The 144,179-nt window shown below is 46.3% G+C and overlaps 4 protein-coding genes and 3 long non-coding RNA genes across 22 annotated transcripts; all 7 read left to right on the top strand.

Annotated features, from left to right (window-relative positions):
• Nucleotides 1-1,921: 1,921 nt before the first annotated feature.
• Nucleotides 1,922-12,637, top strand: LOC142928868 (uncharacterized). Its single transcript, XM_076069318.1, has 6 exons — nucleotides 1,922-3,309; nucleotides 6,657-6,710; nucleotides 7,652-7,681; nucleotides 9,613-9,690; nucleotides 11,088-11,258; nucleotides 11,706-12,637. Exons 1-6 carry the CDS (start codon nucleotides 3,147-3,149, stop codon nucleotides 11,909-11,911), a joined length of 702 nt encoding a protein of 233 aa, XP_075925433.1. The 5' UTR covers nucleotides 1,922-3,146; the 3' UTR covers nucleotides 11,912-12,637.
• A 4,890-nt stretch (nucleotides 12,638-17,527) lies between these two features.
• On the top strand, nucleotides 17,528-23,638 carry LOC142928867 (uncharacterized). The gene is made up of 3 exons (XR_012945179.1): nucleotides 17,528-18,141; nucleotides 18,904-19,088; nucleotides 21,359-23,638. It is a non-coding gene; the product is annotated as an uncharacterized LOC142928867 (long non-coding RNA).
• A 2,319-nt stretch (nucleotides 23,639-25,957) lies between these two features.
• On the top strand, nucleotides 25,958-29,848 carry LOC142928866 (uncharacterized). Its single transcript, XR_012945178.1, has 2 exons — nucleotides 25,958-26,315; nucleotides 27,723-29,848. It is a non-coding gene; the product is annotated as an uncharacterized LOC142928866 (long non-coding RNA).
• Nucleotides 29,849-32,020: 2,172 nt separating this feature from the next.
• On the top strand, nucleotides 32,021-42,128 carry LOC116938957 (protein Dr1-like). 3 transcript variants are annotated; one of them, XM_076069315.1, is made up of 5 exons: nucleotides 32,021-32,126; nucleotides 33,377-33,516; nucleotides 35,588-35,843; nucleotides 37,543-37,709; nucleotides 40,492-42,128. In XM_076069315.1, exons 3-5 carry the CDS (start codon nucleotides 35,606-35,608, stop codon nucleotides 40,651-40,653), a joined length of 567 nt encoding a protein of 188 aa, XP_075925430.1. In that variant the 5' UTR covers nucleotides 32,021-32,126; nucleotides 33,377-33,516; nucleotides 35,588-35,605; the 3' UTR covers nucleotides 40,654-42,128. The 3 variants fall into 3 exon arrangements, with proteins under 3 accessions (XP_075925430.1, XP_075925431.1, XP_075925432.1); XM_076069316.1 differs by having other exon boundaries at nucleotides 32,030-32,126; nucleotides 33,362-33,516; XM_076069317.1 differs by lacking the exon at nucleotides 33,377-33,516 and having other exon boundaries at nucleotides 32,036-32,126.
• A 37,323-nt stretch (nucleotides 42,129-79,451) lies between these two features.
• On the top strand, nucleotides 79,452-86,102 carry LOC142928865 (uncharacterized). 14 transcript variants are annotated; one of them, XM_076069313.1, is made up of 4 exons: nucleotides 79,452-80,695; nucleotides 80,780-82,102; nucleotides 82,332-82,751; nucleotides 83,802-86,102. In XM_076069313.1, exons 1-4 carry the CDS (start codon nucleotides 80,283-80,285, stop codon nucleotides 83,908-83,910), a joined length of 2,265 nt encoding a protein of 754 aa, XP_075925428.1. In that variant the 5' UTR covers nucleotides 79,452-80,282; the 3' UTR covers nucleotides 83,911-86,102. The 14 variants fall into 14 exon arrangements, with proteins under 14 accessions (XP_075925428.1, XP_075925427.1, XP_075925425.1 ...); XM_076069302.1 differs by having other exon boundaries at nucleotides 79,453-80,320; nucleotides 80,384-80,695; nucleotides 82,332-86,102; XM_076069301.1 differs by having other exon boundaries at nucleotides 79,453-80,695; nucleotides 80,780-80,884; nucleotides 80,927-82,102; nucleotides 82,332-86,102.
• A 1,513-nt stretch (nucleotides 86,103-87,615) lies between these two features.
• On the top strand, nucleotides 87,616-110,476 carry LOC116945498 (uncharacterized). The gene is made up of 9 exons (XM_076069314.1): nucleotides 87,616-87,900; nucleotides 90,255-90,492; nucleotides 93,136-93,204; nucleotides 96,179-96,211; nucleotides 99,477-99,530; nucleotides 100,472-100,501; nucleotides 102,847-102,924; nucleotides 108,906-109,076; nucleotides 109,525-110,476. Exons 2-9 carry the CDS (start codon nucleotides 90,258-90,260, stop codon nucleotides 109,728-109,730), a joined length of 876 nt encoding a protein of 291 aa, XP_075925429.1. The 5' UTR covers nucleotides 87,616-87,900; nucleotides 90,255-90,257; the 3' UTR covers nucleotides 109,731-110,476.
• Nucleotides 110,477-140,057: 29,581 nt separating this feature from the next.
• Nucleotides 140,058-143,060, top strand: LOC142928864 (uncharacterized). Its single transcript, XR_012945177.1, has 3 exons — nucleotides 140,058-140,130; nucleotides 141,516-141,686; nucleotides 142,135-143,060. It is a non-coding gene; the product is annotated as an uncharacterized LOC142928864 (long non-coding RNA).
• Nucleotides 143,061-144,179: the final 1,119 nt, after the last annotated feature.

Below are 144,179 nucleotides of genomic sequence, written 5' to 3'. Positions count from 1 at the left end.
TGTGCGTGTCTGTCTCTCCATGTCTCTCTGTAACTGTCTCTCTGTGAGTTTCTTGTCTTTCTGTCTCCGTGTCTCTCTGTGTCTCTATGAGCCCGTCATTCTGTTTCTCTATAACTGTCTCTCTGTGAGTACGCGCTCTTTGTCGGTGCGTCTGTGTTGTTCACCGTCTTGTGGATTCGGAAAAGGCTGGCTGTGTTAACTGGAACGCTCTGTGTCCGTGCGTGCATGTTGTTCACCGTCTTGTAGATTTGTACGAACAGGTGGAGCAAACCATGGGCTCCAAGTTTGTGGAGATGAACTACAGAATTGGAGACGGTACGTGCATTCGGACTCGAGGGGCATGTCAGCGGGCTGACTCGCACGCTCTCGGCAGAAGTTGTTTCAGCAGCCTAGCTCAAGAGAACGCAAACAAACCGATACTTTGCTCCACAGTTTTCCAGGATTTTTGGAGAGAAAACAAATCCAACACCTGAATATGTTGTCTAACAAATGAGCAGCGTGATGCTACGGTGTAATGGTTTGTACACTATATAACTTGCAATCTCGTGGTCCCCTGTTAACTCCCTCGCCTGGTATGAAGGAGGTTGTGGGTTCGATCCTGACCCTAACGACTGTATATAATGGTCGCGAAAGCCTACGTGTATATTTGGAGTTCGCATGTCTCTCTCTCTCTCCCCGTAGTCGCATGGATTTTTCTCCGGGTCCTCCGGTTTTTCCCTCCATATTTAGAGACATGCGTTGAGAGTATTTGGCTGCTATACATTTCCACTTGGTAAACTGCTTCGTTGGGCTATCATTTGTGGCCAGGTCGCTTCTGAAAAATAGCTATTTAGCTCAGTGGGCCTTACCTGGTAAAAAAAATAGTAAAATAAAAAACATCGTTCTCCGTCATGGCAGTTGAAACATCCGTGCAAGTTTCTGATATATATACCTTGCAATTTCATATTCATGAGCATCTAAATTCAACCAGGCTGTTGTTAGCCAAACGCAGCACCGCAAAATCCATCGTTGTACTGATCTCCTATGCTCCAATGTCCAGCCCCCACCACTGACTCCAACCCACAACGACCAGCATGGTGAAATAACCTCCATGACGAGTACGGCATGGGGAAACCCTCATCCATCAGTGGATTGAGACAAAAAAGCGATCTACGTGTAGCAATGCAAGAGCATATGAAGACAGTGTACCCAACAAAGGGGTATAATGTGTGTGTGCTCGTGGGTGTATTGACCATTGGCACAGCAGGGAGTACAGCTGGTGCATCTACCAGTCGTCTCAAGTCAGCCAGCCCATGGCACCTAGGTCTGTCCCGAGACCTCTTGTCGGCGGGCCTTCGACACGTCACGTGGCCTCAGTGCACCTGGCCTGGCACAGGCGCCCTGGTGACGTCACCGCCACTTAGTGGCGAATGGCGGGTGTTGCTATCGGTGTTGCCCATTGTGTGGGGAGCGGTAGCGTAGCGGATAGCGCACTGCGCTACGAACCCGGCGACCAGAGTTTGATTCTAGCTCACAGCCAACACCAGTGGTGGTTATCTGAGCTGGTCCTGGGTCTCCCCTAGGTCGACTCAGCCTCAGATGATTCGACCTTGGGTGTGTAAACATCGCCACTGGGAAGACAAAGGTGGTCGGGCGTGGTGCTGGCGACACACCATCCGATGTGCCGTGCCGGCCTTCATAGGTGCTACTCGCTAACAGCGCTTGCCCGAACAGTCTGTTAAAGCTATGCGGGGGATCTTTGTCTTTGTTGCCCATTGTCAGATTGATTTGAATATCCAAAAACGGCCCTAGCTATATTTTGGATGATCTTACTCTTTTTTTGACACTTTTAGTTGATAAATACGTAAGTGGAAATGAAATGTTTGTGTCATTTACTGGCCTGTAAAAGAAACCTGCATCGTTTGACGTCACTTTTGTAAGCACAAAGGTACTACGTAATTACCTCAAATCAATGATCTGAAAGTAAAAAAAGGATCGTCAATTTGTTTTACAAATCCTAACATCGACAACGTTGAACTCTGAAATATACAGGCCTACTGTATTTGTGTGAGAGAAGAGACGGTTAGCCGTGAGTGTTGCTACTCACGCTAAAGACTGAAAATTGCACGCATATAGTGGGTGTTGTGACGGTTAACTTGAACGAAAAGTTTGACTACATGAAAGTAACCAGGGCCTAGATCGCTACGAATTAAAACTGCATTCAAAGTAATGACGGCGAACATCGTGGATAGCAAATCGGTTAATTTAATACAAATACAGTAATGCCATTAATACATTTGAATACCTCCCCACCCTCCATGACAATGTGGAACGATTCAATGACACAATTGGTGGCTAGGAGATGTTAACTACCTCGCCGGGTATACAGGAGGTCGAGGGTTCGATCCCTACCCTAATGCTTTTATATTTGGAGTTTGCATGTCTCTTCCTGCGGTCGTGCGGATTTTCTCCAGGTCCTCCAGTTTTCCCCTTCACATTTAGAATCAACATCACGCGTTTAGAGTATTCGGCTGCTATAAATGTCCACGTGATACGCCACTTCATTGGGCCATCACTTGTGGTCAGGTCGCTTCTGAAAAAGAGCGACATAGGTCGGTGGGCTTTACCTGGTGAAATAAAACATAGTTTTAGTAGTTTAGTTGAGCATTACAGCAAGACCTGAGTTTGATTCCCAACATGTGCACCTCTCTGCGCGCAGTTTGTTCTACGCCTGTTCTGCATGGGTTTCTGCCCAGGTCCCTAATGTCCTCCCATAGCAAAAAAAAACATTACTGGTATTGGCCAAACACCCGAATGCTGATCAATTATCTGCAAAATAAACAATTTGGATTTCTCAAAGCAAGATCACCCTCTTCCGTAAAAATATGGCATAACTCTCCGGAAAAGTCTTAACATTGTTGAGGATTTCCTGGCCCAACGAGAATGATAAAATATTTATTAAATATTTATTTGATAATTGCAGTCATGTTCGTGGCAACTCGTGGTTTCAAGAGTCACGTGAACCCGTGACTCAATGTAAATCGAAAGGGATACACCATGGGCTCATACACGAGTGATTCGTTGCACGTATCGTGAGCTTATGACCCAACGGTTAATCATTCCACCCCTGGTATCTAAACACGTGATGTCTGTTGGTCGCACCTTCAATGCTGTCTCGGTTTGTTTATGATGTGCGCTTCGCACAACTCCGTATCAGCATAAACACAAACACTGCCGTTTTTTATGTGCTTGATCACTCCTGCCTTGTTAACTATGTATTGGTTCTGTCATTCACAGTTTCCGGTCAGCTGAGTCAAAAACACTATGCCAGTAAGTGTGGGGACAAACATTGAGCCTGACTGTGGGAAATTCAGTTTTGATTTGTTTTGAGAGATCCGACTGGTTGCTTTTTGCTATGCTTGGGAATATTTCATCTCTCAGTGCGCCGTAGACTCTTGTAATATTTTCACAAAAACTATTCAAAAGATAACCCCAAAAAGAAAACTAACCACCCAGCTGTTATCAATACCAAAACCCAGAATTATATCATTCTGGGGCAAAACTGGAAAATAAATATATATTAAAGTAATTTTTACTTAATAAAGGTACACTATTTTGGGTAGACATTTAAATATGTCTACAAAAAATATTGTGTGTGCCTCAAAAAGCACAATAGTGGTATAATTGGTTATGAAATTCTCGTAATCCAAGAAATTAGCCTGCCGATGGTGGCCATACATTGCTGTATTCCAGCACTGTGGAGGCAGCGAGGGTTGGTGGACCGCACACAGATGTTACGGAACTCCCTGACTGTGGGCGTCGAGGTGCTGCTATACCCTGGCTTGCCAGGAGAAGGCGCGACAAGAAAAATATGTTCTCCACCTTTTCCACCTGTACATTGCATGTGTTGTTAAGCCAACACCATCTGACACAGACAATTAGTAAGGTTTGTCACGTAAACAAAACGTGCCAATTAGTTACTACTTCAGCACACCGGTGTGTTGGAGAGTAAAGGCACACCATTTACAATTTGAGTACGACGTTTCGCTGGTAATTACAACCAGCTTAATCGGGCGATTAATATTTACGTGATTTAACCCCCCCCAAAAAACACGTTTATTATTAATCATTTTCATTAATGCAACAGGATTTGTATGATGAGCCAAATAATGCTGGCAGATCTACAGGATGGCCCAATAGTTAATTTCCCGAAATATAAATACGGAATTAATTTCTCACTAAACTAATTTAGACCACCTTGTACAATAATGTTCATTATTTACCAAAGAAATCCTGACTGAGTCTCAAAACTCCTCTTCAGGAGGGTCCCGCTGCATGAGGATGTTTTGGCGATGTTAATTTTTTCACGAATGAGAGTTTGGGATTCATGTGAGAGGACACCAGAGAACTCTACAGGCTGTGATCAGGAGCCAGAAAGACACACCTGCCTGGTTCGGAAGGTGTTCTGCAAAATGTTTTAAAGGGATAATTGAATGATATAACAAAATCAATGATTTACAGGGCCAGATTAAGATTCTTGTAGGCCCTGGGCACTTCTGTTTCGTAGGCCTTCAGTGACAACTTTCTACAGTTGCTACTGCTGCTGCCCCATGTTACTGCTACCGCCGCTGTCACTCCGCTTGTTTCGCACGGTACTTCGTCCAGGTGCTGTACAGACGTCATTACTGATACGCGTATTATTTAGTATGTGCCCTAAATTGATGGGAGCGTGCTGCGTGCCACAGATAACATTGACGTGACGTTGCCTCTTTGTACACTGTGCCTATCCTTGCTATACAAATATATTTATTCAAGAAGATATCCTGGTTACATTTTATTTTTTATAATACATACAAACAAAAAACGTGGTAAGAATGTGTCTTCGTAAGCCCTTTAGTTTTTGTAGGCCCTTAAGTATTTGTAGGCACTGGGCACAGTGCCTACTGTACCTACTGTTCCGATTGGATAATATGGCCCTGATGATTTATCGTCGAGACACGAATAAGCAAAATGAAACAGGTTGCATGTAACTATAAAGACATTGCTGGCATCCTTTTAATGGCTTGCAATATTTATGACGTTTTGGAAACTGTCGTGATGAATGCAAATGTGGGCCACCGTCACAGAAGTGTGACCAGTTCCTGGAGCTGAAAGCTGTCATGTGTAAAAAATTAATGCAAGTACAATGGACAGACATGTACAGGGGCAATCATGAAGCAATATTTTAAAAGTCTTTGCACTATACAGTAATACCTTGGATTGCGAGCATAATTCGTTCCAGAAACGTGCTCGTAATCCAAAGCACTCGTATATCAAAGCGAATTTCCCCAAAAGGAAATAATGGAAACTCAGATGATTCGTTCCACAACCCCAAGAATATTCAAGTAAAAATTATTAATGCAAAAAACCTTTTTATATTTTTCCTATTTTAATTTCATATAAAGTAATCAAATTTATTAATTTAATTTAATCATGGCTGGTGTGAGGGAGACGAGAGAGAGGAGAGGAGGAGGGTTATTGTGTAGGACGACTTTCACCGTCACTAACGGAATCACTGGCATCTGTTGGCTCACTGGAATCTTTTTATTTTTCTGCGACTTTAACAAGGAACCTATCCAATGACATTTGCTTTTGCCTCCTTTTGAGGATTTCATGGGGGCATTGTTGCAGTACAGTTACTAAAGAACAGTCACTACACTTGGACAAAAATAACAAAAATGCTTTACGCACACACACGTGGTCACAACACTATACTGTAGTAAACACTATAGTACTGTAGTAAACAGTATACACGTGGTCACAACTATAGTACTGTAGTAAACAGTATACACGTGGTCACAACACTATAGTACTGTAGTAAACAGTATACACGTGGTCACAACACTATAGTACTGTAGTAAACAGTATACACGTGGTCACAACACTATAGTACTATAGTAAACAGTATACACGTGATCACAACACTATAGTACTATAGTAAACAGTATACACGTGGTCACAACACTATAGTACTGTAGTAAACAGTACACACGTGGTCACAACACTATAGTACTGTAGTAAACAGTATACACGTGGTCACAACACTATAGTACTGTAGTAAACATTATACACGTGGTCACAACACTATAGTACTATAGTAAACAGTATACACGTGATCACAACACTATAGTACTATAGTAAACAGTATACACGTGGTCACAACACTATAGTACTGTAGTAAACAGTACACACGTGGTCACAACACTATAGTACTGTAGTAAATAGTATACACGTGGTCACAACACTATAGTACTGTAGTAATCAGTACACACGTGGTCACAACACTATACTGTAGTAAACACTATAGTACTATAGTAAACAGTATACGCTCGCACGGATGTTGACTATACGAGTGAGGCACGCCGACTGAGACCGAGCATGGGAGACGATTACCCACAATCCCACAGCGAAAGAGAGAGAAGAACCATCGGCTCAGTAGTGATCACCTGACGCTCGGCAGACAAAGCGTATACGTACACTACTCATATTGCAAGACCTCGCTCGTTTATCGAATTAATATTTATTTAAAGTTTTTGCTCGTATTGCAAAACACTCGCAGACCAAGTGACTCGCAATCCAAGGTTTTACTGTATTTACAAATTGTTCACTCGTTTTTTTCTCTCTCTCTCTCATGGCAGTCTACTGGAGAGAACTCATCAAGTTATGGAAGGATTTTCAGGAAGCTTTGAAGAGTAAGTCCTGCCCATTGCACCCTCACACCCAGCGCGACGCAAACATCAATCGTTGTCTTCCTCCTCCCTCCTGCTCACATGAGCAGTGTTGAGAATACCGGTGTCTAACACGTTACCGTGGTGGGGACGAGACTAACCATAGTACGGCATTGTTGATGCTTCACGAACCTGCATCAAGCTAGCACCTGTCCCCTCCCCACTTGCTCTTGTGCGCGGTACAGATTTGTAACTTTAACTCTTAATGTGTCCATCCATAAGAGGTTTTCGTTTGGTATAGGATCATTATTATTAATACAGCGGTATAATTAGCTGTCGCCTGATGAGGCTAGTTGTAATTACCGGCGAAACGTCGTACTCGAATTGTAGATGTTGTGGGTTTACTCTTCAACACACCGGTTATTGCTGAACTAGTAACTGACATGTTTGTTTACGTGACAAACCTTACTAATTAGCTGTGTTGGGTGGTGCTGGTGGTGGGAGTTACGACACATTTATATTCACACGATCTAACCCAGAAAACCTCTTATGTATATTGGTCGCGAAAGCCCACATATTAAACTTAATGTATCCATGCTCGCTTCCTTGTGACCCTAATGCAAGTTTGTCAAATCTTTCTTCCTCTGTCCACCGAGCGGTAGGCATGGGGACACACCATAATCAGTCGATCAGCACGTCCAATACGGTGTGGCAAAGTGTGGATATTCCTGTCTCTGGCCACCTTGGAAGAGTAGACCAAATACTCTGTAGACGGGATCTCTGTACCTCGAGTGGAGGCCCTTTAGCCAGCAGTGGCATGAGCAGGACACTTTCACCCTTACCTGGTTACACTCCCTGCTGTGTGTGGTGGTGATGTATGGGATTTGTGACTGTGTTGTTAAGCAACTAATGCGAATATAATTTAACTTACCGTTACGTTTTGTCCTTTCCTTTTTGTTTTTCAGCTTCGAAGGAACCGTCATGCCCTGTCTGTGGTAAGATTGTGTACACCTGTATATATGTTGGCGATTCTGTAAGACGGTATGGGTGCCATGACTGCGTCTTTATCAGCTTATCACATGAGACAGTATGCATACGTGTGTGCGCGTGTGTGCGTGTGTGTATGTGTCTGGGGTGCGGTAGCTTAGTGGTTAGCGCACTGCGCTGCGAACCTGGCGATCCGAGTTCGATTCTCGCTCACGGCCAACACCAGTGATGATGATCTGAACCAGTCCTGGGCCTCCCCTAGGTTGACTCCCCCTGGTCTGCCGTGCCGGCCTTCATAGGTGCTCGAACTTTGTATTTGTGTATGTGCGTGTGCGCATGTGTGCATGTGCCCGTGTGCGTGGACAATTTATGAGGCCAAAAAGGTCCGAGCGTTATTCCGGAAATGTGAGCGAGCGCTACCGACTGTCGGCTTCAGCATCACGCTCGTTCAAGCACGTCAACGACGACGTCACCATGCGCTTGATAATGGCGCTTGCCCAACATTCTAACATTGTCATGACAAATGTTTACTTTTGAATGCAACACTTTCCCCCCGGCTTTTATCTGGAAAACCTGCACCAACTTCACATGTACAGGCTAAACCTGCTGACAATTGACCAAATACAGTTGATCCTCGATTATCCGGCAGCTTCCCACATTATCCGGCAGTCCCGGGCCGATTTGGCAAAATCCCTCCAGAGGCACCGTTTGGCGTGACAAAAAAGGTAGCTATGCTTGATTTCATTGTGAAATATCATATACTGTACATGATACAGTACATACATACAACTTAAACAATGAAAATGCTTCATGTGTATACTCCAGTCTTCGAGATTAGAGTGGTAAGTACGGTACAGTAAATAGTCACTTTTTTATTAGGATTTTTATTTTAGAGTAGGATATTTATGCAAATGTTATGTAGTAAACAAATTTTAAACGCAAAAGCACATGTACAACACCGAAAAACACAGCGTGCAAAAATAAGCAATTTTAAATAGTGATTTGATTATCCGGCGTTTTTGAAAACCCGGCGCCCCCTGCCCCCCGAAGCCACCGGACAATCGATGATCTACTGTAATATTCTAACTGAATAATATAATAAAGGATTACCTGAAAGTAAAGCCCAATTTTAACGAAGTCGTGGCATGACGGCAGCACAGCAACGTATCGAGGAGTCAACTCGTGTTGAACTCTTGAGTGTTCTCAACTCACGTGCAGGCACAGTCTCCAAGTGCGCTTGTTTCCTGCCAAACGGTCTTGCGTGGAATTGGCCAAACGTCTAAATGTAGGGCCCTGCTCAACAACAGTTTTGTTTTTAGTCTTATCCTGAACGTACCAGACTGCTTGGAGTCATCACATGTCGCTTATTTCGACCTTAAACTCGCTCACCGTGTTCTAAATGCAATTGCTTGACACACTCGACTGGGCAAGTAAACGCTTATCATTCTTATCGTGTGGGTGTCGCGGCGGTCTGAGTTTGATCGCTGGTCATGCGTAACGTCACAGGTGGGTGACATCCAAACTGATCCTGATGCCACGACCGAAACCTAATCCTCCCCACGGTCACCAACTCGCATTGAACGGTGTGACGAGTAAATGGTCAAACCACGTGACCGACATTCCTGCAGGAAATGTATGTGTCTAGTTCGTTGTCCTTCTTCCTGCACCTCCCGATTAGCACGGTTGGCTATGTACGGTGCGAAAGCAGTTCAACATGCGTACAAATTGGTTTCATATTTTTATCTCTATTTGAGAAAAAAAGCGAATAAAGTCAATCAAAAAGGTGATGAATGGAACTTCGTAGCGTTTACATTTGCCCCTACTGAAAATGCACGTGACATCTGGTTCCATCACGTGAACTTTCGTGACCCCAATATTCCCTGCAATCTGCAGACATCAACAGCCTTTTAACTCCGTCCATGTGTTTTTTTGTCCGCAGAACCCACGTATGTATCTGCCCTGCGCTGCGAATCCTGCCAGAAAGAGAATAAGGAAGTCTGCCTGTCTTATTGCGAACGTACGTCATCCTGGAGTTATAACGTCAGGAATGCCTCACTGCGTGCAATTTATATCACTCCTAAAATATGACTCTCGTAAAATCTGTCGCGTTGTCCTTGCAATCCAAGTATGATGAATCGAAGTATTCATTTTACTCATTAACATCGATGCATCGTTCCATGCATGTGCAATGCCTTGAGATGCTCAATTTGCATAACTAGGCAGGGGTAGAGCAACAAGCAGAAACATTGTAGGAACATATTCTTGGTTCATATTCTTGGTTCTTTTGGTAAAGTCACGTTGAAGGGAAACAATAAAATAATAAAATATATATCAAAAAAAATTCTTGGTTCTTTCGTTAAAGTCACGTAGAAGGGAAACAAAATAATAATTAAATATGTTATATTTTTATTATTTTATTGTTTCCCTTCTACGTGACTTTACCGAAAGAACCAAGAATATGAATCCCTGCAGTCACGAAAGCTTCAAATCAAAATTGTAGGAACAATGAATTTCGCTCACACTGTGGTGACGTCAGCGCAGTAACATTCAAAAAAAGTGTCACCATGTCATTACTAAGTCTCCATATCAAGCCGAGTAAAAAAGACAATACACTTTACAGGCACTTCGTTGTCTTCTGAATTGTTTTCCTGGTGCACTCTGGGCATTATTGTCAGGAGGCAGAGAAACCCTTCAAAAATGTCACAGCAGAGTAACCTCACGAGTGTGAGAATGGCCAAAAAAGATTTGCTCACAACTTCTGCATGGGGCCCTTCAAGCAGCGCTGTCCAGAGTGCTGCTGCCGGCTCGTATCACCCGACGCTTCTGCCTTCTTAAACATTGCTGATGTTTGTGTTTAGTTTGTTGTCCTTCCCCCCCCTGCCCGCCGCACCTCTGATTAGCACGGTGGCTACATTACGGTGTGAAAGAAGTTCAACGTAGATACAGCCATTGCACATTGCTGCCAGGGATACGTCTAAATTCACTCTGCTAGGTTTTTACAAAAAGCAATGATGTAAAAATGTTCGAGGATTTTTTTTAAAGTCTGTAAACGTCACTAACTCACCTGCGCGTGTATGCATGTATGTGTTACAGGAAGTGGGGAGCGGTAGTGTAGCGGTTAGCGCGCTGCGCTATGAACCCGGCGACCCGAGTTCTATTCCCACTCACGGCCAAAACCTGTGACGATTATCTGAACCGGTCCCGGGCCTCCTCTAGATCGACTCAGCCTCAAATGAGTACCTGGTGCGGTGTGTAAACATTGCCACTAGGGAGACGAAGGCGGTCGGGCGTGGTGCTGGCCACCCACCCCCTCGTGTACCGTTACCGGCCTTCATAGGTGCTCGCTAACAGCACTTGCCCCGACAGTCTGTTAAGGCTACATGGGGGACCTTTATCTTTGTCTTTGTGTTACAGGAACTATTTTGGAAAAGCAACGGCGAGCACCTTTGGAGGTTCTGGACGACGTCGATCCCGACGTCATCCCAGAGCCAGACTACGACCCTGAGTTTGAGCCCACGAAGACCAGCGTGATTGCACTGATCGTGGTCGTGCCAGCCATGCTATGCTTAATCGTCTTCTGCATCGGTGAGCCTTTAGCTTGTTCCTCCAGATAGCAGAGCCGTTTTTAACAACAAGTAGAGTCCTCTGCAGATCATTGTAGGAGATGTGTATATGTTGAATTTCTTTCACACATTTCCGTAGCCAACAGTGCTAATCGGAGGGGCGGGGTAAAGGACACCAAACTAAACACAACAACGAGCAGTTTCTAAAGAAATTAGTTTTCAATCTCTTAAGATCTAGAGAGACACAGAGACACGTTTACAAACACTTTGAGAGACACGAAGGACACAGACAGCTATAGACACGGACAGTGTCAGACACGTACAAAGATACACGCGGAAAGATGCAGGCAGAGATTGACCCGGAGAAAAGCCCACACATGCACAAATAGATAACTACAGATACTTACATGCATGTGCATTTAGTGGCTCACACTAACCCGTTTACTCCCTTGTCCCCTTTTATGTTCAGTAATGTGCTTCACGCGAAATAAAAAATCAACGACTGCCCCCGACGTGGAAAAGGGATTGGACGCTGCGGAAGAGCAGAACCGACAGGAGCCCGATGTGAAGATGCCTGGGCATCCAACGAAGCCTGCCCGGGATAATCAAACCAAAAAAGCCGGCGCGCACAAAGCATCCCGCGATGGACCAAAGAAACAAAGGCCACGCAAATGAAAGAGCGGGCAGTCCCCCGACTTACGAACGGGTTCCTTATTCCTGAGGCCTGTTCAAAAGTCAAACTGTTCGGGTTCACAAATAAAGACAGATACACACATGCGCGCACACTCACTTTCACACACACACACATATGCTGGAGTTTGCAGGGATTGTGTGGTGCCACGGCCTCGAAGCCACTCTGCAAACTCCGCGGCCACACACTGAATACACACACAGACAGCGCACACACGTAGTGTCCTGGCGTGGGATTGCTTGGCACAACGGGTTTTAATCCGAAGGGTTCCTATGAGGAAAGTCCCACGGTTTCCCGGTGCCAGGGGATTGGCCGACCCTCGCAGGACAAGTCACATCGCGGTGCCCCTGAGTTGGCTTAATAGTGTATGGGCGCACAAAGATTACCGGGCCAGCCGCGATGAGTCATACACGACATCTGGGAAGCCGGGGTGGAAAAAGCGAGAAAGGCAGTGTGTATTCGCCACTCATTCGCCACTACGAGGCCGTGTTAGGCAAGGCTTTCTCGTCCTCTTCCCTCCGCCTCTCACAGCGTCCGTGTGACGCCGCGAGTACGGCTACCAGGTAAATGGTAGGACGCTTGGGTGAGCAGGAGCGCAGACGGCAGTAGGCCTAGGCTTTTCTCGCAAGATACTCCCCCCGGTAGTGCCGACTGGGCAGCTTTAAGGGATTGTGGTTTGCGCCGAGAATAAAAAGTTAGCACAGACCGTCGATGGTGTGGTGTCTGCAATTTCTGTGTGGAGCGACTGCGTGTGCAAGCCGAGTCCTCGGTGGCGGTGGGGGAACATGCGGCGAGAGTGAACGCGGGGTGGTGACCGCGGGATCGTCACCATGTCTTGCGCGAGTGAGGTAATCGCTCAGGTGTGAGCGCGCTCGCAGGTAATAGCGCGCTCCGCGGCCCCTCTAATAGTGACAGCTGTGGTATGCACGGGCATGTATTTTAGCCCCGTGTGGCTCCGAGGCCAGCAGCGCGAGCATCGGGGGCCCCCGTCACTCGCTCAGCGGGGGCCTGGCGGGAGTTGACCGACGCGGTGGAGGAAGGAGCCCAACAGGTGGACGTCGTGCCCCACCTACCCGGGGAGGGTGGCAGGGTGGACGTCAGGGTGGACGTCGCGCCCCACCTGCCTGGCGAGGGTGGCAGGGTGGACGTCGTGCCCCACCTACCCGGGGAGGGTGGCAGGGTGGACGTCAGGGTGGACGTCGCGCCCCACCTGCCCGGCGAGGGTGGCAGGGTGGACGTCAGGGTGGAGGTCAGGGTGGACGTCGGGCCCCACAATCGCTACCTGTGACCTTGCTTGCCCACTGTCTTGCTTTATGTGTTTAGATCAGGGGTCGGGAACCTATGGCTCGCGAGCCAGATGTGGCTCTTTTGATGATTGCATATGGCTCGCAGATAAAACAAAATATTCTCACTTGTTTTAATCCATCCATCGATTTTTCACTGCGCATGTCCTGTTCAGGGCTGCAGGAGCAATTGTCCATTATTTTAATTGGATGATACTGGCCTACGTTTGCCGTTGCTGGGTAAAACAGGTAAACGCCCCCTTTTGAATCAGTCTGAGACTGCGTCTGCTCGGTCATTAGCTCGAAGCTAACCCTTCGACGAAGAAGATGGCGAAAAGAAAAAAAGACGACGAGTATCGTACATTTCAGGACGAATGGACCGAAGAATTCGCCTTTGTGGAGAGAGCGGGTTCTGCGGTGTGTCTAATTTGCAATGACAAAATTACATCGTTGAAACGGTCGAATGTAAAGCGGCACTTCGACACGCGCCACGCTACCTTTGCATCAAAATACCCTGCGGGAGACAGCAGAAAGAAAGCGTGCCAAGAGCTTCTGAGCAGGGTGCAAGCTAGCCAGCAGCAACTCCGCGTATGGACCCGGCAAGGTGACTATAATTCGGCTAGCTTTGCTGGTTCTTTAGCAATAGTGAGGAACGGAAAACCATTCACAGATGGCGAGTATGCTAAAACGTTCATGCTGGATGTAGCCAATGAACTTTTTGATGATCTTCCGAACAAAGACAAGATAATCAAACGGATACAAGACATGCCTCTGTCGGCAAGAACTGTTCATGATCGTACCATCGTGATGGCAAACAAAGTGGAGGAAACGCAAGTGAAGGACATAAATGCAGCGCCGTTCTTTTCTCTGGCTTTGGATGAGTCAACAGACGTGAGCCATTTGTCGCAGTTCAGCGTGATTGCAAGATATGCTGTTGGTGACACACTGCGCGAAGAAAGTCTTGCTGTTCTGCCATTAAAAGGGTCCACAAGAGGTGAGGATTTATTCAAGTCTTTCATGGAGTTTGCTCAAGAAAAAAGTCTACCTATGGATAAACTTCTCTCAGTGTGTACTGATGGTGCTCCGTGTATGGTGGGGAAAAACAAAGGATTTGTGGCGCTTCTCCGTGAACATGAAAATAGACCCATCCTAAGTTTCCATTGCATTATACACCAGGAGGCACTTTGTGCTCAGATGTGTGACAGGCAGTTTGGCGAAGTGATGTCGCTGGTCATTCGTGTGATCAACTTTATTGTTGCCCGAGCCTTAAATGATCGCCAGTTTAAAACACTGCTGGATGAAGTTGTAAATAACTATCCTGGTCTGCTTTTGCACAGCAATGTGCGTTGGTTGTCAAGAGGGAAGGTGCTTAGCCGTTTTGCGGCTTGCCTGAACGAAATCCGGACTTTCCTTGAAATGAAAGGCGTCGGGCATCCTGAGCTAGCCGACACCGAGTGGCTCCTCAAGTTTTACTATCTTGTAGATCTGACTGAACATCTGAACCAGCTCAACGTGAAAATGCAAGGCATTGGAAATACAGTGTTATCCCTTCAACAAGCTGTATTTGCTTTTGAAAACAAGCTGGAGCTTTTCATCACGGATCTTGAAACAGGTCGTTTACTACATTTTGAAAAACTGAGCCAATTTAAAGATGCATGCACAGCAAGTGAGCCCATTCAAAACCTTGATCTCCACCAGCTAGCTGGCTGCACATCCAGTCTCCTACAGTCCTTCAAAGCACGCTTTGGAGAATTTCGTGAGCACACTCGTCTTTTTAAGTTCATCACCCATCCAAACGAGTGTTCACTGAACACAGCCGACCTGAATTACATTCCTGGTGTCTCCGTCAGAGATTTTGAAGCAGAAGTGGCTGACCTGAAGGCCTCAGACATGTGGGTGAATAAGTTCAAGTCACTGAATGAAGATTTGGAAAGAATCACACGACAGAAAGCGGAGTTGGCGAGCAAGCACATGTGGACAGAAATGAAAAAACTCCAACCCGAAGACCAGCTGATTCTCAAAACTTGGAACGCGCTTCCTGTCACATACCACACACTGCAGCGTGTGAGTATTGCTGTATTGACCATGTTTGGATCTACGTACGCATGTGAGCAGTCATTCTCACATCTTAAAAACATCAAGTCCAACCTACGATCACGTTTAACGGATGAAAGCCTCAACGCTTGCATGAAGCTTAACCTCACCAAGTACCAACCCGACTACAAAGACATCAGCAAATCCATGCAGCACCAGAAGTCGCATTAATGGTGAGTGTTATAACAACATTATTTAAAAGAATAAATTCAGAGGCTTATTATACTGACATTTAGTTGAATTCACTTTTAAAATATATTATATGGCTCTCACTGAAATAAATTTCCAATTTTTTTGCTTTCATGGCTCTCTTAGTCAAAAAGGTTCCCGACCCCTGGTTTAGATGGTAGGGTGCCATTTTTGTTCACGTAGTGAAGCACTCTGTATAGGCATCTGATAGTAAATTATTGGCATTGTTTATTTTTGTGATTCTGCTATGTTAACTCATAAGATTTTTACATTGCTCTTTTTGACATTTTTTCCCCCAGTCTTAGTTTGAATTTGACATTGAATTTGTGATGTGACTACTAGCTAATTAAGTGCTAAATTACTGCACGGGACGGTTATCCACTTATGTACTGGTTCCGTTCCTCAGACCCGTTCGCATCCGGAACTGTTCGTAAGTTGTAACGCAATCATGTACCTACAATATTTAAATGTACATATAGGACAGTTTTACAAAATATGTTAAAGTTCACCAAAAGGTAAGCATTGTGAAACTCAATACTTTAATAATACTGAAAAGTAAATGAAACATTAAGTCCCTGACGTTGACTTGCTTGTCGGAAGGGGGACCACCTCCCAATTGCACACAAACACAGACACGCACACAGACACAGACACGCACACAGACACAGACACGCACACAACGACGATCCCACGTATTTAAATTTCGATTTAAAGCTTTCGTGACTGCAAGGATTAATCTTCTTTGGTTCTTTCGGTAAAGTCACGTAGAATGAGCTCTGTAGTCCCGACAGGTTTGCTCCTTTCACCTGAAGGCCACTTGTGTTGTGGCCGAAACGTCGTGAGAATTTTATTGTTTTATTTTATTATTTTATTCTCATTCTACGTGACTTTACCGAAAGAACCAAAGAAGATGATCCCACGTATCCCCAAAACAGGCTGTTGTGGCAAGTGCTGCTAGCAAGCACCGCCGATGAAGGCCGGCACGGCACACGAAGGGAGTGGGTGGTCAGCACCACGCCCGGCCGCCTTTGTCTCCCCCTAGTGGCGGTGTTTACACAGCCCCCCAGGTACAGGAACACCTTGCACTTTCGTCTGGTGAGGGACCAGAACAAGGACGAATGTAAAAACAGACAGCCTTTATATTTAGCTTGCACATTTAATTTTGGCTGGCGAGAAACACACATACAAATAACGACAGTAAATATATAACACGTACGTGCGAAACCTAACTAAACAGAAATAAAAGAAACAAAAATAAACGTAAGAATAAGTTAACAAAACTTAAATAAATAAACACTATCACCACGCTTGGGGCCCATTATAAATATGTTGTGTGGTGAATGACGACTCGGAGGCAAGTTTCCAGGTAAGGGCTTCCGCCGGTTTATTAACACAAGAGAGCAATTACTGCACCAGAGGTAAGTGCCCCTTACACTGGGTCCTTCATGGGGACCCCGGGCTCTATCTGCTGCTAGCCCGGCTATCTCTGGCAATTTAGATTAAAGTGATCAGTGTAACTCTGTACTACAACAAACAAATATGGCGCAACCAAAACGTATTCGAAATCGCCAAAATAAAGTTATAAAAAATAGTGTAGCAGTTATCTTAGGGGCCGTCCATAAATGACGTCACGCGATTTTGGGTGATTTTTGACCCCCCCCCCCTAGCACCACGGTGTTAACAAAAGTCAGACCCCCCCCTCAAATATGACGTCACAAAGCTCTGCCCCCCCCCCCCCCCAACCAACTAAAACATGCTTCAAATCGCATTAAACTATTGTCATTGTAGTGCGTATTTAATGTGGCGCTGCACTCTGATGTTGTAGGAGAAAACATTAAAAAGTATATGTAATAAAGTAGAACGTGTTGTCTATATGTATTTAAAGTTGCGCATTTTGATGTGACGTCACATTTCTCACCCCCCCCCCCCTCGTCCCAATCGTCACAAATGTCTGACCCCCCCCCCCCCCAGGTGCGTGACGTCATTTGTGGATGGCCCCATACCAGGCGAGGTAGTTAACATCTCCTAGCCACCCCAGCGCCCACACACCACGGATCTTCCTACGTAAAATAGTCGGGCGATAGGCTAAACGGGACCATCCGTGTAACAATTTAAATAGAAACTTAAACTATAACGAAGGAGATGGGAAAGACTGCACGTACCCCCCGACGTCACGCCTGCTGTTAACTGTCGGCAAATGACGTCATGTTATGCTGCAACGATGACGTCATCGCGCAGATGTTCCCTATCAAGTGGGGCCGGCGCGGGGCGAGTGATACGCGGGCGACTCACCCCTCACCCTCACCTCGCGAGCGACTCACCCCTCACTCACCTCGCGGGCGACTCACCCCTCACTCACCTCGCGGGCGACTCACCCCTCACTCACCTCGCGAGCGACTCACCCCTCACTCACCTCGCGGGCGACTCACCCCTCACTCACCTCGCGGGCGACTCACCCCTCACTCACCTCGCGAGCGACTCACCCCTCACTCACCTCGCGAGCGACTCACCCCTCACCCTCACCTCGCGAGCGACTCACCCCTCACTCACCTCGCGAGCGACTCACCCCTCACTCACCTCGCGGGCGACTCACCCCTCACTCACCTCGCGGGCGACTCACCCCTCACCCTCATCTCGCGGGTGACTCGGTGAGTAAACCCACAACATTTGCAATTTCAGTACGACGTTTCGCCAGTAATTACCACCAGCCTCATCAGGCGACAGCCAGATACGTGGAGAAATCCTCCTGTTTCGTTCTTAAATATGTGGATAATATTGGTCACGAAAGCCTTCGTGTTAAACGTAACTATAGTGCTATCATGGCACGGATAATTTGGTTGTGTTCCTCATTAGCAAAGGTTCAAACGTGGCAAAGGTCAGAAAGCCCAGAACACAGAGTGCAGGTTTGTGTCTTCAAGTATAAAGCCTGTCACGCTTCTTCCTTGAAGCAACTCGTATCAGTTTAAAGTTGTGCAAAGTCAAATGGGCCCTCAGAATTTGTCGTGACAGCAGTGAGTACCGAAGGAAATGGGTTGGACTGTTCGCATGCTTTGGTGTGTGCAGTTTGTGACTATCAAACGCTGTGCTTGAGAACACGGGTTTTTTTGGTCTCCAGCTGGGAACTGTGATTTTAATTCTGGACCTCACTATCGCTCGCTTATCTCTCATACACAGGGCATTGCTTTAGACCCGAAGCCACCTCTCACCCTCCTTTGTGCCGTTTCAAGGAGCCGTGTCACCAGTTTCAAGTGTTATTTTCTTTCACCAGGTTTAGAACTCAAACAAGATACCAGGATGAATCTTAACTTACAAAAGCGACCTATTTGTTTTGGTAATATCCCGCCTCTTCAGTTGAAGTCTACCGTTGCCGTGCGTGCGAGTTTAATTTGGTTTTATTTTTGTCTTCGCAGACCGTGTCGTTTGCCTTCCTTTGGGGGTGGAGGCGACGCAGAGGAACAATATTTTCTTCTGCAGCCCCTGGCCCTCAAGTGACTGGCGCATGAGACTCCTGGCTGTGGTGATGTCACGGGTGAGGTGCTGTGGCCGCCCAATAGGTATTGAGCATGCAGCCAAAGCGGTGGAGCCAGCAGAAAAGGTCACATCATTTAAAATATAACATTTGGTGTTGTTTCATTGTCTGAAAAAAAAATTCTTAATCTCTCTGCAACCGGCACCAAGTCATGAGACATTTCCTTTTGGGTACTCTGTTAGAAAAACTTGGGGTCCCCTCATCTCCCGCATCTCACTGAAGAAGCCCAGTCATCATACGGCTGTGTGCGTAATGTCATAGGTAAAATGCAATACAGTGAAAACCTTGGATTGCGAGTAAATTGGTCTGCGAGCGTTTTGCAAGACGAGCAAAAATTTTAAATAAATATTAATTTGATAAACGAGCGAGGTCTTGCAATACGAGTAGTGCACGTGTACGCTTTGTACTGCCGAGCGTCACGTGATCACAACTGATGTACGAGTGCTTTGATATACGAGTGCTTTGGATTACAAACATGTTTCCGGAACGAATTATGCTCACAATCCAAGGTTTTACTGTATTTTTAAAATAATTTGAAGAAAAAAACCCCATAAACCTTTTACAAACAGTCAATGCCGTTGCTACCACCACATCTCACAAACCCACTGTCACGGTCAATGCTGTTGATTCTGTATCTCACCATTCTTCATTCTGCCAGATCCTGCAGCACAGTCAATGCCTGACCCTCCAAGTCTTATTTACAATATTATGCCACCAACTGGGCGTGGGTCTCCCCCTTCATCGCTCACCTCTGGGTGACAACTTCAGTGTTTGTTACAGTAACCTGCCTTCCTCCTCGATCCAGCTCAAGCTGCTCAACGTCACTCGGAGTATTACTTGGTGCACTCTGACCAAAGAGTAGAGAGACTTGTGATCATTTCGTAACATTTTCTGGCCATGCTGCAGGATGTCTTCGGCAATTGCTGAATGCTGTCACTCAGCTGCATTATATCTGAGTCTGTTTAATAAAAAATGAAAATATTCATTTATAATGGAGAAATCCGATGAGCTATGAAGCTTTTTTTTTACAGATGTCCAGTAGGGGCGGGTAAAGACGTTACATCAACAAACAGTTCAAAGACACGTGATAGTATCTCCTTTGGTTCTTTCAGTAAAGTCACGTAGAATGAGAATAAAATAATAAATTTATAAAATAAAATAACACAATAATATTCTCACGACGTTTCGGCCACAACACAAGCGGCCTTCATCAGGTGAAGGGACGAGACTGTCTGATGAAGGCCGCTTGTGTTGTGGCCGAAACGTCGTGAGAATATTATTGTGTTATTTTATTTTATCAATTTATTATTTTATTCTCATTCTACGTGACTTTACCGAAAGAACCAAAGAAGTTGAATCCTTGCAGTCACGAAAGCTTTAAATCGAAATTTACACGTGATAGTAGTTCATAGTACAAAAAAGGTAAATAAATAACCCAAACACAAACAAATAAAACTAAACCATCCCCATCCTACCAGGCAAAGCCCACTGAGGTATTCACTTCTTTTTCATATATCTGTGACAGGATTTGTTGACACTGTTTTTGATTTGTGCATAAGCACTGTTTATTGTTTGCCCTGTTTGCAGAAAGTTCTGTTGCGGCCACTGCCGAGGGTCTTCAGCTGTGGTTGTCCTTGTAAAGTGAGCTGCTCTGCTCAGTCGGCCTTCACAGCTAAAAATAATGAGGCCCCAGTCGGATTTCAGTCGGAAAAAAATTGCACAATGAATGGGGCGTGAGCCTGGCGCTTGTGCAGAATTTTTTTTTCCCAGATGTTGCGACGAGATGAAACGTACCGCCATCAAAGGTGGTGGCACCCTTGTGCAACTGCACATTAGAAGATCAGCAACACTGCTACTAGTTTTTGTTCGTTATTTTTTGGGGGGAGGAAAAACAAGTTAGGTTTGAATTTTTGCGACGTTTACAATTGGGTGGAAACGGCTACATCGAAACAACAATGCATTGCCCTGATATGGGAATGTGGCTGATGAGACATGACATACACACAGCCTGTTTGATGTATGGCATCTCGTTATTATTTTTGGCATTCAATGTGAGGATATGGTTTTCGGAAATTCATATTTCAACTGTCCACATTGCTGCTGATGTGTGCTTGATTCCTCCTTGCCGGTCACTCACAATCAACCACTCGTCGCGAGCAGCATTCATTGGAGGGGAAGCATAAATGGCCTTACCACTTTTGTCGTCATGACAAACATGCTTATGACCTTGTAAAATGCATTGTGAATCTCCGCAGGCTCTCACCCGAATTCTTTCAAATTGCATTCGAACGAAAGTTGCATGCGTGCGTGTGCGCGCGTGTGTGTGGAGTGTGCAGGTGACGGAAGTGATATCCAAAGATAAAAACATTGCGGCTGCAATGGAAGGCAACAATCTCACAGTGGAGGAGAAGAAAATTCTGAGAAACCACACAGAGGCCTGTCTGGTGCGTCTCCGTTGTGCTCGCGTGTGATTCTGTTTACGTGCAGGAACAGAGTGGAATCACTGTCAGTTTGACAGCTACAGGCTTAGTGCGGCCTGGAAGCGTATTATTAAATAAAGAAAAATATTCATATAATACAGTCACAATTCTTTATAAGGGAAACAAATACCAATGAATAACAATTGAATGATTACCAATCGATTATATAATTACAATACCCCTCTCCGCCTCAAATCACTGCCCCTGAATGAATTAAATGATGACGTCACCCTGCTGCTGCTCTATTTAAGACCGGGAGCAAGTGGAAGGCCTCACCATTCTGGCAAATTGCCCGATGATGCTGGATGTAATTACCAGCGAAACGTCGTACTCAAATTTTCAATGATGTGCATTCACTCTTCAACACACCGGTGGGCTAAAGTAGTGAATTATTTGTCCTTTGTAAACGTGACACTTTTTTACTGATTGGCCGTGTCGGGTGGTGGAGGGTTACGACACATTTATAAATAACGCGATCTAGCCCAAAAACCTTTATTATGGAATCCCTGTGTATGTGTCTCATCCTATGTGCGCGCGTCTCCTCCGGATGGGGAATGGTAGTGTAGTAGTTTGCGTGCTGCACTACAAATCCGGCGACCCGAGTTCGATCCGCGCTCAAGGCCAACACCAGTGATGATTATCTGAATTAGTCCTGGGCCTCCCCTCGGTCGACTCAGCCTCAAATAAGGACCTGATGGGCTGTGTGTAAACACCGCCACTGGGGGAGACAAAGGTGGCCGGGCGTGGTGCTGACCACCCACGCCCTCGTGTACCGTTCCGGGCCTTCATAGGTGCTCGCCAACAGCACTTGCCCCAACAGTGTGTTCAGGCTATACGGGGCATCTTTGTCTTTGGCATAGGTATGTAGGCACTGCTGCACTACAATATCCTAATGTCTTGTTACATATTCTCCTTACACACATTACCACTTCTGATCATTTGGCGTCTGGACCTGGCTTGGGCCTCTACTAAGTCCCAGTTGGTTAAGCACAATGCATCGCGTCAACTCGTACGACCAAACCACCGAGGAATTCGCCCCAATATTGTGACGCGCTAAGCCGGGCTGGGCATGGATATTGCTGGATGGGTGACCACCGTGCATACAATAGGTGCTACAGGCTGCTGAGGACTGCATATTTTTTAAAAAGTTACTTCTTTACCTTTCCTATACGCTCCTTTTCACTCTCATCGTGTTTTCGTATTATTTTTTGTAACGTTCTGACCCACCCCGACTGGACATCTGTGAAAAATAGCTTCCATAGCTCATCAGATTCCTCCAGTATGAATACATCCATTGATTCCGACATTTTTGGCAAAGGGCAGTGCAACAAAGTTCATTGTACCGTGCTACACTCCACTGCCTGCGCTCCCCAACGTCACCGACCCGCACTGTGCAGCGTGGTGAAGCACGGTGAAACAACTCCACTGAACCACACAGGGGTGGACACGGGCCCTCGTCCAGCAGTGTGTTGACAAAAGGACTGTACGTGTACAACGTGTCACTGTCGGTAGTGGAGTGGAGAAGCAAAGCCGACGCACTTCCTCAATAGTGTTGCTAAGCTGCCCCCCCCACCCCACCTCGTTGTCAAGTGTCTGAGAATCCTTCTCGTGCGCAGGCAGTGGGATGATGCCACAGTCTGTGAGAATGGGCCGCCTGGTTTATTCACATCCGGCCAGAACGCTGCAGTCGGGTGGCTTTTAACGCTGGCCTGGAGCAGGTGCTTGGCTTTGCTAATTCAGCACGAAACACGTGAGAGGTGATGACACGGTCGGTGTCGCCCGTTTGTCAGGAGTGGTGCTACAGTTCCATGGTCATGAGGCCCTAGATCAGTGTTGACTCATTTGCAGAGTCAGGGGATGCACTTTCGCCGACAAGTATGAGGGCCGCCGCACTGCCTGCAAGGGGGGTGTTTTCACATTTGTGTACCTAGGGGTTGTTCGGGGGCGCCTGTGGCACCCCTCACAACCATTTACGGCCTTCGGCCAGGAATGTCACGAAAAAAATTGCACACGAACGACAGATTTGCGCAAGCACCCGATGCTCCGTTTTGAAGCTTTAAAATGAAACATCTTTGAATTGTATTATGTTTTGAATTAGATAATTTTATTTCTTCATTAAAAGCTTATATCATTTTACATCTGGAATAACTAAATTGAAAACGGCATTTCGTGTGAATTTCCTCTCGTCGTTAAGTAGATGGCCTTGCTGGGGGTTTGGTTCGATGCGGACTTTCACCCGCCCCTCTATAGCCCCGCCAAGCGTTGGTTGGCTGCTTGGTCCCGGTCACGTGAGGAACTTAAACCAATCCGTGCCGCGTTAGTCACAATGACAATCACAGACCTGGGTGTTTATATATTAGGATTGTCGGGTGGCCGCATGTCATGGGCTGCACTCCAGGGCTGCCAATGGCCCGCAGTGGACTCGCAATGAAAAACACTGCCCTAGATGTTCGATGATCCTGCGCATATCACCCTAAGAGCCTCCCCCCCCCCCCCCCGTCCATTACCCTGTGACGGGGTAGCGCGTTCGCCGCTTGTTGCAGATGTTCACGGTCTGATTCCAATCGGCCGCCCTGGTTATTACTGCCGGTGTTTAACCACCAAAAATACCTGGCGTCTGCTTCACAGTGGGTATTAAAAGACCCTGTGACAGGATTTTCAAGAGCAGGTCAAGCGTTATGCCGCCGTCACGGTCCAAATTTGCCAAGTTCTAAAAATGGCACCACAAATCACTCAATTGGAATTATACTTAGCATGAACCTTCTAAAAAAGAGAGACTCCTTGAGGCTTACCTTGGGTAAACAAGCATAATAATATCACAATGATACAGCCACCCCTGTTGTGTTGGTGAAAACACAGCCCTGCACACCGACTTGTGACCCAGCAGTTGCAGGCATAATAGGGTCCTACACGTTTCCTTGGAACTCTTAAGGAAGCGTTCCTCTACACTTTATTCCTAGACGAACAGAAATTGAATGCTGCCACTGTGGTGTAATAGCAGCACGCTGCACTTGCAATCCAGATGTCGTGAGTTCGAACTCCTGGTAGCGGCATTTGAAACCATTGTGCAAGTTTTTTTGTGTTAAATGCTCTGCGTCTGTCCACCCAGCAGTGTGAATGGGTAGACGATAGTTTGTCGATCAACACGTCTGATATGGCGGGGGTATAGTGTGGGCACTTCCACCTCTTCTAAGATGTCTGACCAGCGTGGAAGAGTATGCCAAACACCCTGTGAAGGGGTTCTCTCGAGCTATCGATGAGCACAGCTGGCTACGTACGGTGCGAAAGAAGTTCGACATACGTAGTGGAAGTTCTGGCAGCATTGGTGTGATAGTGCAATTGCAGGTGCTGCATCTTTATCCATAAACGTGCGTTATGAGCAGAGGTGTCGGGAGTATTGTCCATGGAAATTTCTCCTTGAGAAGTGAGCAGAGCGCTGAGTAGATTTGAGTAGTTTTAACACGGGTAACACACACAGCCAGCAGTCACTCGACCCTGCTAAGGGGCCCGTCCATAAATGACGTCACGCACCTGGGGTGGGGGGGGGTTTAAGAAATGTGACGTGACATCAAATTGCGCAACTTTAAATAAATATAGACAACACGTTATACTTAGTTAAATAGACTTATTAATACATTTTCTTAGCTCTTTCGGTAAAGTCACTTTGAAGGGAAACAATAAAATAATAAAATATATATGAAACAATAAAAATTCTCACGACGTTTCGACCATAACACAAACGGTCATCACCTGATGCTGCCATGATGACCGTTTGCGTTATGGTCGAAACGTCGTGAGAATTTTTATTGTTATATATTTTATTATTTTATTGTTTCCCTTCAACGTGACTTTATCGAAAGAGCTAAGAATATGAATTACTGCAGTCACGGAAGCTTTAAATCAAAATGTATTAATAAATGTTTTCTCCTACAACATCAGAGTGCAGCGCCACATTAAATACGCACGACAATGACAATAGTTTAAAGCGATTTGAAGCATGTTTTATATCTTTTTGGGGGGGGGGGGGGCAGAGCTTTGTGACGTCATATTTGAGGGGGGGTCTGGCTTTTTGTGACGCCGTGTGACAAAGGGGGGGGGTCAATCATACAGAATCGCGTGACGTCATTTATGGACGGCCCCTAACCCACAAGAGCTATGTGTCCTGTGGCGCTCTGTCAGTAAGGACTTGCCAGTAAGGCTTCGCCATCCATCTGGCCTCAAGATTGTGATGTTGGGACGACGTAAGGGGGTGATGTTGCTGTATGTGATCGCAGTTGAGTTATTGTTCAGGTAATTTTTCACCATTGGGGATGTCTTGGCCGACACCTGTTTTATCGTGTGCCTTTTGTTTTGTTGATTTATGAGGAAACCAGAGAGCCCAGAGGAAACCTGTGTGGACCAGAGGGAGAACATGCAAACTCACACTCTTCAGAGCGGGGAGAATTAACGGGGGGGGGTGGGGGAACATACAAACTCCACATACGCACAAACTTCAGAACAGGGGGAGAGCGTACAAACTCCACACAAAGGCACCCGAAATTGGAATCGAAGTCAGCCCTTTTCTTGCTGTGATGTACAAGTGTCACCACTGCACCACCCCCATCCTGCCGTCCACCATCGATGACTCAATGAACTGTGATATACCATCGTAGTGCAGTAACTGACACGCGCGGGACCTTGTGGAATGGAAACGCTGCGTGCGTGCGTGCAGGCAGGCAAGGACACGTACGTGGACCCCGTGTCCGGCTACTCCGTGTTCACGAGCCGCTCTCACTTGCTGCGCGGGAAGTGCTGCGGCTCGGCCTGCAGGCACGTACGTACGCACGCACGCAGCGGCCAGTCGCACAGCACACGCACACGGTCCCACGGCGCGGGTGGGGAACCGTCTGGAACGCTCTTCCAATATGAGGAAGGCACTGGAGCTATGCACTTTCAAATCTAGATTGAAAATGCATGTCTTTAAAACTGATCCCTCTATTTAAGACCGCGAAACAGGAGGATTTCTCCATATTTCTGGCTGTCGCCTGGTGAGGCTGGTTGTAATTACCGGTGAAACGTCACAGTACTCGAATTGTAGATGTTGTGGCTATACTCCAACACACCGGTGTGCTGATCTAGTAACTAATTGGCACGTTTTGTTTACGTGACAAACCTTTACTAATTGGCTGTGTCAGGTGGCGGCGGGTTCAAGGACACGTTTATATTTACACGATCTAACCCAAAAAAACCTCTGAATGGCTCTTTAAAACTGCTTGTTGTGTTTAGTTTGTTGTCCTTCCCCCGCACCTCCGATGAGCACGGTTGGCTACGTATGGTGCGTGAATGACGTTCAACATGCGTCTCCTCTCCGAGGGCCAGAGGCGACTCTCACATACCCCCGGTTGGGCACAGAATCAGAATCTTTATTTATTCATGGAAAAAGATCCGATGAGCTATGAAGCTCTTTTTCACACTGTCCTGTATTCGCGCACACCATTGATTTATCCAATGATCACGGCAGCAGTAGGAACGCGCGCGAAAAGTAACGCACGTGGCGACCGAGTTGCTGTGTCATCACCATTCTATTCGAGCAGTGGTTCTTCCCCATTACTGCAGTCTTCTACTTCTTTGGTTCCCGATGGTTAAAACTTTTGTAGTGTTAATAAATGCATGGGGCTTGATGAAACAAAGTAGTTGTACTTACGTGGCCATGCTTTATTTGTGTTTTCGATGATTTACCTTCTAAACAAATCTGGCCGTGTCTCGCACCCCCAGGGGGTGCGCGCACCCCAGTTGACGAACCACTGTATGCACTGGCGGAGCCAGTGGGGGGGGGGGTGGCACGTGCCCCCCCCCCCCAATGTTCCGATCGAAATTAGGGATTTCGATCTGATCCTTGGGGTTTATTAGTAATAAATCGGCATTTTGCGACCCCCCACTGCCACTGTGTAACATATGACTACGTGCCAGGGACGCTATAAGATGATAGGACAATAGACTGTCTCCATAAATGGCCTGATGCAGCATCTGTCTCCCTCGTCTCTCCCATTTCTCCACTCCTTTTCCCTCCGTTCCCTCTTATTCCCTCTTATTTCCCGAGCCGATGTATGCTGGTGTTTGAGTACCAACCGTGTCTAAGTGTACGTGTACGATGTACGCGGACACAGGGATGTGGTTACCCTCACGTTGACACTGGCACACGGCCGCACACGCTGAAGCGGCGTCTCCCCTGCCGTCCCAGTGCCCCTTTGAGCAGGTGAATGTCAAGGACCGGCACAAGAAGAGCACCTACAACGGCTACTTCTACACATGACGACTGGAAGATTGCGGATTGCAGTCATCTTCACCAGGGCTACTGGCAGGCGGATGGTCTGGTGTGTGGCGGCTGCTCTGTGGTGCTGCGGTGTCCAGGGGCACACGGTGATAGAAGTGTCCACAGGGGTGATGTCGAAGTTGTCGTGGCCTAATTAGGCGCATGTAGGATGTACAGTGAGGGAAAAAAAGTATTTGATCCCCTGCTGATTTTGTACATTTGCCCACTGACAAAGAAACGATCAGTCTATAATTTTAATGGTAGGTTTATTTGAACAGTGAGAGACAGAATAACAACAACAAAAATCCAGAAAAAGGCATGTCAAAAATGTTATGAATTGATTTGCATTTTAATGAGGGAAATAAGTATTTGACCCCTCTGTAAAACATGACTTAGTACTTGGTGGCAAAACCATTGTTGGCAATCACAGAGGTCAGACGTTTCTTGTAGTTGGCCACCAGGTTTGCACACATCTCAGGAGGGATTTTGTCCCACTCCTCTTTGCAGATCTTCTCCAAGTCATTAAGGTTTCGAGGCTGACGTTTGGCAACTCGAACCTTCAGCTCCCTCCACAGATTTTGTATAGGATTAAGGTCTGGAGACTGGCTAGGCCACTCCAGGACCTTAATGTGCTTCTTCTTGAGCCACTCCTTTGTTGCCTTGGCCGTGTGTTTTGGGTCATTGTCATGCTGGAATACCCATCCACGACCCATTTTCAATGCCCTGGCTGAGGGAATGATGTTCTTACCCAAGATTTGAAGGTATAATGTGTCCACCTCCATTTTGGTCTCATCTGACCACAACACTTTCACCCAGTTGTCCTCTGAATCATTAAGATGTTCATTGGCAAACTTCAGACGGGCATGTATATGTGCTTTCTTGAGCAGGGGGACCTTGCGGGCGCTGCAGGATTTCAGTCCTTCACGGCGTAGTGTGTTACCAATTGTTTTCTTGGTGAGTTTGGTCCCAGCTGCCTTGAGATCATTGACAAGATCCTCCCGTGTGGTTCTGGGCTGATTCCTCACCGTTCTCATGATCATTGCAACTCCACGAGGTGAGATCTTGCATGGAGCCCCAGGCCGAGGGAGATTTACAGTTCTTTTGTGTTTCTTCCATTTGCGAATAATCGCACCAACTGTTGTCACCTTCTCACCAAGCTGCTTTGCAATGGTCGTGTAGCCCATTCCAGCCTTGTGTAGGTCTACAATCTTGTCCCTGACATCCTTGGAGAACTCTTTGGTCTTGGCCATGGTAGAGAGTTTGGAATCTGATTGATTGATTGCTTCTGTGGACAGGTGCCTTTTAAACAGGTAACAAGCTGGGATTAGGAGCACTCCCTTTAAGAGTGTGCTCCTAATCTCAGTTCGTTACCTGTATAAAAGACACCTGGGAGCCAGAAATATTTCTGATTGAGAGGGGGTCAAATACTTATTTCCCTCATTAACATGCAAATCAATTTATAACATTTTTGACATGCGTTTTTCTGGATTTTTTTGTTGTTATTCTGTCTCTGTTAAAATAAACCTACCATTAAAATTATAGACTGATCATTTCTTTGTTAGTGGGCAAACGTACAAAATCAGCAGGTGATCAAATACTTTTTTCCCTCACTATACCATCTGGTATTGCGTAAGTTGTCCTAAGGGAGTGACTCAGGTTCAAGATGGTTTTGTTTAACCAGGGTGAGAACTCGAGGCCTGGAGCGACTTTCATTTTGCAAGAGTCATCTGGATGGCCAAAGTGGCAAAAGCAGAAAAAATTAAAGAGCAGAGGACAACAGTGAAACTACGGCCAAGATAACTGCGTAACAGAAGCGATTGAGAGCGGTCCATATGAAAGCTTGCGTTGGTGATGTCTCTCCTCTGGCTGCTGGTGGGAGGTCCACACACAATGGTGAGGAGTGCGAGTAGTGTGATTCCCTACCTCGTGGAAAGGGTGCAATGTAGATCCTATATAGAATAGAATTATTACGACGGTGTCAGCTTATAACATCTAAAAATGTGTGTATTGAGTACGTACGTGTACTGTTTTGGTGATTAAACATCGCTAAACTATTCGTGCGTTTTTGTGATTTAGATAATCAAGGAAAAATGTCAAAACGGCTCTGATGGAAACCAACGTGGTTTGTGATGCTGTGTGGGCCTTCATCTCAAGTACCATGTCGAGGTGGGGTTTGGACCTCGCCTGCTGTCCAGTAGTGCACTCAACAACGCTGATGAGGAATGTCCTGCCAGTGGGGCCGCGCCTTGCCCTCCACCGGTGGGTCCTTCACTAATTTTCAGAGGCCACTTTCACCGAAGGAGACATCAGCAGTTCATAGTTCATTTATTTGGTATAGCCCTGTGAGCCATTCGGCTCTTGAATCGGGTGCAACCGCAACAAACAAAAACATGAACAAGAAAACATCTTAAAGTGACTAGGTGACTGTGCAAACAGAAAATCCAGGAAAAAAACATCAAAATATTCCTGAAATAGCACCGTACACCAACGCTGTGTGCAAAAATCCCAGTGGGATGCAAGTCAAACAACAACCACAAGACAACTAAGATTAAGGCCATCAGTCTAACTCCGTACTACAATAAACAAAAACATGGCCAAAACCAAAAAAACTTTTCGCCATATTTGAAACCATTGGGGGTTTAACAGCAGTGCGATGATGATGCTGGGGGGTGTTTTCGCCCTTTGTGTATTGTCGGAGGGTCGCACGGCAGGGGCAGGACGAAAGGGTACCAGGGGCTGCCAGTGGCCCGCGGGCCTTGCAGTGAAGAACACCGCCCTGCAAGCACAAACCTTCCCATAATGCATTGTGCCGGCAACATTTTAATACTTTTAACATAAATGCGTTTATTCACTCATCCTTTTGTTTATATGAAGGTACTTCCATAATAGTTTTTTTTTGGGTTAGATCGCGTAAATATATAAATGTGTCGTTAAACCCGCCACCACCCGACAGCCAACGAGTAAGGGTTGTCCCGTAAACAGAACGTGGCCAATTCGTCACTAGTACAGCACACCGTTTGTGTGTTGGAGAGCCAAGCCACAACATTTACAATCTGACTACGACGTTTTGCTGTCGCCTGATGGAGCTAGTTGTAATTACTGACGAAACATGATACTCAGATTTAAAATGTGGCTTGGCTCTCCAACACACCGGTGTGCTGTACTAGTGACGAATTGGCATGTTCTGTTTACGTGACAACCCTTACTAGTTAGCTGTGTCGAGTGGTGGCGGGTTTTAGCGATATTTACGCGATCTAACCCAAAAAAAACGTATGGATATTGGTCGCGAAAGCCTACGTGTTAAAATGAAAGTATTTAATAGATACTATTAGATAACTTCATATACCTATTTAACAAATACAAAAACCTTTCACATCAAGCCCCGTGGTATTACCATGTGCTCTGAAGGGCCATTCCTCGAAATGTCGCCGATTATATTTATTTTGTCGATGGACGAGACGAGTGACAAGAATGGCAGCCCAAGGGAGAGAAGACGCACGGAGCAGGCGACCTTCGTGGGGATGGAGCGGTGAGGTCAGCCGCTTAGATTGTTGCCATCACGGGGGACCGTGGTGCATGGTGACGACTGTGGGGTGGCCCTCACCCAGAGGTATTGTGATCCGAGGACAACGCAAACCATCCGTGTGGGTGCGCGCTTGAACGACAGAGCATCTGCTCCGCCTCTTGAGTGAAGAGTCTTTGAGAGCGGAATGGGAGTTCAAAAGAAGTCACAGCTTGTTGTGAAAGAGCCCAACGAAGAAGGTCGCTGGGTTTAATCTTCCACGAAGCTGCTCACGGTCCACCCTAAACCGCATCCACTTAACAAACCACGGCAGTAGATGCGGATGCCCTGATGCACAAATGGAAATACGGCTGTTGTCATCCTGAACACACCATAGTACAACCTGTAACGACGTAATGGCCCGATCCACAAAGATACATCACCGCGATACTCCACTCAGCTGGCTCCTGACGCGGTTGTCTGCTGGCTTGACCACCACCTGAATGTGAAATTGTAGTTGTTGCCCTGCATCGAACATCAGCAGCCATACGACAAGGAGAAGTTAGAGTCTCCAAAAACCCTCCACCACTCACCCCCAACCCCTCACCCCCCAAACCCTTCACCCCCCCACCCCTCACCCCCCCACCCCTCACCCCCCCACCCCTCACCCCCCCAACCCTTCACCCCCCCACCCTCTCACCCCCCAACCCCCATCCCTCCCCCGCAACTCTGACAACCTCAGACGTCACGTGACGCTACTGTATTTAAAGGGCGATACGACGCCACGTGTGAAGCCACGTGCCGGCGTCCAACAGCTGCACTCGCATACCGTGCGTTACGATAGTGAAGTGCACTTACTACACACAACACTCCTCCTGCACACGACACTCCTACACACAACACTCCTCCTACACACGACACTGCTCCTACACACGACACTGCTCCTACACACTACACGCGACACTGCTCCTACACACTACACTGCTCCTACACACTACACTGCTCCTACACACTACACGCGACACTCCTACACACTACACTGCTCCTACACACTACACTGCTCCTACACACTACACGCGACACTGCTCCTACACACTACACTGCTCCTACACACTACACACTACACTGCTCCTACACACTACACACTACACTGCTCCTACACACTACACTGCTCCTACACACTACACTGCTCCTACACACTACACTGCTCCTACACACTACACGCGACACTGCTCCTACACACGACACTCGTACACTCCTGCACCACGCCCGTCACGGTGTTTGTGCGTTCACGTTGGGCACTCCACCAGCAGTGGATATCTCGAACAAGTCAGCCCACTTGTGCTTTGTGGGTTGGAACTCGTGCCTGCTGAAGTTCCCCACTCCCAGGAGGAAGGCCGTGTGACCGATGGGATGTTGTAGGACTTTTCTTTTTTACGTGGAGGGTGTACAGATATGCGAGGGACTCGTACTGTGTGTATTTTTGTGTTGCCGTCATGTAATCTACAATGACGCGAATTTGTATTGTGATGCACGCTATATGAATCCGGTATATTGGCAGCTTACACTGTGCTTGATGATAATGGTGGTTTTCATTGTGGTTTCGAAAGTTTAGCATTCTGATAATGATCATTAATGTTGCAAGGGTTATGAATTGCAATGTCAGAATCGGATAGACTGCGGGAAATCCGACCAAGTGCTGTGAAGCTCTTCATCACGGATGCCCAGCAATGTGCCTCAATCATTGGGGCACTAAGGACCGTGAGAATGACATCCGTGCTCTCGGGTGTTGAACGAGTGGGGTGGGATGTGGCACTGTTCAAAAGAGACTGAGATGAGAACCTCTCGTCCTTCCGGTCCCACCAGTCTTCACGCTGCTGTACTCGCGGCACACATTCCACGGTGGAATATTTTTTTGTGGTGTTTGTCCACCATCTGTGACCCCCCCACCCACCCACCCGACGCACGGCACGAGTAAACGGTGACCGCCATGGCATGAACTAGCACGTGGTGGTTGGTGGTGGTGATAATGACGATGCTCGACGGCTTTGTGTGTGTGTGTAAGCCATCGCGTGAGCAGGCCAAGACCATCGGGCTCACTTAACGAACAAGCGGCCACCACCACCGCCCGTGGTTGTCATCACAGAATTGTAACAACGAAAGAGATATCGGCAGGGCTTTCCCGTCCGTGACCTTCCCGTCCGTGACCTTCTGACACCGGTACTGTACGGCAATGAGCCTTGCTCGTGGCAGGAGGGGACTTGTGTCCACTCGCCGTGTAGCCTGCACTGTAATTGTTGCCGATATTGTTTGTTCATCGATTTGAGCACGTGCTCCAGTGTCGACAAAAGTCCCCCCTAAAGAGATTAATTTGAACGAGCCGGCTGAGCCAATCTGCCATCTCCATCACAATTGAAAGGACATTTTACTAAGGGACTGCCCGGTAAACGTGGAACGTTCGGCCATCGTTGGTCCAACAGTTCAAACCACGTGCCAAACGTTTTCCCAACGTTCCTTGTTTACTAGTGGGTGTACATTTCGGCCACATTTACAGTTTTATAAGGTAGAACCTATTCCCTACTGTGCGGCGGCAGCAGCACTGACATTTCACATCTTCGTGATTACAAAGCGATCGCAAAATCGGGCAAGATGAGATATTAAAAAAATTACGTATGCAACAAATATGCAAAAACATTTCCGATGTACACGTCATCCAAATGTCTCACAAATAGATTATAAAAAATATTGATGGGTTTTACCCTTTCTGGCAAAAAAAACAGGAGGTTTTAAGAGGTTGACGACAAATACATTTCTTTTGCAAAGAATCAAGTCTGTATTAACCACACGTGTTTTATTTGTATGAACTCCCTCGCCTCGTATGCAAGAAGGTCGTGGGTTAGATGCCGACCCTGACGCCTGTTGTATATTTGGAACGTGCGCGTCTCTCCCCCTGGTCGTGTGGAGTTTTCTCCCGGGTCTTCTGGTTTTCCCCCTAAACGTTTAGAATCAACACACGTTTCGAGTATTTGGCTGCTATACATTTCCACATGATAAGCCACTTCGTTGAGCTATGATTTGTGGCCAGGGTGCTTCTGAAAAAGAGCCATATAGTTCAGTGGGCCTTACCTGGTAAAAAAAAAAGTTTGGATTCTCTGTAAAGCTCTGCTTCGCTCTCCGTGCCTGGAGGAAGGGAAGGCGTCTTTCCTCCCTCCTTGCCTCTTGGTGGGCCTGTATATGTATTTCTGCTGACTTTGTACCTCGTATTTGTTCACTCTATGCTGGTAGGTGCAATCCAGAGGTTGAACACGAAATTTAACACTCTTCTGAAATTCGTGGTCCGCCAGGAAGTGTCTAACTGTGTTGTTGGCCTGACTGGTTGTGCTTCACATAATGTTTCTTAGGTTTGTTGAATTCTCGTCTCTCATCTTCTTGTTGTATTTACCTCCATGATTTGTTCTTGACACCTGATGAAGATCGCTTGTGTTGTGATCGAAACGTCGTGATTGTTTTGTTTTAATATAATTTTATTGTATTTCTACCTACGTGACTTTACCGAAAAAACCAATGAGTAAGGCGTCAGCTGTTTGCTGCATGGCCTTTTGAAGAATGCTGACTAATGGCTCGCCATTAGCCTCCTGTCAATGCATCGTCGATCTATGGATTTATATTTTCCATTACGCGTCGAACTCAAGGTTTTCAATAGTAGACTTTGAAATCGGTGAAAGTTGTGCCGAGTTCTTACACTCGAGCTAATTGAGGAAGCGAGAGAGAAGGAATGCTATAAAGTATATCTTTTTTCCTTTAGGCGCTTTTGTCAATTGTTGCTGGATGAAGGCAGTTTGACCATACTTCACCAGGCTGGCCAGTGCAGGTTGAATACGTTCAGTCGATGAATTCGATGCATCCTCAGTGGTGTAGCGATTGGCGCTCGCTGCGTTACGAACCCGGCAACCCAAGTTCGATTGCCACTTGCAGCCCAACACCGGTGACGAATGTCTGCACCGGTCTTAGGTAATCTCGACCTTGAATGAGTACCTGGTGCGGCTAGTAAGCATCAGCACTAGGGAGGCAAAGACGACCGGGCGTGGTGTTAATCACCCACCCACCCGCCTCGGGCACCGTGCCAGCCTTCATTGGTACCCGCGCACAGCACTGGGCCCCCAACAGTCTATTCAAGAGGCCCTACGGGGTGGAGGGGAGGCAGCGATGAACGTTGTTGCCTGTTGAACTTCTTTCGCACCGTACGTAGCCCAGCGTTCTGATCTGTGCGTCGTTGCGGCACTTTTGTAAGATCGGTGAGAAGGAGGCAATGGCGTCTCCGCTGGGGGTCGGGGGTCCGGCGCATGAAGCCGACCAGGTGACGCTGCCCTACGCGTCCGTGCAGCGCCTCGTGGGCGAGCTGGTGCCGTGCCTGCGCCTGACGGCGGGCGCACGAGACCTGCTGCGCGTGGCGTGCACGCGCTTCGTGCGCCACGTGTCCAGCGAGGCGAACACGGCGTGCGCGCATGCGCAGCGCAAGACCATCTCCCCTGAGCACGTCATCCAGGGTACACACGGCTCCAGCACTGGAGCACTGTGTGTGAGTGTGTAACACTGGGGCACTGTGTGTGTGTGTAACACTGGGGCACTGTGTGTGTGTGTAACACTGGAGCACTGTGTGTGTGTAACACTGGGGCACTCTGTGTGTGTGTGTAACACTTGGGCACTCTGTGTGTGTGTGTGTAACACTGGGGCACTATGTGTGTGTGTAACACTGGGGCACTGTGTGTGAGTGTAACACTGGAGCACTGTGTGTGTGTGTAACACTGGAGCACTCTGTGTGTGTGTAACGCTGGAGCACTGTGTGTGTGTGTGTGTAACACTGGAGCACTGTGTGTGTGTGTAACACTGGAGCACTGTGTGTGTAACACTGGAGCACTGTGTGTGTGTGTAACACTGGAGCACTGTGTGTGTGTGTGTAACACTGGAGCACTGTGTGTGTGACACTGGAGCACTGTGTGTGTGTAACACTGGAGCACTGTGTGTGTGTAACACTGGGGCACTGTGTGTGTGTGTAACACTGGAGCACTGTGTGTGTGTGTAACACTGAAGCACTGTGTGTGTGTAACACTGGAGCACTGTGTGTGTGTGTGTAACACTGGAGCACTGTTTGTGTGTGTGTGTAACACTGGAGCACTGTGTGTGTAACACTGGAGCACTGTGTGTGTGTAACACTGGAGCACTGTGTGTGTGTGTGTAACACTGGAGCACTGTGTGTGTAACACTGGGGCACTCTGTGTGTGTGTGTAACACTGGGGCACTATGTGTGTGTGTGTGAGTGTAACACTGGAGCTCTGTGTGTGAGTGTAACACTGGAGCACTGTGTGTGAGTGTAACACTGGAGCACTGTGTGTGTGTAACACTGGAGCACTGTGTGTGTGTGTAACACTGGAGCACTGTGTGTGTGTGTGTAACACTGGAGCACTATGTGTGTGTGTAACACTGGAGCACTATGTGTGTGTGTAACATTTGGGCACTCTGTGTGTGTGTGTAACATTTGGGCACTGTGTGTGTGTAACACTGGAGCACTGTGTGTGTGTAACACTGGAGCACTGTGTGTGTGTAACACTGGAGCACTGTGTGTGTGTGTGTAACACTGGAGCACTGTGTGTGTGTGTGTAACACTGGAGCACTGTGTGTGTGTGTAACACTGGAGCACTGTGTGTGTGTGTAACACTGGAGCACTGTGTGTGTGTGTAACACTGGAGCACTGTGTGTGTGTGTAACACTGGAGCACTGTGTGTGTGTGTAACACTGGAGCACTGTGTGTGTAACATTGGGGCACACTGTGTGTGTGTGTAACACTGGAGCACTGTGTGTGTGTAACACTGGAGCACTGTGTGTGTGTGTGTAACACTGGAGCACTGTGTGTAACACTGGAGCACTGTGTGTGTGTGTAACACTGGAGCACTGTGTGTGTGTGTGTAACACTGGGGAGCGGCAGTGCATTGGTTAGCGCACTCCGGTACGAATCCCCCGACCCGGATATCTGAACCGGTCCTCATCCTTCCCTAGGTCAACTCAGCCTTAAATGGGCACTGGGGAGGAAAAAAACGGCGGAAATGTTGTCCACTCGCCCTCTCGGGTGCCACGCCGGTCTCAATAGCTGTTCGCAAACAGCGCTTGCCCCGACCAGTCTGTTGAGGCTGCACGGGGTCGAGTCTCTGTCTTGACGCGAGAGCGGCGTTTGCGCGTGCGTCCGTCTAGCACTGGAGCGCCTGGGTCTGGCGGGCAGCATGGGCGAGCTGCGCGCGTGTCACGCCGAGTTCCGTGCGCTGGCGCTGTCTCGCCGCCGCCGCGCCACCCGTCGCCTCGAGGCGCTTGGCGTGCCGGAGCCGGAGCTGCTGCGCCAGCAGCAGGCGCTCATCGAGCAGGCGAGGCGCGAGCTGTTACCCCCCACACCCCCTCCCCCCCGGACCCTTTCCCCCGCAACGCGCGTGCAGTCCCATCATCGCCGTTTACGCTCGAGTATTTAGCACGTTGTGCCGAGTGGCACTCGGTCGCGTGCACAATGCGCGTGATGCTACTGTGCGAGGAGGTACACTAATAAAGCAAACGAGAAGCAACCCCCTCTGTTTTATTAGCAGCGTCATGGCGCTCACTTTGGCGTGAATGCGGTCGTGTTAGCATGGAGCTGCATGTGCAACACGAGTGTGTGTGTGCTAACCCTTTCCCGTTCCGAGGCGACTGCAGGTTGCAGGCTGGGATGTCCCGTTCACTGATAAATCTCGGAACGCGTAAGCGGTTAGCTTGAATTTTATTTGGAGAGGCGGCGTAGCGCCGTTGTTTTTCAAGACATTGTACTCACCGTAGAGAACTGTAGCGACACGACCGCACTCTACGATCGCTGGCGCCAAACTGTGCCACACGCCCTCCCGCATGGCCTTGTGGAAGCTTCGATACCGATAAAAGTTCTTTCATCTTCGTTTTTCTTCTGGTTAAGTACATGATGACGTACTTGTACGCCATCGGAATGGGCAAGCGGCTGGCGCCGTTATCACAGCACCAGGAGCACAGAACTCTCCTTTAGCCTCAAACGTTCATGTTTCAGAATGTTGTGATCAAAACAGCAAACGTTAACGGTGTAAAGGAGTACATGGCAAAGTGGAACCGTGCTCTTTATGAAGCCAACCCACACCACGACGCTTCGAGCAAGCAGAATCGCAAAAGCACATTTAGTCCTCGGACCTAAGAGTTCCCAACCCATTCCTCTCTCCTGGCCAATGCCACTTGAATCTCCCCAAGGGGTTTTGTTTTAGCAGACCCCAGTTTTACCAATTTAATTTCCCCAGGGTTTTGTACTCTTCACCTTCCCTGGCAAATCAAAAGGTGAGTGGCCTCGCACTACGCAAATCGGGGCAAACGCTCGTTGCAAGCTCGTGTAAACCTGGCGCTTCACAAGCCCCTGTCCGTGACAGCGGGCGATGGGGAAAATGCTCCACATTCAAATGATCAGTCATTAACCTGTCGTGGGCTGGAGTGTTCTCATTATTGATCAATTGGGTAAGGTTTGTGTGAGCGATTTATATGCAGCTCACATTTGTCTACTCAAAATTCGCCGTATGCGGTTTGAATTTACTCATGCGGCTATGCGGTCGGACGTGGGACAACATTGTGTGGACTGAATGTGCTACCCAGCAGGCTGTGCGGTCTGACGTGGGACAACATTGTGTGGACTGAATGTGCTACCCAGCAGGCTATGCGGTCAGACGTGGGACAACATTGTGTGGACTGAATGTGCTACCCAGCAGGCTATGCGGTCTGACGTGGGACAATATTGTGTGGACTGAATGTGCTACCCAGCAGGCTGTGCGGTTGGACGTGGGACAACATTGTGTGGACAATGTGCTACCCAGCAGGCTATGCGGTTGAACGTGGTACAACATTGTGTTGACTGTGCGCTACTCAGCAGGCTATGCAGTTGGATGTGGGACAACATTGTGTGGACTGTGCACTACTCAGCAGGCTATGCAGTTGGACGTGGTACAACATTGTGTTGACTGTGCGCTACTCAGCAGGCTATGCAGTTGGATGTGGGACAACATTGTGTGGACTGTGCACTACTCAGCAGGCTATGCAGTTGGATGTGGGACAACATTGTGTGCTCTATGTACTGTGTGTACCATATTCTACTACTCTGCACGCAGCGGTCATCGTGCGGTTTCACTTTGTGCGCCGTTTTATTGGAACGCATTTACCGGATGAAGCGAGGGAAGCCTGCACTCGGGTACTGGGCGATTCTGGCTGGGTGGCGTTGCGTCTTGGCACCCTATTCACAATTAGAACGGCATGAGTTTAAATCTCAGCTGAGGGTAAATTCAGCCAATCATCCCTCTGGGAGTTAATACATTCAGTGATTCTTCGTGTTTTTTCGTGAGAATTCAAGGTGGTTGTTATCCGGCAGGCTGGGTCCATACCGTATACCTGGTAAACATGGAACATTGGGCTGACGTTTGGCGATCGTTTGTCCAACAGTTCCAACCACATGCCAATGTTTGCCCAACGTTAATATTTACTGGGTGAATGACATTTTCCCTGCCAGCTCAGGACCGCCAATGAGTTGGATGAGCTGTGTAGAGACGTGTTTTGAAGGTTTTTGTTTTAAATAATCCTTGGAACATTGATTTATAATCCCTAGAACATTGATGCAACAAGTGCATTGACCGTCAAGTTGACCAAGCATAATGATAATTGTTTGAGTAAGGTCAGTTAATCCAATGCAGGCCATGGACTTGTGCGTGCCTGAGTGTGCTCATGCCATGGACTCGTGTGTATGTTGAACTTCTTTCGCACCGTACATAGCCAACCGTGTTAATTGGAGGTGCAGGGAACTTGTGTGTGTGCCTATGTGTGTGTGTGCAAACCACGGACACGTGCGTGCCTGCGTGTGTGCAAGCTACGGACTCCTGCCTGTCTGCGTGTGTGAGTGTCTTTGTGTGTTTGCGTGTGTGCGTGTTCGTGCGTGTGTTTGCGTGTCTGAGTGTCTGCGTGTGTGCGTGTCTCCGTGTGTGTGTGTGTGTCTTTGTCTCTGTGTGTGCGTGTTCGTATGTGTGTGTTTGCGTGTGTGCATATGTACGTTGTGTCTGCGTGTCTGAGTGTCTGCGTGTGTGCGAGTGTCTTTGTCGTGTGTCTGTCTGTGTGTGTTTGTGCGCGCAGGCCCGGCAAGAGCAGACAGAGGTGGCTCAGCACGACTGGCTGCAGATCCAGCGCGCCGCCGAGCAGGCCCAGCGCAGCTCCACCGCGGACAGCCCCGGCGAGTCCTCGGGGACCGAATACATCATCGACGAGGACGACGATGATGACATCACAGACGACTAGACTGCGATGCCATCATTGTGAGCGAGGGAACTGGGCGGAAGACGCGCAGCGGCTGCGTGATGCCGAGTCGTTTTTGTTGTTGTTGTTGTTGTTAATTTGGTTAGTGATAGCTTTCGAACGTCTGACCAGGACGTGACGGTCCGCATGGTGGTGGTTTTCTCGTGCAGCGCAGCTCGACGCGATCGTTTGCAAATTACCCGTAGGGAATTTAACCGTCGGATAATTGCAAAGCAGCCCATCGGTGTGAGGCAAGTGTGTGACGTTCACTCAACACACGCAAGTGTCTCTCGTGAAGCAAGACTCGGCGAAACAATAGCGTGCAGTCGAGCAAGTACAGACGACACGGGTGCCTAGATATTGAGCACCGGTAGGATGGTCTAAACATGACAAACAGTAAAAGCATAACACTCATTCGTGACGATCAATGAAATCGCACGTAGGGGGAGGGTAAATTGTCACATGCTTACCGTTTACTAGGTGATTAGTCACGAACCGTTCGCTGAACAAGCACTAAGAGAACGGTGCACGCATGCCTGTAGACACATGGGGTTGTGTACTTATGTATGTAAAAAAAGTAATAAATGAAAACCCACAAATACAGAAATCTATGGGGAAAAAAACCCCACGTGTTTCTTGTGCAGGCGTCTCGCTTGAGTGACCCGATGGAGTGGCGCCACCCCAAATGCGTTGACTTCCTTCTGGATTACATCTAAGTGACGTGCAAGTCAACGTTTGTGAAATATCCACACAGGCCAAGTTGAGATTCCAATGGCAGTCCCCCGTTCAGTGAGTTTCCCCTCTCTCCGATACATCAATCGGAGCATTCACGCAGCTTCTGGCAGCGATCCTGGAAGTTTTCAGCAGGAGCGTTCCTATTGCATTGTTGCCTTTACTTTCACGCCCTCTGTCTTCACCGTCGCTTGTTCGGGGAGAGCGTGTTGCTCAATGCGTCTTCTGCCTAGGCCGCTTGTGTAAATTCAAGCTGAGAACGGTCGTGGGGCGTGCGTTTTTAGTCCGGCAGTGCGGAGGCAGCGACGGTTGGTGGATCGCGCGTGTTGAGAAACTCTCTGACGTTCGTTACGTTCAAGATGAGACTTAAAAACAAGACTATTGTTGAGCAGGGTCCTATGTTGTGACGTTTGGGCAATTCCATGCAAGGCCGTTTGGCAGGAAACCAGAGCACTTGGAGAATGTGCATGCATGCGCGTTGAGAACACTCGGAGCTCAACCCAAATTGACTCCTCGATACATTGCCGTGTTTCCATCACTAGACTACTGCAGGTGTTCCAGCAAAAGAGACGGGGGAAAGTTTTGCATTCAAAGGCAAACATTTGTCATTAAAATGTTAGTGTTGGACAAGCGCTATTATCAAGCACATGCTGACACTCATTTACGTTTTTGAACGAGCGTGATGATGAAGCCGACAGTAGCTCCGGCTTGCTACCATTTCTTATTAAATCGGAACATTGCTAGGACCTTTTTGCTTTATAAATTGTCTGCTTTGAATGTCCACACACAGCCAACAAGAACAACCGCCATTTGCTACGAAGTAACGGTGACGTCACCACAGCACCTGTGCCAGCCTATATGCACTTTTAGGCTACGTGAAGTGTCGAACGCCCGCTGGCAGGTCATGGACAGACCCAGGTGCCATGGGTTGACTGGCCGATGCACAATCTGTGCCCTCTACAATGCCAACTTGCTGTGTTTTAGCCGCCCGGCGCTCCACTCATTGTTGTGAGCGTCACTCCTCTGCCCTCCTTTGTTGCCGGAGGGCGGTTGCCTCCAACTGCCCTGTAGCATCCTTCACGACTCTCCTCCACAGAGGCCAATCTTGACACCGCTGTTACCAGTTATTGGAAAGTCCATATCCTCTTGCACCACATAATTCCATCTCTTTTCTAGCCCGTGCTGTGTCTGTTTAGCACCCTTTATCCAACCAAACAAAAGCTGTATGGGCATGTGTGCTCCATGACCCAGCCAACGCAGCCTTGGCTCCTGGAAGAGCTCACCGATGGGACTGTCCAGATCTTTAGAGGATTTGTGAACTCACAAATCCAGCCTGGTTAAACCCAGGATTGATCGTAAGCATGGCAGCCTGAATGTTTCTAACTGGCGAAGATTAGAGGGTCCACATTTCGCAAGCATAGAGAAGGGAGGACATGACTGTGGCCGACAGAACCTGAAGCTTTGCATGACCGGGTAGCTTCCATACAGCGTTACATCGCTGATGAAAAGGTAATGCCGCTGGACTGATTCGGAGCGACACCTCTGCTGTCAAACTGGAACTGGCTTTTGCACACTGCCCAGGTATGGTGGAGTGTTCGATTACACTACCCAGTCAGGTGCTTAGTTTTGGAGCGGCTGATGGTATGGCCTCGCCTCTGGATAGCACGTTCCAGGTTCAGCGGCAGCGTCTCCAACCCTTGGTGAAAAGCAATGACTAGATCATCAGCATACATAACATGGTTGACCAATAGGGAGCCATTTCTCGACCGCACCGGAGCATCGATCAGCCTCCCTTTGTATCTGTACCAGATGGAAATTACTCCGGTACAGCCGCCATGGAAAGCTCAAACTACGTGGTCGAAAAAGGTGTTTTAAATAATGTAGGGGCCAGAGGATAATAATGTCGCACCCCAAGGTGAACAGGGAATGGCTCTGACTTCAGGCCTCGTCGCTTTACCCGGGCCCGCTCACCATCATGAAGGTCCTTAATGATTGTGAGCCGAGTGTCAGGGACTCCGAAAGCATGAAGAACAACCCAGAGCCGAGAGGCCTCTTGATGGTATCATAGTGCCTTGACCAGGTCAATAAAGCCAGAATGAGTTGGAAATATCCACGGTTTACCCCGCGATGCGCCAGAAGTCGGCAGTGTCGTGAGCGAGCCATAGCAAGGCCTGTGCCTTGTACTATAATTGTAAGTGTGGGATTACTCTCCAACACACAACCGGTGTGCTGAATTAGTAACGAATTGGCATGTTTTGTTTACGTGACTAACCTTACTAATTGGTTGTGTCGGGTGGGTTTACCGACATAATTATATGATCTTGCCCAAACAAAAACCTGTATTGTGTACGCTTGCTGTTGGTTGTGGCTAGTGTTGTTATTGTAGTGGTGTCGGTTCGTTGGTGGTAATTGTGGTTGATGTTAGTGGTGGCTGTTGGTGGTGATATTTTAATATTGATCATGGTGGTGGTTGACGTTAGTTCCCGTTCACGGCCAACACTGGTGACGATAATCTAGACCGGCCTCCCCTAGGTCCACTCGGCCTCAAATTAGTACCTGGTGCGGTGTGTGAAAACATCACCACTGGGGAGACAAAGGCGATCGGGCGTGGTTGTTGGCCACCGACCCCCTCGTGTACCATGCCGGCCTTCATTGGTGCTCGCTAACAGCACTTGCCCAAACAGTCTGTTACGGCTATATGGGGGATCTTTGTCTTTGGTTGACGTTATAGGTCGTGGTGTTAGTTGTTGGTGGTGATGGTTGTTGTTGATGGAAGTAGTGGTTGTTAGTCGTGATTGTAAGTGCCTTGGGTTTAGCTGGTGGCTGGTGGTGATTATTGTTCGTTCTGGAATTGGGCTTGTTGTTGTCGTGGTGTTTTGTGCTAGTCGTGTGCTGGTGGTGGTAGTTTGTTGTCGGGGGTATTGTTGGTTGTTTGTTTTAGTGGTGTCTGTTGGTGTTGTGGTAGTAGCGGTGGTGTATTTCTGTTGATTGTTGGTGGCTTCGTTCGTGTGGTGGTGGTTGTAAATGGTGGTTGCTGTTAGTTGTGGTGTTGTTTTTGAGGTAATTGTTGTTGGTTGTGTAGTTGTCGTTGAGGTGATTGTTGTTGGTTGTGGAGTTCAGATGATTTGCTTATCAGCTTCAATATAGTCTCTCTGTTCACCAAGGTACCTGTACCTAACACGATAGCAATCATTGAAGACTTGGTCCAACAGAGACTGAATCCTGATGTACCAACTTTGGTGAGGCGCTGTCTTACCAACATTTACTTCATCTGCAATGGTACATTCTACAAACGAAATGAAGGCACCCCTATGGGTTCTCCCTTATCACCAGTGGTAGCGAATGTCTTCATGGAGAAATTTGAAACAGATGCCATTCTGACATCCACCAAACGTCCTTCCCTGTGGAAGAGATACGTAGATGACACTTCTGCCATCTGGCCACATGGCCAGTCAGCACTGACCCATTTTTCAACCACATCAATTCCATACACCCATTAAATTCACCATGGAAGTGGAAAATGATGGCAAGCTACCATTCCTGGATGTTTTGATCGAGAAGAGGCCTGATGGCTCTTTGGGACATTCCGTCTACAGGAAAGCCACCCACACAGATCCCTATTGAAAGCCTGACTCCCTCATCAAAACCACACCATAGGGCCCGCTGCATCTCCGACCAGCGCCACCTAGCCAGTGAACTGGAGCACGTACACCAAGCCCTGAAGATGAATGGATACTCAGACCGCACAATCCCCAAAGCTGTAGCCCCAACCATGGGGAGACAACCATCTGAGGACCCAATCAAAACCATCACCTTGCCATACATGGCATGTGTTACCAAAAAGATTTCCAAAATCTTTAACAAACACAAGATCCAGGTCCGATTCAATACAGTACACAATCCGTGATTTTATCCCATCTGTAAAGGATGTCATCCAGACATGCAATACCCTGGTGTCTACAAGCTAAGTTGTGTCTGCGGCAGCAGTTACATTGGGGAAACGAAACGACATGTCTCGGACCGTGTTCGCGAACACAAGGCAGTTTTAAAACACGGCAGAACCAATACCTCTGCAGTGGCTGATCATTGTTATAATGCTGTGGGCTCGCACGATATTGTTTTTTTCCGAGACCAAGGTACTCTGCAAACCTTCGGGCTACCATCAAAGATTTGTTCATGAAGCCATCCAGATGTATAAACACAGACAATTTCAACCGAGAAGATGGGTATAAGGGGCCGTCCATAAATTACGTCACGCGATTTTGGACGATTTTTGACCCCCCCCCCCCTCTTCACACGGCGTCACAAAAAGTCAGACACCCCCTCAAATATGACGTCACAAACCTCTGCCCCCCCCCCCCCCCAAAAAAAAACTGCTTCAAATCAAATTTTGATTTAAAGCTTTCGCGACTGCAGTAATTCATATCCTTAGCTCTTTCGGTAAAGTCACGTTGAAGGGAAACAACAAAACAATAAAATATATTGTTTTTTATATATTTAATTGTTTTGTTGTTTCCCTTCAACGTGACTTTACCGAAAGAGCTAAGAATATGCTTAAAATCACTTTAAACTATTGTCATTGTAGTACGTATTTAATGTGGCGCTGCACTGATGTTGTAGGATACAATTTTTAATAAAAAGTCTTTAATTAAGCAGAACGTACTCTTTGGTTCTATTCGGTAAAGTCACGTAGATAAAATATAAAACAACAAAAATCACGACGTTTCGGCCACAACACAAGCGGCCTTCATCAGGTAAAGGGATCAGGCTGTCTCGAGGACAGCGCTGGAGTGAAACACAGCCACGCTCAGACCGCGGACCTTTAAGCTGTGTGTGAGGAAACAAGGTGCATTGACAAAGGAATTAGCATTAAAAAATTTGCATTTTATTGGCCAACTTAGCATAGAGGTGGTGTACGTGCGGGTGGACTTGCCGTTTGGCGCGGGGGGGGGGGGAGTTTACCTATTGATGGTGTGAAAAGGGAATTTTTAAGAGCTGCGAAAGTTTGGGGTACCACTACTTGAAAAATATACTGTACCATTGAAAATTATATTCTTAGCTCTTTCGGTAAAGTCACGTTGAAGGGAAACAACAACAAAATCCAGAATCTGCTCAACGATGGAAGTTACTCAAAAATAAAAAGAATGACCCTACCAATAGCCTAGCGATAAAAACCAACAAGATCATCACAAGTTCGACCTCCTTAATCGACCCAACTAAACGTCCCTCCCTAAAACCTTCTGCTATAAGACCCCCTAGATTCTATGGTCTTCCCAAGATTCATAAAGAAGGCACCCCACTACGACCCATCGTATCCACGATCAACTCCCCTACCTATAGACTAGCCCGTTTTCTGTCAGATACCTTGCTGCCTTTCACTGGCAAGACCGCCTCAGCAGTACTTGACTCAGCACAATTGGTCTCGGAGGCGGCGCCGCCGCAGCGGCATGGTGCTGGAGACGTGAGGGGAGACTCCGGCCAGAGACATGGGCTCCAGGATCAGGTACAGGGCTCCAGGCTCAGGTACAGAGACTCCAGACTCAGGTACAGAGACTCCAGGATCAGGTACAGAGACTCCAGACTCAGGTACAGAGACTCCAGACTCAGGTACAGGGCTCCAGGATCAGGTACAGAGACTCCAGACTCAGGTACAGAGACTCCAGACTCAGGTACAGAGACTCAAGATTCAGGTACAGGGCTCAAGGCTCAGGTACAGAGATTCCAGACTCAGGTACAGAGACTCCAGACTCAGGTACAGAGACTCCAGGCTCAGGTACAGAGACTCCAGACTCAGGTACAGAGACTCCAGACTCAGGTACAGAGACTCCAGGCATAGGTAGAGGGCTCTGTGAAGGTTGTAGAGTCTTAAATTACAAGCATACAGCTCCGTATCCCTGCGTTCACCTTGTAAGAAATGAGTGGAAGAGATACCTCCTAAGAACCACCTCATCAGTCACTCTCAAGACTGCATCTCCCTACAGAGTTTCCTGGGCTTTCCAAGTGAACAAATTCAAATATATTCACGCGCACACACGTACAAAAAAAACATGGACATTATTTACAAAATATACTTTGTAAAATAGTAAGGTTGAACAAATTAACAAAGTATGGACATCTGAAATGTGAGTTTTTTAAAGGTTGGTTGATATCACGTATTCTGTCAAATGTGTAGCATTTGTTTTGGAATATTGTACCATTACAGGTAAAAAAATGTTTTCTTGATATGACCACTTTGATCAGAATATTTATTTCGACTGGAGGAATCCGATGGGCTGGCGGAGGCAGAGCGGCTGGTTGTTTTAAAGGGCAGGGCCTAGGGCATGGGTTGACAAATATGTGGCTCTTTAAGGACTGCTGTTTCGTGACGTCGTTTATTAAGGACCCACCGTCTCGTATTCACCACACAGTGCATTTCGGCTCTTGAAATATTGAGTTTTTTGTTATTGAATTCTAAAACAAGTGGCTCTACTTGTTATTTTTTGGTTTGCTGGCACCTGTCCTGGGGGAAGGGAGGATGAGGTTGTTTTCAGAATGCTCATGAAGGACACAACTGTGACTCCATAGAATAGCTTTGAATTAACAGCATAACGGGTCTTTCAGACTTGCTTCAACATGATTCGTTTGTTCATGCCGACATTACCGAGTGATGCGTTGTATACTGTGCTGTGTTTGCACAGAGGCCCCAACTTGTTGAAATGAAAACGGCTAGGTTGGCACAGTGGGGAGGCACGGGTGACGATTCATCTGCCAGTGATCTCAATCAGTCAAAGCCATGGCACCTGGGTCTGTCCCGAGACCTGTCAGTGAGCCTTCGACACTTCACGTGGCCTCAAAGTGCAGCTAGCCTGGCACAAGCGCCGTGGTGACCTCACCTGCACTTAGTGGCGAATGGCTGCTGTTTTTCCTGTTTACGTGTTTACACGTGTATGCGTTGACATGTGTGTGTTTCCACGTGGGGCGAGGGGTAAGTGTAGCGGTTAGCACGCTGCGCTTTGATTCCCGCTTACGGCCAACACCAGCGACGATTACTTGAACCGGTCCTGGGACTCACCTCGGTCGACGCAGCCTCAAATGAGTACCTGGTGTGGTGTGTAAACATCGCCACTGGGGAGACAAAGGCGGCCGGGCGTGGTGCTGGCCACTCACCCCCTCGTGTGCCGTGCCGGCCTTCATAGGCGCTCGCTAATAGCACTTGCCCCTACAGTCTGTTAAGGCTACACGGGGGATCTTTTATCTTTATATTCTTGGTTCTTTCTGTAAAGTCACGTAGAAGGGAAACAATAAAATAATAAAAATATAAAAAAATTCTCACGACGTGTGACGGTTTTCACACCTGATGATGATTGCTTGTGTTGCAGTTGAAACGTCGTGAGAATTTTTAATATGTTTATTATTTTCTTGTTTCCCTTCTACGTGACTTTACCGAAAGAACCAAGAATATGAATCCCTGCAGTCACGAAAGTATTAAATAAAAAATATTTGATTTTTGTTTCCACATTGTGTGCGCGTGTTAACGCGTCGTGGTTACACGGTGCGGAGTTCACGCGCGCAAAGAGATCGCTTCGAAGCAAATTCCGCTGTCAGTCAGAGAGGCATCGTCTTCTTTGCGTGTAACGTTACAACATAACTCAGCAGGCAATACGCCAACCTTGTCCATACATCGCTCCCTCCATCTACCGGTTTGAAGTGTGTTTGACACATCCCATCAGCCACACGGACCTTCTGGGGGAGCGAATACTTTCAGCAGAGTTCATTCAATGCGCGTACACAATCAGTGCCGCCGCAGTTTTGAACCGCCAGGCGGCGGTGGGTGCGGTCGTTGCGTTGTGTAATAAATAATTTAAGTTTCTTAATTATTATTACACGCTTTTTATTAACTCTGTCTATTGTTGTATCCTCAAATCTTGTAACTCAATTTTTACCCACTTCCCAATGTGGTATCGACTGCAAACTTGGTATGCTTATATCATACTGATGACAATACTGTAGTCTATCATTAAAATAAAAAGTATATATATTTTTACAAATTCTTTTTAATGTTATTTTTTTGCTTGGGTCTAATTGTCCACGCTCAACTGATGTTGGCTGTAAAGCACCACGGTCCCGTTACGTTGTGGCGAGCTTCGATTCCACTTCCTAGAGTCGTGGAGTTCTTTCAATACTAGTGCAGTACATTTTATTAAAGCGTGTATAAAAAAAACATTACTTTTACAGTGTGGTACGCAACTGTAAAATGAAGACGTTACTAATGTAATATGTTTATCACTAACGGCAGACAGCCACAACAGCGCAGTGGCAGGACCCCGGGGAATCTATCGGATTACTCAAATGACACAACTCGATTTTGTTTCGGTTTAAAAAAACAATAAGTTAATTATTTCTTAGGCGATCCCAAAGTGTGTGTTCACGTATATTCCTATAATTCAGGTGAGCCATCACACAAGCTGGCCATGTCAGCATGAGAGTGGCACGTGCGATTGATCACAAAGACCAATGAATGATGAGACATTCTGCGTACAACGTTTGGGAAACTCTCGCCTTGTTACAACAACAACAATGATGATGATGACAAGTTGTCCTGTGGCCTCATGTGCGGCATTGCGTGTGTTCCGCCACTCTCACCTGGTCTGTCAAAGACAAAGTTCCCCCGTGTAGCCTTAACACACTTTAGAGGCAAGTGCTACAAGCGAGCACCGATGAAGGCCGGCACGGCACACGAGGGGGTGGGTGTGGCAAGCACAACGCACGGACGCCTTTGTCTCTCCAGCGACGATGTTTACACACTGCACCAGGAACTCGTTTGAGACTGAGTCGACAGTAAACACAACAACTATCAATGACCATCAACAACAACCACCTCAACAGCAACCACCACCAGCAGCACGCGATCAGCAACCACCATCAGCACAAACTACCACAACAGCACTAACAACCACCAGCTATAAACCAAAGCCGCTTTTAATCACCAACAACTGTAATTATTACCAACAACCACTACCAATGTCAACAACCACCACTAACCACAACAACCATCAATGGTCGCCAACAACAATTACATCTATAACCATCACCACCAACAGATAGCAACCACCGCTACCTATAACGTCAACCACTACCACGAACAATAACAAAATACCAACAACCACCAATAAAACAACTATCAACACAACAACCACCACCATCAACCACCAATAAAACAACCACCATCAACACAACCACCACCATCTACCACCAATAAAACAACCAAAAGTTTCAGCCACCACCAATAAAACATCCACATCCAACACAATGACAACCACCAGTCAACACCAACAACCACTACCAATAAAACAACCACCACAAACCGATAACAGTATCTTTCATCGTCAACTACCACCGACTACAGCAACAACCGCCAATACGACCAACATCACGCATGCACCATCATCGCACGCTTATATAGGGCACCGGTGGGGTTCTCTAACGAATTCAAATCACAGCCGAGCACGAGGTGCACGCGGCAGCGTCGCTGGTTGGATGGCTCGCACGAGCACACGGAACACGAGCCACGTGACCCGGGACTCGGAGAACGAGCCACGTGACCCGGAACTGGGAGAACGAGCCACGTGACCCGGAACTAGGAGAACGGGCCACGTGACTGTTACGTCACCGCGTCGTCACGACAACCAACTCGCGCGCTCACGACGACGGATCTCCAGGCTGTGTCCAGGCAGGCCTCAACTCTGGTCCCGTTCGTGGTTGACGTGCGAATTGTTTGGAGAGGCAAAACTTAATTGGTGTTAGAACACAACGGGAGGGATACAACAACATTACCTCGTCACCACTGTTGGAGAGAAGTCCCGTTTTGGAAAGAAAAAGCGGTAAGCGACCCTACTTGTACTACTACTACTACACTGGGCTTGTAGTGAGTGACTCGGGGAAAGAGCCTCCTTGATATTACAGACATAATCATAGCACCTAGAGTAATCATAGCACATAGAATAATCATAGTAGAGTAATCATAGCATGTAGAGTAATCTATAGCACGCAGCGTAATCATAGTGTATAAATAATAGCACGTAGAGTAATCATAGCACGTACAATAATCATAGCACATTAAATCATTATAGGGCGCAAAGTAATCATAGCACATCATAACACGTAGAATAATCATAGCACGTAGAGTATTCATAGCACATAGCATAATCATAGCACATAGAATAATCATCGCTGGTTGGGTGGCGCGCAGAGTACGGGGGTCACGTGACCCGATACTGGGCGTGCCTAACTCTCGATTTAAAGCTTTCGTGACTGCAATGATTCATCTTCTTTGGTTCTTTCGGTAAAGTCACGTAGAATAAGAATAAAATAATGAATTGATTAAATAAAATAACAATAATATTCTCACGACGTTTCGGCCACAACACAAGCGGCCTTCATCAGGTGAAGGGACGAGACTGTCTGGTAGGACAGCGCTGGAGTCTCGTCCCTTCACCTGATGAAGGCCGCTTGTGTTGTGGCCGAAGCGTCGTGAGAACATTATTGTGTTATTATATTTTATCAATTAATTATTTTATTCTCATTCTACGAGACTTGCTAGCACAAATGATAGCTCAACAAAGTGGCTCATCGTTTGGACATCGATAGCGGTGGCAATGGGCAGAGAGGCTGGGGAATGTGGAATGTGCGGCACGCCTCACGCCTGCACAGAGGAGTTCAGGGCCGTGAGCATGGAAGCACTCTATCTGCTCCTGCTGCTGTTACTGCTGCTGTTACTCCTGCTGCTCCGCCTGTTGCTGCTGCTCCACCTGCTGCTACTGCTCCTGCTGCTGCTCATGCTGATGCTGCCCCTGCTTCTGCTGCTGCTCCACCTGCTGCTGCTGCTGTTACTGCTGCTGCTCCGCCTCCTGCTGTTGCTGCTGCTCCACCTGCTGCTGCTGCTACTTCTGCTGCTCCTGCTGCTGTCCATGTTGCTGCTGCCCCTGCTTCTGCTGCTGCTCATGCTGTTCCTGCTGCTGCTTCTGCTGCTGCTGCTCATGCTGATGGTGTTCCTGCTGCTGCTTCTGCTGCTACTTCTGCTGTTGCTGCTCCTGCTGCACGGTTTGGCTGCTGCGAGGCCTCTCATTGGGGAGTCGTTCTCCTCACTGAGACATTTCCATTCTAGATTTGAAGCTTTCGTGACTGCAAGGATTCATACTCTTTGGTTTTATTCGGTAAAGTCACGTAGGTAAAACAAATTAAAATAAAATAAAGCTTGCGTTGCCTCCGAAACGTCGTGTTTTAATTGTTTATTTTATTTTAATTTGTTTTACCTACGTGACTTTACCGAATAAAACCAAAGAGTACATTTCCATTCCTCGCCTTGCTGCCAGTGACGGATTTGGTTTGATGGGGGCGTGCACGCTGCTATTGTTTTGAGTGCCCACCCTCTTTCTAAGATTCATCTTCCCTATACTGGTTTAATACCACCACCACCACCACGGACCCTTGCCCAATGCCAACGCTCCACTGTTATTTATAACTGGTCGTATTGGTTCTAGTCTTTTTACGTGAACTACGAATCGTGGCGCGAAAACGTAAACACGCCACGTAACTGCATTTGGTGATGTTTTGGCTTTGATTACCAAATTTAGCAATCTTGTTTACCGTAACGCAAGCGTTTTACATCTTTTATGACCGTAAAGTTCTACAGGGACTCCTCTAATGAGGAAAATTCGACTTAGAGATACGAACAAACCTGTCTGTACGTCCAGTTTGCCTGTTCGGACCGAAAGTCGTAAGTTAAACCGCCGCGCAAGAGATGGCATTGGTGGCATCTGCAGAACTTGAAGAACCAGTGGCATCTATGTTTATAGGATATTATAAACTTTTAAAGCTATTCTCTTATTTAGTGTACATGTCGTACAAAATGTTCGGAATCGACAGGAGTAAGTTGGACTTACGAACAAATCAACTTATGGACACACCTCTGGATTCTGACTCGTTCGTAAGTAGAGGAGCCCCTGTATTTCCAAGATCGCCCACGTTAATGGGTGCCTGCTTCACTGGCACAACGAGTAAAGGTCGAGTCGCTAAACGTGACCCCTTCTCTCGCTCCCCAGGCCATGGCTCCCCAGCGCTCCTCGTGCCTCGTGACCGCAGTGCTGCCAACGCTGCTGCTACTGCTGCTCGTCGCCCGCCCGTGCGAGCCGTGCTTCAAGTGCACGGAAGCCATCGCGGTGCCCCTGAAAGCGCTGCTGAACAGGATGGAGATCGACAGGCCCTTCATTCGCACGAAGACGTACAAGGGCGTGCAGAATATTATCTCCAAGCTGCTGGGAGAACATTCCAAGCGCTTGATCTGTGAGTCACCCTTTTTACCTTCATTTCATTTTTTTACTCTTTATATTTACCAACTGAGGACCACTGAGCTATATAGTTATTTTTCAGAAGCAACCTGGCTAGCACAAGTGATAGCTCAACACAGTGCCTTATCACGGGGAAATTTATAGCAGCCAAATATTCTAAGCGCGTGATGTTGATGCTAAATGTGGAGGGAAAAACCGGAGGATCCGGAGAAATCCACGCGACCACGGAGAGAGTGTCACGTATGCTCCAAATATGAAGGTGTCAGGGTTCGGGATTGAACTGACAACCTCCTGCATACCAGGCGAGGGAGTTAACATCTCCTAGCCACCGCAACGCGCTCGTTTCCTCACCGAGGTGCAGTACGAGGACAGCCTGTGTCTCGGCACGTCACATCAACTGACAGGCCCAGAGGCATGCGGTGCAAAGAGTAAATATTTCATCAGTTTAACACGTAGGAGGCTTTTGCGACCAATATCATCCATAGTAGAGGTTTTTGGGTTAGATCGTGTGAATATAAATGTGTCGTTAAACCCGCCACCACCCGACACAGCCAATTATCAAGGTTTGTCAATGTTGTGGGTTTACTCTCCAACACACCGGTGTGCTATACTAGTGACGAATTGGCCACGTTCTGTTTACGTGACAACCCCTTACTAATTGGCTGTATCGGGTGGTGGCGGGTTGAACGACATATTTATATTCATGCGATATACCCCAAAACCTCTATTATGAGTATATATATACACACACACGTGTCTGAGATGTGTCTGCAATAGAGCTGTAAGACACGTATCTGAGAGATGATGGAAATGTATGCTCGAGATAGTGGATGTGTTAAAAATGAAATTTAGTCCAGATCTGTTTATGCAATGCATGTGTTAGACAGAAGAGGAATGTAAGATGTATTCAGAAGTGAAACAGAATAGAGATGAGAGGTATTCAGAAGACATTGGAGGATGAAGATGCGTTTCAGAATATATGCAATGCCCACCGCAACAATCAGAGACGCCTCGAAGACTTATCTTTCAACTCGGCGCGGCTTTCATGACAACTCCTCAACGATTCGTGAATGAGTGGCGTGCATCACCACCATCACTGTGGAGCCTAACACTGAACATTAAACTCCGCACACACCGCCCAGTCACTGCCACCAACTCTCCTCTCCGTCCACGTGGCCTCTCGGCCGTGTGGCTGTCCCCCTGCCCTCCCCCTTCGCCCCAGGAGGCCTCCCCTGTAAACGCCGCCCGCCGCCCGGGCGGCTCATGCAGGAGGTCGGAGGTTCGATCCCGACTCTAACGTCTGCTGTATATTTGGAGTTTGCGTCTCTCTCTCTCTCGCTCCCTGTGGCCGCGTGGATTTTTATCTTTTTACCTCCACGTTGAGAAACGTGCTTCCGAGTATTTGGCTGAGAGAAGTGTCCACGCGATAAGTACACTCCGTTGAGCTATCACTTGTGGCCAGGTTCGCTTCTGAAGATAAGCTGCGTAGGTCATTGGGCCTTGCCTGACAAAATAAAAAATAGTTTTACATTTGGGGCCGTCCATAAATGACGTCACGCACCTGGGGGGGGGGTCAGACATTTGTGACGAAGGGGGGGGGGGGGCTTGAGAAATGTGACGTCACATCAAAATGCGCAACTTTAAATAAATATAGACAACACGTTCTACTTAATTAAATAGACTTTTTAATAAACGTTTTCTCCTACAACATCAGAGTGCAGCGCCACATTAAATACGCACTACAATTGCAATAGTTTAAAGCGATTTGAAGCATGTTTTATTTTGGGGGGGGGGGCAGAGCTTTGTGACGTCATATTTGAGGGGGGGGGGGGTCTGACTTTTTGAGACGTCGTGTGACGACGGGGGGGGGGGGGGTGGTGGGGGGTCAATCGTCCAAAATCGCGTGACGTCATTTATGGACGGCCCCTTTCCTTCTCCCCGCTCGCTTACCCCCTCCGTTGGTCCTGCCTCTTCTCTCCCCTCGCACTGCCCTCTCGCCTCCACACCACTCCCCCCGTCCCTTCCCCCTGTTGTATTCCTACACTGGCCGTGTCCTCGCGCTAACACCCATCACGCTGCCCCCTGTCGTCTGCACATCCACCGGCCCCCTCTGGCCATTCGCACCCCCCCCCCCAGGGCTTTCCATTCCCCTCTCCTCCACCGACTGTCCGCCGGAGATCGTTTCGCTCGGCTCGACCGCTCACGGCCTCGAGTGACCTCGTCCCTCCCCTGCTATTTCCTGCATACAGGATCGGATTATTTATTTATACTGGAGGAATCCGATGAGCTATGAAGCTCTTTTTCACAGATGCACAGTCACCGTGCCCCTACTCCTGCCCTCTGCTGGCTCCACACCCCGGTCTCTTAGATGTTCCATGTGCCGACTCGCTTGGGTGATTACATTGATATATTATGGGAATATTTGGAGAGATGTTAATTTCGAAGAGAAGAGAGATACAGTCATCAAGAGAGTTAGAAGATTATTTACATTTGTAGCGAGGTATGAAAGAACCATAGGAATTAGAGGCAGTACCGTATTTTCCCGCATATAACCCGCGGGGTATACCACTTTTTACAAACAAAACAAGACCCTGCGGGGTATATGGAGGTGCGGGCTATCTGAAATTTGTTTTACACAAATCGTTATTTTTGCAGGGTATATGCGTCTGCGGGGTATATGCGTATGCGGGCTATATGCGGGAAAATACGGTAATTAGAGAAATATAAGACGTAGGTGAGAGGCATTCAATATAAATGTACAGAGGTATAATTACGTTGCATTCGTCCTTTGTCTCTTTGCATTTGATTGTCTCATCCGGCGTACATCATGCGTCTCTATCTCTGTGCCTGTCTCTATGTATGTACACTTATCTGCGTGTATCCATGTGTCTCTCTCTGTGTCTCTATGAGCCCATCTGTTTGTGTGTCTCTCTATAACTGTTTCTGCTTGAGTGTCTGTGTGTGTCTGTATCTCCATGTCTCTCTCTCTCTCTGTCTCTATGAGCCCGTCTCTCTATAACTGTCGTTCAGTGAGTCTCTGTGTGTGTCTGTCTCTCTCTCTCTGTGTCTCTATGAGTCCATCTGTTTGTCTGTCTCTCTATAACTGTTTCTGCTTGAGTGTCTGTGTATGTGTCTGTATCTCCATGTCTCTCTCTCTGTCTCTATGAGCCCATCTGTATGTGTCTCTCTATAACTGTCTCTCTGTGTCTGTGTGTGTGTCTGTATCTCCATGTTTCTCTCTCTGTGTCTCTATGAGCCCATCTGTTTGTGTCTCTCTATAACTGTCTCTCTGTGAGTGTCTGTGTGTGTGTCTGTATCTCCATGTCTCACTCTCTCTCTCTGTGTCTCTATGAGCCCATCTGTTTGTGTGTCTCTCTATAACTGTCTCTCTGTGAGTGTCTGTGTGTGTGTCTGTATTTCCATTGCTCTCTCTCTCTCTCTTTGTCTCTATGAGCCCATCTGTTTGTGTGTCTTTATAACTGTCTCTCTGTCAGTCGCTGTGCGTGTCTGTCTCTCCATGTCTCTCTGTAACTGTCTCTCTGTGAGTCTCTTGTCTTTCTGTCTCCGTGTCTCTCTGTGTCTCTATGAGCCCGTCATTCTGTTTCTCTATAACTGTCTCTCTGTGAGTGCGCGCTCTTTGTCGGTGCGTCTGTGTTGTTCACCGTCTTGTGGATTCGGAAAAGGCTGGCCGTGTTAACTGGAACGCTCTGTGTCCGTGCGTGCGTGTTGTTCACCATTTTGTAGATTTGTACGAGCAGGTGGAGCAAACCATGGGCTCCAAGTTTGTGGAGATGAACAACAGAATTGGAGACGGTACGTGCGTTCGGACTCGAGGGGCATGTCAGCGGACTGACTCGCACGCTCTCGGCAGAAGTCGTTTCAGCAGCCTAGCTCAAGAGAACGCAAACAAACCGATACTTTGCTCCACAGTTTTCCAGGATTTTTGGAGAGAAAACAAATCCAACACCTGAATATGTTGTCTAACAAATGAGCAGCGTGATGCCACGGTGTAATGGTTTGTACACTATATAACTTGCAATCTCGTGGTCCCCTGTTAACTCCCTCGCCTAGTATGAAGGAGGTTGTGGGTTCGATCCTGACCCTAACGACTGTGTATATAATGGTCGCGAAAGCCTACGTGTATATTTGGAGTTCGCATGTCTCTCTCTCTCCCCGTAGTCGCATGGATTTTTCTCCAGGTCCTCCGGTTTTTCCCTCCATATTTAGAAACATGCGTTGAGAGTATTTGGCTGCTATACATTTCCACTTGGTAAGCTGCTTCGTTGAGCTATCATTTGTGGCCAGGTCACTTCTGAAAAATAGCTATTTAGCTCAGTGGGCCTTACCTGGTAAAAAAAATAGTAAAAAGAAAAATATCGTTCTCCGTTATGGCAGTTGAAACATCCGTGCAAGTTTCTGAAATATATACCTTGCAATTTGCAATTTCATATTCATGAGCATCTAAATTCAACCAGGCTGTTGTTAGCCAAACGCAGCACCGCAAAAATCCATCGTTGTACTGATCTCCTATGCTCCAATGTCCAGCCCCCACCACCGACTCCAACCCACAACGACCAGCATGGTGAAATAACCGCCATGACGAGTACGGCATGGGGAAACCCTCATCCATCAGTGTATTGAGACAAAAAAGCGATCTACGTGTAGCAATGCAAGAGCATATGAAGACAGTGTACCGAACAAAGGGGTATAATGTGTGTGTGCTAGTGGGTGTATTGACCATTGGCACAGTAGGGAGTACAACTGGTGCATCTACCAGTCGTCTCAGTCAGCCAGCCCATGGCACCTGGGTCTGTCCCGAGACCTCTTTTCGGCGAGCCTTCGACACGTCACGTGGCCTCAGTGCACCTGGCCTGGCACAGGCGCCCTGGTGACGTCACCATCACTTAGTGGCGAATGGTGGGTGTTGCTATCGGTGTTGCCCATTGTGTGGGGAGCGGTAGCATAGCGGATAGCGCACTGCGCTACGAACCCGGCGACCAGAGTTTGATTCTAGCTCACAGCCAACACCAGTGGTGGTTATTTGAACTGGTCCTGGGTCTCCCCTAGGTCGACTCAGCCTCAGATGAGTCGACCTTGGGTGTGTAAACATCGCCACTGGGAAGACAAAGGTGGTCGGGCGTGGTGCTGGCGACACACCATCTGATGTGCCGTGCTGGCCTTCATAGGTGCTACTCGCTAACAGCGCTTGCTGGAACAGTCTGTTAAGGCTATGCGGGGGATCTTTGTCTTTGTTGCCCATTGTCAGATTGATTTGAATATCCAAAAACGGGCCTAGCTATATTTTGAATGATCTTACTCTTTTTTTGACACTTTAGTTGATAAATACGTAAGTGTAAATGAAATGTTTGTGTCATTTACGGGCCTGTAAAAGAAACCTACATCGTGTGACGTCACTTTTGTAAGCACAAAGGTACTTCGTAATTACCTCAAATCAATGATCTGAAAGTAAAAAAAAGATCGTCAATTTGTTTTACAAATCTTAACATCGACAACGTTGAACTCTGAAATATACAGGCCTACTGTATTTGTGTAAGAGAAGAGACAGTCAGCCGTGAGTATTGCTACTCACGCTAAAGACTGAAAATTGGACGCATATAGTGGGTGTTGTGACGGTTAACTTGAACGAAAAGTTTGACTACATGAAAGTAATCAGGGCCTAGATTGCTACGAATTAAAACAGCATTCAAAGTAATGACGGCGAACATCGTGGATAGCAAATCGGTTATTTTAATACAAATACAGTAATGCCAATAATACATTGGAATACCTCCCCACCCTCCATGACAATGTGGAACGATTAAATTACACAATTGGTGGCGAGATGTTAATTACCTCGCCGGGTATACAGGAGGTCGAGGGTTCGATCCCGACCCTAATGCTTTTATATTTGGAGTTTGCATGTCTCTTCCTGCGGTCGTGCGGATTTTCCCCAGGTCCTCCAGTTTTCCCCTTCACATTTAGAATCAACATCACGCGTTTAGAGTATTCGGCTGCTATAAATGTCCACGTGATACGCCACTTCATTGGGCCATCACTTGTGGTCAGGTCGCTTCTGAAAAAGAGCGACATAGCTCGGTGGGCTTTAACTGGTGAAATAAAACATAGTTTTAGTAGTTTAGTTGAGCATTACAGCAAGACCTGAGTTTGATTCCCAACATGTGCACCTCTCTGCGTGCAGTTTGTTCTACGCATGTTCTGCATGTGTTTCCACCCAGGTCCCTAATGGCCTCCCATAGCAACAACAAAAAAACAATACAGTATTACTGGTATTGGCCAAACACCCGAATGCTGATCAATTATCTGCAAAATAAACAATTTGGATTTCTCAAAGCAAGATCACCCTCTTCCGCAAAGATGTGGCATAACTCTCCGGAAAAGTCTTGACATTATTGAGGGTTTCCTGGCCCAACAAGAATAATGATTTACAAATATTTATGAAATATTTATTTGATAATTGCAGTCATGTTCGTGGCAACTCGTGGTTTCAAGAGTCACGTGAACCCGTGACTCAATGTAAATCAAAAGGGATACACCATGGGCTCATACATGAGTGATTCGTTGCACGTATCGTGAGCTTAAGACTCAACGGTTAATCATTCCACCCCTGGTATATAAACACGTGATGTCTGTTGGTCGCACCTTCAATGCTGTCTCGGTTTGTTTATAATGTGCGCTTTGTACAACTCCGTATTAGCATAAACACAAACACTGCCGTTTTTTTACGTGCTTGATCACTCCTGCCTTGTTAACTATGTATTGGTTCTGTCATTCACAGTTTCCGGTCAGCTGAGTCAAAAACACTATGCCAGTAAGTGTGGGGAAAAACATTGAGCCTGACTGTGGGAAATTCAGTTTTGATTTGTTTTGAGAGATCCGACTGGTTGCTTTTTGCTATGCTTGGAATATTTCATCTCTCAGTGCGCCGTAGACTCTTGTAATATTTTCACAAAAAACTATTCAAAAGATAACCCCCAAAAGAAAACTAACCACCCAGCTGTTATCAATACCAAAACCCAGAATTATATAATTCTGGGGCAAAATTGGAAAATAAATATATATTAAAGTTATTTTTACTTAATAAAGGTACAATATTTTGGGTAGGCATTTAAATATGTCTACCCAAAATATTGTGTGTGCCTCAAAAAGCACAATAGTGGTATAATTGGTTATGAAATTCTCGTAATCCAAGAAATTAGCCTGCCGATGGTGGCCATACATTGCTGTATTCCAGCACTGTGGAGGCAGCGAGGGTTGGGGGACCGCACACAGATGTTACAGAACTCCCTGACTGTGGGCATCGAGGTGCTGCTATACCCTGGCTTGCCAGGAGAAGGCGCGACAAGAAAAACATGGACTCCACCTTTTCCATCTGTACATTGCATGTGTTGTTAAGCCAACACCATCTGACACAGCCAATTAGTAAGGTTTGTGACGTAAACAAAACGTGCCAATTAGTTACTACTTCAGCACACCGGTGTGTTGGAGAGTAAAGGCACAAGAATTTCCAATTTGAGTATGACGTTTCGCTGGTAATTACAACCAGCTTAATCGGGCGATTAATATTTACGTGATTTAACCCCCAAAAAAACACGTTTATTATTAATCATTTTAATTAATGCAACAGGATTTGTATGATGAGCCAAATAATGCTGGTAGATCTACAGGATTGCCCAATAGTTAATTTCCCGAAATATAAATACGGAATTAATTTCTCACTAAACTAATTTAGACCACCTTGTACAATAATGTTAATTATTTACCAAAGAAATCCTGACTGAGTCTCAAAACTCCTCTTCAGGAGGGTCCCGCTGCATGAGGATGTTTTGGCGATGTTAATTTTTTCACGAATTAGAGTTTGGGATTCATGTGAGAGGACACCAGGGAACTCTACAGGCTGTGATCAGGAGCCAGAAACACACACCTGCCTGGTTCGGAATGTGTTCTGCAAAATGTTTTAAAGGGATGATTGAATGACGTAACAAAATCAATGATTTACAGGGCCAGATTAAGGTTCTTGTAGGCCCTGGGCACTTCTGTTTCGTAGGCCTTCAGTGACAACTTTCTACAGTTGCTACTGCTGCTGCCCCATGTTACTGCTACCGCCGCTGTCACTCCGCTTGTTTCGCACGGTACTTCGTCCAGGTGCTGTACAGACGTCATTACTGATACACGTATTATTTAGGATGTGCCCTAAATTGATGGGAGCGTGCTGCGCGCCACAGATAACATTGACGTGACGTTGCCTCTTTGTACACTGTGCCTATCCTTGCTATACAAATATATTTATTCAAGAAGATATCCTGGTTACATTTTATTTATTATAATACATACAAACAAAAAAGTGGTAAAAATGTGTCTTCGTAAGCCCTTTAGTTTTTGTAGGCCCTTAAGTATTTGTAGGCACTGGGCACAGTGCCTACTGTACCTACTGTGCCGATTGGATAATATGGCCCTGATGATTTATCGTCGAGACACGAATAAGCAAATTGAAACAGGTTGCATGTAACTATAAAGACATTGCTGGCATCCTTTTAATGGCTTGCAATATTTATGACGTTTTGGAAACTGTCGTGATGAATGCAAATGTGGGCCACCGTCACAGAAGTGTGACCAGTTCCTGGAGCTGAAAGCTGTCATCTGTAAAAAAATTAATGCAAGTACAATGGACAGACATGTACCGGGGCAATCATGAAGCAATATTTTAAAAGTCTTTGCACTATACAGTAATACCTTGGATTGCGAGCATAATTCGTGCCGGAAACGTGCTCGTAATCCAAAGCACTCGTATATCAAACCGAATTTCCCCATAATAAATCATGGAAACTCAGATGATTCGTTCCACAACCCCAAACATATTCATGTAAAAATGATTAATGCAAAATACCTTTTTATATTTTTCTTATTTAAATGTAATATAAAGTAATCCAATTCATTAATTTAATTTAATCGTGGCTGGTATGAGGGAGACGAGAGAGAGGAGGGTTATTGTGTAGGATGACTTTCACTGTCACTAACGGAATCACTGGCATCTGTTGGCTCACTGGAATCTTTTTATTTTTGTGCGACTTTAACAAGGAACCTATCCAATGACACTTGCTTTTGCCTCCTTTTGAGGATTTCATGGGGGGCATTGTTGCAGTACAGTTACTAAAGAACAGTCATTACACTTGGACAAAAATAACAAAAATGCTTTACGCACACACACGTGGTCACAACACTATACTGTAGTAAACACTATAGTACTATAGTAAACAGTATACACTCGCACGGATGTTGACTATACGAGCGAAGCACGCCGACTGAGACCGAGTATGGGAGATGATTACCCACAATCCCGCAGCGAGACAGAGAGAGAGAAGAACCATCGGCTCAGTTGTGATCACGTGACGCTCGGCAGACAAAGCGTACACGTACACTACTCGTATTGCAAGACCTCGCTCGTTTATCAAATTAATATTTATTTAAAGTTTTTGCTTGTCTTGCAAAACACTCGCAGACCAAGTGACTCGCAATCCAAGGTTTTACTGTATTTACAAATTGTTCACTCGTTTTTTTCTCTCTCTCTCTCATGGCAGTCTACTGGAGAGAACTTGTCAAGTTATGGAAGGATTTTCAGGAAGCTTTGAAGAGTAAGTCCTGCCCATTGCACCCTCACACCCAGCGCGACGCAAACATCAATCGTTGTCTTCCTCCTCCTCCCTCCTGCTCACATGAGCAGTGTTGAGAATACCGGTGTCTAACACGTTACCGTGGTGGGGACGAGACTAACCATAGTACGGCATTGTTGATGCTTCACAAACCTGCATCAAGCTAACACCTGTCCCCTCCCACTTGCTCTTGTGCGCGGTACAGATTTGTAACTTTAACTCTTAATGCGTTCATCCATAAGAGGTTTTCGTTTGGTATAGGATCATTATTATTAATACAGCGGTATAATTAGCTGTCGCCTGATGAGGCTAGTTGTAATTACCGGCGAAATGTCGTACTCGAATTGTAGATGTTGTGGGTTTACTCTTCAACACACCGGTTATTGCTGAACTAGTAACTGACACGTTTGTTTACGTGGCAAACCTTACTAATTAGCTGTTGGGTGGTGCTGGTGGTGGGAGTAACGACACATTTATATTCACACGATCTAACCCAGAAAACCTCTCATGTATATTGGTCGCGAAAGCCCACATATTAAACTTAATGTATCCATGCTCGCTTCCTTGTGACCCTAATGCAAGTTTGTCAAATCTTTCTTCCTCTGTCCACCGAGCGGTAGGCATGGGGACACACCATAATCAGTCGATCAGCACGTCCAATACGGTGTGGCAAAGTGTGGATATTCCTGTCTCTGGCCACCATGGAAGAGTAGACCAAATACTCTGTAGATGGGATCTCTGTACCTCGAGTGGAGGCCCTTTAGCCAGCAGTGGCATGAGCAGGACACTTTCACCCTTACCTGGTTACACTCCCTGCTGTGTGTGGTGGTGATGTATGGGATTTGTGACTGTGTTGTTAAGCAACTAATGCGAATATAATTTAACTAACCGTTACGTTTTGTCCTTTCCTTTTTGTTTTTCAGCTTCGAAGGAACCGTCATGCCCTGTCTGTGGTAAGATTGTGTACACCTGTATATATGTTGAGGCGTAAATGACGACTCGGAGGCAGATCTTCATGTAGGGGCTTGCGCCAGTTGTTTTATTAAGGACTTTTCTTCATTCACGACTCCGTGTACTGCACGCTCACTCATCGCTCCCCCAGGGGAAGGGTACTGGGGATTCCCTAGCATCCGCAGGCTACGCTAGCCTGGTGCCAATTTCCCCCTACCCTGGGTCCCAACTTCCAACTTCACACGTTCCTGGCTCCCCGCAACGACCACGAACACGTCACGGGTCCCAACCTAAATATCCCAGGGGGACAGGTCAACGTCCCGCCCCCTGTCCGATGACGTCACCATACGTGACGTCATCGTACCAGGGGGCGAGCGTGACATGACGTCACTAACTACTACTATACATATATGTAGGCGATTCTGTAAGACGGTTGGGTGCCGTGACTGCGTCTTTATCACCTTATCACGAGACAGTATGCATACGTGTGTGCGCATGTGTGCGCGTGTGTGTTTGTGTGTGTCAGGGGAGCGGTAGCTTAGCGGTTAGTGCACTGCGCTGCGAACCTGGCGACCCGAGTTCGATTCTCGCTCACGGCCAACACCAGTGATGATGATCTGAACCAGTCCTGGGCCTCCCCTAGGTCGACTCCCCTTTGTGTGCCGTGCCGGCCTTCATAGGTGCTCGAACTTTGTATTTGTGTATGTGCGTGCGCGCATGTGTGCATGTGCCCGTGTGCGTGGACAATTTATGAGGCCAAAAAGGTCCTAGCGTTATTCCGGAAATGTGAGCGAGCGCTACCGACTGTCGGCTTCAGCATCACGCTCGTTCAAGCACGTCAACGATGACGTCACCATGCACTTGATAATGGCGCTTGCCCAACATTCTAACATTGTCATGACAAATGTTTGCCTTTGAATGCAACACTTTCCCCCCGGCTTTTATCCGGAAAACCTGCACCAACTTCACATGTACAGGCTAAACCTGCTGACAATTGACCAAATACAGTTGATCCTCAATTATCCGGCAGCTTCCCACATTATCCGGCAGTCCCGGGCCGATTTGGCAAAACCCCTCATAGAGGCACCGTTTGGCGTGACAAAAAAGGTAGCTATGCTTGATTTCATTGTGAAATATATACCGTACATTATACACTACATACATACAACTTAAACAATGAAATGCTTCATGTGTATACTCGAGTCTTCAATATTAGAGTGGTAAGTACGGTTCAGTAAATAGTCACTTTTTTTACTAGGATTTTTATTTTAGAGTAGGATATTTATGCAAATGCTATGTAGTAAACAAATTTAAAACGCAAAAGCACATGCACAACACCGAAAAACACAGCGTGCAAAAATAAGCAATTTTAAATAGTGATTTGACTATCTGGCGTTTTTGAAAACCCGGCGCCCCCTGCCCCCCGAAGCCACCGGATAATCGATGATCTACTGTAATATTCTAACTGAATAATATAATGAAGGATTACCTGAAAGTAAAGCCCAATTTTAACGAAGTCGTGGCGTGACGGCAGCACAGCAACGTATCGAGGAGTCAACTCGTGTTGAGCTCTTGAGTGTTCTCAACTCACGTGCAGGCACAGTCTCCAAGTGCGCTTGTTTCCTGCCAAACGGTCTTGCATGGAATTGGCCAAACATCTAAATGTAGGGCCCTGCTCAACAACAGTTTTGTTTTTAGTCTTATCCTGAACGTAACAGACTGCTTGGAGTCATCACATGTCGCTTATTTCGACCTTAAACTCGCTCACCGTGTTCTAAATGCAATTGCTTGACACACTCGACTGGGCAAGTAAACGTTTATCATTCTTATCGTGTGGGTGTCGCGGCGGTTCGGGCAGTGCCACGAACCCCACTGCCTGAGTTTGATCGCTGGTCATGCGTAACGTCACCGGTGGGTGACATCCAAACCGATCCCGATGCCACGACCGAAACCTAATCCCCCCCACGGTCACCAACTCGCATTGAACGGTGTGACGAGTAAATGGTCAAACCACGTGACCGACATTCCTGCAGGAAATGTACGTGTCTAGTTCGTTGTCCTTCTTCCTGCACCTCCCGATTAGCACGGTTGGCTATGTACGGTGCGAAAGCAGTTCAACATGCGTACAAATTGGTTTCATACTTTTTTATCTCTATTTGAGAAAAAAAGCGAATAAAAAATTAATCAAAAAGGTGATAAATGGAACTTCGTAGCGTTTACATTTGCCCCTACTGAAAATGCACGTGACATCTGGTTCCATCACGTGAACTTTCGTGACCCCAATCTTCTCTGCAAACTGCAGACATCAACAGCCTTTTAACTCCGTCCATGTGTTTTTTTTGTCCGCAGAACCCACGTATGTATCTGCCCTGCGCTGCGAATCCTGCCAGAAAGAGAATAAGGAAGTCTGCCTGTCTTATTGTGAACGTACGTCATCCTGGAGTTATAACGTCAGGAATGCCTCACTGCGTGCAATTTATATCACTCCTAAAATATGACTCTCGTAAAATCTTTCGCGTTGTCCTTGCAATCCAAGTACGATGAATCGAAGTATTCATTTTATTCATTAACATCGATGCATCGTTCCATGCATGTGCAATGCCTTGAGATGCTCAATTTGCATAACTAGGCAGGGGTAGAGCAACAAGCACAAACATTGTAGGAACACATTCTTGGTTCATATTCTTGGTTCTTTCGGTAAAGTCACGTTGAAGGGAAACAATAAAATAATAAATATATAAATCAAAAATATTCTTGGTTCTTTCGGTAAAGTCACGTAGAAGGGAAACAATAAAATAATAAAATATATATAAATCAAAAATATTCTTGGTTCTTTCGGTAAAGTCACGTAGAAGGGAAACAATAAAATAATAAAAAATATAATATATTTTTCTATTATATTATTTTTCCCTTTTACGTGACTTTACCGAAAGAACCAAGAATATGAATCCCTGCAGTCACGAAAGCTTTAAATCAAAATTGTAGGAACAATGAATTTCGCTCGCACTGTGGTGACGTCAGCGCAGTAACATTTAAAAAAAAAAGTGTCACCATGTCATTACTAAGTCTCCATATCAAGCCGAGTAAAAAAGACAATACACTTTACAGGCACTTCGTTGTCTTCTGAATTGTTTTCCTGGTGCACTCTGGGCATTATTGTCAGGAGGCAGAGAAACCCTTCAAAAATGTCACAGCAGAGCAACCTCACGAGTGTGAGAATGGCCAAAAAGATTTGCTCACAACTTCTGCATGGAGCCCTTAAAGCAGCGCTGTCCAGAGTGCTGCTCCCGGCTCGTATCGCCCGACGCTTCTGCCTTCTTAAACATTGCTGATGTTTGTGTTTAGTTTGTTGTCCTTCCGCCCCCCGCCCGCCACACCTCCGATTAGCACGGTGGCTACGTTACGGTGTGAAAGAAGTTCAACGTAGATACAGCCATTGCCCATTGCTGCCAAGGATACGACTAAATTCACTCTGCTAGGTTTTTACAAAAAGCAATGATGTAAAAATGTTCGAGGATTTTTTTTTAAGTCTGTAAACGTCACTAACTCACCTGCGCGTGTATGCATGTATGTGTTACAGGAAGTGGGGAGCGGTAGTGTAGCGGTTAGCGCGCTGCGCTATGAACCCGGCGACCCGAGTTCGATTCCCGCTCACGGCCAAAACCTGTGACGATTATCTGAACCGGTCCCGGGCCTCCTCTAGAACGACTCAGCCTCAAATGAGTACCTGGTGCGGTGTGTAAACATTACCACTAGGGAGACGAACGCGGTCGGGCGTGGTGCTGGCCACCCACCCCCTCGTGTACCGTTACCGGCCTTCATAGGTGCTCGCTAACAGCACTTGCCCCGACAGTCTGTTAAGGCTACACGGGGGACCTTTATCTTTGTCTTTGTGTTACAGGAACTATTTTGGAAAAGCAACGGCGAGCACCTTTGGAGGTTCTGGACGACGTCGATCCCGACGTCATCCCAGAGCCAGACTACGACCCTGAGTTTGAGCCCACGAAGACCAGCGTGATTGCACTGATTGTGATCGTGCCAGCCATGCTATGCTTAATCGTCTTCTGCATCGGTGAGCCTTTAGCTTGTTCCTCCAGATAGCAGAGCCGTTTTTAACAACAAGTAGAGTCCTAAATTTTGATTTAAAGCTTTCGTGACTGCAGTAATTCATATTCTTAGTTTTTTCGGTAAAGTCACGTTGAAGAGAAACAACAAAATAACAAAATATATATAAAACAATAAAAAATTCTCACGACGTTTCGACCATAACTCAAACGGTCATCATCAGGTGTGTCGGTTTGCATAAATTTATTTTGAAAACGGCATATTTATTTATTTATTAATATAAAAATAACGTTTGCGTCACGCGCAACGATTGGCTGTTTGCCAGGACTAGTCCATCTATATAGCAATCATTGGAAAGATTTGATAAATCATTTCAGTTCTTGATTGATTGTTCACGCTTACAGTGGCTTTCAGACAGCATACATAAAAACAAATTTCGTCTCCCCCCTCCTCTTTTCAAAAAATAGATGGACTAGTCCTGGCAAACAGCCAATCGTTGCGCGTGACGCAAACGTTATTTTTATATATATATAAATAAATAAATATGCCGTTTTCAAAATAAATTTATGCAAACCGACACACCTGATGATGACCGTTTGAGTTATGGTCGAAACGTCGTGAGAATTTTTTATTGTTTTATATATATTTTGTTATTTTGTTGTTTCTCTTCAACGTGACTTTACCGAAAAAACTAAGAATAAGTAGAGTCCTCTGCAGATCATCGTGGGAGATGTGTGTATGTTGAATTTCTTTCACACATTTCCGTAGCCAACAGTGCTAATCGGAGGGGCGGGGTTAAGGACAGCAAACTAAACACAACAACGAGCAGTTTCTTGAAGAAATTAGTTTTCAATCTCTTAAGATCTAGAGAGACACAGAGACACGTTTACAAACACTTTGAGAGACACGAAGGATACAGACAGCTATAGACACAGACAGTGTCAGACCCGTACAAAGATACACGCGGAAAGATGCAGGCAGAGATTGACCCGGAGAAAAACCCACACATGCACAAATAGATAACTACAGATACTTACATGCATGTGCATTTAGTGGCTCACACTAACCCGTTTACTCCCTTGTCCCCTTTTATGTTCAGTAATGTGCTTCACGCGAAATAAAAAATCAACATCTGCCCCCGACATGGAAAAGGGATTGGACGCTGCGGAAGAGCAGAAACGACAGGAGCCCGATGTGAAGATGCCTGGGCATCCAACGAAGCCTGCTCGGGAAAATCAAACCAAAAAAGCCGGCGCGCACAAATCATCCCGCAGTGGACCAAAGAAAGAAAGGCCACGCAAATGAAAGTGCGGGCAGTCCCCCGACTTACGAACGGGTTCCTTATTCCTGAGGCCTGTTCAAAAGTCAAACTGTTCGGGTTCACAAATAAAGACAGATAAACACATGCGCGCACACTCACTTTCACACACACACACATATGCTGGAGTTTGCAGGGATTGTGTGGTGCCACGGCCTCGAAACCACTCTGCAAACTCCGCGACCACACACTGAATACACACAGAGCGCACACACGTAGTGTCCTGGTGTGGGATTGCTTGGCACAACGGGTTTTAATCCGAAGGGTTCCTATGAGGAAAGTCCCACGGTTTCCCGGTGCCAGGGGATTGGCCGACCCTCGCAGGACAAGTCACATCGCGGTGCCCCTGAGTTGGCTTAATAATGTATGGGCGCAAAAAGATTACCGGGCCAGCCGCGCTGAGTCATTCACGACATCTGGGAAGCCGGGGTGGAAAAAGCGAGAAAGGCAGTGTGTATTCGCCAGTCATTCGCCACTACGAGGCCGTGTTAGGCAAGGCTTTCTCGTCCTCTTCCCTCCGCCTCTCACAGCATCCGTGTGACGCCGCGAGTACGGCTACGAGGTACATGATAGGACGCTTGGGTGAGCAGGAGCGCAGACGGCAGTAGGCCTAGGCTTTTCTCGCAAGATAGTCCCCCCGGTAGTGCCGACTGGGCAGCTTTAAGGGATTGTGGTTTGCGCCGAGAATAAAAGTTAGCACAGACCGTCGATGGTGTGGTGTCTGCAATTTCTGTGTGGAGCGACTGCGTGTGCAAGCCGAGACCTAGGTGGCGGTGGGGGAACATGCAGCGAGAGTGAACGCGGGGTGGTGACCGCTGGATCGTCACCATGTCTTGCGCGAGTGAGGTAATCGCTCGGGTGTGAGCGCGCTCTCAGGTAATAGTGCGCTCCACGGCCCCTCTAATAGTGGCAGCTGTGGTGTGCACGGGCGTGTATTTTAACCCCGTGTGGCTCCGAGGCCAGCAGCGCGAGCATCGGGGGCCCCCGTCACTCGCTCAGCGGGGGCCTGGCGGGAGTTGACCGACGTGGTGGAGGAAGGAGCGCAACGAGTGGACGTCGTGCCCCACCTGCCCGGCGAGGGTGGCAGGGTGAACGTCAGGGTGGACGTCAGGGTGGACGTCGTGCCCCACCTGTCCAGCGAGAGTGGCAGGGTGGACGTCAGGGTGGACTTCGCGCCCCACAATCGCTACCTGTGACCCTGCTTGCCCGCTGTCTTGCTTTATGTGTTTAGATGGTAGGGTGCCATTTTTGTTCACGTAGCGAAGCACTCTGTATAGGCATCTGATAGCATATTATTGGCATTGTTTATTTTTGTGATTCTGCTATGTTAACTCATAACATATTTTTACATTGCTCTTTTTGACATTTTTTCCCCCATTCTTAGTTTGATTTTGACATTGAATTTGTGATTTGACTTCTAGCTAATTAAGTGCTAAATTACTGCACGGGACGGTTATCGACATGTACTGGTTCCGTTCCTCAGACCCGTTCGCATCCGGAACTGTTCGTAAGTTGTAACGCAATCATGTACCTACAATATTTAAATGTACATATAGGACAGTTTTACAAAATATGTCAAAGTTCACCAAAAGGTAAGCATTGTGAAACTCAATACTTTAATAATACTGAAAAGTAAATAAAACATTAAGTCCCTGACATTGACTTGCTTGTCGGAAGGGGGACCACCTCCCAATTGCACACAAACACAGACACGCACACAGACACAGACACGCACACAACGACGATCCCACGTATCCCCAAAACAGGCTGTTGTGGCAAGTGCTGCTCGCAAGCACCGCCGATGAAGGCCGGCACAGCACACGAAGGGAGTGGGTGGTCAGCACCACGCCCGGCCGCCTTTGTCTCCCCCTAGTGGCGGTGTTTACGCAGCCCACCAGGTACAGGAACACCTTGCACTTTCGTCTGGTGAGGGACCAGAACATGGACGAATGTAAAAACAGAGAGCCTTTATATTTAGCTTGCACATTTATTTTGGCCGGCGAGAAACGCACATGCAAATAACGACGGTAAAACTATAACACGTACGTGCGAAACCTAACTAAACAGAAATAAAAGAAACAAAAATAAACGTAAGAATAAGTAAACAAAACTTAAATAAATAAACACGATCACCACGCTTGGGGCCCATTATGAATATGTTGCGTGGTGAATGACGACTCGGAGGCAGGTTTCCAGGTAAGGGCTTCCGCCGGTTTATTAACACAAGGGAGAAATTACAGCACAAGAGGTAAGTGCCCCTTACACTGGGTCCTTCATGGGGACCCCGGGCTCTATCTGCTGCTAGCCCGGCTATCTCTGGCAATTTAGATTAAAGTGATCAGTCTAACTCTATACTACAACAAATAAATATGGCGAAACCAAAACGTATTCGAAATGACCAATATAAAGTTATAAAAACAATGTAGCAGTGATCTTAGGGGCCGTCCATGAATGACGTCACGCGCGATTTTGGGTGATTTTTGACCCCCCCCCAAGTCACACGGTGTTACAAAAAGTCAGACCCCCCTCCTCAAATATGACGTCACAAAGCTCTGCCCCCCCACCCCAAACAACTAAAACATATTCTTGGTTCTTTTGGTAAAGTCACGTTGAAGGGAAACAATAAAATATATATAAATCAATAAAATTCTCACGACGTTTCGACTGTAACACAAACAGTCATCATCAGGTGTGAAAACCAACGGCAAGAAACATTTGAAAGAAGTGGCGGTTTGTATTTATTTATTTTTAAACATTAGCACCAACGGAGAGCGATTTGACAGTTTGTTTAGAAGGACGAGTCCATCTATGTTCGGAAAAGAGGAGGGGGGAGACGACAAATTAATGTATGCTGTCTAAAAGCCACCGTAAGCGTGAACAATCAATTAAGACCCGAAATGGTTTATCAAATCCTTCCAATGATTGCTAAGCCAGAATCTATCTTCTCGGTTGAAATTGTTTGTCTGTGTTTGCATATGTGGATAGCCTAATGAACGAATCTCTCATGGTAGCCTGATCGCTTGCAAAGAACCTCTGTCTTGGAGAAGTCAATTTCATGTGAGCCTACTGAATTATAACAGTGATCTGCCACGGCCGAGGTGCTGGTCCTGCCGTGTTTAAGGTCTGCTTTGTGTTCACGAATGCGGTCCGAGACATGTCGATTGGTTTCTCCAATGTAACTACTACCACAGAGGCAACTTAGTTTGTAGACACCAGGGTACTGTAAGTCCGGAATCACATCTTTTACAGACGGAACCAGATCACGGATTTTATGTAATGTGTTGAAACGGACCTGGATCTTGTGTTTATTCAAGATTTTGGAGATCTTTTTTGTGATCCCCGCAATGTAGGGTAAAGTGATGGTTTTGAAAGGCTCCTCAAGAGGGTCCTTCTTCATGGTTTGAGTGATAGCTTTGCGGATTGTATAGTCGGAGTAACCATTAGCCTTAAGAGCTTGGTGTACGTGCTTGAGTTCACTGCCGATGTGTTCCTGGTCGGATATGCATTGGGCTCTATGGTGCAGAGTCTCGATGAGAGAATTCTTTTGTGATGGATGGTGGTGGGAATCCGGTTTCAGATAAGCATCCGTATGGGTAGCTTTCCTGTAGACAGAGTGGCTCATTGAACCATCAGGTCTCTTTTTTATTAGAACATCGAAAAAAAAGGTAGCTTGCCATCTTTTTCGACTTCCATGGTAAATCTGATGGCTGGGTGTATGGAATTGATGTGGTCGAAGAATTGGTCTAGAGCAGGCCGGCCATGTGGCCAGATGACAAAAGTGTCATCCACGTACCTCTTCCATAAGGTTGGGCGCAGAGTGGCAGTCTGGATGGCGTCAGTCTCAAATTTATCCATGAAAATGTTGGCTATAACCAGAGATAGGGGGGAGCCCATTGGGGTGCCCTCAGTTTGTTTGTAGAAAGTTCCATTCCAAGTGAAGTATGTATTGGTTAAGCAGTGTCTCACCAGGGGGGGTACCTCAGTGTTTAGTCCTTGATGAACCAAGTCTTCAATGATTGCGATGGTGTCAGGTACAGGAACTTTGGTGATTACCAATCGATTATATAATTACAATACCCCTCTCCGCCTCAAATCACTGCACCTGAATGAATTAAATGATGACGTCACCCTGCTGCTGCTCTATTTAGGACCGGGAGCAAGTGGAAGGCCTCACCATTCTGGCAAATTGCCCGATGATGCTGCATGTAATTACCAGCGAAACGTCGTACTCAAATTTGTTATGATGTTGATTCACTCTTCAACACACCGGTGGGCTAAAGTAGTGAATTATTTGTCCTTTGTAAACGTGACACTTTTTTACTGATTGGCCGTGTCGGGTGGTGGAGGGCTACGACACATTTATAAATAACGCGATCTAACCCAAAAACATTTATTATGGAATCCCTGTGTATGTGTCTCATCCTGTGTGCGTGCGTCTCCTCCGCATGGGGAATGGTAGTGTAGTAGTTTGCGTGCTGCACTACGACTCCGGCGACCCGAGTTCGATCCACGCTCACGGCCAACACCAGTGATGATTATCTGAATTGGTCCTGGGCCTCCCCTCGGTCGACTCAGCCTCAAATGAGGACCCGATGGGCTGTGTGTAAACACCGCCACTGGGGGAGCCAAAGGTGGCCGGGCGTGGTGCTGACCACCCACGCCCTCGTGTACCGTTCCGGGCCTTCATAGGTGCTCACTAACAGCACTTGCCCCAACAGTGTGTTCAGGCTATACGGGGCATCTTTGGCGTAGGTATGTAGGCACTGCTGCACTACAATATCCCAATGTCTTGTTACATATTCTCCTTACACACATTACCACTTCTGATCATTTGGCATCTGGACCTGGCTTGGGCCTCTCCCAGTCCCAGTTGGTTAAGCACAATGCATCGCGTCAACTCGTACGACCAAACCACCGAGGAATTCGCCCCAATATTGCGAGGCGCTAAGCTGGGCTGGGCATGGATATTGCTTGGATGGGTGACCACCGTGCATACAATAGGTGCTACAGGCTGCTGAGGACTGCATATTTTTTTTAAAGTAATTTCTTTACCTTTCCTATACACTCATTTTCACTCTCATCGTGTTTTCGTATTATTTTTTTGTAACGTTCTGACCCACCCCGACTGGACATCTGTGAAAAATAGCTTCCATAGCTCATCAGATTCCTCCCGTATGAATACATCCATTGATTCCGACATTTTTGGCAAAGGGCAGTGCAACAAAGTTCATTGTACCGTGCTACACTCCGCTGCCTGCGCTCCCCAACGTCACCGACCCGCACTGTGCAGCGTGGTGAAGCACGGTGAAACAACTCCACTGAACCACACAAGGGTGGACACGGGCCCTCGTCCAGCAGTGTGTTGACAAAAGGACTGTACGTGTACAACGTGTCACTTTCGGTAGTGGAGTGGAGAAGCAAAGCCGACGCACTTCCTCAATAGTGTTGCTAAGCTGCCGCCCCCCACCTCGTTGTCAAGTGTCTGAGAATCCTTCTCGTGCGCAGGCAGTGGGATGATGTCACAGTCTGTGAGAATGGGCCGCCTGGTTTATTAACATCCGGCCAGAACGCTGCAGTCGGGTGGCTTTTAACGCTGGCCTGGAGCATGTGCTTGGCTTTGCTAATTCAGCACGAAACACGGGAGGGGGGTGATGACACGGTCGGTGTCGCCCGTTTGTCAGGAGTGGTGCTACAGTTCCATGGTCATGAGGCCCTAGATCAGTGTTGACTCATTTGCAGAGTCAGGGGATGCACTTTCGCCGACAAGTATGAGGGCCGCCGCACTGCCTGCAAGGGGGGTGTTTTCACATTTGTGTACCTAGGGGTTGTTCGGGGGCGCCTGTGGCACCCCTCACAACCATTTACGGCCTTCGGCCAGGAATGTCACGAAAAAAATTGCACACGAACGACAGATTTGCGCAAGCACCCGATGCTCCGTTTTGAAGCTTTAAAATGAAACATCTTTGAATTGTATTATGTTTTGAATTAGATAATTGTAACTAAATTGAAAACGGCATTTCGTGTGAATTTCCTCTCGTCGTTAAGTAGATGGCCTTGCTGGGGGTTTGGTTCGCTGCGGACTTTCACCCGCCCCTCTATAGCCCCGCCAAGCGTTGGTTGGCTGCTTGGTCTCGGTCACTTGAGGCACTTAAACCAATCCGTGCCACGTTAGTCACAATGACAAAATCACAGACCTAGGTGTTTATATATTAGGATTGTCGGGTGGCCGCATGTCATGGGCCGCACTCCAGGGCCGCCAATGGCCCGCAATGAAGAACACTGCCCTAGATGTTCGATGATCCCTCGCATATCACCCTAAGCGCCTCCCCCCCACCATCCATTACCCTGTGACGTGGTAGCGCGTTCGCCGCTTGTTGCAGATGTTCACGGTCTGATTCCAATCGGCCGCCCTGGTTATTACTCCCGGTGTTTAACCACCAAATATACCTGGCGTCTGCTTCGCAGTGGATGTTAAAAGACCCTGTGACAGGATTTTCAAGAGCAGGTCAAGCCTTATGCCGCTGTCACGGTCCAAATGTGCCAAGTTCTAAAAATGGCACCACAAATGACTCAATTGGAATTATACTTAGCATGAACCTTCTAAAAAAGAGAGACTCCTTGAGGCTTACCTTGGGTAAACAAGCATAATAATATCACAATGATACAGCCGCCCCTGTTGCGTTGGTGAAAACACAGCCCTGCACACCGACTTGTGACCCAGCAGTTGCAGGCATAATAGGGTCCTACACGTTTCCTTGGAACTCTTAAGGAAGCATTCCTCTACACTTTATTCCTAGACGAACAGAAATTGAATGCTGCCACTGTGGTGTAATAGCAGCACGCTGCACTTGCAATCCAGATGTCGTCAGTTCGAACTCCTGGCGCAGCATTTGAAACCATTGTGCAAGTTTTTTTTGTGTTAAATGCTCTGCGTCTGTCCACCCAGCAGTGTGAATGGGTAGACGATAGTTTGTCGATCAACACGTCTGATATGGCGGGGGTATAGTGTGGGCACTTCCACCTCTTCTAAGATGTCTGGCCAGCGTGGAAGAGTAGGCCAAACACCCTGTGAAGGGGTTCTCTCGAGCTATCGATGAGCACAGTTGGCTACGTACGGTGCGAAAGAAGTTCGACATACGTAGTGGAATTCCTGGCAGCATTGGTGTGATAGTGCAATTGCAGGGGCTGCATCTTTATCCATAAACGTGCGTTATGAGCAGAGGTGCCGGGAGTATTGTGCATGGAAATTTCTCCTTGAGAAGTGAGCAGAGCGCTGAGTAGATTTGAGTAGTTTTAACACGGGTAACACCCACAGCCAGCAGTCACTCGACCCTGCTAAGGGGCCCGTCCATAAATGACGTCACACACCTGGGGGGGGGGGGTGTAAGAAATGTGACGTGACATCAAATTGCGCAACTTTAAATAAATACAGACAAACCGTTCTACTTAATTAAATAGACTTATTAATAAATATTCTTAGCTCTTTCGGTAAAGTCACGTTGAAGGGAAACAATAAGATATATATAAAACAATAAAAATTATCACGACGTTTCGACCATAACACAAACGGTCATCACCTGATGCTGCCATAATGACCGTTTGCGTTATGGTCGAAACGTCGTGAGAATTTTTATTGTTTTATATATATTTTATTATTTTATTGTTTCCCTTCAACGTGACTTTACCGAAAGAGCTAAGAATATGAATTACTGCAGTCACGAAAGCTTTAAATCAAAATTTATTAATAAATGTTGTCTCCTACAACATCAAAATGCAGCGCCACATTAAGTACGCACTACAATGACAATAGTTTAAAGCGATTTGAAGCATGTTTTATATATTTGGGGGGGGGGGGGGGGGCAGAGCTTTGTGACATCATATTTGAGGGGGGGGGTCTGACTTTTTGTGACGCCGTGTGACGAAGGAGGGGGGTCAAAAATCGTCCAAAATCGCGTGACGTCATTTATGGACGGCCCCTAACCCACAAGAGCTATGTGTCCTGTGGCGCTCTGTCAGTAAGGTCTTGCCAGTAAGGCTTCGCCATCCATCTGGCCTCAAGATTGTGATGTTGGGACGACGTAAGGGGGTGATGTTGCTGTATGTGATCGCAGTTGAGTAATTGTTCAGGTAATTTTTCAGCATTGGGGATGTCTTGGCCGACACCTGTTTTATCGTGTGCCTTTTGTTTTGTTGATTTAAGAGGAAACCAGAGAGCCCGGAGGAAACCTGTGTGGAACAGAGGGAGAACATACAAACTCCTCCTCACACTCTTCAGAGCGGGGAGAATTAACAGTGGGGGGGGGGGGGAACATACAAACTCCACATACGCACAAACTTCAGAACAGGCGGAGAGCGTACAAACTCCACACAAAGGCACCCGAAATTGGAATCGAAGTCAGCCCTTTTCTTGCTGTGATGTACAAGTGTCACCACTGCACCACCCCCATCCTGCCGTCCACCATCGATGACTCAATGAACTGTGATATACCATCGCAGCGCAGTAACTGACACGCGCGGGACCTTGTGGAATGGAAACGCTGCGTGCGTGCGTGCAGGCAGGCAAGGACACGTACGTGGACCCCGTGTCCGGCTACTCCGTGTTCACGAGCCGCTCTCACTTGCTGCGCGGGAAGTGCTGCGGCTCGGCCTGCAGGCACGTACGTACGCACGCACGCAGCGGCCAGTCGCACAGCACACGCACACGGTCCCACGGCGCGGGTGGGGAACCGTCTGGAACGCTCTTCCAATATGAGGAAGGCACTGGAGCTATGCACTTTCAAATCTAGATTGAAAATGCATGTCTTTAAAACTGATCCCTCTATTTAAGACCGCGAAACAGGAGGATTTCTCCACATTTCTGGCTGTCGCCTGGTGAGGCTGGTTGTAATTACCGGTGAAACGTCACAGTACTCGAATTGTAGATGTTGTGGCTATACTCCAACACACCGGTGTGCTGAACTAGTAACTAATTGGCATGTTTTGTTTACGTGACAAACCTTTACTAATTGGCTGTGTCAGGTGGCGGCGGGTTCAAGGACACGTTTATATTTACACGATCTAACCCCAAAAAAAACTCTTAATGGCTCTTTAAAACTGCTTGTTGTGTTTAGTTTGTTGTCCTTCCCCCGCACCTCCGATGAGCACGGTTGGCTACGTACGGTGCGTGAATGACGTTCAACATGCGTCTCCTCTCCGAGGGCCAGAGGCGACTCTCACATACCCCCGGTTGGGCACAGAATCAGAATGTTTATTTATTCATGGGAAAAAAATCCGATGAGCTATGAAGCTCTTTTTCACACTGTCCTGTATTCGCGCACACCATTGATTTATCCAATGATCACGGCAGCAGTAGGAACGCGCGCGAAAAGTAACGCACGTGGCGACCAAGTTGCTGTGTCATCACCATTCTATTCGAGCAGTGGTTCTTCACCATTACTGCAGTCTTCTACTTCTTTGGTTCTCGATGGTTAAAACTTTTGTAGTGTTAATACATGGATGGGGCTTGATGAAACAAAGTAGTGGTACTTACGTGCCCATGCTTTATTTGTGTTTTCGATGATTTACCTTCTAAACAAATCTGGCCGTGTCTCGCACCCCCAGGGGGTGCGCGCACCCCAGTTGACGAACCACTGTATGCACTGGCGGAGCCAGTGGGGGGGGGTGGGGGGGGGGTGGCACGTGCCCCCCCCCCATGATCCGATCGAAATTAGGGATTTAGATCTGATCATTGGGGTTTATTAGTAATAAATCGGCATCTTGCGACCCCCCACTGCCACTGTGTAACATATGACTACGTGCCAGGGACGCTATGAGATGATAGGACAATAGACTGAGTCCATAAATGGCCTGATGCAGCATCTGTCTCCCTCGTCTCTCCCATTTCTCCACTCCTTTTCCCTCCTTTCCCTCTTATTCCCTCTTATTTCCCGAGCCGATGTGTGCTGGTGTTTGAGTACCAACCGTGTCTAAGTGTACGTGTACGATGTACGCGGACACAGGGATGTGGTTACCCTCACGTTGACACTGGCACACGGCCGCACACGCTGAAGCGGCGTCTCCCCTGCCGTCCCAGTGCCCCTTTGAGCAGGTGAATGTCAAGGACCGGCACAAGAAGAGCACCTACAACGGCTACTTCTACACATGACGACTGGAAGATTGCGGATTGCAGTCATCTTCACCAGGGCTACTGGCAGGCGGATGGTCTGGTGTGTGGCGGCTGCTCTGTGGTGCTGCGGTGTCCAGGGGCACACGGTGATAGAAGTGTCCACAGGGGTGATGTCGAAGTTGTCGTGGCCTAATTAGGCGCATGTAGGATGTACAGTGAGGGAAAAAAGTATTTCATCCCCTGCTGATTTTGTACGTTTGCCCACTGACAAAAAAACGATCAGTCTATAATTTTAATGGTAGGTTTATTTTAACAGTGAGAGACAGAATAACAACAACAAAAATCCAGAAGAACGCATGTTAAAAATGTTAGAAATTGATTTGCATTTTAATGAGGGAAATAAGTATTTGACCCCTCACGTCTCCAGCGCCATGCCGCTGACGTGAGGGGAGACCCCGGCCAGAGACATGGGCTCCAGGCTCAGGTACAGAGACTCCAGATTCAGGTACAGAGACTCCAGACTCAGGTACAGGGACTCAAGATTCAGATACAGAGAATCCAGACTCAGGTACAGAGACTCAAGACTCAGGTACAGAGACTCCAGACTCAGGTACAGAGACTCAAGACTCAGGTACAGGGCTCCAGGCTCAGGTACAGAGACTCCAGATTCAGGTACAGAGACTCAAGACTCAGGTACAGAGACTCCAGACTCAGGTACAGAGACTCAAGACTCAGGTACAGGGCTCCAGGCTCAGGTACAAAGACTCCAGACTCAGGTACAGAGACTCCAGACTCAGGTACAGAGACTCAAGACTCAGGTACAGAGACTCCAGACTCAGGTACAGGGCTCCAGGCTCAGGTACAGAGACTCCAGATTCAGGTACAGAGACTCCGTACTCAGGTACAGAGACTCCAGACTCGGGTACAGAGACTCCAGACTCGGGTACAGAGACTCCAGATTCAGGTACAGAGACTCCAGACTCAGGTACAGAGACTCCAGACTCAGGTACAGAGACTCCAGACTCAGGTACAGAGACTCCAGATTCAGGTACAGAGACTCCAGACTCAGGTACAGAGACTCCAGACTCGGGTACAGAGACTCCAGATTCAGGTACAGAGACTCCAGATTCAGGTACAGAGACTCCAGATTCAGGTACAGAGACTCAAGACTCAGGTACAGAGACTCCAGATTCAGGTACAGAGACTCCAGACTCAGGTACAGAGACTCCAGATTCAGGTACAGAGACTCCAGACTCAGGTACAGAGACTCCAGATTCAGGTGCAGGGACTCAAGACTCAGGTACAGAGACTCAAGACTCAGGTACAGAGACTCAAGACTCAGGTACAGAGACTCCAGACTCAGGTACAGAGACTCCAGACTCAGGTACAGAGATTCCAGACTCAGGTACAGAGATTCCAGACTCAGGTACAGAGACTCAAGACTCAGGTACAGAGACTCCAGATTCAGGTACAGAGACTCAAGACTCAGGTACAGAGACTCCAGGCTCAGGTACAGAGACTCCAGACTCAGGTACAGAGACTCCAGACTCAGGTACAGGGACTCAAGACTCAGGTACAGAGACTCAAGACTCAGGTACAGAGACTCCAGGCTCAGGTACAGAGACTCAAGACTCAGGTACAGAGACTCCAGGCTCAGGTACAGAGACTCCAGACTCAGGTACAGAGACTCAAGGCTCAGGTACAAAGACTCAAGACTCAGGTACAGGGACTCCAGACTCAGGTACAGAGACTCAAGACTCAGGTACAGAGACTCAAGACTCAGGTACAGGGACTCAAGACTCAGGTACAGAGACTCAAGACTCAGGTACAGAGACTCCAGGCTCAGGTATAGAGACTCAAGACTCAGGTACAGAGACTCAAGACTCAGGTACAGGGACTCCAGACGCAGGTACAGAGACTCCAGACTCAGGTACAGGGACTCCAGACTCAGGTACAGAGACTCCAGATTCAGGTACAGAGACTCAAGACTCAGGTACAGGGACTCCAGACTCAGGTACAGAGACTCCAGACTCAGGTACAGGGACTCCAGACTCAAGTACAGAGACTCAAGACTCAGGTACAGAGACTCAAGACTCAGGTACAGGGACTCCAGACCCAGGTACAGAGACTCAAGACTCAGGTACAGAGACTCAAGACTCAGGTACAGAGACTCCAGATTCAGGTACAGAGACTCAAGACTCAGGTACAGAGACTCCAGACTCAGGTACAGAGACTCCAGACTCAGGTACAGAGACTCCAGATTCAGGTACAGAGACTCCAGACTCAGGTACAGGGACTCAAGATTCAGATACAGAGAATCCAGACTCAGGTACAGAGACTCAAGACTCAGGTACAGAGACTCCAGACTCAGGTACAGAGACTCAAGACTCAGGTATAGGGCTCCAGGCTCAGGTACAGAGACTCCAGACTCAGGTACAGAGACTCCAGACTCAGGTACAGAGACTCAAGACTCAGGTACAGAGACTCCAGACTCAGGTACAGGGCTCCAGGCTCAGGTACAGAGACTCCAGATTCAGGTACAGAGACTCCAGACTCAGGTACAGAGACTCCAGACTCGGGTACAGAGACTCCAGACTCGGGTACAGAGACTCCAGATTCAGGTACAGAGACTCCAGACTCAGGTACAGAGACTCCAGACTCAGGTACAGAGACTCCAGACTCAGGTACAGAGACTCCAGATTCAGGTACAGAGACTCCAGACTCAGGTACAGAGACTCCAGACTCGGGTACAGAGACTCCAGATTCAGGTACAGAGACTCCAGATTCAGGTACAGAGACTCCAGATTCAGGTACAGAGACTCAAGATTCAGGTACAGAGACTCAAGACTCAGGTACAGAGACTCCAGATTCAGGTACAGAGACTCCAGACTCAGGTACAGAGACTCCAGATTCAGGTACAGAGACTCCAGATTCAGGTACAGAGACTCCAGACTCAGGAACAGAGACTCAAGACTCAGGTACAGGGACTCCAGACTCAGGTACAGAGACTCCAGACTCAGGTACAGAGACTCCAGATTCAGGTGCAGGGACTCAAGACTCAGGTACAGAGACTCAAGACTCAGGTACAGAGACTCAAGACTCAGGTACAGAGACTCCAGACTCAGGTACAGAGACTCCAGACTCAGGTACAGAGATTCCAGACTCAGGTACAGAGATTCCAGACTCAGGTACAGAGACTCAAGACTCAGGTACAGAGACTCCAGATTCAGGTACAGAGACTCAAGACTCAGGTACAGAGACTCCAGGCTCAGGTACAGAGACTCCAGACTCAGGTACAGAGACTCCAGACTCAGGTACAGAGACTCAAGACTCAGGTACAGGGACTCAAGACTCAGGTACAGAGACTCAAGACTCAGGTACAGAGACTCCAGGCTCAGGTACAGAGACTCCAGACTCAGGTACAGAGACTCCAGACTCAGGTACAGAGACTCAAGGCTCAGGTACAAAGACTCAAGACTCAGGTACAGGGACTCCAGACTCAGGTACAGAGACTCCAGACTCAGGTACAGAGACTCAAGACTCAGGTACAGGGACTCAAGACTCAGGTACAGAGACTCAAGACTCAGGTACAGAGACTCCAGGCTCAGGTATAGAGACTCAAGACTCAGGTACAGAGACTCAAGACTCAGGTACAGGGACTCCAGACGCAGGTACAGAGACTCCAGACTCAGGTACAGGGACTCCAGACTCAGGTACAGAGACTCCAGATTCAGGTACAGAGACTCAAGACTCAGGTACAGGGACTCCAGACTCAGGTACAGAGACTCCAGACTCAGGTACAGGGACTCCAGACTCAAGTACAGAGACTCAAGACTCAGGTACAGAGACTCAAGACTCAGGTACAGGGACTCCAGACCCAGGTACAGAGACTCAAGACTCAGGTACAGAGACTCAAGACTCAGGTACAGAGACTCCAGATTCAGGTACAGAGACTCAAGACTCAGGTACAGAGACTCCAGACTCAGGTACAGAGACTCCAGACTCAGGTACAGAGACTCCAGATTCAGGTACAGAGACTCCAGACTCAGGTACAGAGACTCCAGACTCAGGTACAGAGACTCCAGGCATAGGTAGAGGGCTCTGTGAAGGTTGTAGAGTCTTAAATTACAAGCATACAGCTCCGTACCCCTGCGTTCACCTTGTAAGAAATGAGTGGAAGAGATACCTCCTAAGAACCCCCTCATCAGTCACTCTCAAGACTGCATCTCCCTCCAGAGTTTCCTGGGGTTTCCAAGTGAACAAATTCAAATATATTCACACACACACGTACGAAAAAAACATGGACATTATTTACAAAATATACTTTGTAAAATAGTAAGGTTGAACAAATTAACAAAGTATGGACATCTGAAATGTGAGTTTTTTAGAGGTTGGTTGATATCACGTATTCTGTCAAATGTGTAGCATTTGTTTTGGAATATTGTACCATTACAGTTCAAACAATGTTTTCTTGATATAAGACCACTTTGATCAGAATATTTATTTCGACTGGAGGAATCCGATGGGCTGGCGGAGGCAGAGCGACTGGTTGTTTTAAAGGGCAGGGCATGGGTTGACAAATATGTGGCTCTTTAAGGACTGCTGTTTCGTGACGTTGTTTATTAAGGACCCACCGTCTCGTATTCACCACACAGTGCATTTCGGCTCTTGAAATATTGAGTTTTTTGTTATCGAATTCTAAAACAAGTGGCTCGACTTGTTACTTTTTTGGTTTGCCGGCACCTGTCCTGGGGGAAGGGAGGAGGTTGTTTTCAGAATGCTCATGAAGGACACAACAACTGTGACTCCATAGAATAGCTTTGAATTAACAGCATAACGGGTCTTTCAGACTTGCTTCAACATGATTCGTTTGTTCATGCCGACATTACCGAGTGATGCGTTGTATACTGTGCTGTGTTTGCACAAAGGCCCGAACTTGTTGAAATTAAAACGGCTACGTTGGCACAGTGGGGAGGCACGGGTGACGATTCATCTGCCAGTGATCTCAATCAGTCAAAGCCATGGCACCTGGGTCTGCCCCGTGACCTGTCAATGAGCCTTCGACACTTCACGTGGCCTCAAAGTGCAGCTAGCCTGGCACAAGCGCCGTGGTGACCTCACCTGCACTTAGTGGCGAATGGCTGCGGTTTTTCCTGTTTACGTGTTTACACGTGTGTGCGTTGACATGTGTGTGTGTTTCCACGTGGGGCGAGGGGTAAGTGTAGCGGTTAGCACGCTGCGCTTTGATTCCCTCTCACGGCCAACACCAGTGACGATTACTTGAACCGGTCCTGGGACTCACCTCGGTCGACGCAGCCTCAAATGAGTACCTGGTGCGGTGTGTAAACATCGCCACTGGGGAGACAAAGGCGGCCGGGCGTAGTGTTTTCCACTCACCCCCTCGTGTGCCGTGCCGGCCTTCATAGGTGCTCGCTAATAGCACTTGCCCCTACAATCTGTTAAGGCTACACGGGGGATCTTTTATCTTTATATTCTTGGTTCTTTCTGTCAAGTCACGTAGAAGGGAAACAATAAAATAATAAAAATATAAAAAAAATTAAATTCTCAGGACGTGAAGGTTTTCACACCTGATGATGATTGCTTGTGTTGCAGTCGAAACGTCGTGAGAATTTTATTTTTTAAAAATATTTTTATTATTTTATTGTTTCCCTTCTACGTGACTTTACCGAAAGAACCAAGAATATGAATCCCTGCAGTCACGAAAGCATTAAATAAAAAATATATTTGATCTTTGTTTCCACGTTGTGTGCGCGTGTTTACGCGTCGTGGTTACACGGTGCGGAGTTCACGCGCGCACAGATCGCTTCGAAGCAAATTCCGCTGTCAGTCAGAGAGGCATCGTCTTCTTTGCGTGTAACGTTACAACATAACTCAGCAGGCAATACGCCAACCTTGTCCATACATCGCTCCCTCCACCTACCGGTTTGAAGTGTGTTTGACACATCCCATCAGCCACACGGACCTTCTGGGGGAGCGCATACTTTCAGCAGAGTTCATTCAATGCGCGTACACAATCAGTGCCGCCGCAGTTTTGAACCGCCAGGCGGCGGTGGGTGCGGTCGTTGCGTTGTGTAATAAATAATTTAAGTTTTATTATTATTATTACACGCTTTTTATTAACTCTGTCTATTGTTGTATCCTCAAATCTTGTAACTCAATTTTCACCCACTTCCCAATGTGGTATCGACTGCAAACTTGGTATGCTTATGTCATACTGATGACAATACTGTATTCTATCATTAAAATAAAATATATATTTTTACGAATTCTTTTTAATGTTATTTTTTTGCTTTGGTCTAATTGTCCACGCTCAACTGATGTTGGCTGTAAGCACCACAGTCCCCCTTACGTTGTGGCGAGCTTCGATTCCACTCCCTGGAGTCGTGGAGTTCTTTCAATACTAGTACGGTACATTTTATTAAAGCGTGTTTTAAAAAAAAAGTTGTTTTACTAATGTATTCTGTTTATCACTAACGGCAGACAGCCACAACAGCGCAGTGGCAGGACCCCGGGGAATCTATCGGATTACTCAAATGACACAACTCGATTTTGTTTCGGTTTAAAAAACCAATAAGTTAATTATTTCTTAGGCGATCCCCAAGTGTGTGTTCACGTATATTCCTATAATTCAGGTGAGCCATCACACAAGCTGGCCATGTCAGCATGAGAGTGGCACGTGCGATTGATCACAAAGACAAATGAATGATGAGACATTCTGCGTTCAACGTTTGGGAAACTCTCGCCTTGTTACAACAACAACAACGATGATGATGATGACAAGTTGTCCTGTGGCCTCATGTGCGGCATTGCGTGTGTTCCGCCGCTCTCACCTGGTCTGTCAAAGACAAAGTTCCCCCGTGTAGCCTTAACACACGTTAGAGGCAAGTGCTACAAGCGAGCACCTATGAAGGCCGGCACGGCACACGAGGGGGTGGGTGTGGCAAGCACCACGCCCGGCCGCCTTTGTCTCTCCAGCGACGATGTTTACACACTGCACCAGAAACAAGTTTGAGACTGAGTCCACAGTAATCACAACAACTATCAATGACCATGAACAACAACCACCTCAACAGCAACCACCACCAGCAGCACGTGATCAGCAACCACCATCAGCACAAACTACCACAACAGCACTAACAACCACCAGCTATAAACCAAAGCCGCTTTTAATCACCAACAACTGTAATCATTACCAACAACCACTACCAATGTCAACAACCACCACCAATGTCAACAACCACCACTAACCACAACAACCATCAATGGTCGCCAACAACAATTACATTTATAACCATCACCACCAACAGATAGCAACCACCGCTACCTATAACGTCAACCACTACCACGAACAATAACAAAACACCAACAACCACCAATAAAACAACCACCATCAACACAACAACCACCACCATCTACCACCAATAAAACAACCAACATCAACACAACAACCAACACCATCTACCACCAATAAAACAACCAAAACTTTCAGCCACCACCAATAAAACAACCACATCCAACACAATGACAACCAACAGTCAACACCAACAACCACTACCAATAAAACAACCACAACAAACCGATAACAGTATCTTTCATCATCAACTACCACCGACTACAGCAACAACCGCCAATACGACCAACATCACGCATGCACCATCATCGCACGCCTATACAGGGCACCGGTGGGGTTCTCTAACGAATTCAAATCACAGCCGAGCACGAGGTGCACGCGGCAGCGTCTCTGGTTGGATGGCTCACACGAGCACACGGAACACGAGCCACGTGACCCGGAACTGGGAGATCGAGCCACGTGACCCGGAAGTAGAACGGGCCACGTGACTCTGTTACGTCACTGCGTCGTCACGACAACCAACTCGCGCGCTCACGACGACGGATCTCCAGGCTGTGTCCAGGCAGGCCTCAACTCTGGTCCCGTTCGTGGTTGACGTGCGAATTGATTGGAGAGGCAAAACTTAATTGGTGTTAGAACACAACGGGAGGGATACAACAACATTACCTCGTCACCACTGTTGGAGAGAAGTCCCGTTTTGGAAAGAAAAAGCGGTAAGCGACCCTACTTGTACTACTACTACTACACTGGGCTTGTAGTGAGTGACTCGGGGAAAGAGCCTCCTTGATATTACAGACATAATCATAGCACCTAGAGTAATCATAGCACATAGAATAACCATAGTAGAGTAATCATAGCACGTAGAGTAATCATAGCACATGGAATTATCATAATAGGCTAATAATAGCACGTAGAGTAATCTACAACACGTAGAATAATCATAGTGTATAAATAATAATAGCATGTAGAGCAATCATAGTACGTACAATAATCATAGCACATTAAATCATTATAGGGCGAAAAGTAATCATAGCACATCATAACACGTAGAATAATCATATCACGTAGAGTATTCATAGTACATAGCATAATCATAGCACATAGAATAATCATCGCTGGTTGAGTGGCGCACAGAGAACGGGGGTCACGTGACCCGCGCTTAGGACGACGATCTCGAGGCAGGGCTCACTCTGGTCCCGTTCGTGGTTGACATGCGAACTGATTGGAGAGACAAGCGCGTTGTGACAACGATATACTGTAATTTGAAGGTGCAACGATTATAAGAGGCGTGGCTGCTTTGTCTTGGGTGAGCTGCCTTTGAACAACTGCCAAAGCACCTTATTCGGAGTGTTAAGTCCAGCCAAGCACAATCATGATAGAATGTGGGAAATACAAATGCAAAGTTAAGGGAAAATTATTGCGATAGTCAATAAGATCGTGAAAATTATCGCATCGTATCGTGAAAAATGCTATCCTGGCAACCTTATAATTCATAACTAAAGTCAGAATCTTTCTTTTTACTGGAGGAATCCGATGAGCTATGAAGCTCTTTTCCACAGATGTTCAGCAGGGGCAAAGTACAGGTAAAGCAAACAATCACCCAAATCATACAAATGAAACTAAACCATCCCCATCCTACCAGGCAAAGCCCACGAAGCTATTAACTTATTTTTCAGAAGCGCCATGGCTAGCACAAATGATAGCTCAACAAAGTGGCTCGTCATTTGGACATCGATAGCGGTGGCAACGGGCAGAGAGGCTGGGGAATGTGGAATGTGTGGCACGCCTCACGCCTGCACAGAGGAGTTCAGGGCCATGAGCATGGAAGCACTCTATCTGCTTCTGCTGCTGTTACTGCTGCTGTTACTCCTGCTGCTCTTGCTGCTGCTCCACCTGCTGCTGCTGCTCCTGGTGCTGTTCATGCTGCTGCTGCCCCTGCTTCTGCTGTTCCTGCTGCTGCTCATGCTGCTGCTGTTACTGCTTCTGCTGATGCTGTTCCTGCTGATGCTGTTCCTGCTGCTGCTTCTGCTGCTACTTCTGCTGTTGCTGCTCCTGCTGCACGGTTTGGCTGCTGCAAGGCCTCTCATTAGGGAGTCGTTCTCCTCACTGAGACATTTCCATTCTAGATTTGAAGCTTTCGTGACTGCAAGGATTCATACTCTTTGGTTTTATTCGGTAAAGTCACGTAGGTAAAACAAATTAAAATAAAATGAAGCTTGCGCTGCCTCCGAAACGTCGTGTTTTTATTGTTTATTTTATTTTAATTTGTTTTACCTACGTGACTTTACCGAATAAAACCAAAGAGTACATTTCCATTCCTCGCCTTGCTGCCAGTGACGGATTTGGTTTAATGGGGGCGTGCACGCTGCTATTGTTTTGAGTGCCCACCCGCTTTCTAAGATTCATCTCCTTCCCTATACTGGTTTAATACCACCACCACCACCACGGTCCGTTGCCCAATGCCAACGCTCCACTGTTATTTATAACTGGTCGTATTGGTTCTAGTCTTTTTACGTGAACTACGAATCGTGGCGCGAAAACGTAAACACGCCCCGTAACTGCATTTGGTGATGTTTTGGCTTTGATTACCAAATTTAGCAATCTTGTTTACCGTAACGCAATCGTTTTACATCTTTTATAACCATAAAGTTCTACAGACACTCCTCTACTGAGGAAAATTCGACTTAGAGATACGAACAAACCTGTCTGTGCGTCCAGTTTGCCTGTTCGGACCGAAAGTCGTAAGTTAAACCGCCGCGCAATAGATGTCATTGGTGGCATCGGCAGAACTTGAAGAACCAGTGGCATCTATGTTTATAGGAGATTATACAACTTTTAGAGCTATTCTCTTATTTAGTGTACATGTCATACAAAATGTTCGGAACCGACAGGAGTAAGTTGGACTTACGAACAAATCAACTTACGAACACACCTCTGGATTCTGACTCGTTCGTAAGTAGAGGAGCCCCTGTATTTCCAAAATGGCCCACGTTAATGGGTGCCTGCTTCACTGGCACAACGAGTAAAGGTCGAGTCGCTAAACGTGACCCCTTCTCTCGCTCCCCAGGCCATGGCTCCCCAGCGCTCCTCGTGCCTCGTGACCGCAGTGCTGCCAACGCTGCTGCTGCTGCTCGTCGCCCGCCCGTGCGAGCCGTGCTTCAAGTGCACGGAAGCCATCGCGGTGCCCCTGAAAGCGCTGCTGAACAGGATGGAGATCGACAGGCCCTTCATTCGCACGAAGACGTACAAGGGCGTGCAGAATATCATCTCCAAGCTGCTGGGAGAACATTCCAAGCGCTTGATCTGTGAGTCACCCTTTTTACTTTCATTTCATTTTTTTACTCTTTATATTTACCAACTGAGGACCACTGAGCTATATAGTTATTTTTCAGAAGCAACCTGGCTAGCACAAGTGATAGCTCAACACAGTGCCTTATCACGGGGAAATTTATGGCAGCCAAATATTCTAAGCGCGTGATGTTGATTCTAAATGTAGAGGGAAAAACCGGAGGATCCGGAGAAAAATCCACGCGACCACGGGGAGAGCGTCACGTATGCTCCAAATATACAGGTGTCAGGGTTCGGGATTGAACTGACAACCTCCTGCATACCAGGCGAGGGAGTTAACATCTGCTAGCCCCCACAACGCGCTCGTTTCCTCACCGAGGTGCAGAACGAGGGCAGCCTGTGTCTCGGCACGTCACATCAACTGACAGGCCGAGAGGCATGCGGTGCAAAGAGTAAATATATCATCAGTTTAACACGTAAGAGGCTTTTGCGACCAATATCATCCATAGTAGAGGTTTTTGGGTTAGATCGTGTGAATATAAATGTGTTGTTAAACCCGCCACCACCTGACACAGCCAATTATCAAGGTTTGTCAATGTTGTGGGTTTACTCTCCAACACACCGGTGTGCTATACTAGTCACGAATTGGCCACGTTCTGTTTACGTGACAAACCTTTACTAATTGGCTGTATCGGGTGGTGGCGGGTTGAACGACGTATTTATATTTACGTGATATACCCCAAAACCTCTATTATGAGTATATATATACACACACACGTGTCTGAGATGTGTCTGCAATAGAGCTGTAAGACACGTATCTGAGAGATGATGGAAATGTATGCTCGAGATAGTGGATGTGTTAAAAATGTAATTTAGTCCAGATCTGTTTAGTGCAATGCATGTGTTAGACAGAAGAGGAATGTAAGATGTATTCAGATGAGCTGGACGTGAAACAGAATAGAGATGAGAGGTATTCAGAAGACATTGGAGGATGAAGATGCGTTTCAGAATATATGCAATGCCCACCGCAACAATCAGGGATGACTCAAAGACTTATCTTTCAACTCGACGCGGCTTTCGTGACAACTCCACAACGATTCGTGAATGAGTGGCGTGCATCACCACCATCACTGTGGAGCCTAACACTGAACATTAAACTCCGCACACACCGCCCAGTCACTGCCACCAACTCTCCTCTCCGTCCACGTGGTCTCTCGGCCGTGTGGCTGTCCCCCTGCCCTCCCCCTTCGCCCCAGGAGGCCTCCCCTGTAAACGCCGCCCGCCGCTCGGGCGGCTCATGCAGGAGGTCGGGGGTTCGATCCCGACTCTAACGTCTGCTGTATATTTGGAGTTTGCGTCTGTCTCTCTCGCTCCCTGTGGCCGCGTGGATTTTTCTCTTTTTACCTCCACGTTGAGAAACGTGCTTCCGAGTATTTGGCTGAGAGAAGTGTCCACGCGATAAGTACACTCCGTTGAGCTATCACTTGTGGCCAGGTCGAGTGACCTCGTCCCTCCCCTGCTATGTCCTGCATACAGAATCGGAATATTTATTTATACTGGAGGAATCCGATGAGCTATGAAGCTCTTTTTCACAGATGCACAGTCACCGTGCCCCTACTCCTGCCCTCTGCTGGCTCCACACCCCGGTCTCTTAGGTGTTCCATGCGCCGACTCGCTTGGGTGATTACATTTATATATTATGAGAAAATTTGGAGAGATGTTAATTTCGAAGAGAAGAGAGATACAGTCATCAAGAGAGTTATAAGATTATTTACATTTGTAGCGAGGTATGAAAGAACGATAGGAATTAGAGGCAGTACCGTATTTTCCCGCATCTCACCCGCGGGGTATACCACTTTTTACAAACAAAACAAGACCCTGCGGGGTATATGGAGGTTTGGGCTATCTGAAATTTGTTTTACACAAAACGTTATTTTTGCGGGTTATATGCTTATGTGGGCTATATGCGGGAAAATACGATCATTAGAGAAATATAAGACGTAGGTGAGAGGCATTCAATATAAATGCACAGAGGTATAATTACGATGCATTCGTCCTTTGTCTCTTTGCATTTGATTGTCTCATCCGGCGTACATCATGCGTCTCTATCTCTGTGCCTGTATGTACACTTATCTGCGTGTATCCATGTCTCTCTCTCTCTGTGTCTCTATGAGCCCATCTGTTTGTGTGTCTCTCTATAACTGTCTCTCTGTGAGAGTCTGTGTGTGTGTGTCTGTATCTCCATGTCTCACTCTCTCTCTCTGTGTCTCTATGAGCCCATCTGTTTGTGTGTCTCTCTATAACTGTCTCTCTGTGAGTGTCTGTGTGTGTGTCTGTATCTCCATGTCTCTCTCTCTGTGTCTTTATGAGCTCATCTGTTTGTGTGTCTTTATAACTGTCTCTCTGTCAGTCGCTGTGAGTGTCTGTCTCTCCATGTCTTTCTGTAACTGTCTCTCTGTGAGTCTCTTGTCTTTCTGTCTCCGTGTCTCTCTGTGTCTCTATGAGCCCGTCATTCTGTTTCTCTGTAACTGTCTCTCTGTGAGTGCGCGCTCTTTGTCGGTGTGTCTGTGTTGTTCACCGTCTTGTGGATTCGGAAAAGGCTGGCCGTGTTAACTGGAACGCTCTGTGTCCGTGCGTGCGTGTTGTTCACCGTCTTGTAGATTTGTACGAGCAGGTGGAGCAAACCATGGGCTCCAAGTTTGTGGAGATGAACAACAGAATTGGAGACGGTACGTGCGTTCGGACTCGAGGGGCATGTCAGCGGGCTGACTCGCACGCTCTCGGCAGAAGTCGTTTCAGCAGCCTAGCTCAAGAGAACGCAAACAAACCGATACTTTGCTCCACAGTTTTCCAGGATTTTTGGAGAGAAAACAAATCCAACACCTGAATATGTTGTCTAACAAATGAGCAGCGTGATGCCACGGTGTAATGGTTTGTACACTATATAACTTGCAATCTCATGGTCCCCTGTTAACTCCCTTGCCTGGTATGAAGGAGGTTGTGGGTTCGATCCTGACCCTAACGACTGTATATAATGGTCGCGAAAGCCTACGTGTATATTTGGAGTTCGCATGTCTCTCTCTCTCTCCCCGTAGTCGCATGGATTTTTCTCCGGGTCCTCCGGTTTTTCCCTCCATATTTAGAGACATGCGTTGAGAGTATTTGGCTGCTATACATTTCCACTTGGTAAGCTGCTTCGTTGAGCTATCATTTGTGGCCAGGTCGCTTTTGAAAAATAGTTATTTAGCTCAGTGGGCCTTACCTGGTAAAAAATAGTAAAATAAAAAATATCGTTCTCCGTCATGGCAGTTGAAACATCCGTGCATGTTTCTGAAATATATACCTTGCAATTTGCATTTTCATATTCATGAGCATCTAAATTCAACCAGGCTGTTGTTAGCCAAACGCAGCACCGCAAAAATCCATCGTTGTACTGATCTCCTATGCTCCAATGTCCAGCCCCCACCACTGACTCCAACCCACAACGACCAGCATGGTGAAATAACCGCCATGACGAGTACGGCATAGGGAAACCCTCATCCATCAGTGGATTGAGACAAAAAAAGCGATCTACGTGTAGCAATGCAAGAGCATATGAAGACAGTGCACCGAACAAAGGGGTATAATGTGTGTGTGCTAGTGGGTGTATTGACCATTGGCACAGCAGGGAGTACAGCTGGTGCATCTACCAGTCGTCTCAGTCAGCCAGCCCATGGCACCTGGGTCTGTCCCGAGACCTCTTGTCGGCGAGCCTTCGACACTTCACGTGGCCTCAGTGCACCTGGCCTGGCACAGGCGCCCTGGTGACGTCACCGTCACTTAGTGACGAATGGCGGGTGTTGCTATCGGTGTTGCCCATTGTGTGGGGAGCGGTAGCGTAGCGGATAGCGCACTGCGCTACGAACCCGGCGACCAGAGTTTGATTCTAGCTCACAGCCAACACCAGTGGCGGTTATCTGAACTGGTCCTGGGTCTCCCCTAGGTCGACTCAGCCTCAGATGAGTCGACCTTGGGTGTGTAAACATCGCCACTGGGAAGACAAAGGTGGTCGGGCGTGGTGCTGGCGACACACCATTTGATGTGCCGTGCCGGTCTTCATAGGTGCTACTCGCTAACAGCGCTTGCCCGAACAGTCTGTTAAGGCTATGCGGGGGATCTTTGTTGCCCATTGTCAGATTTATTTGAATATCCAAAAACGGCCCTAGCTATATGTTGGATGATCTTACTCTTTTTTTGACACTTTTAGTTGATAAATACGTAAGTGGAAATGAAATGTTTGTGTCATTTACGGGCCTGTAAAAGAAACCTGCATCGTGTGACGTCACTTTTGTAAGCACAAAGGTACTACGTAATTACCTCAAATCAATGATCTGAAAGTAAAAGAAAGATCGTCAATTTTGTTTACAAATCCTAACATCGACAACGTTGAACTCTGAAATATACAGGCCTACTGTATTTGTGTGAGAGAAGAGACGGTCAGCCGTGAGTGTTGCTACTCACGCTAAAGACTGAAAATTGCACGCATGTAGTGGGTGTTGTGACGGTTAACTTGAACGAAAAGTTTGACTACATGAAAGTAATCAGGGCCTAGATTGCTACGAATTAAAACAGCATTCAAAGTAATGACGCCGAACATCGTGGATAGCAAATCGGTTGATTTAATACAAATACAGTAATCCCATTAATACATTTGAATACCTCCCCACCCTCCATGACAATGTGGAACGATTCAATGACACAATTGGTGGCGAGATGTTAACTACCTCGCCGGGTATACAGGAGGTGGAGGGTTCGATTCCGACCCGAATGCTTTTATATTTGGAGTTTGCATGTCTCTTCCTGCGGTCGTGCGGATTTTCTCCAGGTCCTCCAGTTTTCCCCTTCACATTTAGTATCAACATCACGCGTTTAGAGTATTCGGCTGCTATAAATGTCCACGTGAGACGCCACTTAATTGGGCCATCACTTGTGGTCAGGTCGCTTCTGAAAAAGAGCGACATAGCTCGGTGGGCTTTACCTGGTGAAATAAAACATAGTTTTAGTAGTTTAGTTTAGCATTACAGCAAGACCTGAGTTTGATTCCCAACATGTGCACCTCTCTGCGTGCAGTTTGTTCTACGCCTGTTCTGCATGGGTTTCTGCCCAGGTCCCTAATGTCCTCCCATAGCAACAACAAAACAATACAGTATTACTGGTATTGGCCAAACACCCGAATGCTGATCAGTTATCTGCAAAATAAACAATTTGGATTTCTCAAAGCAAGATCACCCTCTTCCGCAAAGATGTGGCATAACTCTCCGAAAAAGTCTTGACATTGTTGAGGGTTTCCTGGCCCAACGAGAATAATGATTATCAAATATTTATTAAATATTTATTTGATAATTGCAGTAATGTTTGTGGCAACTCGTGGTTTCAAGAGTCACGTGAACCCGTGACTCAATGTAAATCAAAAGGGATACACCATGGGCTCATACACGAGTGATTCGTTGCACGTATCGTGAGCTTAAGACTCAACGGTTAATCATTCCACCCCTGGTATCTAAACACGTGATGTCTGTTGGTCGCACCTTCAATGCTGTCTCGGTTTGTTTGTAATGTGCGCTTCGTACAACTCCGTATCAGCATAAACACAAACACTGCCGTTTTTTTACGTGCTTGATCACTCCTGCCTTGTTAACTATGTATTGGTTTTGTCATTCACAGTTTCCGGTCAGCTGAGTGAAAAACACTATGCCAGTAAGTGTGGGGAAAAACAATGTGCCTGACTGTGGGAAATTTAGTTTTGATTTGTTTTGAGAGATCCGACTGGTTGCTTTTTGCTATGCTTGGGAATATTTCATCTCTCAGTGCGCCGTAGACTCTTGTAATATTTTCACAAAAACTATTTCAAAAGATAACCCCCAAAAGAAAACTAACCACCCAGCTGTTATCAATACCAAAACTCAGAATTATATCATTCTGGAGCAAAACTGGAAAATAAATATATATTACATTTTTACTTAATAAAGGTACAATATTTTGGGTAGACATTTAAATATGTCTACCCAAAATATTGTGTGTGCCTCAAAAAGCACAATAGTGGTATAATTGGTTATGAAATTCTCGTAATCCAAGAAATTAGCCTGCCGATGGTGGCCATACATTGCTGTATTCCAGCACTGTGGAGGCAGCGAGGGTTGGTGGACCGCACACAGATGTTACAGAACTCCCTGACTGTGGGCGTCGAGGTGCTGCTATACCCTGGCTTGCCAGGAGAAGGCGCGACAAGAAAAACATGGACTCCACCTTTTCCATCTGTACATTGCATGTGTTGTTAAGCCAACACCATCTGACACAGACAATTAGTAAGGTTTGTCACGTAAACAAAACGTGCCAATTAGTTACTACTTCAGCACACCGGTGTGTTGGAGAGTAAAGGCACAACATTTACAATTTGAGTACGACGTTTCGCTGGTAATTACAACCAGCTTAATCGGGCGATTAATATTTACGTGATTTAACCCTAAAAAAACACGTTTATTATTAATAATTTTCATTAATGCAACAGGATTTGTATGATGAGCCAAATAATGCTGGCAGATCTACAGGATGGCCCAATAGTTAATTTCCCGAAATATAAATACGGAATTAATTTCTCACTTAACTAATTTAGACCACCTTGTACAATAATGTTCATTATTTACCTAAGAAATCCTGACTGAGTCTCAAAACTCCTTGAGGATGTTTTGGCGATGTTAATTTTTTCACAAATGAGAGTTTGGGATTCATGTGAGAGGACACCAGGGAACTCTACAGCCTGTGATCAGGAGCGAGGAACACACACCTGCCTGGTTCGGAAGGTGTTCTGCAAAATATTTTGAAGGGATGATTGAATGATGTAACAAAATCAATGATTTACAGGGCCAGATTAAGGTTCTTGTAGGCCCTGGGCACTTCTGTTTCGTAGGCCTTCAGTGACAACTTTCTACAGTTGCTACTGCTGCTGCCCCATGTTACTGCTACCGCCGCTGTCACTCCGCTTGTTTCACACGGTACTTCGTCCAGGTGCTGTACAGACGTCATTACTGATACACGTATTATTTAGGATGTGCCCTAAATTGATGGGAGCGTGCTGCGCGCCACAGATAACATTGACGTGACTTTGCTTCTTTGTACACTGTGCCTATCCTTGCTATACAAATATATCTATTCAATAAGATTTCCTGGTTACATTTTATTTCTTATCATACATACAAACAAAAAACGTGGTAAAAATGTGTCTTCGTAAGCCCTTTAGTTTTTGTAGGCCCTTAAGTATGTGTAGGCACTGGGCAAAGTGCCTACTGTACCCACTGTACCGATTGGATAATATGGCCCTGATGATTTATCGTCGAGACACGAATAAGCAAATTGTAACAGGTTGCATGTAACTATAAAGACATTGCTGGCATCCTTTTAATGGCTTGCAATATTTATGACGTTTTGGAAACTGTCGTGATGAATGCAAATGTGGGCCACCTTCACAGAAGTGTGACCAGTTCCTGGAGCTGAAAGCTGTCATCTGTAAAAAAATAAATGCAAGTACAATGGACAGACATGTACAGGGGCAATCATGAAGCAATATTTTAAAAGTCTTTGCACTATACAGTAATACCTTGGATTGCGAGCATGATTCGTTCCGGAAACGTGCTCGTAATCCAAAGCACTCGTATATCAAAGCGAATTTCCCCATAGGAAATAATGGAAACTCCGATGATTCGTTCCACAACCCTAAAAATATCCACGTAAAAATTATTAATGCAAAATACCTTTTTATATTTTTCTTATTTAAATTTAATATAAAGTAATCAAATGTATTAATTTAATTTAATCGTGGCTGGTGTGAGGGAGACGAGAGAGAGGAGGAGGAGGGTTATTGTGTAGGACGACTTTCACTGTCACTAACAGAATCACTGGCATCTGTTAGCTTACTGGAATCTTTTTATTTTTGTGCGACTTTAACAAGGAACCTATCCAATGACACTTGCTTTTGCCTCCTTTTGAGGATTTCATGGGGGCATTGTTGCAGTATAGTTACTAAAGAACAGTCACTACACTTGGACAAAAATAACAAAAATGCTTTACGCACACACACGTGGTCACAACACTATACTGTAGTAAACACTATAGTACTGTAGTAAACAGTATACACGTGGTCACAACACTATAGTACTGTAGTAAACAGTATACACGTGGTCACAACACTATAGTACTGTAGTAAACAGTATACACGTGGTCACAACACTATAGTACTGTAATAAACAGTATACACGTGGTCACAACACTATAGTACTGTAGTAAACAGTATAAACGTGGTCACAACAATATATAGTACTTTAGTAAACAGTATACACGTGGTCACAACACTATAGTACTGTAGTAAACATTATACACGTGATCACAACACTATAGTACTGTAGTAAACATTACACACGTGGTCACAACACTATAGTACTGTAGTAAACAGTATACACGTGGTCACAACACTATAGTACTATAGTAAGCAGTATACACGTGGTCACAACACTATAGTACTGTAGTAAACAGTATACACGTGGTCACAAAACTATAGTACTGTAGTAAACAGTATACACGTGGTCACAACACTATAGTACTGTAGTAAACATTATACACGTGGTCACAACACTATAGTACTATAGTAAACAGTATACGCTCGCACGCATGTTGACTATACGAGTGAGACACGCCGACTGAGACCGAGCATGGGAGATGATTACCCACAATCCCGCAGCGAGACAGAGAGAAGAACCATCGGCTCAGTTGTGATCACGTGACGCTCGGCAGACAAAGCGTACACGTACACTACTCGTATTGCAAGACCTCGCTCGTTTATCAAATTAATATTTATTTAAAGTTTTTGCTCGTCTTGCAAAACACTCGCAGACCAAGTGACTCGCAATCCAAGGTTTTACTGTATTTACAAATTGTTCACTCGTTTTTTTCTCTCTCTCTCTCATGGCAGTCTACTGGAGAGAACTTGTCAAGTTATGGAAGGATTTTCAGGAAGCTTTGAAGAGTAAGTCCTGCCCATTGCACCCTCACACCCAGCGAGACGCAAACATCAATCGTTGTCTTCCTCCTCCTCCCTCCTGCTCACATGAGCAATGTTGAGAATACCGGTGTCTAACACGTTACCGTGGTGGGGACGAGACTAACCATAGTACGGCATTGTTGATGCTTCACGAACCTGCATCAAGCTAACACCTGTCCCCTCCCACTTGCTCTTGTGCGCGGTACAGATTTGTAACTTTAACTCTTAATGTGTCCATCCATAAGAGGTTTTCGTTTGGTATAGGATCACTATTATTAATACAGCGGTATAATTAGCTGTCGCCTGATGAGGCTAGTTGTAATTACCGGCGAAACGTCGTACTCGAATTGTAGATGTTGTGGGTTTACTCTTCAACACACCGGTTATTGCTGAACTAGTAACTGACACGTTTGTTTACGTGGCAAACCTTACTAATTAGCTGTGTTGGGTGGTGATGGTGGTGGGAGTAACGACACATTTATATTCACACGATCTAACCCAGAAAACCTCTTATGTATATTGGTCGCGAAAGCCCACATATTAAACTTAATGTATCCATGCTCGCTTGCTTGTGACCCTAATGCAAGTTTGTCAAATCTTTCTTCCTCTGTCCACCGAGCGGTAGGCATGGGGACACACCATAATCAGTCGATCAGCACGTCCAATACGGTGTGGCAAAGTGTGGATATTCCTGTCTCTGGCCACCTTGGAAGAGTAGGCCAAATACTCTGTAGACGGGATCTCTGTACCTCGAGTGGAGGCCCTTTAGCCAGCAGTGGCATGAGCAGGACACTTTCACCCTTACCTGGTTACACTCCCTGCTGTGTGGTGGTGATGTATGGGATTTGTGACTGTGTTGTTAAGCAACTAATGCGAATATAATTTAACTAACCGTTACGTTTTGCCCTTTCCTTTTTGTTTTTCAGCTTCGAAGGAACCGTCATGCCCTGTCTGTGGTAAGATTGTGTACACCTGTATATATGTTGAGGCGTAAATGACGACTCGGAGGCAGATCTTCATGTAGGGGCTTGCGCCAGTTGTTTTATTAAGGACTTTTCTTCATTCACGACTCCGTGTACTGCACGCTCACTCATCGCTCCCCCAGGGGAAGGGTACTGGGGATTCCCTAGCATCCGCAGGCTACGCTAGCCTGGTGCCAATTTCCCCCTACCCTGGGTCCCAACTTCCAACTTCACACGTTCCTGGCTCCCCGCAACGACCACAAACACGTCACGGGTCCCAACCTAAATATCCCAGGGGGACATGTCACCATCCCGCCCCCTGTCCATGACGTCACCGTACGTTATCGTATTGGAGGGCGAGCGTGACATGACGTCACTAACTACTACTCTACATATATGTAGGCGATTCTGTAAGACGGTATGGGTGCCGTGACTTCGTCTTTATCACCTTATCACACGAGACAGTATGCATACGTGTGTGCGCATGTGTGCGTGTGTGTGTGTATGTGTCAGGGGAGCGGTAGCTTAGCGGTTAGCGCACTGCGCTGCGAACCTGGCGACCCGAGTTCGATTCTCGCTCACGGCCAACACCAGTGATGATGATCTGAACCAGTCCTGGGCCTCCCCTAGGTCGACTCCCCCTTGTGTGCCGTGCCGGCCTTCATAGGTGCTCGAACTTTGTATTTGTGTATGTGCGTGTGCGCATGTGTGCATGTGCCCGTGTGCGTGGACAATTTATGAGGCCAAAAAGGTCCGAGCGTTATTCCAGAAATGGGAGCGAGCGCTACCGACTGTCGGCTTCAGCATCACGCTCGTTCAAGCACGTCAACGACGATGTCACCATGCGCTTGATAATGGCGCTTGCCCAACATTCTAACATTGTCATGACAAATGTTTGCCTTTGAATGCAACACTTTCCCCCCGGCTTTTATCCGGAAAACCTGCACCAACTTCACATGTACAGGCTAAACCTGCTGCCAGTTGACCAAATACAGTTGATCCTCGATTATCCGGCAGCTTCCCACATTATCCGGCAGTCCCGGGCTGATTTGGCAAAACCCCTCATAGAGGCACCGTTTGGCGTGACAAAAAAGGTAGCTATGCTTGATTTCATTGTGAAATATCATATACGGTACATTATACACTACATACATACAATTTAAATAATGAAAATGCTTCATGTGTATACTCGAGTCTTCAATATTAGAGTGGTAAGTACGGTACAGTAAATAGTCACTTTTTTATTAGGATTTTTTATTGTAGAGTAGGAAATTTATGCAAATGTTATGTAGTAAACAAATTTAAAACGCAAAAGCACATGCACAACACCGAAAAACACAGCGTGCAAAAATAAGCAATTTTAAATAGTGATTTGATTATCCGGCGTTTTTGAAAACCCGGCGCCCCCTGCCCCCCGAAGCCACCGGATAATCGATGATCTACTGTAATATTCTAACTGAATAATATAATGAAGGATTACCTGAAAGTAAAGCCCAATTTTAACGAAGTCGTGGCGTGACGGCAGCACAGCAACGTATCGAGGAGTCAACTCGTGTTGAGCTCTTGAGTGTTCTCAACTCACGTGCAGGCACAGTCTCCAAGTGCGCTTGTTTCCTGCCAAACGGTCTTGCGTGGAATTGGCCAAACATCTAAATGTAGGGCCCTGCTCAACAACAGTTTTGTTTTTAGTCTTATCCTGAACGTAACAGACTGCTTGGAGTCATCACATGTCGCTTATTTCGACCTTAAACTCGCTCACCGTGTTCTAAATGCAATTGCTTGACACACTCGACTGGGCAAGTAAACGTTTATCATTCTTATCGTGTGGGTGTCGCGGCGGTTCGGGCAGTGCCACGAACCCCACTGCCTGAGTTTGATCGCTGGTCATGCGTAACGTCACCGGTGGGTGACATCCAAACCGATCCTGATGCCACGACCGAAACCTAATCCCCCCCACGGTCACCAACTCGCATTGAACGGTGTGACGAGTAAATGGTCAAACCACGTGACCGAAATTCCTGCAGGAAATGTACGTGTCTAGTTCGTTGTCCTTCTTCCTGCACCTCCCGATTAGCACGGTTGGCTATGTACGGTGCGAAAGCAGTTCAACATGCGTACAAATTGGTTTCATATTTTTATCTCTATTTGAGAAAAAAAGCGAATAAAAAATCAATCAAAAAGGTGATAAATGGAACTTCGTAGTGTTTACATTTGCCCCTACTGAAAATGCACGTGACATCTGGTTCCATCACGTGAACTTTCGTGACCCCAATCTTCCCTGCAATCTGCAGACATCAACAGCCTTTTAACTCCGTCCATGTGTTTTTTTTTGTCCGCAGAACCCACGTATATATCTGCCCTGCGCTGCGAATCCTGCCAGAAAGAGAACAAGGAAGTCTGCCTGTCTTATTGTGAACGTACGTCATCCTGGAGTTATAACGTCAGGAATGCCTCACTGCGTGCAATTTATATCACTCCTAAAATATGACTCTCGTAAAATCTGTCGCGTTGTCCTTGCAATCCAAGTACGATGAATCGAAGTATTAATTTTACTCATTAACATCGATGCATCGTTCCATGCATGTGCAATGCCTTGAGATGCTCAATTTGCATAACCAGGCAGGGGTAGAGCAACAAGCAGAAACATTGTAGGAACATATTCTGGTTTCATATTCTTGTTTTTTTCGGTAAAGTCACGTTGAAGGGAAACAATAAAATAATAATATATATATATAAATCAAAAATATTCTTGGTTCTTTCGGTAAAGTCACGTTGAAGGGAAACAATAAAATAATAATATATATATAAATCAAAAATATTATTGGTTCTTACGGTAAAGTCACGTAGAAGGGAAACAATAAAATAATAAAAATACAATATATATTTTTCTTCTTCTTTGGTTCTTTCGGTAAAGTCACGTAGAATGAGAATAAAATAATAAATTGATAAAATAAAATAACACAATAATATTCTCACGACGTTTCGGCCACAACACAAGCGGCCTTCATCAGGTGAAGGGAGCGAGACTGTCTGGTAGGACAGCGCTGGAGTGAGAGAGCCACGTTCAGATCACGGCTTTTAAGCTGTGTGAGAGGAACAAAGAGCCTTGACGAAGGAATTAGCATAAAATTTAGCATTGAAAAGGCTGAATGATTAGCTTGTGACTGGTCACAGAAATAGCTATGTTAAAAGTTAAAGCATACACATCCGCAGAGGCACCCATTGTTAAAAGGAATTAGCATAGAATTTAGCATTGAAATAGCTAAATTAAGGCATTCGCTTGTAACTGCTACAGAAATAGTTACGTTGAAGTCAGAGCATACACATTCACCGAGGCACTTAGTACAAATCAAAACAGGAGAATTTAGCATTGAAATAACTAGGCGAATTTAGCATTGAAATAACTGGGTGATTTGCTGGTGACTGGTCACAGAAATGACTACACATCTGAGCTATTCACAGTACTATATAGTGAACCAATAAAAACTAAAATATAAATTACCTTCATGTTATCAATAAACTCTATATTCTCCAATCAGCTAAGCTACCAAGCATAAGTCGTTATATATCACAATGCTATATGGCGAAAAAATGGGTGGATTCTTACCCTCAAATTTCCGTACCACGGATAGCTACGGGCCCCGTTCAGACGGACGAGTTCGTCCATGGTCGGAACAGAGGAGGGGGAGAGAGACAGCTGCGAAGCCCTAGTATACTCCATGTTGTAAACCATACCATTAACCGTGGTGTGAGAGGTATTAAGAGGCAATGCTGGCGAAAGAGCTGCGGTCTGAAGGTCATCGTAAAATTACAATTAATTAAGAACAGAAATGATTTAACACATCTTTCCAGTGGTTACTAAGCCTGAATCCATCTTCTCGGTTGAAATTGTCTCTGTGCTTGTATATGTGAATGGCCTCATGAACGAATCTCTCATGGTAGCCAGTTGGTTTGCAAAGAACCTCCGTCTTGGAGAAGTCAATGTCATGTGAGCCCACTGAATTGTAACAGTGATCTGCCACGGCCGAGGAGTTCGTCTTACCGTGTTTCAAGTCTGCTTTATGTTCGCGGATGCGGTCCGAGATATGTCTTTTGGTTTCTCCAATGTAGCTACTACCACAGAGGCACTTTAGTTTGTAAACGCCCGGGTACTGTATGTCTGGAAGAGCATCTTTTACAGATGGAACTAAATCACGGATTTTGTGTACTGTGTTGAATCGGACCTGGATCTTGTGTTTATTCAGGATTTTGGAGATATTTTTAGTGACCCCTGCAATGTAGGGTAAGGTGATGGTTTTGAGTGGCTCCACAAGAGGATCCTTCTTCATGACTGGAGTGATGGCTTTGCGGATTGTGTAGTCGGAGTAGCCATTAGCCCTGAGAGCCTGGTGTACGTGCTTGAGTTCACTGGTAATGTGTTCCTGGTCGGAAATGCATTGGGCTCTATGGTATAGAGTCTTGATGAGGCAGTTCTTCTGGGATGGATGGTGGTGGGAATCCGGTTTCAAGTAAGCATCTGTATGGGTAGCTTTCCTGTAGACAGAGTGGCTCATTGAACCATCATGTCTCCTTTTAATTAAGACATCCAGAAAGGGTAGTTTGCCATCTTTTTCGACCTCCATGGTAAATCTGATGGCTGGGTGTATGGAATTTATGTGGTCGCGGAATTGGTCTAGAGCAGGCTGGCCATGTGGCCAGATGACAAAGGTGTCATCAACGTACCTCTTCCATAAGGTCGGGCGTAGAGTGGCAGTCTGGATGGCGTCAGTTTCAAATTTTTCCATGAATACGTTGGCTACAACCGGAGATAGGGGGGAGCCCATTGGGGTGCCCTCAGTTTGTTTGTAGAAAGTTCCATTCCAGGTGAAGTATGTGTTGGTTAAGCAATGTCTCACCAGGGGGGGTACATCAGTATGCAGTCCTTGATGAACCAGGTCTTCAATGATAGCGATGGTGTCAGGTACCGGGACTTTGGTGAACAAGGACACCACATCAAAACTGACAAGCAGGTCGTTTGGGGACAGGGAAATGTCTTTGATTGTCGATACCAGGTGAGTAGAATTTAGTACCGCAGAGGTGGTTTTTCCAGTGAAAGGTCGCAGTATATCAGCCAGAAAACGTGCCAGTTTGTAGGTGGGGGAGCTGATAGTAGAAGATACACCCCTTCGTCCCATCGTCTCTACTATCAGCTCCCCCACCTACAAACTGGCACGTTTTCTGGCTGATATACTGCGACCTTTCACTGGAAAAACCACCTCTGCGGTACTAAATTCTACTCACCTGGTATCGACAATCAAAGACATTTCCCTGTCCCCAAACGACCTGCTTGTCAGTTTTGATGTGGTGTCCTTGTTCACCAAAGTCCCGGTACCTGACACCATCGCTATCATTGAAGACCTGGTTCATCAAGGACTGCATACTGATGTACCCCCCCTGGTGAGACATTGCTTAACCAACACATACTTCACCTGGAATGGAACTTTCTACAAACAAACTGAGGGCACCCCAATGGGCTCCCCCCTATCTCCGGTTGTAGCCAACGTATTCATGGAAAAATTTGAAACTGACGCCATCCAGACTGCCACTCTACGCCCGACCTTATGGAAGAGGTACGTTGATGACACCTTTGTCATCTGGCCACATGGCCAGCCTGCTCTAGACCAATTCCGCGACCACATCAATTCCATACACCCAGCCATCAGATTTACCATGGAGGTCGAAAAAGATGGCAAACTACCCTTTCTGGATGTCTTAATTAAAAGGAGACATGATGGTTCAATGAGCCACTCTGTCTACAGGAAAGCTACCCATACAGATGCTTACTTGAAACCGGATTCCCACCACCTTCCATCCCAGAAGAACTGCCTCATCAAGACTCTATACCATAGAGCCCAATGCATTTCCGACCAGGAACACATTACCAGTGAACTCAAGCACGTACACCAGGCTCTCAGGGCTAATGGCTACTCCGACTACACAATCCGCAAAGCCATCACTCCAGTCATGAAGAAGGATCCTCTTGTGGAGCCACTCAAAACCATCACCTTACCCTACATTGCAGGGGTCACTAAAAATATCTCCAAAATCCTGAATAAACACAAGATCCAGGTCCGATTCAACACAGTACACAAAATCCGTGATTTAGTTCCATCTGTAAAAGATGCTCTTCCAGACATACAGTACCCGGGCGTTTACAAACTAAAGTGCCTCTGTGGTAGTAGCTACATTGGAGAAACCAAAAGACATATCTCGGACCGCATCCGCGAACATAAAGCAGACTTGAAACACGGTAAGACGAACTCCTCGGCCGTGGCAGATCACTGTTACAATTCAGTGGGCTCACATGACATTGACTTCTCCAAGACGGAGGTTCTTTGCAAACCAACTGGCTACCATGAGAGATTCGTTCATGAGGCCATTCACATATACAAGCACAGAGACAATTTCAACCGAGAAGATGGATTCAGGCTTAGTAACCACTGGAAAGATGTGTTAAATCATTTCTGTTCTTAATTAATTGTAATTTTACGATGACCTTCAGACCGCAGCTCTTTCGCCAGCATTGCCTCTTAATACCTCTCACACCACGGTTAATGGTATGGTTTACAACATGGAGTATACTAGGGCTTCGCAGCTGTCTCTCTCCCCCTCCTCTGTTCCGACCATGGACGAACTCGTCCGTCTGAACGGGGCCCGTAGCTATCCGTGGTACGGAAATTTGAGGGTAAGAATCCACCCATTTTTTCGCCATATAGCATTGTGATATATAACGACTTATGCTTGGTAGCTTAGCTGATTGGAGAATATAGAGTTTATTGATAACATGAAGGTAATTTATATTTTAGTTTTTATTGGTTCACTATATAGTACTGTGAATAGCTCAGATGTGTAGTCATTTCTGTGACCAGTCACCAGCAAATCACCCAGTTATTTCAATGCTAAATTCGCCTAGTTATTTCAATGCTAAATTCTCCTGTTTTGATTTGTACTAAGTGCCTCGGTGAATGTGTATGCTCTGACTTCAACGTAACTATTTCTGTAGCAGTTACAAGCGAATGCCTTAATTTAGCTATTTCAATGCTAAATTCTATGCTAATTCCTTTTAACAATGGGTGCCTCTGCGGATGTGTATGCTTTAACTTTTAACATAGCTATTTCTGTGACCAGTCACAAGCTAATCATTCAGCCTTTTCAATGCTAAATTTTATGCTAATTCCTTCGTCAAGGCTCTTTGTTCCTCTCACACAGCTTAAAAGCCGTGATCTGAACGTGGCTCTCTCACTCCAGCGCTGTCCTACCAGACAGTCTCGCTCCCTTCACCTGATGAAGGCCGCTTGTGTTGTGGCCGAAACGTCGTGAGAATATTATTGTGTTATTTTATTTTATCAATTTATTATTTTATTCTCATTCTACGTGACTTTACCGAAAGAACCAAAGAAGAAGAATCATTGCAGTCACGAAAGCTTTAAATCGAAATATATTTTTCTTATTTTCTTTTTCCCTTCTACGTGACTTTACCGAAAGAACCAAGAATATGAATCCCTGCAGTCACGAAAGCTTTAAATCAAAATTGTAGGAACAATGAATTTCGCTCGCACTGTGGTGACATCAGCGCAGTAACATTTTAAAAAAAAGTGTCACCATGTCATTACTAAGTCAGGAGGCAGAGAAACCCTTCAAAAATGTCACAGCAGAGCAACCTCACGAGTGTGAGAATGGCCAAAAGGATTTGCTCACAACTTCTGCATGGAGCCCTTCAAGCAGCGCTGTCCAGAGTGCTGCTGCCGGCTCGTATCACCCGACGCTTCTGCCTTCTTAAACATTGCTGATGTTTGTGTTTAGTTTGTTGTCCTTCAGCCCCCCGCCCGCCGCACCTCCGATTAGCACGGTGGCTACGTTACGGTGTGAAAGAAGTTCAACGTAGATACAGCCATTGCACATTGCTGCCAAGGATACGTCTAAATTCACTCTGCTAGGTTTTTACAAAAAGCAATGATGTAAAAATGTTCGAGGATTTTTTTTTAAGTCTGTAAACGTCACTAACTCACCTGCGCGTGTATGCATGTATGTGTTACAGGAAGTAGGGAGCGGTAGTGTAGCGGTTAGCGCGCTGCGCTATGAACCCGGCGACCCGAGTTCGATTCCCGCTCACGGCCAAAACCTGTGACGATTATCTGAACCGGTCCCGGGCCTCCTCTAGATCGACTCAGCCTCAAATGAGTACCTGGTGCAGTGTGTAAACATTGCCACTAGGGAGACGAAGGCGGTCGGGCGTGGTGCTGGCCACTCACCCCCTCGTGTACCGTTACCGGCCTTCATAGGTGCTCGCTAACAGCACTTGCCCCGACAGTATGTTAAGGCTACACGGGGGACCTTTATCTTTGTCTTTGTATTACAGGAAATATTTTGGAAAATCAACGGCGAGCACCTTTGGAGGTTCTGGACGACGTCGATCCCGACGTCATCCCAGAGCCAGACTACGACCCTGAGTTTGAGCCCACGAAGACCAGCGTGATTGCACTGATCGTGATCGTGCCAGCCATGCTATGCTTAATCGTCTTCTGCATCGGTGAGCCTTTAGCTTGTTCCTCCAGATAGCAGAGCCGTTTTTAACAACAAGTAGAGTCCTCTGCAGATCATCGTGGGAGATGTGTGTATGTTGAATTTCTTTCACACATTTCCGTAGCCAACAGTGCTAATCGGAGGGGCGGGGTTAAGGACAGCAAACTAAACACAACAACGAGCAGTTTCTTGAAGAAATTAGTTTTCAATCTCTTAAGATCTAGAGAGACACAGAGACATGTTTACAAACACTTTGAGAGACACGAAGGATACAGACAGCTATAGAGACAGACAGTGTCAGATACGTACAAAGATACACGCGGAAAGATGCAGGCAGAGTTTGACCCGGAGAAAAACCCACACACGCACAAATAGATAACTACAGATACTTACATGCATGTGCATTTAGTGGCTCACATTAACCCGTTTACTCCCTTGTCCCCTTTTATGTTCAGTAATGTGCTTCACGCGAAATAAAAAATCAACGACTGGCCCCGACATGGAAAAGGGATTGGACGCTGCGGAAGAGCAGAACCGACAGGAGCCCGATGTGAAGATGCCTGGGCATCCAACGAAGCCTGCCCGGGAAAATCACACCAAAAAAGCCGGCGCGCACAAATCATCCCGCAATGGACCAAAGAAAGAAAGACCACGCAAATGAAAGAGCGGGCAGTCCCCCGACTTACGAACGGGTTCCTTATTCCTGAGGCCTGTTCAAAAGTCAAACTGTTCGGGTTCACAAATAAAGACAGATACACACATGCGCGCACACTCACTTTCACACACACACACTCACTTTCACACACACACACATATGCTGGAGTTTGCAGGGATTGTGTGGTGCCACGGCCTCGAAGCCACTCTGCAAACTCCGCGGCCACACACTGAATACACACACAGACAGCGCACACACGTAGTGTCCTGGCGTGGGATTGCTTGGCACAACGGGTTTTAATCCGAAGGGTTCCTATGAGGAAAGTCCCACGGTTTCCCGGTGCCAGGGGATTGGCCGACCCTCGCAGGACAAGTCACATCGCGGTGCCCCTGAGTTGGCTTAATAGTGTATGGGCGCACAAAGATTACCGGGCCAGCCGCAATGAGTCATACACGACATCTGGGAAGCCGGGGTGGAAAAAGCGAGAAAGGCAGTGTGTATTCGCCACTCATTCGCCACTACGAGGCCGTGTTAGGCAAGGCTTTCTCGTCCTCTTCCCTCCGCCTCTCACAGCGTCCGTGTGACGCCGCGAGTACGGCTACGAGGTACATGGTAGGACGCTTGGGTGAGCAGGAGCGCAGACGGCAGTAGGCCTAGGCTTTTCTCGCAAGATACTCCCCCCGGTAGTGCCGACTGGGCAGCTTTAAGGGATTGTGGTTTGCGCCGAGAATAAAAAGTTAGCACAGACCGTCGATGGTGTGGTGTCTGCAATTTCTGTGTGGAGCGACTGCGTGTGCAAGCCGAGTCCTCGGTGGCGGTGGGGGAACATGCGGCGAGAGTGAACGCGGGGTGGTGACCGCTGGATCGTCACCATGTCTTGCGCGAGTGAGGTAATCGCTCAGGTGTGAGCGCGCTCGCAGGTAATAGCGCGCTCCGCGGCCCCTCTAATAGTGACAGCTGTGGTGTGCATGGGCGTGTATTTTAACCCCGTGTGGCTCCGAGGCCAGCAGTGCGAGCATCGGGGGCCCCCATCACTCGCTCAGCGGGGGCCTGGTGGTAGTTGACCGACGCGGTGGAGGAAGGAGCGCAACGAGTGGACGTCGTGCCCCACCTGCCCGGCGAGGGTGGCAGGGTGCACGTCAGGGTGGACGTCAGGGCGGACGTCGTGCCCCACCTGCCCGGCGAGGGTGGCAGGGTGGACGTCAGGGTGGACTTCGCGCCCCACAATCGCTACCTGTGACCCTGCTTGCCCGCTGTCTTGCTTTATGTGTTTAGATGGTAGTGTGCCATTTTTGTTCACGTAGCGAAGCACTCTGTATAGGCATCTGATAGTAAATTATTGGCATTGTTTATTTTTGTGATGCTGCTATGTTAACTCATAACATATTTTTACATTGCTCTTTTTGACATTTTTTCCCCCATTCTTAGTTTGATTTTGACATTGAATTTGTGATGTGACTACTAGCTAATTAAGTGCTAAATTACTGCACGGGACGGTTATTGACATGTACTGGTTCCGTTCGTCAGACCCGTTCGCATCCGGAACTGTTCGTAAGTTGTAATCATGTACCTACAATATTTAAATGTACATATAGGACAGTTTTACAAAATATGTTAAAGTTCACAAAAAGGTAAGCATTGTGAAACTCAATAATACTGAAAAGTCAATGAAACATTAAGTCCTGACGTTGACTTGCTTGTTGGAAGGGGGACCACCTCCCAATTGCACACAGACACACACACAGACACGCACACAGACACAGACACGCACACAACGACGATCCCACGTATCCCCAAAACAGGCTGTTGTGGCAAGTGCTGCTAGCAAGCACCGCCGATGAAGGCCGGCACGGCACACGAAGGGAGTGGGTGGTCAGCACCACGCCCGGCCGCCTTTGTCTCCCCCTAGTGGCGGTGTTTACACAGCCCACCAGGTACAGGAACACCTTGCACTTTCGTCTGGTGAGGGACCAGAACATGGACGAATGTAAAAACAGAGCCTTTATATTTAGCTTGCACATTTATTTTGGAAGGCGAAAAACGCACATGCAAATAACGACACTAAATATATAACACGTACGTGCGAAACCTAACTAAACAGAAATAAAAGAAACAAAAATAAACGTAAGAATAAGTAAACAAAACATAAATAAATAAACACTATCACCACGCTTGGGGTCCATTATGAATATGTTGTGTGGTGAATGACGACTCGGAGGCAGGTTTCCAAATAAAGTTATAAAAACAATGTAGCAGTGATCTTAGGGGCCGTCCATGAATGACGTCACGCGATTTTGGGTGATTTTTGACCCCCCCCTAGCACCACGGTGTTACAAAAAGTCAGACCCCCCAACAACTAAAACATGCTTCAAATCGCTTTAAACTATTGTCATTGTAGTGCGTATTTAATGTGGCGCTGCACTCTGATGTTGTAGGAGAAAACATTTATTAATAAGTATATGTAATAAAGTAGAACGTGTTGTCTATATTTACTTAAAGTTGCGCATTTTAACGTGACGTCACATTTCTCACCCCCCCCCCTCGTCACACGTCGTCACAAATGTCTGACCCCCACCCCCCCCCCCCCCCCCAGGTGCGTGACGTCATTTATGGACGGCCCCATACCAGGCGAGGTAGTTAACATCTCCTAGCCACCCCAGCGCCCACACACCACGGATCTTCCTACGTAAAATAGTCGGGCGATAGTCTAAACAATTTAAATAGAAACTTAAACTATAACGAACGACTCATTGGTTTTTTCGGTAAAGTCACGTATGTAGAAATACAATAAAATTATATTAACACAAAAAACAATCACGATGTTTTGATCACAACGCAAGCGATCTTCATCAGGTGTCAAGAACAAATCACGGAGGTAAATACAACAAAAAGATGAGAGACGAGAATTCAACAAACCTGAAAAAACATTATGTGAAGCACAACCAGTCAGGCCAACAACACAGACACTTCCTGGCGGACCATGAATTTCAGAAGAGTGTTAAATTTCGTGTTCACTCTTCTGAAATTCGTGGTCCGCCAGGAAGTGTCTAACTGTGTTGTTGGCCTGACTGGTTGTGCTTCACATAATGTTTTTTCAGGTTTCTTGAATTCTCGTCTCTTTGCTTGTTACTTTTTTGGTTTGCCGGCACCTGTCCTGGGGGAAGGGAGGAGGTTGTTTTCAGAATGCTCATGAAGAACACAACAACTGTGACTCCATAAAATAACTTTGAATTAACAGCATAACGGGTCTTTCAGACTTGCTTCAACATGTTACGTTTGTTCATGCCGACATTACCGAGTGATGCGTTGTATACTGTGCTGTGTTTGCACAGAGGCCCCAACTTGTTGAAATGAAAACGGCTAGGTTGGCACAGTGGGGAGGCACGGGTGACGATTCATCTGCCAGTGATCTCAATCAGTCAAAGCCATGGCACCTGGGTCTGTCCCGTGACCTGTCAGTGAGCCTTCGATACTTCACGTGGCCTCAAAGTGCAGCTAGCCTGGCACAAGCGCCGTGGTGACCTCACCTGCACTTAGTGGCGAATGGCTGCTGTTTTTGCTGTTTACGTGTTTACACGTGTGTGCGTTGACATGTATGTGTTTCCACACATACATGTTAGCACGCTGCGCTTTGATTCCCGCTCACGGCAACACCAGTGACGATTACTTGAACCGGTCCTGGGCCTCACCTCGGTCGACGCAGCCTCAAATGAGTACCTGGTGCAGTGTGTAAACATCGCCACTGGGGAGACAAAGGCGTCCGGGCGTGGTGCTGGCCACTCACCCCCTCGTGTGCCGTGCCGGCCTTCATAGGTGCTCGCTAACAGCACTTGCCCCTACAGTCTGTTAAGGCTACACGGGGGATCTTTTATCTTTATATTCTTGGTTCTTTCTGTAAAGTCACGTAGAAGGGAAACAATAAAATAATAAAAATATAAAAAATAAAATTCTCACGACGTGTGAAGGTTTTCACACCTGATGATGATTGCTTGTGTTGCAGTCGAAACGTCGTGAGAATTTTATTTTTTAAATATTTTTATTATTTTATTGTTTCCCTTCTACGTGACTTTACCGAAAGAACCAAGAATATGAATCCCTGCAGTCACGAAAGCATTAAATAAAAAATATATTTGATCTTTGTTTCCACGTTGTGTGCGCGTGTTTACGCGTCGTGGTTACACGGTGCGGAGTTCACGCGCGCACAGAGATCGCTTCGAAGCAAATTCCGCTGTCAGTTAGAGAGGCATCGTCTTCTTTGCGTGTAACGTTACAACATAACTCAGCAGGCAATACGCCAACCTTGTCCATACATCGCTCCCTCCATCTACCGGTTTGAAGTGTGTTTGACACATCCCATCAGCCACACGGACCTTCTGGGGGAGCGCATACTTTCAGCAGAGTTAATTCAATGCGCGTACACAATCAGTGCCGCCGCAGTTTTGAACCGCCAGGCGGCGGTGGGTGCGGTCGTTGCGTTGTGTAATAAATAATTTAAGTTTTTTATTATTATTATTACACGCTTTTTATTAACTCTGTCTATTGTTGTATCCTCAAATCTTGTAACTCAATTTTTACCCACTTCCCAATGTGGTATCGACTGCAAACTTGGTATGCTTATGTCATACTGATGACAATACTGTATTCTATCATTAAAATAAAATATATATTTTTACAAATTCTTTTTAATGTTATTTTTTTGCTTGGGTCTAATTGTCCACGCTCAACTGACGTTGGCTGTAAAGCACCACGGTCCCTTACGTTGTGGCGAGATTCGATTCCACTTCATGGAGTCGTGGAGTTCTTTCAATACTAGTGCGGTACATTTTATTAAAGCGTGTTTAAAAAAAAACGTTTTTTTTAAACATTACTTTTACAGTGGGGTACGCAGCTGTAAAAAGGAGACGTTACTAATGTATTCTGTTTTTCACTAACGGCAGACAGCCACAACAGCGCAGTGGCAGGACCCCGGGGAATCTATCAGATTACTCAAATGACACAACTCGATTTTGTTTCGGTTTAAAAAAAAAGTTAATTATTTCTTAGGCGATCACCAAGTGTGTGTTCACGTATATTCCTATAATTCAGGTGTGCCATCACACAAGCTGGCCATGTCAGCATGAGAGTGGCACGTGCGATTGATCACAAAGACCAATGAATGATGAGACATTCTGCGTTCAACGTTTAGGAAACTCTCGCCTTGTTACAACAACAACAATGATGATGATGATGACAAGTTGTCCTGTGGCCTCATGTGCGGCATTGCGTGTGTTCCGCCGCTCTCACCTGGTCTGTCAAAGACAAAGTTCCCCCGTGTAGCCTTAGCATACTTTAGAGGCAAGTGCTACAAGCGAGCACCTATGAAGGCCGGCACGGCACGCGAGGGGGTGGGTGTGGCAAGCACCACGCCCGGACGCCTTTGTCTTTCTAGTGACGATGTTTACACACTGCACCAGGAACTCGTTTGAGACTGAGTCGACAGTAACCACAACAACAACTATCAATGACCATCAACAACAACCACCTCAACAGCAACCACCATCAGCACAAACTACCACAACAGCACTAACAGCCACCAGCTATAAACCTAAGTCGCTTTTAATCACCAACAACTGTAATCATTACCAACAACCACTACCAATGTCAACAACCACCACTAACCACAACAACCATCAATGGTCGCCAACAACAATTACATCTATAACCATCACCAACAGATATCAACCACTGCTACCTATAACGTCAACCACTACCACGAACAATAACAAAACACCAACAACCACCAATAAAACAACCACCATCAACACAACAACCACCACCATCTACCACCAATAAAACAACCACCATCAACACAACAACCACCACCATATACCACCAATAAAACAACCACATCCAACACAATGACAACCACCAGTCAACACCAACAACCACTACCAATAAAACAACCACCAGTCAACACCAACAACCACTACCAATAAAACAACCACCACAAACCGATAACAGTATCTTTCATCGTCAACTACCACCAACTACAGCAACAACCGCCAATACGACCAACATCACGCATGCACCATCATCGCACGCCTATATAGGGCACCGGTGGGGGTCTCTAACGAATTCAAATCACAGCCGAGCACGAGGTGCACGCGGCAGCGTCTCTGGTTGGATGGCTCGCACGAGCACACGGAACACGAGCCACGTGACCCGGGACTCGGAGAACGAGCCACGTGACCCGGAACTGGGAGAACGGGCCACGTGACTCAGTTACGTCACCCGTCGTCACGACAACCAACTCGCGCGCTCACGACGACGGATCTCCAGGCTGTGTCCAGGCAGGCCTCAACTCTGGTCCCGTTCGTGGTTGACGTGCGAATTGATTGGAGAGGCAAAACTTAATTGGTGTTAGAACACAACGGGAGGGATACAACAACATTACCTCGTCACCACTGTTGGAGAGAAGTCCCGTTTTGGAAAGAAAAAGCGGTAAGCGACCCTACTTGTACTACTACTACACTGGGTTTGTAGTGAGTGACTCGGGGAAAGAGCCTCCTTGATATTACAGACATAATCATAGCACCTAGAGTAATCATAGCACATAGAATAATCATAGTAGAGTAATCATAGCACGTAGGGTAATCATAGCACGTAGAATAATCATAATAGGCTAATAATAGCACGTAGAGTAATCTACAACACGTAGAATAATCATAGTGTATAAATAATAATAGCATGTAGAGCAATCATAGTACGTACAATAATCATAGCACATTCAATCATTATAGGGCGCAAAGTAATCATAGCACATCATAACACGTAGAATAATCATAGCACGTAGAGTATTCATAGCACATAGCATAATCATAGCACATAGAATAATCATCGCTGGTTGGGTGGCGCGCAGAGAACGGGGGTCACGTGACCCGCGCTTACGACGACGATCTCGAGGCAGGGCTCACTCTGGTCCCGTTCGTGGTTGACATGCGAACTGATTGGAGAGACAAGCGCGTTGTGACAACGATAGACTGTAATTTGAAGGTGCAACGATTATAAGAGGCGTGGCTGCTTTGTCTTGGGTGAGCTGCCTTTGAACAACTGCCAAAGCACATTATTCGGAGTGTTAAGTCCAGCAAAGCACAATCATGATAGAATGTGGGAAAGACAAATGCAAAGTTACGGGAAAATTATCGCGATAGTCAATAAGATCGTGAAAATTCTCGCATCGTATCGTGAAAAATGCGATCCTGGTAACCTTATAATTACTAACTAAAGTCAGAATCTTTCTTTTTACTGGAGGAATCCGATGAGTTATGAAGCTCTTTTCCAAAGATGTCCAGCAGGGGCAAAGTACAGGTAAAGCAAACAATCACCCAAATCATACAAATTAAACTAAACCATCCCCATCCTACCAGGCAAAGCCCACGAAGCTATTAACTTATTGTTCAGAAGCGCCATGGCTAGCACAAATGATAGCTCAACAAAGTGGCTCGTCATTTGGACATCGATAGCTGTGGTAACGGGCAGAGAGGCTGGGGAATGTGGAATGTGCGGCACGCCTCGCGCCTGCACAGAGGAGGAGTTCAGGGCCGTGAGCATGGAAGCACTCTATCTACTCCTGCTGCTGTTACTGCTGCTGTTACTCCTGCTGCTCTGCCTGCTGCTGTTGCTGCTGCTCCACCTGCTGCTGCTACTGCTGCTGCTCATGCTGATGCTGCCCCTGCTTCTGCTGCTGCTCCACCTGCTGCTGCTGTTACTGCTGCTGCTCCGCCTCCTGCTGTTTCTGCTGCTCCACCTGCTGCTGCTGCTACTACTGCTGCTCCTGCTGCTGTTCATGCTGGTGCTGCCCCTGCTTCTGCTACTGCTCATGCTGTTCCTGGTGCTGCTTCTGCTGCTGCTCCTGCTGCTGCTCATGCTGATGGTGTACCTGCTGCTGTTGCTGCTCCTGCTGCACGGTTTAGCTTCTGCGAGGCCTCTCATTGGGGAGTCGTTCTCCTCACTGAGACATTTCCATTCTAGATTTGAAGCTTTCGTGACTGCAAGGATTCATACTCTTTGGTTATATTCGGTAAAGTCACGTAGGTAAAACAAATTAAAATAAATTGAAGCTTGCGCTGCCTCTGAAACGTCGTGTTTTTATTGTTTATTTTATTTTAATTTGTTTTACCTACGTGACTTTACCGAATAAAACCAAAGAGTACATTTCCATTCCTCGCCTTGCTGCCAGTGACGGATTTGGTTTGATGGGGGCGTGCACGCTGTTATTGTTTTGAGTGCCCACCCTCTTTCTAAGATTCATCTCCTTCCCTATACTGGTTTAATACCACCAGCACCACCACGGACCCTTGCCCAATGCCAACGCTCCACTGTTATTTATAACTGGTCGTATTGGTTCTAGTCTTTTTACGTGAACTACGAATCGTGGCGCGATAACGTAAACACGCCACGTAACTGCATTTGGTGATGTTTTGGCTTTGATTACCAAATTTAGCAATCTTGTTTACCGTAACGCAAGCGCTTTACATCTTTTATGGCCATAAAGTTCTACAGGGACTCCTCTACTGAGGAAAATTCGACTTAGAGATACGAACAAACCTGTCTGTACGTCCAGTTTGCCTGTTCGGACCGAAAGTCGTAAGTTAAACCGCCGCGCAATAGATGGCATTGATGGCATCTGCAGAACTTGAAGAACCAGTGGCATCTATGTTTATAGGAGATTATACAACTTTTAAAGCCATTCTCTTATTTAGTGTACATGTCGTACAAAATGTTCGGAACCGACAGGAGTAAGTTGGACTTAGGAACAAATCAACTTACGAACACACCTCTGGATTCTGACTCGTTCGTAAGTAGAGGAGCCCCTGTATTTCCAAAATGGCCCACGTTATTGGGTGCCTGCTTCACTGGCACAACGAGTAAAGGTCGAGTCCTAAACGTGACCCCTTCTCTCGCTCCCCAGGCCATGGCTCCCCAGCGCTCCTCGTGCCTCGTGACCGCAGTGCTGCCAACGCTGCTGCTGCTGCTCGTCGCCCGCCCGTGCGAGCCGTGCTTCAAGTGCACGGAAGCCATCGCGGTGCCCCTGAAAGCGCTGCTGAACAGGATGGAGATCGACAGGCCCTTCATTCGCACGAAGACGTACAAGGGCGTGCAGAATATTATCTCCAAGCTGCTGGGAGAACATTCCAAGCGCTTGATCTGTGAGTCACCCTTTTTACTTTAATTTCATTTTTTTACTCTTTGTATTTACCAACTGAGGACCACTGAGCAATATAGTTATTTTTCAGAAGCAACCTGGCTAGCACAAATGATAGCTCAACACAGTGCCTTATCACGGGGAAATTTATAGCAGCCAAAATATTCTAAGCGCGTGATGTTGATTCTAAATGTGGAGGGAAAAACCGGAGGATCCGGAAAAAAATCCACGCGACCACGGGGAGAGCGTCACGTATGCTCCAAATATACAGGTGTCAGGGTTCGGGATTGAACTGACAACCTCCTGCATACCAGGCGAGGGAGTTAACATCTCCTAGCCACCGCAACGCGCTCGTTTCCTCACCGAGGTGCAGTACGAGGGCAGCCTGTGTCTCGGCACGTCACATCAACTGACAGGCCGAGAGGCATGCGGTGCAAAGAGTAAATATTTCATCAGTTTAACACGTAGGAGGCTTTTGCGACCAATATCATCCATAGTAGAGGTTTTTGGGTTAGATCGTGTGAATATAAATGTGTCGTTAAACCCGCCACCACCCGACACAGCCAATTATCAAGGTTTGTCAATGTTGTGGGTTTACTCTCCAACACACCGGTGTGCTATACTAGTCACGAATTGGCCACGTTCTGTTTACGTGACAACCCCTTACTAATTGGCTGTATCGGGTGGTGGCGGGTTGAACGCCGTATTTATATTTACACGATATACCCCAAAACCTCTATTATGAGTATATATATGTACACACACACACGTGTCTGAGATGTCTGCAATAAAGCTGTAAGACACGTATCTGAGAGATGATGGAAATGTATGCTCGAGATAGTGGATGTGTTAAAAATGTAATTTAGTCCAGATCTGTATGCAATGCATGTGTTAGACAGAAGAGGAATGTAAGATGTATTCAGATGATCTGGACGTGAAACAGAATAGAGATGAGATGTATTCAGAAGACATTGGAGGATGAAGATGTGTTTCAGAATATATGCAATGCCCACCGCAACAATCAGGGACGACTCGAAGACTTATCTTTCAACTCGGCGCGGCTTTCGTGACAACTCCACAACGATTCGTGAATGAGTGGCGTGCATCACCACCATCACTGTGGAGCCTAACACTGAACATTAAACTCCGCACACACCGCCCAGTCACTGCCACCAACTCTCCTCTCCGTCCACGTGGCCTCTCGGCCGTGTGGCTGTCCCCCTGCCCTCCCCCTTCGCCCCAGGAGGCCTCCCCTGTAAACGCCGCCCGCTGCCCGGGCGGCTCATGCAGGAGGTCGGGGGTTCGATCCCGACTCTAACGTCTGCTGTATATTTGGAGTTTGCGTCTCTCTCTCTCGCTCCCTGTGGCCGCGTGGATGTTTCTCTTTTTACCTCCACGTTGAGAAACGTGCTTCCGAGTATTTGGCTGAGAGAAGTGTCCACACCGATAAGTACAGTCCGTTGAGCTATCACTTGTGGCCAGGTCCGCTTCTGAAGATAAGCTGCGTAGCTCATTGGGCCTTGCCTGACAAAATAAAAAATAGTTTTACATTTGGGGCCGTCCATAAATGACGTCACGCACCTGGGGGGGGGTCAGACATTTGTGACGAAGAGGGGGGGGGTTGAGAAATGTGACGTCACATCAAATTGCGCAACTTTAAATAAATATAGACAACACGTTCTACTTAATTAAATAGACTTTTTAATAAACGTTTTCTCCTGCAACATCAGAGTGCAGTGCCACATTAAATACGCACTACAATGACAATAGTTTAAAGCGATTTGAAGCATGTTTTATTTTGGGGGGGGGGCAGAGCTTTGTGACGTCATATTTGAGGGGGGGGGCTGACTTTTTGAGACGTCGTGTGACGACGGGGGGGTGGGGGGGGGGTCAATCGTCCAAAATCGCGTGACGTCATTTATGGACGGCCCCTTTCCTTCTCCCCGCTCGCTCTTCCCCCTCCGTTGGTCCTGCCTCTTCTCTCCCCTCGCACCGCCCTCTCGCCTCCACGCCACTCCCCCCGTCCCTTCCCCCTGTTGTATTCCTACACTGGCCGTGTCCTCGCGCTAACACCCATCACGCTGCCCCTTGTCGTCTGCACATCCACCGGCCCCCTGTGGCCATTCGCACCCCCCCCCCCAGGGCTTTCCATTCCCCTCTCATCCACCGACTGTCCGCCGGAGATCGTTTCGCTCGGCTCCACCGCTCACGGCCTCGAGTGACCTCGTCCCTCCCCTGCTATTTCCTGCATACAGGATCGGAATATTTATTTATACTGGAGGAATCCGATGAGCTATGAAGCTCTTTTTCACAGATGCACAGTCACCGTGCCCCTACTCCTGCCCTCTGCTGGCTCCACACCCCGGTCTCTTAGATGTTCCATGCGCCGACTCGCTTGGGTGATTACATTTATATATTATGAGAAAATTAGGAGAGATGTTAATTTCGAAGAGAAGAGAGATACAGTCATCAAGAGAGTTATAAGATTATTTACATTTGTAGCGAGGTATGAAAGAACGATAGGAATTAGAGGCAGTACTGTATTTTCCCGCATATAACCCGCGGGGTATATCACTTTTTACAAACAAAACAAGACCCTGCGAGGTATATGGAGGTGCGGGCTATCTGAAATTTGTTTTACACAAAACGTTATTTGTGCGGGGTATATGCGTATGCGGGCTATATGCGGGAAAATACGATAATTAGAGAAATATAAGACGTAGGTGAGAGGCATTCAATATAAATGCACAGAGGTATAATTACCATGCATTCGTCCTTTGTCTCTTTGCATTTGATTGTCTCATCCTGCGTACATCATGCGTCTCTATCTCTGTGCCTGTCTCTATGTATGTACACTTATCTGCGTGTATCCATGTCTCTCTCTCTCTCTGTGTCTCTATGAGCCCATCTGTTTGTGTGTCTCTCTATAACTGTTTCTGCTTGAGTGTCTGTGTGTCTGTATCTCCATGCCTCTCTGTCTCTATGAGCCCGTCTCTCTATAACTGTCGTTCAGTGAGTCTCTGTGTGTCTGTCTCTCTCTCTGTGTCTCTATGAGTCCATCTGTTTGTCTGTCTCTCTATAACTGCTTCTGCTTGAGTGTCTGTGTATGTGTCTGTATCTCCATGTCTCTCTCTCTCTGTCTCTATGAGCCCATCTGTTTGTGTGTCTCTCTATAACTGTTTCGGCTTGAGTGTCTGTGTGTGTGTCTGTATCTCCATGTCTCTCTCTGTGTCTCTATGAGCCCATCTGTATGTGTCTCTCTATAACTGTCTCTCTGTGTCTGTGTGTGTGTCTGTATCCCCATGTCTCTCTCTCTGTGTCTCTATGAGCCCATCTGTTTGTGTCTCTCTATTACTGTCTCTCTGTGAGTGTGTGTGTGTCTGTATCTCCATGTCTCTCTCTCTCTCTCTGTGTCTCTATGAGCCCATCTGTTTGTGTGTCTTTATAACTGTCTCTCTGTCAGTCGCTGTGCGTGTCTGTCTCTCCATGTCTCTCTGTAACTGTCTCTCTGTGAGTCTCTTGTCTTTCTGTCTCCGTCTCTCTCTGTGTCTCTATGAGCCCGTCATTCTGTTTCTCTGTAACTGTCTCTCTGTGAGTGCGCGCTCTTTGTCGGTGCGTCTGTGTTGTTCACCGTTTTGTGGATTCGGAAAAGGCTGGCCGTGTTAACTGGAACGCTCTGTGTCCGTGCATGCGTGCGTGTTGTTCACCGTCTTGTAGATTTGTACGAGCAGGTGGAGCAAACCATGGGCTCCAAGTTTGTGGAGATGAACAACAGAATTGGAGACGGTACGTGCGTTCGGACTCGAGGGGCATGTCAGCGGGCTGACTCGCACGCTCTCGGCAGAAGTCGTTTCAGCAGCCTAGCTCAAGAGAACGCAAACAAACCGATACTTTGCTCCACAGTTTTCCAGGATTTTTGGAGAGAAAACAAATCCAACACCTGAATATGTTGTCTAACAAATGAGCAGCGTGATGCCACGGTGTAATGGTTTGTACACTATATAACTTGCAATCTCGTGGTCCCCTGTTAACTCCCTCGCCTGGTATGAAGGAGGTTGTGGGTTCGATCCTGACCCTAACGACTGTATATAATGGTCGCGAAAGCCTACGTGTATATTTGGAGTTCGCATGTCTCTTTCTCTCTCTCCCCGTAGTCGCATGGATTTTTCTCCGGGTCCTCGGGTTTTTCCCTCCATATTTAGAAACATGCGTTGAGAGTATTTGGCTGCTATACATTTCCACTTGGTAAGCTGCTTCGTTGAGCTATTATTTGTGGCCAGGTCGCTTCTGAAAAATAGCTATTTAGCTCAGTGGGCCTTACCTGGTAAAAAAAATAGTTAAATAAAAAATATCGTTCTCCGTCATGGCAGTTGAAACATCCGTGCAAGTTTCTGAAATATATACCTTGCAATTTGCAATTTCATATTCATGAGCATCTAAATTCAACCAGGCTGTTGTTAGCCAAACGCAGCACCGCAAAAATCCATCGTTGTACTGATCTCCTATGCTCCAATGTCCAGCCCCCACCACTGACTCCAACCCACAACGACCAGCATGGTGAAATAACCGCCATAACGAGTACGGCATGGGGAAACCATCATCCATCAGTGGATTGAGACAAAAAAGCGATCTACGTGTAGCAATGCAAGAGCATATGAAGACAGTGTACCGAACAAAGGGGTATAATGTGTGTGTGCTAGTGGGTGTATTGACCATTGGCACAGCAGGGAGTACAACTGGTGCATCTACCAGTCGTCTCAGTCAGCCAGCCCATGGCACCTGGGTCTGTCCCGAGACCTCTTGTCGGCGAGCCTTCGACACTTCACGTGGCCTCAGTGCACCTGGCCTGGCACAGGCGCCCTGGTGACGTCACCGTCACTTAGTGACGAATGGCGGGTGTTGCTATCGGTGTTGCCCATTGTGTGGGGAGCGGTAGCGTAGCGGATAGCGCACTGCGCTACGAACCCGGCAACCAGAGTTTGATTCTAGCTCACAGCCAACACCAGTGGCGGTTATCTGAACTGGTCCTGGGTCTCCTCTAGGTCGACTCAGCCTCAGATGAGTCGACCTTGGGTGTGTAAACATCGCCACTGGGAAGACAAAGGTGATCGGGCGTGGTGCTGGCGACACACCATCTGATGTGCCGTGCCGGCCTTCATAGGTGCTATTCGCTAACAGCGCTTGCCGGAACAGTCTGTTAAGGCTATGCGGGGGATCTTTGTCTTTGTTGCCCATTGTCAGATTGATTTGAATATCCAAAAACGGCCCTAGCTATATTTTGGATGATCTTACTCTTTTTTTACACTTTTAGTTGATAAATACGAAGTGGAAATGAAATGGTTGTGTCATTTATGGGCCTGTAAAGGAAACCTGCATCGTGTGACGTCACTTTTGTAAGCACAAAGGTACTACGTAATTACCTCAAATCAATGATCTGAAAGTAAAAAAAAGATCGTCAATTTGTTTTACAAATCCTAACATCGACAACGTTGAACTCTGAAATATACAGGCTTACTGTATTTGTGTAAGAGAAGAGACGGTCAGCCGTGAGTGTTGCTACTCACGCTAAAGACTGAAAATTGCACGCATATAGTGGGTGTTGTGACGGTTAACTTGAACGAAAAGTTTGACTACATGAAAGTAATCAGGGCCTAGATCGCTACGAATTAAAACAGCATTCAAAGTAATGACGGCGAACATCGTGGATAGCAAATCGCTTGATTTAATACAAATACAGTAATGCCATTAATACATTTGAATACCTCCCCACCCTCCATGACAATGTGGAACGATTTAATGACACAATTAGTGGCGAGATGTTAACTACCTCGCTGGGTATACAGGAGGTCGAGGGTTCGATCCCGACCCGAATGCTTTTATATTTGGAGTTTGCATGTCTCTTCCTGCGGTCGTGCGGATTTTCTCCAGGTCCTCCAGTTTTCCCCTTCACATTTAGAATCAACATCACGCGTTTAGAGTATTCGGCTGCTATAAATATCCACGTGATACGCCACTTCATTGGGCCATCACTTGTGGTCAGGTCGCTTCTGAAAAAGAGCGACATAGCTCGGTGGGCTTTACCTGGTGAAATAAAACATAGTTTTAGTAGTTTAGTTGAGCATTACAGCAAGACCTGAGTTTGATTCCCAACATGTGCACCTCTCTGCGTGCAGTTTGTTCTACGCCTGTTCTGCATGTGTTTCCACCCAGGTCCCTAATGTCCTCCCATAGCAACAACAAAAAAAACAATACAGTATTACTGGTATTGGCCAAACACCCGAATGCTGATCAATTATCTGCAAAATAAACAATTTGGATTTCTCAAAGCAAGATCACCCTCTTCTGCAAAGATGTGGCATAACTCTCCGGAAAAGTCTTGACATTGTTGAGGGTTTCCTGGCCCAATAAGAATAATGAGTTGCAAATATTTATTAAATATTTATTTGATAATTGCAGTCATGTTCGTGGCAACTCGTGGTTTCAAGAGTCACGTGAACCCGTGACTCAATGTAAATCCAAAGGGATTCACCATGGGCTCATACACGAGTGATTCGTTGCACGTATCATGAGCTTAAGACTCAACGGTTAATCATTCCATCCCTGGTATCTAAACACGTGATGTCTGTTGGTCGCACCTTAAATGCTGTCTCGGTTTGTTTATAATGTGCGCTTCGTACAACTCCGTATCAGCATAAACACAAACACTGCCGTTTTTTTACGTGCTTGATCACGCCTGCCTTGTTAACTATGTATTGGTTCTGTCATTCACAGTTTCCGGTCAGCTGAGTCAAAAACACTATGCCAGTAAGTGTGGGGAAAAACATTGAGCCTGACTGTGGGAAATTCAGTTTTGATTTGTTTTGAGAGATCCGACTGGTTGCTTTTTGCTATGCTTGGGAATATTTCATCTCTCAGTGCGCCGTAGACTCTTGTAATATTTTCACAAAAACTATTCAAAAGATAACCACCAAAAGAAAAATAACCAACCAGCTGTTATCAATACCAAAACCCAGAATTATATCATTCTGGAGCAAAACTGGAAAATAAATATATATTAAAGTTATTTTTACTTAATAAAGGTACAATATTTTGGGTAGACATTTAAATATGTCTACCCAAAATATTGTGTGTGCCTCAAAAAACACAATAGTGGTATAATTGGTTATGAAATTCTCGTAATACAAGAAATTAGCCTGCCGATGGTGGCCATACATTGCTGTATTCCAGCATTGTGGAGGCAGCGAGGGTTGGTGGACCGCACACAGATGTTACGGAACTCCCTGACTGTGGGCGTCGAGGTGCTGCTATACCCTGGCTTGCCAGGAGAAGGCGCGACAAGAAAAACATGGACTCCACCTTTTCCATCTGTACATTGCATGTGTTGTTTAGCCAACACCATCTGACACAGCCAATTAGTAAGGTTTGTCACGTAAACAAAACGTGCCAATTAGTTACTACTTCAGCACACCGGTGTGTTGGAGATTAAAGGCACAACATTTACAATTTGAGTACGACGTTTCGCTGGTAATTACAACCAGCTTAAATTTTGATTTAAAGCTTTCGTGACTGCAGTAATTCATATTCTTAGTTTTTTCGGTAAAGTCACGTTGAAGAGAAACAACAAAATAACAAAATATATATAAAACAATAAAAAATTCTCACGACGTTTCGACCATAACTCAAACGGTCATCATCAGGTGTGTCGGTTTGCATAAATTTATTTTGAAAACGGCATATTTATTTATTTATTTATATAAAAAAAATAACGTTTGCGTCACGCGCAGCGATTGGCAGTTTGCCCAGGACTAGTCCATCTATTTTTTGAAAAGAGGAGGGGGGAGACGAAATTTGTTTTTATGTATGCTGTCTGAAAGCCACTGTAAGCGTGAACAATCAATCAAGAACTGAAATGATTTATCAAATCTTTCCAATGATTGCTAAGATAGAATCCATCTTCTCGGTTGAAATTGTCTCTGTGCTTGTATATGTGGATAGCCTCATGAACGAATCTCTCATGGAAGCCAGATGGCTTACAAAGAACCTCCGTCTTGGAAAAGTCAATGGCATGTGAGCCTACTGAATTAGAACAATGATCTGCTACGGCCGAGGTGTTGGTCCTACCGTGTTTAAGGTCTGCTTTATGTTCACGAATGCGGTCCGAGATATGGCGTTTGGTTTCTCCAATGTAACTACTACCACAGAGGCAACTTAGTTTGTAGACACCAGGGTATTGTATGTCCGGAATCACATCTTTTACAGACGGAACCAGATCACGGATTTTATGTAATGTGTTGAAACGGACCTGGATCTTGTGTTTATTCAAGATTTTGGAGATATTTTTTGTGATCCCAGCAATGTAGGGTAAAGTGATTGTTTTGAAAGGCTCCTCAAGAGGGTTCTTCTTCATGGTTTGAGTGATAGCTTTGCGGATTGTATAGTCGGAGTAACCATTAGCCCTAAGAGCTTGGTGTACGTGCTTGAGTTCACTGCTTATGTGTTCCTGGTCGGATATGCATTGGGCTCTATGATACAGAGTCTTGATGAGAGAATTCTTCTGTGATGGATGGTGGTGGGAATCCGGTTTCAGATAAGCATCCGTATGGGTAGCTTTCCTGTAGACAGAGTGGCTCATTGAACCATCAGGTCTCTTTTTAATTAGGACATCCAAAAAAGGTATCTTGCCATCTATTTCGACTTCCATGGTAAATCTGATGGCTGGGTGTATGGAATTGATGTGGTCGAAGAATTGGTCTAGAGCAGGCCGGCCATGTGGCCAGATGACAAAAGTGTCATCCACGTACCTCTTCCATAAGGTTGGGCGCAGAGTGGCAGTCTGGATGGCGTCAGTCTCAAATTTCTCCATGAAAATGTTAGCTATAACTGGAGAAAGGGGGGAGCCCATTGGGGTGCCCTCAGTTTGTTTGTAGAAAGTTCCATTCCAAGTGAAGTATGTATTGGTTAAACAGTGTCTCACCAGGGGGGGTACCTCAGTGTTTAGTCCTTGATGAACCAAGTCTTCAATGATTGCAATGGTGTCAGGTACAGGAACCTTGGTGAATAAGGAAACTACATCAAAACTGACAAGCAGGTCGTCTGGGGACAGGGAAATACCCTTGATTGTTGATACCATACACGAGTGATTCGTTGCACGTATCATGAGCTTAAGACTCAACGGTTAATCATTCCATCCCTGGTATCTAAACACGTGATGTCTGTTGGTCGCACCTTAAATGCTGTCTCGGTTTGTTTATAATGTGCGCTTCGTACAACTCCGTATCAGCATAAACACAAACACTGCCGTTTTTTTACGTGCTTGATCACGCCTGCCTTGTTAACTATGTATTGGTTCTGTCATTCACAGTTTCCGGTCAGCTGAGTCAAAAACACTATGCCAGTAAGTGTGGGGAAAAACATTGAGCCTGACTGTGGGAAATTCAGTTTTGATTTGTTTTGAGAGATCCGACTGGTTGCTTTTTGCTATGCTTGGGAATATTTCATCTCTCAGTGCGCCGTAGACTCTTGTAATATTTTCACAAAAACTATTCAAAAGATAACCACCAAAAGAAAAATAACCAACCAGCTGTTATCAATACCAAAACCCAGAATTATATCATTCTGGAGCAAAACTGGAAAATAAATATATATTACATTTTTACTTAATAAAGGTACAATATTTTGGGTAGACATTTAAATATGTCTACCCAAAATATTGTGTGTGCCTCAAAAAGCACAATAGTGGTATAATTGGTTATGAAATTCTCGTAATCCAAGAAATTAGCCTGCCGATGGTGGCCATACATTGCTGTATTCCAGCACTGTGGAGGCAGCGAGGGTTGGTGGACCGCACACAGATGTTACGGAACTCCCTGACTGTGGGCGTCGAGGTGCTGCTATACCCTGGCTTGCCAGGAGAAGGCGCGACAAGAAAAACATGGACTCCACCTTTTCCATCTGTACATTGCATGTGTTGTTTAGCCAACACCATCTGACACAGCCAATTAGTAAGGTTTGTCACGTAAACAAAACGTGCCAATTAGTTACTACTTCAGCACACCGGTGTGTTGGAGATTAAAGGCACAACATTTACAATTTGAGTACGACGTTTCGCTGGTAATTACAACCAGCTTAAATTTTGATTTAAAGCTTTCGTGACTGCAGTAATTCATATTCTTAGTTTTTTCGGTAAAGTCACGTTGAAGAGAAACAACAAAATAACAAAATATATATAAAACAATAAAAAATTCTCACGACGTTTCGACCATAACTCAAACGGTCATCATCAGGTGTGTCGGTTTGCATAAATTTATTTTGAAAACGGCATATTTATTTATTTATTTATATAAAAAAAATAACGTTTGCGTCACGCGCAGCGATTGGCAGTTTGCCCAGGACTAGTCCATCTATTTTTTGAAAAGAGGAGGGGGGAGACGAAATTTGTTTTTATGTATGCTGTCTGAAAGCCACTGTAAGCGTGAACAATCAATCAAGAACTGAAATGATTTATCAAATCTTTCCAATGATTGCTAAGATAGAATCCATCTTCTCGGTTGAAATTGTCTCTGTGCTTGTATATGTGGATAGCCTCATGAACGAATCTCTCATGGAAGCCAGATGGCTTACAAAGAACCTCCGTCTTGGAAAAGTCAATGGCATGTGAGCCTACTGAATTAGAACAATGATCTGCTACGGCCGAGGTGTTGGTCCTACCGTGTTTAAGGTCTGCTTTATGTTCACGAATGCGGTCCGAGATATGGCGTTTGGTTTCTCCAATGTAACTACTACCACAGAGGCAACTTAGTTTGTAGACACCAGGGTATTGTATGTCCGGAATCACATCTTTTACAGACGGAACCAGATCACGGATTTTATGTAATGTGTTGAAACGGACCTGGATCTTGTGTTTATTCAAGATTTTGGAGATATTTTTTGTGATCCCAGCAATGTAGGGTAAAGTGATTGTTTTGAAAGGCTCCTCAAGAGGGTTCTTCTTCATGGTTTGAGTGATAGCTTTGCGGATTGTATAGTCGGAGTAACCATTAGCCCTAAGAGCTTGGTGTACGTGCTTGAGTTCACTGCTTATGTGTTCCTGGTCGGATATGCATTGGGCTCTATGATACAGAGTCTTGATGAGAGAATTCTTCTGTGATGGATGGTGGTGGGAATCCGGTTTCAGATAAGCATCCGTATGGGTAGCTTTCCTGTAGACAGAGTGGCTCATTGAACCATCAGGTCTCTTTTTAATTAGGACATCCAAAAAAGGTATCTTGCCATCTATTTCGACTTCCATGGTAAATCTGATGGCTGGGTGTATGGAATTGATGTGGTCGAAGAATTGGTCTAGAGCAGGCCGGCCATGTGGCCAGATGACAAAAGTGTCATCCACGTACCTCTTCCATAAGGTTGGGCGCAGAGTGGCAGTCTGGATGGCGTCAGTCTCAAATTTCTCCATGAAAATGTTAGCTATAACTGGAGAAAGGGGGGAGCCCATTGGGGTGCCCTCAGTTTGTTTGTAGAAAGTTCCATTCCAAGTGAAGTATGTATTGGTTAAACAGTGTCTCACCAGGGGGGGTACCTCAGTGTTTAGTCCTTGATGAACCAAGTCTTCAATGATTGCAATGGTGTCAGGTACAGGAACCTTGGTGAATAAGGAAACTACATCAAAACTGACAAGCAGGTCGTCTGGGGACAGGGAAATACCCTTGATTGTTGATACCATACACGAGTGATTCGTTGCACGTATCATGAGCTTAAGACTCAACGGTTAATCATTCCATCCCTGGTATCTAAACACGTGATGTCTGTTGGTCGCACCTTAAATGCTGTCTCGGTTTGTTTATAATGTGCGCTTCGTACAACTCCGTATCAGCATAAACACAAACACTGCCGTTTTTTTACGTGCTTGATCACGCCTGCCTTGTTAACTATGTATTGGTTCTGTCATTCACAGTTTCCGGTCAGCTGAGTCAAAAACACTATGCCAGTAAGTGTGGGGAAAAACATTGAGCCTGACTGTGGGAAATTCAGTTTTGATTTGTTTTGAGAGATCCGACTGGTTGCTTTTTGCTATGCTTGGGAATATTTCATCTCTCAGTGCGCCGTAGACTCTTGTAATATTTTCACAAAAACTATTCAAAAGATAACCACCAAAAGAAAAATAACCAACCAGCTGTTATCAATACCAAAACCCAGAATTATATCATTCTGGAGCAAAACTGGAAAATAAATATATATTAAAGTTATTTTTACTTAATAAAGGTACAATATTTTGTAAGCCATCTGGCTTCCATGAGAGATTCGTTCATGAGGCTATCCACATATACAAGCACAGAGACAATTTCAACCGAGAAGATGGATTCTATCTTAGCAATCATTGGAAAGATTTGATAAATCATTTCAGTTCTTGATTGATTGTTCACGCTTACAGTGGCTTTCAGACAGCATACATAAAAACAAATTTCGTCTCCCCCCTCCTCTTTTCAAAAAATAGATGGACTAGTCCTGGGCAAACTGCCAATCGCTGCGCGTGACGCAAACGTTATATTTTTTTATATAAATAAATAAATAAATATGCCGTTTTCAAAATAAATTTATGCAAACCGACACACCTGATGATGACCGTTTGAGTTATGGTCGAAACGTCGTGAGAATTTTTTATTGTTTTATATATATTTTGTTATTTTGTTGTTTCTCTTCAACGTGACTTTACCGAAAAAACTAAGAATATGAATTACTGCAGTCACGAAAGCTTTAAATCAAAATTTAATCGCCTCTACGGGGAGGGTTTTCACATAACTTTAAGATCCTTCAACAAACTCCGGGATAAGAAAGCTCAGCTGATCGAGTCTCTCACCTTCCTGAAGAGATGCCGCGACTCTGGGGTAATACCAATCGCATTTACACTCACCTCTGCTACTGTAACTTCTTCTAATGTGAAACGAATTCTTTTCAAAACTAGCTTAGCTCTTATCTCAGAAAAAATCAGACTTATACGCACAGAACTAGATCAGTTAGATAAGACACTCTACAAATCACACTTATCATTGACGGCAATAATGTCCACATCGGATTGGGAACATGTAGACAATATGACTGCCTCTTCAGCTGCTACTATGTCGACCAAATGTAAGGAAAACCTGATTTCCAAATTTAACCTCCTCTTCAACAAAAGACCGGACCCACACACCAAAAAGTTAGACGTTAATAAAGTCGTAATTAATCGCAGTAACAGTTCTATTTCCGATGGTCTGAAATCCGTTTTAGCTAAAGGTCTAAACTTTGCAGTCACACCTAAACACATACCAGTTAATGATATAATTGCCCAAGTAGACGTTGCTCTCAGGGGCCTGGGTCACATCGCTGCAGACGTAGCAAGATCTGAAATCGCTGCAACCCTCAAAAACGCTAAGATGCCAGCTAGCAACCTCAGCAAAGATGAGCGTTTTGAATTATATAAATTAAAAAAGAGGAATGATATTGTAGTTCTCTCAGCTGACAAAGGCAATGCTACTGTCATCATGGATAAAATAGAATACAACAACAAAATTAAAGAATTACTAGACGATGGTAGTTATACAAAAATAAAAAGAGATCCCACCAACAGCCTCGTCACACAAACCAACAAAATAATTTCTGATTCAACCGCATTAATTGATCAATCTAAACAGTTTTCGTTGAAACCTTCTGCTGCCAGGCCACCAAGATTATACGGCTTACCAAAAATACATAAAGTTGATACACCTCTTCGTCCCATAGTCTCTACTATCAGCTCCCCCACCTACAAACTAGCTCGTTTTTTGTCTGAAATCCTGCGTCCTTTCACTGGAAAGACCACCTCTGCGGTACAAAATTCTACTCACCTGGTATCAACAATCAAGGGTATTTCCCTGTCCCCAGACGACCTGCTTGTCAGTTTTGATGTAGTTTCCTTATTCACCAAGGTTCCTGTACCTGACACCATTGCAATCATTGAAGACTTGGTTCATCAAGGACTAAACACTGAGGTACCCCCCCTGGTGAGACACTGTTTAACCAATACATACTTCACTTGGAATGGAACTTTCTACAAACAAACTGAGGGCACCCCAATGGGCTCCCCCCTTTCTCCAGTTATAGCTAACATTTTCATGGAGAAATTTGAGACTGACGCCATCCAGACTGCCACTCTGCGCCCAACCTTATGGAAGAGGTACGTGGATGACACTTTTATCATCTGGCCACATGGCCGGCCTGCTCTAGACCAATTCTTCGACCACATCAATTCCATACACCCAGCCATCAGATTTACCATGGAAGTCGAAATAGATGGCAAGATACCTTTTTTGGATGTCCTAATTAAAAAGAGACCTGATGGTTCAATGAGCCACTCTGTCTACAGGAAAGCTACCCATACGGATGCTTATCTGAAACCGGATTCCCACCACCATCCATCACAGAAGAATTCTCTCATCAAGACTCTGTATCATAGAGCCCAATGCATATCCGACCAGGAACACATAAGCAGTGAACTCAAGCACGTACACCAAGCTCTTAGGGCTAATGGTTACTCCGACTATACAATCCGCAAAGCTATCACTCAAACCATGAAGAAGAACCCTCTTGAGGAGCCTTTCAAAACCATCACTTTACCCTACATTGCTGGGATCACAAAAAATATCTCCAAAATCTTGAATAAACACAAGATCCAGGTCCGTTTCAACACATTACATAAAATCCGTGATCTGGTTCCGTCTGTAAAAGATGTGATTCCGGACATACAATACCCTGGTGTCTACAAACTAAGTTGCCTCTGTGGTAGTAGTTACATTGGAGAAACCAAACGCCATATCTCGGACCGCATTCGTGAACATAAAGCAGACCTTAAACACGGTAGGACCAACACCTCGGCCGTAGCAGATCATTGTTCTAATTCAGTAGGCTCACATGCCATTGACTTTTCCAAGACGGAGGTTCTTTGTAAGCCATCTGGCTTCCATGAGAGATTCGTTCATGAGGCTATCCACATATACAAGCACAGAGACAATTTCAACCGAGAAGATGGATTCTATCTTAGCAATCATTGGAAAGATTTGATAAATCATTTCAGTTCTTGATTGATTGTTCACGCTTACAGTGGCTTTCAGACAGCATACATAAAAACAAATTTCGTCTCCCCCCTCCTCTTTTCAAAAAATAGATGGACTAGTCCTGGGCAAACTGCCAATCGCTGCGCGTGACGCAAACGTTATTTTTTTTATATAAATAAATAAATATGCCGTTTTCAAAATAAATTTATGCAAACCGACACACCTGATGATGACCGTTTGAGTTATGGTCGAAACGTCGTGAGAATTTTTTATTGTTTTATATATATTTTGTTATTTTGTTGTTTCTCTTCAACGTGACTTTACCGAAAAAACTAAGAATATGAACAACCAGCTTAATCGGGCGATTAATATTTACGTGATTTAACCCCAAAAAACCACGTTTATTAATAATTTTCATTAATGCAACAGGATTTGTATGATGAGCCAAATAATGCTGGCAGATCTACAGGATGGCCCAATAGTTAATTTCCCGAAATATAAATACGGAATTAATTTCTCACTAAACTAATTTAGACTACCTTGTACAATAGTGTTCATTATTTACCAAAGAAATCCTGAGTCTCAAAACTCCTCTTAAGGAGGGTCCCGCTGCATGAGGATGTTTTGCCGATGTTAATTTTTTCACGAATGAGAGTTTGGGATTCATGTGAGAGGACACCAGGGAACTCTACAGGCTGTGATCAGGAGCCAGAAACACACACCTGCCTGGTTCGGAAGGTGTTCTGCAAAATGTTTTAAAGGGATGATTGAATGATATAACAAAATCAATGATATACAGGGCCAGATTAAGGTTCTTGTAGGCCCTGGGCACTTCTGTTTCGTAGGCCTTCAGTGACAACTTTCTACAGTTGCTACTGCTGCTGCCCCATGTTACTGCTACCGCCGCTGTCACTCTGCTTGTTTCTTACGGTACTTCGTCCAGGTGCTGTACAGACGTCATTACTGATACACGTATTATTTAGGATGTGCCCTAAATTGATGGGAGCATGCTGCCCGCCACAGATAACATTGACGTGACGTTGCCTCTTTGTACACTGTGCCTATCCTTGCTATACAAATATATTTATTCAAGAAGATATCCTGGCTACATTTTATTTTTTATCATACATACAAACAAAAAACGTGGTAAAAATGTGTCTTCGTAAGCCCTTTAGTTATTGTAGGCCCTTAAGTATTTGTAGGCCACTGGGCACAGTGCCTACTGTACCTACTGTGCCGATTGGATAATATGGCCCTGATGATTTATTGTCGAGACACGAATAAGCAAATGGAAACAGGTTGCATGTAACTATAAAGACATTGCTGGCATCCTTTTAATGGCTTGCAATATTTATGACGTTTTGGAAACTGTTGTGATGAATGCAAATGTGGGCCACCGTCACAGAAGTGTGACCAGTTCCTGGAGCTGAAAGCTGTCATCTGTAAAAAAATAAATGCAAGTACAATGGACAGACATGTACAGGGGCAATCATGAAGCAATATTTTAAAAGTATTTGCACTATACAGTAATACCTTGGATTGCGAGCATAATTCGTTCCAGAAACGTGCTCGTAATCCAAAGCACTCGTATATCAAAGCGAATTTCCCCAAAAGGAAATAATGGAAACTCAGATGATTCGTTCCACAACCCCAAAAATATTCAAGTAAAAATTATTAATGCAAAAAACCTTTTTATATTTTTCTTACTTAAATTTCATATAAAGTAATCAAATTTATTAATTTAATTTAATCGTGGCTGGTGTGAGGGAGACGAGAGAGAGGAGAGGAGGAGGGTTATTGTGTAGGACGACTTTCACTGTCACTAACGGAATCACTGGCATCTGTTGGCTCACTGGAATCTTTTTATTTTTGTACGACTTTAACAAGGAACCTATCCAATGACATTTGCTTTTGCCTCCTTTTGAGGATTTCATGGGGGCATTGTTGCAGTACAGTTACTAAAGAACAGTCACTACACTTGGACAAAAATAACAAAAATGCTTTACGCACACACACGTGGTCACAACACTATACTGTAGTAAACACTATAGTACTGTAGTAAACAGTATACACGTGGTCACAACTATAGTACTGTAGTAAACAGTATACACGTGGTCACAACACTATAGTACTATAGTAAACAGTATACACGTGGTCACAACACTATAGTACTGTAGTAAACAGTACACACGTGGTCACAACACTATAGTACTGTAGTAAACAGTATACACGTGGTCACAACACTATAGTACTGTAGTAAACAGTATACACGTGATCACAACACTATAGTACTATAGTAAACAGTATACACGTGGTCACAACACTATAGTACTGTAGTAAACAGTACACACGTGGTCACAACACTATACTGTAGTAAACACTATAGTACTATAGTAAACAGTATACGCTCGCACGGATGTTGACTATACGAGTGAGGCACGCCGACTGAGACCGAGCATGGGAGACGATTACCCACAATCCCACATCGAGAGAGAGAGAAGAACCATCGGCTCAGTAGTGATCACATGACGCTCGGCAGACAAAGCGTATACGTACACTACTCGTATTGCAAGACATCGCTCGTTTATCGAATTAATCTTTATTTAAAGTTTTTGCTCGTATTGCAAAACACTCGCAGACCAAGTGACTCGCAATCCAAGGTTTTACTGTATTTACAAATTGTTCACTCGTTTTTTTCTCTCTCTCTCTCATGGCAGTCTACTGGAGAGAACTCATCAAGTTATGGAAGGATTTTCAGGAAGCTTTGAAGAGTAAGTCCTGCCCATTGCACCCTCACACCCAGCGCGACGCAAACATCAATCGTTGTCTTCCTCCTCCCTCCTGCTCACATGAGCAGTGTTGAGAATACCGGTGTCTAACACGTTACCGTGGTGGGGACGAGACTAACCATAGTACGGCATTGTTGATGCTTCACGAACCTGCATCAAGCTAACACCTGTCCCCTCCCACTTGCTCTTGTGCGCGGTACAGATTTTGTAACTTTAACTCTTAATGCGTCCATCCATAAGAGGTTTTCGTTTGGTATAGGATCATTATTATTAATACAGCGGTATAATTAGCTGTCGCCTGATGAGACTAGCTGTAATTACCGGCGAAACGTCATACTCGAATTGTAGATGTTGTGGGTTTACTCTTCAACACACCGGTTATTGCTGAACTAGTAACTGACACGTTTGTTTACGTGGCAAACCTTACTAATTAGCTGTGTTGGGTGGTGCTGGTGGTGGGAGTAACGACACATTTATATTCACACGATCTAACCCAGAAAACCTCTTATGTATATTGGTCGCGAAAGCCCACATATTAAACTTAATGTATCCATGCTCACTTCCTTGTGACCCTAATGCAAGTTTGTCAAATCTTTCTTCCTCTGTCCACCGAGCGGTAGGCATGGGGACACACCATAATCAGTCGATCAGCACGTCCAATACGGTGTGGCAAAGTGTGGATATTCCTGTCTCTGGCCACCTTGGAAGAGTAGACCAAATACTCTGTAGACGGGATCTTTGTACCTCGAGTGGAGGCCCTTAAGCCAGCAGTGGCATGAGCAGGACACTTTCACCCTTACCTGGTTACACTTCCTGCTGTGTGTGGTGGTGATGTATGGGATTTGTGACTGTGTTGTTAAGCAACCAATGCGAATATAATTTAACTAACCGTTACGTTTTGTCCTTTCCTTTTTGTTTTTCAGTTTCAAAGGAACCGTCATGCCCTGTCTGTGGTAAGATTGTGTACACCTGTACATATGTTGAGGCGTAAATGACGACTCGGAGGCAGATCTTCATGTAGGGGCTTGCGCCAGTTGTTTTATTAAGGACTTTTCTTCATACATGACTCCGTGTACTGCACGCTCACTCATCGCTCCCCCAGGGGAAGGGTACTGGGGATTCCCTAGCATCCGCAGGCTACGCTAGCCTGGTGCCAATTTCCCCCTACCCTGGGTCCCAACTTCCAACTTCACACGTTCCTGGCTCCCCGCAACGACCACGAACACGTCACGGGTCCCAACCTAAATTTCCCAGGGGGACATGTCACCGTCCCGCCCCCTGTCCATGACGTCACCGTATGTGACGCCATCGTGCCGGAGGGCGAGCGTGACATGACGTCACTAACTACTACGCTACATATATGTAGGCGATTCTGTAAGACGGTATAGGTGCCGTAACTGCGTCTTCATCAGCTTATCACATGCGACAGTATGCATACGTGTGTGTGCATGTGTGCGTGTGCGTGTGTGTGTCAGGGGTGCGGTAGCTTAGCGGTTAGCGCACTGCGCTGCGAACCTGGCGACCCGAGTTCGATTCTCACTCACGGCCAACACCAGTGATGATGATCTAAACCAGTCCTGGGCCTCCCCTAGGTCGACTCCCCCTTGTGTGCCGTGCCGGCCTTCATAGGTGCTCGAACTTTGTATTTGTGTATGTGCGTGTGCGCATGTGTGCATGTGCCCGTGTGCGTGGACAATTTATGAGGCCAAAAAGGTCCGAGCGTTATTCTGGAATGTGAGCGAGCGCTACCGACTGTCGGCTTCAGCATCACGCTCGTTCAAGCACGTCAACGACGACGTCACCATGCGCTTGATAATGGCGCTTGCCCAACATTCTAACATCGTCATGACAAATGTTTGCCTTTTAATGCAACACTTTCCCCCCGGCTTTTATCCGGAAAACCTGCACCAACTTCACATGTACAGGCTAAACCTGCTGAAAATTGACCAAATACAGTTGATCCTCGATTATCCGGCAGCTTCCCACATTATCCGGCAGTCCCGGGCCAATTTGGCAAAACCCCTCCAGAGGCACCGTTTGGCGTGACAAAAAAGGTAGCTATGCTTGATTTCATTGTGAAATATACGGTACATTATACACTACATACATACAACTTAAACAATGAAAATGCTTCATGTGTACACTCGAGTCTTCAATATTAGAGTGGTAAGTACGGTACAGTAAATAGTCACTTTTTTTATTAGGATTTTTATTTTAGAGTAGGATATTTATGCAAATGTTATGTAGTAAACAAATTTAAAACGCAAAAGCACATGCACAACACCGAAAAACACAGCGTGCAAAAATAAGCAATTTTAAATAGTCATTTGATTATCCGGCGTTTTTGAAAACCCGGCGCCCCCTTCCCGCCGAAGCCACCGGATAATCGATGATCTACTGTAATATTCTAACTGAATAATATAATGAAGGATTACCTGAAAGTAAAGCCCAATTTTAACGAAGTCGTGGCGTGATGGCAGCACAGCAACGTATCGAGGAGTCAACTCGTGTTGAGCTCTTGAGTGTTCTCAACTCACGTGCAGGCACAGTCTCCAAGTGCGCTTGTTTCCTACCAAACGGTCTTGCATGGAATTGGCCAAACATCTAAATGTAGGCCCCTGCTCAACAACAGTTTTTTTTTTAGTCTTATCCTGAACGTAACAGACTGCTGGGAGTCATCACATGTCGCTTATTTCGACCTTAAACTCGCTCACCGTGTTCTAAATGCAATTGCTTGACACACTCGACTGGGCAAGTAAACGTTTATCATTCTTATCGTGTGGGTGTCGCGGCGGTTCGGGCAGTGCCACGAACCCCACTGCCTGAGTTTGATCGCTGGTCATGCGTAACGTCACTGGTGGGTGACATCCAAACCGATCCTGATGCCACGACCGAAACCTAATCCCCCCCACGGTCACCAACTCGCATTGAACGGTGTGACGAGTAAATGGTCAAACCACGTGACCGACATTCCTGCAGGAAATGTACGTGTCTAGTTCGTTGTCCTTCTTCCTGCACCTCCCGATTAGCACGGTTGGCTATGTACGGTGCGAAAGCAGTTCAACATGCGTACAAATTGGTTTCATATTTTTTATCTCTATTTGAGAATTAAAGCGAATAAAGTCAATCAAAAAGGTGATAAATGGAACTTCGTAGCTTTTACATTTGCCCCTACTGAAAATGCACGTGACATCTGGTTTCATCACGTGAACTTTCGTGATCCCAATATTCCCTGCAATCTGCAGACATCAACAGCCTTTTAACTCCGTCCATGTGTTTTTTTTTGTCCGCAGAACCCACGTATGTATCTGCCCTGCGCTGCGAATCCTGCCAGAAAGAGAATAAGGAAGTCTGCCTGTCTTATTGTGAACGTACGTCATCCTGGAGTTATAACGTCAGGAATGCCTCACTGCATGCAATTTATATCACTCCTAAAATATGACTCTCGTAAAATCTGTCGCGTTTTCCTTGCAATCCAAGTACGATGAATTGAAGTATTAATTTTACTCATTAAAATTGATGCATCGTTCCATGCATGTGCAATGCCTTGAGATGCTCAATTTGCATAACTAGGCAGGAGTAGAGCAGCAAGCAGAAACATTGTAGGAACATATTCTTGGTTCATATTCTTGGTTTTTTCGGTAAAGTCACGTTGAAGGGAAACAATAAAATAATAAAATATATAAATAAAAAATATTCTTGGTTCTTTCGGTAACGTCACGTAGAAGGGAACAAGAAAATAATAATAAAGCATTTTTATTATTATTTAATTGTTTCCCTTCTACGTGACTTTACCGAAAGAACCAAGAATATGAATCCCTGCAGTCACGAAAGCTTTAAATCAAAATTGTAGGAACAATGAATTTCGCTCGCACTGTGGTGACGTCAGCGCAGTAACATTTAAAAAAAAAAGTGTCACCATGTCATTACTAAGTCTCCATATCAAGCTGAGTAAAAAAGACAATACACTTTACAGGCACTTTGTTGTCTTCTGAATTGTTTTCCTGGTGCACTCTGGGCATTATTGTCAGGAGGCAGAGAAACCCTTCAAAAATTTCACAGCAGAGCAACCTCACGAGTGTGAGAATGGCCAAAAAAGATTTGCTTACAACTTCTGCATGGAGCCCTTCAAGCAGCGCTGTCCAGAGTGCTGCTGCCGGCTCGTATCACCCGACGCTTCTGCCTTCTTAAACATTGCTGATGTTTGTGTTTAGTTTGTTGTCCTTCCCCCCCCCGCCCGCCGTGCCTCCGATTAGCACGGTGGCTACGTTACGGTGTGAAAGAAGTTCAACGTAGATACAGCCATTGCACATTGCTGCCAGGGATACGTCTAAATTCACTCTGCTAGGTTTTTACAAAAAGCAATGATGTAAAAATGTTCGAGGATTTTTTTAAAAGTCTCTAAACGACACTAACTCACCTGCGCGTGTATGCATGTATGTGTTACAGGAAGTGGGGAGCGGTAGTGCAGCGCTATGAACCCGGCGACCCGAGTTCGATTCCTGCTCACGGCCAAAACCTGTGACGATTATCTGAACCGGTCCCGGGCCTCCTCTAGATCGACTCAGCCTCAAATGAGTACCTGGTGCGGTGTGTAAACATTGCCACTAGGGAGACGAAGGCGGTCGGGCGTGGTGCTGGCCACCCACCCCCTCGTGTACCGTTACCGACCTTCATAGGTGCTCGCTAACAGCACTTGCCCCGACAGTCTGTTAAGGCTACACGGGGGACCTTTATCTTTGTCTTTGTGTTACAGGAAATATTTTGGAAAAGCAACGGCGAGCACCTTTGGAGGTTCTGGACGACGTCGATCCCGACGTCATCCCAGAGCCAGACTACGACCCTGAGTTTGAGCCCACGAAGACCAGCGTGATTGCACTCATCGTGATCGTGCCAGCCATGCTATGCTTAATCATCTTCTGCATCGGTGAGCCTTTAGCTTGTTCCTCCAGATAGCAGAGCCGTTTTTAACAACAAGTAGAGTCCTCTGCAGATCATCGTGGGAGATGTGTGTATGTTGAATTTCTTTCACACATTTCCGTAGCCAACAGTGCTAATCGGAGGGGCGGGGTTAAGGACAACAAACTAAACACAACAACGAGCAGTTTCTTGAAGAAATTAGTTTTCAATCTCTTAAGATCTAGAGAGACACAGAGACACGTTTACAAACACTTTGAGAGACACGAAGGATACAGACAGCTATAGACACAGACAGTGTCAGACCCATACAAAGATACACGCGGAAAGATGCAGGCAGAGATTGACCCGGAGAAAAACCCACACATGCACAAATAGATAACTACAGATACTTACATGCATGTGCATTTAGTGGCTCACATTAACCCGTTTACTCCCTTGTCCCCTTTTATGTTCAGTAATGTGCTTCACACGAAATAAAAAATCAACGTCTGCCCCCGACATGGAAAAGGGATTGGACGCTGCGGAAGAGCAGAACCGACAGGAGCCCGATGTGAAGATGCCTGGGCATCCAACGAAGCCTGCCCGGGAAAATCAAACCAAAAAAGCCGGCGCACACAAAGCATCCCGCAATGGACCAAAGAAAGAAAGGCCACGCAAATGAAAGTGCGGGCAGTCCCCCGACTTACGAACGGGTTCCTTATTCCTGAGGCCTGTTCAAAAGTCAAACTGTTCGGGTTCACAAATAAAGACAGATACACACATGCGCGCACACTCACTTTCACACACACACATATGCTGGAGTTTGCAGGGATTGTGTGGTGCCACGGCCTCGAAACCACTCTGCAAACTCCGCGGCCACACACTGAATACACACACAGCGCACACACGTAGTGTCCTGGCGTGGGATTGCTTGGCACAACGGGTTTTAATCCGAAGGGTTCCTATGAGGAAAGTCCCACGGTTTCCCGGTGCCAGGGGATTGGCCGACCCTCGCAGGACAAGTCACATCACGGTGCCCCTGAGTTGGCTTAATAGTGTATGGGCGCAAAAAGATTACCGGGCCAGCCGCGATGAGTCATACACGACATCTGGGAAGCCGGGGTGGAAAAAGCGAGAAAGGCAGTGTGTATTCGCCACTCATTCGCCACTACGAGGCCGTGTTAGGCAAGGCTTTCTCGTCCTCTTCCCTCCGCCTCTCACAGCGTCCGTGTGACGCCGCGAGTACGGCTACGAGGTACATGATAGGACGCTTGGGTGAGCAGGAGCGCAGATGGCAGTAGGCCTAGGCTTTTCTCGCAAGATACTCCCCCCGGTAGTGCCGACTGGGCAGCTTTAAGGGATTGTGGTTTGCGCCGAGAATAAAACGTTAGCACAGACCGTCGATGGTGTGGTGTCTGCAATTTCTGTGTGGAGCGACTGCGTGTGCAAGCCGAGTCCTCGGTGGCGGTGGGGGAACATGCGGCGAGAGTGAACGCGGGGTGGTGACCGCGGGATCGTCACCATGTCTTGCGCGAGTGAGGTAATCGCTCAGGTGTGAGCGCGCTCGCAGGTAATAGCGCGCTCCGCGGCCCCTCTAATAGTGGCAGCTGTGGTGTGCACGGGCGTGTATTTTAACCCCGTGTGGCTCTGAGGCCAGCAGCGTGAGCATCAGGGGCCCCCGTCACTCGCTCAGCGGGGGCCTGGCGGGAGTTGACCGACGCGGTGGAGGAAGGAGCGCACGGGCGGACTTCGCGCCCCACCTGCCCGGCGAGGGTGGCAGGGTGGACGTCAGGGTGGACGTCAGGGTGGACGTCAGGGTGGATGTCGTGCCCCACCTGCCCAGCGAGGGTGGCAGGGTGGACGTCAGGGTGGACGTCGGGCCCCACAATCGCTACCTGTGACCCTGCTTGCCCGCTGTCTTGCTTTATGTGTTTAGATGGTAGGGTGCCATTTTTGTTCACGTAGCGAAGCACTCTGTATAGGCATCTGATAGTAAATTATTGGCATTGTTTATTTTTGTGATTCTGCTATGTTAACTCATAACATTTTTACGTTGCTATTTTTGACATTTCTTCCCTCAGTCTTAGTTTGAATTTGACATTGAATTTTTGATGTGACTACTAGCTAATTAAGTGCTAAATTACTGCACGGGACGGTTATCGACTTATGTACTGGTTCCGTTCCTCAGACCCGTTCGCATCCGGAACTGTTCGTAAGTTGTAATCATGTACCTACAATATTTAAAGTACATATAGGACAGTTTTACAAAATATGTTAAAGTTCACCAAAAGATAAGCATTGTGAAACTCAATAATAATACTGAAAAGTAAATGAAACATTAAGTCCTGACGTTGACTTGCTTGTCGGAAGGGGGACCACCTCCCAATTGCACACAGACACACACACAGACACGCACACAAACACAGACACGCACACAACGACGATCCCACGTATCCCCAAAACAGGCTGTTGTGGCAAGTGCTGCTCGCAAGCACCGCCGATGAAGGCCGGCACAGCACAC

Source organism: Petromyzon marinus, chromosome 24 (assembly GCF_048934315.1).
Source record: "Petromyzon marinus isolate PM22_M1 ecotype Great Lakes invasive population chromosome 24, UKy_Petmar_22M1.pri1.0, whole genome shotgun sequence".
NCBI classification, from domain to species: domain Eukaryota; kingdom Metazoa; phylum Chordata; class Hyperoartia; order Petromyzontiformes; family Petromyzontidae; genus Petromyzon; species Petromyzon marinus.
The sequence above is the reverse complement of the archived record's forward strand: the minus strand, read 5'-3'. Positions and strand labels throughout refer to the sequence as shown.

Coding starts and splice junctions, on each gene's coding strand:
- LOC142928868 (XM_076069318.1), top strand. CDS start 3,147: ATGCTGTCTCGGTTTGTTTATGATGTGCGCTTCGCACAACTCCGTATC. Junction 3,310..6,656: donor GAGTCAAAAACACTATGCCA/GTAAGTGTGGGG, acceptor CTCTCATGGCAG/TCTACTGGAGAGAACTCATC. Junction 11,259..11,705: donor CTTAATCGTCTTCTGCATCG/GTGAGCCTTTAG, acceptor TTTTATGTTCAG/TAATGTGCTTCACGCGAAAT.
- LOC116938957 (XM_076069315.1), top strand. CDS start 35,606: ATGGCGTCTCCGCTGGGGGTCGGGGGTCCGGCGCATGAAGCCGACCAG. Junction 35,844..37,542: donor CCCTGAGCACGTCATCCAGG/GTACACACGGCT, acceptor GCGTCCGTCTAG/CACTGGAGCGCCTGGGTCTG. Junction 37,710..40,491: donor AGCAGGCGCTCATCGAGCAG/GCGAGGCGCGAG, acceptor TTGTGCGCGCAG/GCCCGGCAAGAGCAGACAGA.
- LOC142928865 (XM_076069299.1), top strand. CDS start 80,283: ATGGGCTCCAGGCTCAGGTACAGAGACTCCAGATTCAGGTACAGAGAC. Junction 80,696..80,779: donor TACAGAGACTCCAGATTCAG/GTACAGAGACTC, acceptor CTCCAGATTCAG/GTACAGAGACTCCAGACTCA. Junction 82,082..82,331: donor TACAGAGACTCCAGATTCAG/GTACAGAGACTC, acceptor CTCCAGGCTCAG/GTACAGAGACTCCAGATTCA.
- LOC116945498 (XM_076069314.1), top strand. CDS start 90,258: ATGGCTCCCCAGCGCTCCTCGTGCCTCGTGACCGCAGTGCTGCCAACG. Junction 93,205..96,178: donor GAACAACAGAATTGGAGACG/GTACGTGCGTTC, acceptor TGTCATTCACAG/TTTCCGGTCAGCTGAGTGAA. Junction 100,502..102,846: donor ACCGTCATGCCCTGTCTGTG/GTAAGATTGTGT, acceptor TTTTGTCCGCAG/AACCCACGTATATATCTGCC.